The sequence below is a fragment of the Macaca fascicularis genome, chromosome 3 (assembly GCF_037993035.2).
Source record: "Macaca fascicularis isolate 582-1 chromosome 3, T2T-MFA8v1.1".
NCBI lineage: Eukaryota > Metazoa > Chordata > Mammalia > Primates > Cercopithecidae > Macaca > Macaca fascicularis.
The window spans coordinates 4,701,070-4,843,877 of NC_088377.1; the positions used below are offsets into that span (position 1 = coordinate 4,701,070).

Genomic DNA, 142,808 nt, shown 5'->3' on the forward strand with positions numbered 1-142,808 from the left:
CACCAGCTATGGTTGCATTTTATGAGATGTACGATACTTTCAATTCTGACCATTCTATTTTTACATTCCCATGAAAAATCGAAGAGACCATTTCTTCTCCTCTAGTGGTGAGCAGCCAACAATGACCCTTCTTCTCTTTGAATAAAGTAATGGTCATTTTCCAGAAGTCAGAAAAATAATCTTTAGTTATGTTCTCTGACATACTTCGAGGGGAGGGATGAGCTGGGGCACAGCATGAGTGACACACCCATGGCACATTTGATCCAGAGATTACTTGTATTAAACATCGACTCTTTCTAGTGCTTCCCCACTGGGATGCTAATTCCCTTTCTAGTTCGAGCCCCTGCTTGCCCTGGACACAGTCAGGCACTCACCCTCAGGTGGATCTGTCAGCTCTGCTAATATAGAGAGAAAGTTGAGATTGCACTGCAGAGGTCCAAAGACCTGGGAATTAAAATTTTAAAATGTGAAAGGACTTAAGACTTTTATTTGCCATCAAGCTGGATGCTGCTGGGATTTAAAAGTGGTTGTAAGAGTTAAAGAAAGATGAAAGAAACACAAAGAGTGGCTCAACAGTCAAAGACAGGTTTATTCTCCAAAATTAAGAGGGGCTTCTGGATGCTTTCGGTCAGGAGTGCTCTCTCTTACAGACTAAGAGTATTGGTTTTAGGATGAGAGAGAGCTTATCACAAGCTTGGAATGTTTCTGTGTCAGGGACAAGTATATGGCGGGGTTGGAATGTCTCTGGCTGGAGGGGAGGTGCCTCTGGTCGGGGAGAGGTATATTTCTTATGGTTGGAAAGTTTCTGGTCGGAGATGTCATTTGTGGTTTATGGTCATGCTGACCTTAGCCTTAGCCATTAGGCAGTTTTTGATCAAGGTGAACTTTAAAATGGCAGTGCTTGTCCAAGACAGTGATGCTCCTGCCCTGTCAGTGGTCCCTTCCCCATCCCTGGCCAGATAAACCCCTGGGGTATTGGCCAGGCAACCAGGATGAAGCATGAGAACAGCCCCCAAACCAGGTCTCATGTGCCAGTCCCAGCCTCAGGGCTGGCTTCTCCCAGCCTCTCTCACACCCAGCAGCTGGGACTTGCTGCCCACACCACCTGCGTTATTTGGATTTCTTTAAATAAAAATTTAAACAGTCTTATGTCAAATGCCTTTCCTTGAGTGGCATCTAATGTAGTGTCATCTATATACGTGCTACCCAAATTCATCAACTTGTCAGTTATTCTTGCCTTGATGTCTCTCACTTTAAAAATGCCTCTCATTTTAAAAAGAAATAAAATCATAAAAGTGCTCCCTTAATCCATCCTTTTTCCTCCCTCCCCAGAATTAGCCACTCTTCCTAAGTCAGTGGGCTTTATTCCCGTGCATACCCATAAACCATACATGGTATTATTTTGTTGCTTTTTAAAATAACCAGAAATGGTATCCTAGTATGCAGCCTTTTCAACTTATATCTTATTTAACTTTTGAAATGTATTTGCATTAATACAGATAGATCTACTTCATTCATTTTAACATGTGTATAATATTCCATGGGATTCAGTCCCCTATTGATAGGCAACTAGGTATATTGTTGCCAATTTCTTTCTATCAAAACAATATGGACTTCTTCAATTTACTGGATGTTGTCAAAATGCTTGCCAAAGAGGGTGTGTCAATTACCCTTTTGCCAGATTTGCATAAGAGTTCCTATTTCTCCACAATTTGTCGACATTTGGTGATCAGCGCAATCTGATGTTAAGTACAGTGATATTTTAACATCGGTTTATTTGTAATTCCCTGACTTTTTGTGAGGTTGAGCTTCTTTCCATATCCTTATTGACTGCCTAGCTTTTCTTTTCAGTGGCAATCCTATTTGTGTATTTTAAAAATCATATTATTCATCTTTTTCTCACTGGTTTGAAGGAGTTCTTTACCTATCCTGTATAGCAATCCTTTGTCAGTTATATGGGTTTCAAATATCTTTTCCTAGTTCATGACTTGACTTTTTTTTACTCCTCTGTCATGTCTTGATGAATAGATATCCTTAATTGTCATTGAGTCAAATTTATTCACTGTACCTTCATGATTTGTGCTATGTTAGAACATCCTTTAAAAAATCTATTAAAAATTATTTAAAACAAGGTTACAGGAAACAAAGTTAATATACAACAATCAATGGTGTTCATATATTAGCAACAGGCAATTGAAAATAAAATGATCTTCCCTGAATAAAGACAGTTTTGCTTCTTCCTTTGTGATCTTTAGGCCTTTTATTCCTTGCTTTATTACAATTGCTAGAAGCACCATTACAAAGTTAAATAGAAGTGATGAGAGTGGGAATTCTTGCCTTGGCCTAGATTTTAAGAGGAGAATATTCAATATTTCACCATTTAGTATAATGTCATATTTTTTGTAGATTTCCTTTATTAGCTTAAGAATGGTCTCTTTATTCCTAGTTTTCTGAGAATTTTTATCATGTATCAGTGTTAATTTTGTTAAATGCTTTTTATGCATTCATTGAAATGATTACATGTTTTAAAATTTTTTCTGTTAAACTGCATTGATTATTTGATGTTAAAGTCTACCTTGTTTTTCTAAGAAAAAAATTTATATCTTGACATATTGTTGTTGTTGTATCTTGCTGGATTAAATTTGGTAATGTTTTATAAGTATTTTTCAATCTGTGTTGATGTTGCTCTTTAATTATTCATAGTATATTTGTCAAGTTTTGGTATTAGGCTTATGATGGTCTCATAAAATGAGTTGGAAAATATGCCCAGCTCATTTTTCCTAGGTTTGTATAGATTAGAGTTCTTCATTTGTGTTTTGTGTTTGTTTTTTCTTCATTTGCGTTTGGTAGAATGCAACAGTGAAACCACTCAAGCCTGCAATTTTCTTTGTAGGAAGGTTTTTGATCACAACTTCAAAATTTTTCATAGACATAAGACTATTTAGGTTTCCTATTTTTTGTCTGTGTCCATTTTGGTAAATTGTGTTTTACAGGGAATTTGTTCATTTCATATTTAAGTTACCAAATTTGTTGGTATTAAGTTACTCTAAATGTTATCTAATTATCCTTTTAATGACTGTACCATGATAGTAATAGCCTGTCTTTCATTCCTGATGTTGGTAACTTGTGTTTTCTTTATTTTTTCCCCTGACCAGTCTAGTTAGAGGTTTATCTTTAAAAAAAAAAAAAAAAAAAAAAAAGTCTTCTCAAAGATTCAGAATTGTTAATTTTTTCTCTTGCTTTTTTGTTTTTTCTTTTTTTTGAAAGAGTCTCACTGTCACCCAGGACGGAGTGCAGTGGCATAATCTCGGCTCGCTGTAGTCTCTGCCTCCTGGGTTCAAGCGATTCTCATGCCCCAGCTTCTTGACTAGCTGGGATTGCAGGTGCGTACCCCCATGTCTGGATAATTTTTTTGTATTTTTAGTAGAGGCAGGGTTTCGTTATGTTGGCCAGGCTGGTCTCGAACTCCTGGCCTCAAGTGATCCTCCCACCTCAGCCTCCCAAAGTTCTGGGATTATAGTCATGAGCCACCACGTCTAGCCCCTATTTTTTTTTTTTTCTGATTTCATTCTGTCAGACATTTTGATATTGTACCATAGGTGCTTGGGGCTTTGTTCATTTCTTCAACCTTTTTTTCTTTCTATTCTTCAAACTGGATAATTTAAAGTGCGCTATCTTTTATGTTAATTGACTCTTTCCTCTGTCATCTTCATTTTACTCTAAGACTGTTCAATACATTTTACTTTCATGTACATATTTATTCATTATTAATTTACTTATTTGTTTAGTTTATATTCACTGTGGATTTATTATTCACACATATACTTCTCAGTTCTTTTTTTTCTTGAGACGGAGTCTTGCTCTGTTGCCCAGGCTGGAGTGCAGTGGTATGATCTTGGCTCACTGCAACCTCCATCTCCTGGGTTCAAGTGATTCTCCTGCCTGAGCCTTCCAAGTAGCTCAGACTACAGGTGTGCACCACCACACCTGGCTTTTTTTTTTTTTTTTTTTTTTTGTATTTTTTAGTAGAGATGGGGTTTCACCATGTTGGCCAGGCTGGTCTCGAACTCCTGACCTCAGGTGATCCACCCACCTCAGCCTCCCAAAATGTTGGTATTACAGGCATGAGCCACCACACCTGAACCCCCCTCAGTTCTATACTTTCTACCTGGTTATTTTTATGCAGTTTTAAAATTTTCTTTTTCTGGGATTTTCTATTTTTACATACACTATAAGCATATATTTCTTTATTTCCTCAAGCATACTTATACTAACTATTTTAAAATCTTTATCTGATCACTGCAATGTCTGGGTCATCTCAGGTTGATGCCTTTTTTTTCCTCTTGGGAACGCATGACACATTTGACACATTCCTGTTTGTTGTGCATTTAGTAATTTTGGATTGTAGCCAGGACACTGTATTGTTATGTTGTGGGGAGTGCAGATTCTGTTCTGTTCCTCTGAAGACAGTTATGTTTGCTTGTTTAGTTTGTTTTGTATGTTTGTTTGAACAGGAAAACGTCTCCGTTGGATTCAAACATCAAACTCTGCTTCTTGGGTGTCATTCAAACTTCAGTTTCTTCATCTTTAGCCAGAGTCTGTCCTGTATGTGGATCGTTCATGGGTCAGACAGAGACATGGGAACGGTTTTCACACAGAATTTGGAGCTTCTGCTCTCTGGCTTTCTCCTTTCTGGGATTCCTCCGCTTTCCTGCAGCTGGGTTTGGGCTTTTTCAGTACAGTGATTCTGCAGCCTAGAAGGACCTCAGGTTTCCATTGGTATTATTTTACCCGCAACTGTACAACAACCACTGTGACCTACCCTCAGGCAAAACCCCACACAGAAGTAAACTGGCAGCATTCCCTCTCCTTCTCCCAGGGTCAGCTCCCCTCCAGGAGCTCAGACAGCTGTGCTTGGTTTGTTTTTCTCACTCTCCAGCGCCATCAGGCCCTTGCTTTGTGCTTTTTCCAGAGTTTTCATTGTTATATCAAGAAGGGCATGGTCTAGTACGAGCTGTTGACCATCTCTACTTTTAGCGACTTAAAGTTTTACTTTTCCCTTTGGGCCTTTAATTCATTTGAACACTGTGGGACTTGGACAGAGGGAGGAACAGGCGCCCCGCCCCCCCCGATGGAGGAACAGGCACCCCACCAGACGGAGAAACAGGCGCTCCCCCAGAGGGAGGAACAGGAGCCCCCCAAGAGGGAGGAACAGGCGCCCCCCCCCCGAGACGGAGGAACAGGCGCCCCCCCCCCCGAGACGGAGGAACAGGCGCTCCCCCAGACGGAGGAACAGGAGCCCCCCCAGACGGAGGAACAGGAGCCCCCCAAGAGGGAGGAACAGGCGCTCCCCGAGAAGGAGGAACAGGCGCTCCCCCAGACGGAGGAACAGTCACCCCCCCAGATGGAGGAAATGGCGCTCCCCCAGAGGGGAGGAACAGGCACTCTCCCAGTTTTGGGCAGGGAGACACAGACAAGCAATCCCAACACAAATGTGGCATGTTGTCATGCTCTGACATACGTGGTCATGCACAGATGGTCATGCACATACATGAATGCATGTGTGTGCATCTGACCCTGCAATGGGTCAGGAAGCTGAGCAGCCACACAGCACAAACCGACCGCGGTACTAAGTGTCCTGGCTGGGGGGCGCTGAGCACCCAGGCAGAGCTCGTCCAGTTCCCCAGGAAGCCAGGCCAGGGCAGAGAGAAAAACTTGTTAAGGGGTTCTTAAATTGTGGTTCTAAATTTACCTTTTTCAATGTAGATAATTAAAAATAGCTTAGCATCATTAGGTGAGGATCTAAATTTGTCTTTTTGAAATACGGATAACTGTTGTGGTACCATTTATTCAATTGTCCTGTTTCCCCATTGATATCAAATATATTATCTGCATTTTCTTATGTATGTGGATCTATTTCTCACCTTTCTGTTCTGTTCCAGTTGTCTGATTTCATCCCCGCACCCGTACTTCCCTGCTTTAAACACAGTAGTTTTGTAATCAGTCTTAATGTCGGATAGGATAGATATCTTCTGATTCTTCTTTTCCTCTTCCTATGAACTGTTCTTTAAACTTTTACTAGGTATTTTTGGTGCTTTATCTTTTCATTTAAATCCTAAAGTCAGTTTGTGACATTTAATCACAATCTCCCTTTGAGATGTTGATAGAAAATAAGTTGAATATATAGTTTATTTTGAGAAAATCACCACCTTTAGAATCCAAGACCTTCTCATCCATGAATAGGCACGTCTCTGCTTCCTCCGTTCTTCTTTCAGGCCCTTCGGTAAAGTCCATAATTTGTCTGCACATCTAGTCTTCCCTTGTACTCCAAAGTCTCTCAGGGGAAGGAGCTACACATTTTTTTGTCTTTGTTCTCTCTCACCAGAGTCTGTCACAGTTATCTGCCCAGTAGGAGCCTTCAAGAAACAAATTTAGACCTCTGTCTTTGGGTTTTATATCTAAATACGGAAACCAGTTGTCAGAGGCATGTGGCCCGGAGCAAATCCATCTTAAATAGGAGCTGGGTAAAATGAGTCTGAAGCCTACAGGGCTGCATTCCCAGACGGTTAAGACATTCTAAGTCACAGGATGAGATAGGAGGTCAGCACAAAACACAGGTCATAAAGGCCTTGCTGACAAAACAGGTTGTGGTGAAGGAGTGGGACAAAACCTGCCCAAACCAAGAAAGACGGCCACGAGAGTGACCTGTGGTCATCCTCACTGCTATACTCCCATCAGCACCATGACAGTTTACAAATGCCATGGCAACGTCAGGAAGTTACCCTAGACGATCTAAAAAGGGGAGGTATGAATAATCCACCCCTTGTTTAGCATATCATCAAGAATAACCATAAAATATGGGCAACCAGCAACCCTCAGGGCTGCTCTGTCTATGGAGCAGCCATTCTCTTATTCCTCTACTTCCTTAATAAACTTACCTTCACTTTGCATTGTGGACTTGCTGTGAATTCTTTCTTGCCCGAGGTGCAAGAACCCTCTCTTGGGGTCTGGATCGGGACCCCTTTCCTGTAACACGATGAACAAATACAGTGAGAGCTCTTGGTGTTCTGGTGTTGGAGTGGAGGTTTAGCTGAAACATCAAGAAACAGTAGATGTCATGTTTCAAAGTGAGACGATAGACCATGAAACATCAAAAACAATTTGGCTGAGAATTGTTAGAGGACTCTTCAATATTTTGCCTCTACTGATGCTACAAAAGGTTTAAGGGAAGGGAAGTTTGTAGAAAATGCTATGTGTGAGAATTTTTAAGGAGTTGCTGATATGCTGTGAGTCTCTCTCACTGTCATCTTGCCCCAAGGGGTGAGGGTGGGGTGTGCCTGTCTCTAGACTCAGGTCTTAGGAATGAGGTCTTAGTGGGACCACCAAGAGAGCTTGGTGTGTGTCCATCATGGTTGGAGGCTACAGGACACCAGTTTCTGACTCCTGGGGACTCTAATATCTAGTAAGGAACAGGACGAACCGTTAGGATCTGCCTGCATCCAGGAGTGTGTTGGGGTGAAGGATGCACAAATGTGTCCGGTGAACCACAGGGAAGCTATGGAGCTCAAGAGAACTGTGTCCATCATCCTAGATTTTGTACAAGAAAGACACTTGAGGTGAGAGCAGACGTCTTCTCAGAGAAACCAAAGACAACACCACGTTCCCGGGATGGGAATTGATGAGCTAGTGGAAAGTGCATCCCCAGCGTTAAAGGATCTGCAGGTGAGGAATCCCTGAAGAGCCCCCGGAAGTAGCACATGAGATAAGGCGTTTGTTTCAAGCACCTGATGGGTCCAGAGAATGTGGAGCCAGCCTGGAAAACACCAGTCCAGTATAGGAAGAGCTTCCGTTCCCTGTTCCCCTTATTCCCCCCTGCCCTGCCCCTGCCCCAACCACTGTTCCTTCCCCTGGAGCAGCAGGCAGGGAGAGGGAGAGGGAGAGGGTTCAACTTATTAATTATGGCAAATTGCAAACATATATTAAAGTAGAGATAATAGTATGATGAGCCCCCATCAACGAGTTTCAACAAGTATCCACTTACGGCCAATCTTGTTTTATCCATACTTACTATCTCTAATTATCCTTCCTGAATTATTTTGAAGGCAATCCCATACATTATATGTAATATTTCAGTCTGTACCTTGAAGAGATACTGATACATGTAAATATTTACATCCGTATGTGTGTCATATATGTAGAGATATACACCCAAAGATCCACCCCATGCTAATAATGATCACTAATTCCTTTATTGCATCAAACGAAAACATCTAATTTTAAGTCAAGTTCAGAATTTTGATTGTCATGTGGGACTGGACATGTCAACTCCTAAATGGCAACTATGTTTTGTGACTTTGGAGACCATAAGATTATCTGACTTTTCTTTCCAAAAGAGAAGGAACCAATCCCCACAGAATAGGAGACAAAAATAAAGACACTCAGTGCTGCTGTTGGCCCCGTGAGTGCTGTGTGGCTCCTCAGCTCCCCAGCCCGTTGCAGGGCCAGGTGCACACACATGCATCCATGTACCTTCCCTGTCTGTGCACGACCACATATGTCAGGGCATGACGCTATGCCACACGTGTGTTGGGATCACTGACGGTGTCTCTGTTTCCAAAGCTGGGGGAGTGCCTGTTCCTCTCTCTGCCCTAGTCCCACAGTGTTCACGTCTCTCAAAATGACTGCAGCCCAGTGGGGGGCTTGTGGAATGCCCTCTTGGCAGGTGGTACTGGTCCCAGCTTACCAGGGACACTCCCTGGCCACACCTATTGTCCTGGCACCATCGTTCACAGCACCCCCACTCACTCGTCTGAAAAGTGTCCTGGCTTTGACAACCTCTGCCAGGGCCACCTCTCTGTTCGGCTCTGCCCTGGGCATGAGCTGCCACGTGCCCTGCCCTCCACTGAGCAGAGCCCAGCCCAAGCCCCACCAGGAACTGAGAGTCCCTCAGCCCTCACCAGCCAGTGTTGTCTTAGCCTCCCCTGAGACAAGGAAATGGGAACAAAAGGCTCCACTGGGGATAATTCTGGTGACAGGGGAGTTTGGGAAGGGATCCAGTACATGGCTGGGGATTGATGACAGCCAGGGACTCGTAGAGACCAGCAATTGGATGGGTGCTGGCAAGGACAAAGGCCGAGGCCTGGCGATGTGTGGGGTCAAAGGCATCCAGGTGGCCGAGTGGACCCACGGTCCTGGCTGGGGGGGCACTGAGCACCCGGGCAGAGCTCATCCAGGGCCCCAGGGAGCCAGGCCAGGGCAGGAAGGGAGAGGTCATCGTGAGACAAGCCATTGGGATCTTTCAACGTGTCCTTACTCTCCCCTTCCCCTCACACCAGAAAGCACAAGCTCAACAGAACTGCTGCCAGGTGCCCCTTGTGTGTGAGGGTCCTGGGCCACCATAACCAACACTGCAAGCTGGGTGGTTTCAACAACAGACGTTTATTCTTGTTTATTCTCTCCCAGCTTTGGAGGCCAGAAGTCCTAGGTCAAAGTGTCACAGGGCCTCCTCCCTCTGAGGGCTCCAGGGAAGGGTCCTGCCTGCCTCTTCCAGCGTCTGGGGGTGCCGCAGTCCCTGGCTTCCTTACCTTGCAGGCACATCAGTTGCCATCGCCACGTGGCCTCCCCCTGCGTCTGTGCTCACTTCTTCACCCCTGTGTGTGTCTCAGTGTTTCTTCTCTTCTTATAACGACGCTAGTGAGATGGGATTTAGGGCCCACCCTACTCCATCTAGACCAGGCCAGATGGCAAGCAGATCCGTCTAGACCAAGGTGTCCAGTCTTCTGGCTTCCCTGGGTCACACCGGAAGAAGAATTGTCTTGGGCCACACATCAAATGCACTAACGATAGTTGATGAGCCAAAAAAAAAAAATTGCAAAAAATCTCATAACGTTTTAAGAAAGTTTACGGATTTGTGTTGGGCCGTCTTCAAAGCCGTCCTGGGCTGCATGTGGCCGACAGACCTCGCATTGAACAAGCTTGATCTAGACCTTATCTTAGTTTAACTACAACTGCAAAAACCTTATTTCCAAATAAGGTTACATTCCGAGGTTTCAGGAGGGACATGAATTTTGGGGAGGACACCCTTCAACTCAGTGTACTTGGGAATCACTTGGTGGCAAAGGCTTGGCTCACAGGTATGAGCCAAGCCTGAAGGCCGAGAGTGGCTGTGGCTTCCCAGCCTGGTGATGGGAGGACCTGGATCCCCACGGGGTCTCCTGTACTGTCTGGGGCTGTTGAACTTGGCTGCCTGCACCAATGCATTCAGGGACTGTCTGTAAGAACTGCATGCCATCAGCCCAGGTCTGTTACAAGAGGGGCTCCCAGCTGTCAGCCCAGGACTGGCTCAGTGCAGGACTGCAGACTGGAGTGCATCACACGGAAGGTGAGGTGACACCGTGCCTCTGGTGCCTGGGCGAGAGCCTTGCACCTTCCTCCCGGGCTCTGCTTCCTGGTAGAGCAGGTCTGGCTGCTGAGGAAGGGCCCGTCTGGGTCCAGCACGTGGGACTGTGGGTGAGGAGGCGCTCCTGTCCACGGTGGTCAGCTGAGTTATTTCTGGCCATCGGTCCACACCTTTCTGGGAACCCTTCCTGTCCCTTGCACGTGGGGCTGATGCAACGGTCCCAACCCCACAGACGCTCTGGGTTTAGAGTGACTCCTTCTCAAGACGAGTGGTTGAAACATCACCAAGTGCTCCTTGAGCTGCGCAAGGGAACCCTGGAGCCCATGCCCCCTCCCAAGCCCACTGGGCCGCTCTGTGTTCTCACCTTCCTGTTCCACAGTTGGTGGTGGGATTTGCGCTGCTCCTGGTCCCCCACCCCCATTTGTCCTCAATGGACTGTGGGTCAAGACACCCTGGAAGGCAGGGTGGGCCTCCCGTGCCATCCTCTGTTCCTGTACAGAGGTCACTGCGTTTGCCTCCCCAAAGCACCGACATTCAGGTCGTGATGACTCAGGAAGGGTCTGCGAGCCTCTCTCGGGGAGGCAGGAGGAAGTTCTGTGCAGAGGGAGGGGCGGCACCCGCGGCAGCTGCAGACCGAGAGACAGCTGGGCAGCAGGGTACTCCTGGGAGGCGTGCGGCCCGGGGCCACCCAGGGGTGCTGATTAGCACGACTCCTACCTGCTTCCTCCATCAGACTGTCTGCTGCGTGAGTAACTCAGTGACAATACCAGAAAACTGAGCAGTGATGCAGATCCTATGACCTGCACGTGCCACATCAACTCCTGTGGGGCGGTGAGTTAGTAGTACAAAGCAGTCTGTGTTATGGCCTTACCTGCCCCTCTGCACTTTGGGAGGCTGAGGCGGGCGAATCACTTGAGGTTAGGAGTTCGAGACCAGCCTGGCCAACATGGTGAAACCCCGGTCCTACTAAAAATACGAAACTTAGCCAGGCGTGCTGGCGTGCGCCTATAATCCCAGCACTTTGGAAGGCCAAGACCGACGGGTCACCTGAAGTCAGGAGTTCGAGACCAGCTTGGCCAACATGGTGAAACCCTGTATCTACTAAAAATACAAAATTTAGCCAAGTGTAGTGGCATGCACCTGTAATCCCAGCTACTCGGGAGGCTGAGGCAAGAGGATCTCTTGAGGCTGGGAGGTGTAGGTTGTAATGAGCTGAGGTCGCACCACTGTACTCCAGCCTGGGTGACAGGAGTGAAACCCTGCCTCAAAATAAAATAAAAAAATAAAAATAAAAAATAAAATAAAATAAAATAAAACAAAATGTGCTGACCTTCACGCCTCCCATCTGGTGAACTTGTACTCATCCCTCAAGACCTAGTCAGATTTCAGCCCACTCTGCCAGCTCTAATCATACTGCACCGCAATTCATGCTTGAAGGCTTGTTCCTCCTCGCCAGCCTGTGAGCTCTGAGGGCAGGGGCTCTGCCTGATGTTCTGGGGCTCCCGCATCTGGCAGGCCGAGTGCCTGACCTGGGACCCAGGCTCAGCTTGTGCTCCTTCCATGCATGTGACAATGACCATGTGTCCGGGAGGTAAAAGGTTGCAGCCCCGGCATGGGGGACCAGACTGTCTTCTTCTTGAGCCCATCCAGGAGCCCCTGCCCTTCCCTCAGACACCAGTGCACAAAGCCCAGGGCTGGAGGGATTTGCAGGGTTCTCAGGACGGCCCACACCACACACGGCTGAAGAGGCTGCTGCAGGGATGCGGGATGCAGCTCCCAAGAAGGAAGGGGAGAGTCCTGCTCACCCCCAGGTCTTGGGCTGTCCAGGGCAGCCACCTGTCTGGGTGGGGCCCGACGCCCAGTGCCCCATGGCCTACAGCTCTGACAATAGCTCTGCTTTATCTCTGGAACTTGAACTTCCCCAGGGAAACAGGGAGGCTGGGGAAGGTGACCGGAATGCAGGCTCTGGAAGGCAGGGTGGGCTCTCCCGTGCCATCCTCTGTTCTTGTACAGAGCCCAGGGCTCCTGGGGAGGGGCCTCCTAGAACAGAGAGAGGGGACACACACGGGCCTCTGTATCCCCCTCTCCAGAGGCCCAGCCAAAATTCCCCGTCTCTGAGAAACCTGTGCATCTCCACTTGCCAGGACCCAGCTCTGGCCCCCTCGCCATAGCCGTTGCTCCTACCAGGAATTCGCTCCTCTGACGTCGTGGCTGATCCAGCACACCCGGCAGGTGGTCAGTGTGTGTCCCAGGCACCTGGCTGGGCTGTGCAGCACCACTTCATGCTGTCCTGTGGGGTGAGCACCCTGCGACAGGTAGGGAAACTGAGGTATAGATGGGAAGTGGCTTGCCCGAGGTCAGGCAGTGCAGGACTTGGGACCCAGTCTCGGCTTCACCATCTTAACTCTGACGTGATCCCGTCTCCCTTTGCGGGGAAGACTTTTCGAGGGCAAGAATGTGTCACCTTTGTTATTCCTTCCCGAGCCCTAAACCCTGGGTGTGGGCAGTAGGGGCTCAGTCAACATTTACAGAGTTAATCCAAAGCAAATCCCAGAACGGTTCTCGGTGCTGGCCGCAGAGAAGAATCACAGGCGGCAGAACCACCCTTTGGGGCAGGGCCCAGGCATTGATATTCTCCCCACTCCTGGCAATTTTGAGTGCAGCAGGTGGAGACCACAGCACCTGCCAGATCATGGCCCGGAGGGACAGCAGTCTGCTCCTGGGGTGTTTGCACCCTCCTGGAACTCAGCCCTGCACCACGACCTGGCCTGGCCTCTGGGTATTATGAGCAGTGGGAAGGCAGAGAGCTCTCACCAGATCCCCCAGGATTTCCCCTACAATGACCTTTATAATAACATGAAAATCCTGCTGTCCATGGATGAACCTGGGTTCACTGTCTCCCAGAAAAAGTGAGTGCCCTGACAACAAGGCAGACAATGCTCTTTCCTTCTTCCTCCTTCACTGGCCTCAGCAGGGGCGGCACACAAGAGGTGAGGGGCCCTCAAATCCATCCACAAAGGGCTTGCGGAACACAAGGCGGGGCCCGGGAGTCACACGGTGGGACACATCCTGGTGCCCAGCACATGCGCCTTCGGGCTCCCATGGGTCACTCAGGGAAGGGTAGTTTGTGGACGCACCCTTGGCAGTGCAGAGCCGCCCTGCACACACCACCAGGGACCCCAGTTGGAGGCTAAACCTGAGCGGCCAGGCGCTCCCATTTCTCGGGGTAATAAACCAAGTCCACCCTTCAGACAGAGGCTCCTGGAAGGGTCAGTGGGGGTCATCAAAATGCCTCCCTGGAAAAGAAACACGGAGAACACAAAATCTAGGAACCCGTTTTCCTGGAATGAGATTAGTCTCTTGCCCACAACCAGCCAGTGCACTGCAGGAGGTTAGGAGGTTAGGGGGTGCTGTGGATGCCAAGGGCGGAGGCTTAGGGTCCTGGGTTAAATGGACCTGCGTTAAATACTGGCTATACCAGGGATACTGGAATAACCTCCGACAGGCACCAGAAATGTTGAGTCTTAGTTTCTTCCTCTGGAAAATGGATATAATCATCGCTGTCTCATCTGATATGTTGTTATAAAACAATTCTTCAGATGTAGTCTTTAGTTTCTAAAAGAGCACACCGGGCAAAGGTGGAGAGTCAGTTCCTGTTTGTGTTAAGAATGTGGCCGGGTGCAGTGGCTCACGCCTGTAACCCTGACACTTTGGGAGGCCAAGGAAGGCAGATCACTTCACTCCAGGAGTTTGAGACCAGCCTGGCCAACGTGGCGACAGCCGGTCTCTAAAAAAATACAAAAAATGAGCTGGACACATGCCTGTGGCCCAGCTACTTAGGAGGCTGAGGTGGGAGGATCACTTGAGCCCCGCGGGGGCGGGGGTCTCAGTGAGTTGAGATTGCACCACTGCACTCCAGCCTGGGTAACAGAGCAAGACCCTGTCTCCCCCCGCACCCCCCTCAAAAAAAGTGCTTAGATCCAGAGAGAAAATCTCTGGAAGGATACCTAAGAAAGTTCACAATAGATGCCTCTGAATAGGAGAGGCTGTTTTGTATTATTTGATTTTAAAAATCAATTACGTGTGCCATGTTTTTATTAACATATTTTCAATCAATTCATTTCATCCACTTATTAAAATGTAGTTAATAATTTTTAGGGGAGAAAGCAAAAAAGAAAGACAAGAAATCTCTGTGTTTCAGGAGTTGTGAGAGAGCTGTAGGGTCCTGACTCACTCAGAGTGCCGTCTCCAAGGCTGATCTGGGATGGAGCAGGCTGGGGCTCTCTTGTCGTGGGACCAGGGGTGTTCTGAGGGCTCCTGGCTGGGAGGCTGAGATGGACACCGTGCACTGGTCCTGCAGCCCCACGTGGCTCCCACACCCTGCACCAGGCCAGGCTAGGAGGGTGATTAACACACATCTGCTCCCCAGCAGAGGACCCGTAACCAGAACTGGAATCCGCCCTCACCGCTTGCTGCCAAAACAGTGGAGGCTGAACTGACCTCTCCCCTTTGAGAGAGAAGAACTGTCTGGGAGCTTGACAAAGGCATGCGGGAGAGTCCAGGAGCAGCCAGAGCCAGGAGGGAGAGCCCTCCCCAAGCAAACAATCCAGAGCGGCTGTGCAAACACCGGGGCATAAATGAGGCCTCCTGGACCATGAAGTGTGTCCTGAGCTGCATCCCGGAGCCCACGGTAGTCATGGCGGCCAGAGCTCTCTGTGTGCTGGGGCTGGTCCTGGCCTTGGTGTCCTCCAGCTCTGCTGAGTACGTGGGCCTGTGTGAGTACCGCTCTGACTGCCCCGGTAGCAGGGTGGGCGGGAAGGAGAGGGATCCAGGATAAGGGGGGATTCTGCATTCATGTAATAATGGCCACCTGTCACATATACACTTTTTCCTGCGCCATCCTATGAAGTGGGTGTTTATTGTCCCCATTTCACAGACAAGGAAACCGAGGCTCAGAGAAAGTTAACAACTTATCTAAGGCAGCTCTGCCCAGTCTGTTGAAATCAGGCTTTGAGCCTGAGCCCATCCCCTATGACCCCGTAGCCATCTTTGCCGGAGATTTCTAAATTACAGGATAGGTCTTTATGCATTGTTTTCACATTTACAAAGAAAAAGGAAAGATGCGGGAGAAAAACCCTGACTTCAGAATACTTTCAATACCTACCGGCACAAGGTTCATTTAGCCATTGCATAGCAACCCTGCGGCGGGGGCGTGGCTGCTCCATTAACCCAAGTTTGAAGGAATGAGGGTACGGCTTTTATCCGGGTGTCTTCTGAGCAGGGTCAAAGGCAGGGGTTCCTGAACTCACAGCCCATTAGAATCACCTGGAGAGCTTTAAAAATCCTAATGCCTGGGGCACACCAGTTACCTCAGGGCATCTGCGGGTGAGCGCCAGGCCTCAGTTGTTTTCTTTCGAGACAGCCTCGCTTTGTTACTCAGGCTGGAGTGCAGTGGCACAATCTCGGCTCACTGCAACCTCCACCTCCCAGGTTCAAGCAATTCTTATTCCTCGGCTTCAAGCAGCTGGGATTACAGGCGTGCACCACCAGGCCCAGCTAATTTTTTGTATCTTTAGTAGAGACGGAGTTTCGCTATGTTGGCCAAGCTGGTCTTAAACTCCTGGCCTCAAGTGATCCTCCTGCCTTGACCTCCCAAAGTGCTGGAATTAGAGGCATAAGCCACCATGCCCAGCCATCGTCAGTCATTTCTAAAGCTCTGCAGCTGATTCCAGTGTGAGTGAAATTTGGACGCGGTGAGGATAAGCAATTACAGACTGGGAGCAATAGAAGGGAATTTAAGAGACCACATGATTTCTATTTTCCTAAGGAAATACCCAGTTCATTAATGAAACGAGGTGAACTTCTGCTGCACACACAGACATAGAGGCTTGCCTGAAAAATGAAAATATTGGGGACTGAAGGATGTCCAGGGAGGGTGGGACATGCTCAACAATTCGGGGAAGGGAGATGCAGAAAAAAATGAAAAGCAGGCAGCATGCGTTGCAATGATCTCTATGGCATGTGTGTCTCCCATCGCGTTTTTCATTTAGAACAAAGGGGCAAGGTTTTGTTGGTCAAACAGTGAAGGGGAACTTTGTTTCCGAGTTCAGGGGACCCTGGATTCCCCAGGGGTTCCTGCCAGCTGGAAGGGACCCAGGTCCGTATGTGACTTCCTGAGAAGGTGATAAGAGCGTGCCAAGGAGAGAGACACTTAGGCAAATGGCCCGAGTCCCCAAGTTTAGCATTTAACAGACTGCTTCTCTTTAAATATTCACAGGGAAAGCCCATCTTCCTAAAGGCAAGGGTTTCAGCTGTGGTTGAACTCAGGAGGTGGGAGCGGGAGGATGCAAATTTGCACAAGGAAAGCCCGTCCTCCTAGGAGTGAGGGTTTCAGCAGTGGTTGAACTCAGGAGGGGGCAGCAGGAGGATGCAAATATTCACAGGGAAAGCCCGTCTTCATTGGAGTGAGGGTTTCAGCAGTGGTTGAACTTGAGGTGGGAGCGGGAGGATGCAAGCTTGCAAAGTGAAGCAAACATACTCACCGCAGCCCAGTAAGGGCTCTGGCAGCTGACAGGGCTTTGTTTGGGACAGCTGCAAACCAGTGTGCCGTGCCGGCCAAGGACAGGGTGGACTGCGGCTACCCCCAGGTCACCCCCGAGCAGTGCAACAACCGGGGCTGCTGCTTTGACTCCAGCATCGTTGGAGTGCCTTGGTGCTTCAAACCCCTGCAGGAACAAGGAGGTAAGGCCTGAGTGACAGCATCATGGTCTGGGCCTGGCCCCATAAGGCCGGGGGTCTCAGGGCCTCCCTGTCCTTTCTGGGCTGGAGATGGAGGCACGAGGTCCCCGGGAAGCCACACACCTGCACCAAGGCCTCAGAGCAGAGGCTTCAAGCCCAGGGCAGCCATGGCCAGGGGCTGTCCTCTTTTGTCTCCTTTGTGTAAAACATAAAAGCAATCATTTCAAAAAGGTGTTCAAAATGATGGCGTTATGTAGAGGAAACTAATTTAATAACTATTCTTGAGAGAAGTGGAAACACATAGGTGTGGAAAGCCAGGCTGACTTTCAGGCTGTTTTTGCAAACCGGTCCCCCACCAGAGTCTTGTCATTTGTGGCATCCCCTCCACAGATGGCAGGCAGTGCCAGCCCTGGGCGTTGGGCCTCGGTGCCACACCCCACTTCCCCCACTCTGCCCCCCACAAGGGCCATCTCCTCTCCCTCTCTCTGCCATGGTGGAGGGCAGGTGCAGGGCAACCACCCTGGGGGTTCCCTCCCCAAAGGCGGAGAGCCTGCGTGCTGTACAGGTAACAGATGGCCCTGCACACGGGTTTGCCGCCCTGGCTCCACCAGGCTCAGCTGCCCCACGTCATGGGTGGGGCGATCGGCTATTAGCCATCTGCCGTGTCCAAGTGCCAGCTCAGCCCCCACGAAGGCCGCACCTGCGTGAGGTACCTTCCTGGAACCAGCATCCAGAGGGGCCTCTCTTGCCCTTTGTCCCAGGGTGAAACACGGGAGGCTGAGTCCTGCTGGCACTGGCTGCCTCATCAATGATAGACCCCTGCCCTGCCCAGGGCCTCCCTCCACCCTCCCCAGCAAGTCCAGGGTGGGGGTGGGGGTCCAGAGAAGGCCAGGAGAGAGAGGGGTCTGTCGACTGTCCACTGCCGCTCCTGTTCCTTCGGCTCCTCATCCTGGAACTACACTCTCCTCTCTGAGTGCCAGCCACGGCCCTGCCAAGGCCCATCTCACTTGTTATCTGCCTGGCCCCTGGGTCCCACTATCTCGCTTAGCAACCCGAGGTGGGAATCTTGGCTATTCCCCCATGTGGTGGGGACTCAACACTCCCCGGTGACTCAGGGGAGGAGGCAGCACTAGGCACTGGCCTCGGAACCTGCCTTGACCTTGGGAAGCTGGGCAGCGTGGGTGGAGAGAGACTGCTCACACAGGCCTTTGCTCTGTTTGCAGAATGCTCGTTCTGAGGCACCTCCAGCTGCCCCCGGCCAGGGGATGCGAAGCTCCGAGCACCCTTGCCCGGCCGTGATTGCTGCCGGGCGCTGTTCATCCCAGCTTTTCTGTCCATTTGCTCCCGGCAAGCGCTTCTGCTGAAAGTTCATGTCTGGAGCCTGATGTCTTAACGAATAAAGGTCCCATGATCCGCCCGAGGACAGTTCTTGGTGCCTGAGACTTTCCGCGGTTGTGCTTTATTTCTGCTGCGTCGTGGGAGATGGTGGGAGGGTGTCAGGAGAGGGCCTGCCCAGGCCTCAAGGGCAGGAACAGACTCCCTAAGGAGACACAGTGCATGCAAGGATATTCTGAATCCCAGACTGGCACCCACGTCACAGGAAAGCCTAGGAACACGTAGTGCCGCTTCCTCAGGAAAGCAGAAAAAATACATTTCAAGTAGAAGTTTTCAAAAATCACAAATGTCTTTCTTGGTGAAGACAGCAAGCCAATAAAATGATCTTCCAAAGTGGTCCTTTATTTCACACCCACTCTTGCTGCTATTCGATACTCATACTGTTCCTGGGTTCTTGTTTCTTTGTCCAGTAAATTAAACTGGCACTATTTTGTATTTGTTTGCTAATTAAGTTGAAACATCTGTGACACATTGGGTGGCCTTTTCTCTTTTTTTAAAAAAATGGATGCAGCTATAGGAATGAATGAGCTGGTGGCAGTGGGGATTCCATCTCATGTCCTCATGAAACCTTATCCACCTCTGGACCTGAGTGTGGTTCTCTTCCCACCGCACTGACCTGGGACATGGCAGCTCTCCACTCCCACCTAGACGGTTTTGGATGCACAAAGGCCCGTGAGTGCCTCTGGCTGGGCCTCCCGTGCTGCTCCCACTGCTGGAGCTCTCTTAGGGGCCAGATCCACAATTCCACTGCAGTGCAGTCACAGTGATGGGGTTCTTGTTCTGAGCTATTTCTTCCCATTCGAAAAGAGACAACTGCTCCTTTAAAACAGCAGCCTTTGTTTTTCAGCTTGCACTTGGGGCCTGGTCCCTAGAGGTCACAATATCCCAATAAGTGAGGTAGTACTGCCCTTGTCTCACAGATATGGAAAGAGATTTTCTTGAAGTAGCTTGTCCAAAAGTCCCTACGGAGAGGGGACACTGTCAGGATATCCTGGTCTCTGATCTCTGAATCTGAAGCCCTGGGTGTCCCTTCCAATACCCCAAAGCATCAGCTGCCCTCCCTGGAGTGAAACTTCCAGGACTATCCCAGACCTCAGAACACACGCCAAGCGTGGCCTCCCCACTCCGGGGCTCTGCTACTGAGAGCTGCTCTGGCCTGGACGTCCTTCTGGGCGGGGCTCTGCATCCCTCTCCCTCACAGACCATGCCCAGTCTTTGAGGGCTAGAGGGGATGGAAAGGCTGGCCCCAGGCCCCCTGGCCTCAGCCTCAGGCCACCTTGCTGCTGGCTGGATGACCAGCTCCATTTTCCTCCTACCCTGCCTGGTGCCCTCTCCCCAGGGACAGGGCTCTGCTGCCTCCTTGCCCGGGACCTCACTCATGGGCACAACCCACCTGCATTTCCAAAGAATTTTTTTTTTTTTTTTTTTTTGAGACGGAGTCTCGCTCTGTCGCCCAGGCTGGAGTGCAGTGGCCGGATCTCAGCTCACTGCAAGCTCCGCCTCCCGGGTTCACGCCATTCTCCGGCCTCAGCCTCCCGAGTAGCTGGGACTACAGGCGCCCGCCACCTCGCCGGGCTAGTTTTTTTGTATTTCTTAATAGAGACGGGGTTTCACCGTGTTAGCCAGGATGGTTTCGATCTCCTGACCTCGTGATCCGCCCGTCTCGGCCTCCCAAAGTGCTGGGATTACAGGCTTGAGCCACCGCGCCCGGCCCCAAAGAATTTCTTGACTTGCCCCACCTCTCCGTTCCCGGCATTGCCTTCTGCAGTCAACACCTCCCACACGGCCGTACCCCCTCCCAGACTCCTTCCTGCTGTGCCCCTGAGAGGGAGGGTTCCCCAAAATCTGAGCCAGGTGGGACCCTTCCTTCACCCACCACAGAGCTGCTCCCTGTCTCCAGCCCGAGCCTGTGCCCTCCTCAGACAGGACAATGTTTCATGCACATTCTAGACGCTTCACCATTGACTCCTGCTGTCCTTGTGGGGGGGATCAAGGTCGCTTCCATCAAGTGAAACAGCATCAGATGGAGAGATCTGCTGGCAGGACAGAGAACCCCCATAATTCAGCTGTGCAGGGCAGGCTCCAGTGAGGAAAGGAAAGGGGCTGAGGAGGGCTGGGGTCCTGGAATGAGCTGGACTGGACCCCCGTCCTTCTCCGTCTCCGGGGTCCTGCCTCCGTCTGTCTCTGCCTCTCCCTCGCTTCGGCTTCGGTTGCTATGGGGACCTTGGAAGCTCCCTGCCTTCCTCGGGGGCCCCAGGCAGGGTCTGGGGGCTCTCAGAACCCTGGGTGGGGTTTGTGCCATGAGAAAGAGCGCACCGCCCCTGACAGCACCCACCTGGGGGCTGTGACATTCTCATAAGAGATCACAGACACCAATGAGGGAGCGAGACCCAAAGCAGCCCACCCGCCCCCCAGCCCGACGGCAGAACGGAAACCTGGTCCAAACACAAAGTGACTAAACAGCGCCCTCTGCTGACCGCTGGAGTCACTGCGGCTCGCCACCAGTCACAGCTGTGCCCTGCCACTTCCAGATACAAATTAAGATACCCAGCCCCAGAATTACCCTGGGCTTCCTGTTGGTGAGGAGGATCTGGGCCCCAGGACACATGATCGAAGCCGAGGGTTCCCAGTGGAGGCTGCTGCCACGGGGATGTTTCAGAATCTGTGGGCGTGTTCATGGATCATATGAACGGGGCGGGGGGAGGGGGGGGGTTGAGTGAACACAGGCCAGACGTGGCAGGACCCTGTGATGTCCCCAGGTGTCCTGAACAGACCACTGCCTCCACCCGATGGACGTCCTAGCGTCCTGTTGGACACTCATGGTGGCTGCAAACCTATTCATGACGATTGAAGCCCAGAGACTACTTCTGTGTTATATCTTAACACGGTTGTTTTGGTTGTTGGTTGTTGTTTCAAATGGCTTGAACATACCTGAATTTTCCAGGAGTGTATGTCATGTAAATCAAGAAAAGACTGCGTTTGTTTGGTTTGCAGCGTTAGCCGAGTCGTTCATTTCAAGCATGTCAGTGCTGGGGCTGCCTGTGTTGGTGGGTGGCCCATCCAGGGGAATTCAAGCCCTGGTCTCCTTCATCCTGTCCTCTGGTGTGGACATGGGGAGCACGATGCACTGAACAGGAGTGTACTGAACATTACTCTCCTTTTATTTCTTATATTTTCATAGGGCCTCATGCATATTTAATTTCCATCACTGGCCATCAGTTGACCACAGCTGTCCAGAGCCCTAGTGGCTCAGTGCCACCTGCTGGGCCTTCCCACCTCCTGGTCTGGGCACATCTGAAACCGACATCTGTCAGCGGCTCAGGGTGAATTCAAATAATGAATTGTGACCCATAGGACCCAGGAACCATTTTTATGTCAAATACCTTCATCACTGATTTGGAAATGGTCCATGTTTCCAGAACCTTCCAGAATGAACACTTTGATTGCCAGAAGAAGCCAGAACATGACTGGGCTCCTTTGCTGCTGGCGTGTGCTGCTGGTGGAAAGGGGAGAGAAAAACTGGACTTCTCCCCACACTGCAGCCATTACACCCCATGATGGTTTTCCGTGGCATATGCACACCTTCCCCCTCCTCTTGAGTTGGTGGTGAAGGGTGTGGCTGTGGCACTTTTCCACAGTTCCTCCGGAGTCTGCTGGAAAGTTCTACATTGTTCCATAATACATTGGATATTCACTTGTATTTATCACTGTATTCCAAGGATTCCTAAATTTCCAATGGTGAGGATTTTGGCTTCAAGCGGAGACACCCATGCAAGCTTCCATAAGCAGCAGACCTACTGGGGAACCCCTTAGGGAGGAAGAACAGGCTGAGAAGTTGCAGGCCTTGATGTGGGTCTGATGCCTCTGAACTGAGTGGGGGAAGGACTGGGGAGGAAGAGCCTCCAGCAGGCTGATGGGGAGTCCCCAAAGTAGAGTGCCCCTCAAGGGACCCTGTGTCTGGTGGGAATGCCCTGGTTGGGAGCAGCCCCAGGGAAGTTGGCCTGGCGTGGATGCCATGCCGGACGCGGGGCTCTCGGTGACCTGGGTCCCTGCAGCAGGTCCTCTCTGAGGGACAGCTGAGTGGTAGGCGCATCTCCAGGCGGCCAAGAAGCCTGCCTGCTCACTAAGTTTTTGCTCTGAGGCCCTGCAGTACCCTGGGCTGTGACACAGCTGTGGAGGTTGGAAATTCTCCCCTTAGTCCTCCTTCGTGGGGGCTCGAGAGGCACGTCATGTATTGGAAAGAGTTAGAGACCCCCGGGGCCTCAAAGTTCCTATCAGCAAAATGGGACAATTGCAATGGCTGTATCGGAGGGTTGCCGATGGCTGCGGAAGGAAGGTGTAGGCTGAGAAAGCTCATTCCTGTGTGAGCTCAGAGCCGCACTACTCAGTTGGCCATTGTTTTCTAGTGCATTTAGAGTTCATGCTCCCTTTCTTCCTTAGGTTCTATTATTTTGTTTTCAGCAACACTGAAGTGTGTTTTATGCTAAGCGAAAGAAGCCGATCACAAAAAGCCACATGTTGTGTGATTCCATTTATATGAAACGTGCAGAAGAGGGAAACCCACAGACACAGACAGTGTTTCATCGTTGCTGGGTAGGGGTAGGGATGGGGAGTGGCGGCTCACAGGGAAGGGGTTTCCTTTTGGGGTGATGGAAACGATCTGGAGTGGCATATGGTACTGGCTGCACAATTTTGTGCAATATTAGATACTAAAAACAACCAAATCATACACTTTACTAAAACCCACTGAGATGTGTCCTTTACAAAAGTCAATTCTGTGGCAAGCGAATAATATCTTGATTAAGCGCACATCTATACATGTGCTGATACCTCTGCTGATTTGCCCATTTAGACAAGGCCTGACTTTTTGCCCTGAGAATTGAGTTTATTTCCAAGGCCATACCCAGCACCTAGGTGTGGCTGGCACGTCTGATCTTCAATGGGTCCTGCCAGGTGGCTGCCAGGCGGCCTTGTTCCCCTCCAGGTGGCTCCCAGGCTCAAGGGTTCTCTCCACCATTCCAAGACCGCACTCAGGCACAGGAATCATTCGCTGCTTCTCGCTGTGCAGCTGTCTTTGCCCCTGTTGGCCTGAGCACTGCAGCCTTTCCCTCTTGGGTTTTGTGGGGTGCAGCCGACTCCCTCTGCTCCCCCATCCCACCGACCTGTCTCCCTGGCCTCTGTCCTCCACAGGGGCAGGTGGGCAGGCCTCCTGGAGGAAGCCCCTGACACCCACATTCATTCATTCACTGCTCTGAGCCTCCCACCCTAGCCCCAGCCCTCACCAACCAGAGGAATTGTCTCAGTCCTGGGGTGTGGTGAGATCCCATTTCCCTCTGACACCTACTCTCAACTATGGCAATCTGGCTATTTACAGATGGGGACATTAGGGAAAATGAGGTCCCAGAGCTCCCAAGGTCACAGAACTTATAGGTTGCCTGGCTGTGGTCCCTGCTGTGACCATCCGGCCCCCTGGTTGTGGCTTCATTAGTATCTGCAGAGCAGAGCAGCAGGAAGCACAGACCGACAGCTGCTTGCACTGGGGAAAGGGCAGAGAAGGGAAATACAATAGCGGGGCGGGCGCGAGGGGATCTGTTGGTTCTTCAGGAAGAGTGCCCTGCCACAGGTTTGCCCGCGTCTGACTTCACCATCTCTCTGTAAAATGAAGTTGTTAACAAGTGGCACCCAGTGCAATGCCAGCCACAGTGGTGGTGGGGGAAGATCGGCCCCCTCATGCGGGGGTGCAGTCAATTTGGCTGGCAACAGTACTGTGGCCTCCTTGTCCAAGAGGCTGCAGCCTTGGGAGGGTTCATGGCACCCCACGCACCTGACATCCCCAAGAGTCATCTCTTTTTGTAAAACCCGGAGGCCCCAGGACTGGAGGAAGAATGTCGGTGCTGAGTGGGACGACCTGGGCACGGTGAGAGCGGGGGGTGCTCTGTGGGATTGCAGGCCCCACCATTTTTACATTTTGGATATCCTTCTGCTTGGGTTTCCAAAAAGGCTTCTACAGCTTGAATGGTGGGTTGTAAGGATATAAATAGAAGGATGTTTTCCAAATTTTCAGATTTACGAAGGCATGGCCTTTTGCAGAAATAATCTCAGGGTCCTTTGGAGGACTCTGGCTGCATAGATTCTGCAGCGCTCCGATAACCATGGGCCAGGCACTGTGTGGATGCTGGAGCGCTCCCGGTGCGGGGTGCTGCTCGCTGCATGGATTCTAGAGCGCTCTGAGGAGGCAATGCCTTGTGCTGCATGGATGCTGGAGCGCTCCGGGTGTGGGGTGCTGCTCCCTGCACAGGTTCTAGAGCACTCTGACTAAGGGGTACTGCACGCTTCATGGATTCTGGAGCCCTCCGATGAGGGAGTGCCGCGTGCTTCACGGATCTGGTGCGCTCTGGATGTGGGGTGATGCTCTCTGCATGGATTCTGGAGTGCTCCGATGACGGGGTGCCGCGAGGCTGCATGGATGCTGGAGCGCTCCGACAAGGGGATGCGGCACAGTCGATAAGGAGTGGGGAACAGTGCGCCCCTGGTCTGCAGCGTCTGCAGTGATTCCGAGCCAGGGAAGGAGAGCTGTATGGAGTGTGGGCAGTGCCCAGTCCTTTCCCAGCAGTGGAGGGGATGGGTCAACAAATTGTTATCCGGCAGGGTGGCTCACGCCTGTAATCCCTGCACTTTGAGAGGCTGAGGCAGGCGGATCACGAGGTCAGGAGTTCGAGACCAGCCTGGCCAATATAATGAAACCCTGTCTCTACTGAAAATACAAAAGTTAGCTGAGAATGGTGGCATGTGCCTGTGGTCCCAGCTACTCAGGACGCCGAGGCAGAAGAGTCTCTTGAACCCGGGAGGTGGAGGTTGTGGTAAGCCAAGATAACGCCACTGCACTCCAGCCTGGGCAACAGAGCGAGACTCTGTCTCAAAAACAAAACAAAACAAAACAAAAACTGTTATCTGGTTGTCAACTTGAGTGACCTCATGGGGTGGGTGGGGGCGAGGTTATTGTGCTTGGTGGATGGGTTTGGGGCATGGGATGGCATCTAGGGATGGAGAAACCAGGGCGGGAAGGAGGGGAATGTGGGGGACCGTGAGTACAGAGGCAGCTGTTGTGTTCAGTGGATCACCATGCAGGTGGGAGGGCAGAGTCTCCAGGCCAGGTCACCAGGCAGCGACTTTTCGCACTGTCCTGTTCCTACCCACACATGTACACTTTCCTCCTTGCCTTCAAGTGGGGCCCAGTAGGGCCATGTCCCAGGTGATGGTCCCCGATGACACCTGGACTCAGGCCCCAACCCTGACTCACAGGGGCCTTGACAGCATATGGACCTCAAGGCTGAGCCCTGGAGATGCTGGCACATCATCTGGATCGATGTATCTGGGAGGAGAAGTTTCCACTGGTCATGAGGGTCAGACCTGCCACATCACTTCCTGTACCATGTAGATCCTCCTGTGCAGTCTTAATTCCTAAATGCCTCTCCCTGAGGAAGGGAGAGCCATGGAGTGGCCAGGACCCCTGGCTCCCTAGCAGGATGGCCAGGGTCTCACTTCTGCGTGCCACTGTTCTTCATCTGTAACAGCGCAAACCTCTCACAGCCACCGACCAGCTCTGTGGCTTTGGGAAGTTGTGTAATCTCCCTGAGCCTTGGTGTTTTTAACCTGAAAAATGGGGCCAGTTGTGGCTCTCCAGCACTGATGATGACGGTTTGATGAGATTGCACATGGAAAGGTAGGGTACAGTGCCACTACGTGGTGCTCCATGGAATCTGGAGCTGCAGGCATCCTTACGGTCACTCTTATTTGTCTTCCTCACTGGAATCCATCATGACACTGAAGAGAGAACTGCTCCATTGAGAGCAAGGGCGCGTAGGGGGAAAATGCTAGATGCTCTACCAGAACCGACTCCCCCAGCAGGTCTGAGAGCTGGGGCTGTTGAAAGCAAAAGGAAAGAGAACCAGAAATCTGAAAATAATGATGCTTTATTTGACTGACATCACATCATCATAAATGGCATCTAATTTCAGAAAACAAAGTTTAAGTCTGCAAAAAACACATGTACAAATCTCAGGAGATAGGTCTACAGAAATAGACACGTGGCTCTTTGGTCTGTAAGGTGGAGTCAGGAAACTGACATTCTAGGGTCTGTCCAGGTTCAATGTTCCAGTGGTGTGAAACAACCAAGGAAACAGACACCCCAAAGAGCCGATGTTATTTTTGAATATATATATATATGTATACACATGTACATATGTAAATATGTTGCCTTCATCTGTAACAGTGCAAACCTTTCACAGCGTGCAAAGCAACAGTGTTTCCTACAGTCAAGTAACTAAATCAGTGTAAAGTTATCCACACAGCATTATAAAAACATTATATAATTACATAGCAGATATACAGATATATGCAGGCGTTTGCACGCTGATTAGAGTTACTTGCATTGACTTTTGCTTTAGAAGAAAAAACAAAGGAAAATCTTTAAATAGTTCTTCATCAAATAAAAGGTAACAATTCGTAACAGATTCAACTATGAACAGGTATTGCATCAATATGTCTACAAAGGGAAAATATACATATATAAAAACAAAGGCAAAGGGGTCAGCTACACGTATTAACTTACCAAACATACATGTTCTATTGAAAAACTGATCCCCATTCACACCCTGCAGGTGGGAGGACAAGACTATAAAAATGGGAAGCCCCCAATGTGTGGGTGTGGTGGTCTATTTTATTATCAGTTTGGATGATAGGAGGTTTTGCTACTGTTTTTAGTTGGCCAATGACATAATAGTGAGATATTGATTATTAAGCTTGGGAAGCTGGTAGGTCATGGAAAAGAGACTCCAAGATGCACAGTGACAGACATGTAAAAATGCAAAGGTATAAAAATGAAATCGCTGCCATGGTTACTATTACATTTTCAGACAAACCAAATTGTGTTACCACTCAGATTAGGTGGCACTCAGGGATCGCCAGGAGTCCATGAATATGGGGCTGTCAACCCTAAACCCACGTACTTCTTAACTTCCTAGCCTTCCCTTTCAAGGCCAGATGCATTTCAACCCACAGGAGGGGGCACATTAGGGCCCCGTAAGAGGGGAGATTTTTTGGGTAACTTCCCCAGAAACGGACACGTCTGCTTCTGCCTCAGCTGCAGCACTCTCATTGGGCAAACTGTTTTCTAGAGGCTCGTAGGCAAGTGCAGTGAGCAGTGAGGAGTCAGCTTAATTCTGAGTGCCGGCACTCAGAGCTTCAGAAGCCTCCTTAAAGGGAGATTTGTCTGGGGGACTAGAGGACTGGCTCCCCACACAGGCCACCAGGGAGGGTCCTGCCTCACTGCACGGGGGCTCGCCAGCTAGGCCTCAGCATCTCTGCCCCACTCACCGGCCCTCAAGGTAATGGACCACATGAGTCAGAGGTAACAGTAGGTGGCTTACACGTTTCCAGAGATCAGATCTCGGAACCTTAAGGACCGTAAAATAAAAAGCATTTCTTACCGTGTGCAGTGTCAGGGCCATGTTTAAAGTCATGTGCAAAGTTTAGGCCAAAGGCACCCAAAGTGATCATCCAGATTCTCTCGTATGTTCGTTCAGTGCAGACACACAGAGGATGGTGGTGCTTTATTGGCAGAAAACAGCTGAATGTAATAATTTTGAGTTTTGCTACTTTTTAGGCTTGTGACTTGAGCTCATGCCTTTCCCGAGATCTCGGGGGCTAGAAGACTGTCCCCAAAACCATGAACCCCAGTGAAACAAACACATATGTGCCCGTGGCTGTGTCCTCATCCTGGACCTGAAAGGCCGGTGGCCATGGGAATGGCTTTCTGGAAAAGGGGAGGGGCTTGGGCAAGCTTAGCCCACAGCTGTAGAGGAGCCCTCAGCGCGTCCAGCACGCCCTCAAAATGCAGATTCTCCTCCAGCCGGCAGCCCCTGCCTGTTTGCGATGAATCAAGGTGCTTTTGTGCTTCTGTTCCTTTCTCTTCAGCTTTACAATGGTCATTCTACATGGAAAAGGCCTCAAATGGTGCCTCTATAAACAGTAACCCTTGCCAGGCTGGAATGTGGTAGCCAGTGGCATGGACCGTTTACCCCTTTTGATGCCAGGAGACTATTTCTGAGAACAGGGAAGCCTCAGGGTCCTAACCCCAGCCTCCGCTCACATGTGTGACATTCACATCAACCCCAGGCAAAGCAGGGTGGGCCTCGGGCACACTGGGGCAGGCCACACGTGTCTGTGTGAGGGGTGATTCCAGGTTGGTCTGTTCAGAGATAACACAAAAAACTGGGCTAAGGCTAAACCCTTCTGTTTCCTCAAGTATGGAAAAAGGAAACAGGCAGGATGTAGGATAGTTATTAGGAACTTTAGGCCAGCACAGCAGAAGGATGTGTGTGTGTGCCCGTCCCCACATTTCCTTCCTTGCCCAGGACACGTGGATTTTAAGGACAGCCTGAATTGAGCTTGTAAGTGAAAATTAGACTGTGCCATGGGGATGCAGGGTCTCCTATTTCTTCCCTGCTTCTGGTCCCAGGGAGGTTCCCCAAAAAGATCAGCCCCACACGTGGACATCAGAAGCCCCTGTCTTTGCAGGGGGCGGCGATTATCTTGGAGGAATCTTCCCGATGGGACAGGCCAAGCACAGTGGCTCGGAAAGGACCGTGACTTTAACGTTACTGGGATCCAGGGCAGCTGGGCAGTCCAGAGAGGCAGGGGTTACCGAAGGGGAAGCAAAGTGTGCATTGTGAGCTTATGTGCACGCCTGGGGCAGCCTCCGATTGTGCTCGGCCGCCATGAGAGGAGTGCAGGGGCCACTGTGGGTCGATTCTGCGACCTCACCCAGCCCAGCTCTCCACTCTGCATCCCAGAGGTGGGAGGGAAGCTGGATCTGAAAGCCCAGTTCTAAGCCACCGCTGTCCCAGGAAGTCCTCACTCTGAGGGTCACTGCCTGGCCGGAGCTCGGGGAGCCATGGGCTAATGCAGCACATGACACCGAGCAACTTGTAGGCCCTGCTCACCTCAGCTTCGGGACCAAAACCTCCAGAGGGGCTGCTTTCCCCACTAGCAGCCGGCTCTACAGAGCTAAGCCTGGGAAATGGGTTTCCAGCAAAGCGGAGTAAGGAAGACGTGATGTCGCCCTGCCCGAGCTACCACCCCAGAGCCCGGGTTGAGGGAGCCCCTGCAAGGGTGGAGAGGACCAAAGGGAAGGTGTGGCCCAGAGCCCTCCTGCTAGCCCTGCCACGAGCCTCCTCCAGCCATATTTCGAGGTCATGGCCAGTATCATGAGGCAGGAGGATATGGGTGAGGATTCTGGGAGAACAGGAAACACAAAACTTCAAGACAATTCAACATAAAATATGAACATCATTGAGAACAGGCTTATCTACAGCCAGGTCTTGGACCAGAACATAAGTGACAAATCGGTGCTCTTCCCAGAGGAACAACAAGTGCATTCCAGACACAGCCTAAGAATCCATCGACTTAGAAAAATGCAAGCCAATCACTTAAAGCATCTGACGCCGAACACAGGTAAAAAGTTTTATATAAAATATTTTATTAGAGTCTTTATTCCTGAAAAGTATCTAACTTTGTATTTATACACTCTGCGCCTGCCCCCGCCCGCCCGGTCGGGTTGTCTTGTCTAACATTCGTCACGTTCTAATTCAGCTGGCATTTGACTAAAGCCTTAATGGGTGTTGACTACACTTCTCCCATCTGCACCACAGACCTGGAAGGAGAGAGATTTTCTTTTCTTCTTGAAGTAAAGGCTGATTGAGGATTCAGAAGCTGGTATTCTATGGAGATGAGGGAAATATCGTAGAATAATACTATCAGACACACGCCTGGAGCCAAGTCTGCACACCTGCATGTGTGTGTGCATGTGCGTGTGTGTGCATGTATGTGTGTGTGCGTGTGTGCACATGTGCTTGTATGTAGACACACACACGCCATACACACACACGCACACATACACACCAGCCCCTCTGGAGCCTGAGCTAGTCCACAGGACTGTTGCAATAGGAGGAGCAGGCAAAGGCGAAGGACAGCCCCTCTCCATGGAGAGGTACCTGTCACGGGCGCTCCGATGCAAGGCCACTGAAGGGCGTTAGGCTTGGGTTTCCCTCTCATCTCAGCCGTCTGTTTGGTGACAGAAGGAATCACTGAACAATCAGCCACTAAGCTAGTATTGCACTTTATGCCTTACAAAGCATCTCGGTATACATTCATACGCCGTCAACAGGAGGCAGCAAACAAAACAGGGACTTCGGGGTCCAAACGGGATGAGAGGAATCCCAACTCTGCTCCTTCCGCGTTCTGGGGCCTCGGGGATGTCACGGAGCCTCTCCCCGCCTCCGTGTTCCATGTCTGCACCATGAGCAGGGCTAAGCCAAGGGCCACGCGGGTCCCTCCCACCACACTGGAGGGCAAACCCACGTTGGAATCCCCTCCGTCTCACTCCCAGGGCCTGGGACAGGACCAGGCGAGAGGGGTGGGTCAGTAAGGGTTTGAGGAGTGGGCAGGGGACGGGGGATTCTGAGGGCATTCAGCCCAATGCCTGGAAACAGCCACGAGGAAAGGTGCTCGGTGCACCAGGGTCGTGCCTTCTCTTCTCACTGCAACAACCAAGCCCAGTTTCTGCCCCATGGGTGTGGTCTGTCCCTGATGTCGGGCTGGGGAAATGACTTTTTGTGGGTTTCTAAGATAAGTTTTCACCTCAAAGCTCCATGTCCTCTTTTCTGGTCCTGAAGGAGCCTCCCCCAGGTGATGTAATCCAATTCTAGCATCGACTGTGTAAAACTTTGCACAGTCACTCCCCTTCCTGGAGACAGCTTCCCACTTCACCCAAGCAGGGAGTTTCAGAGAATTCAATCTCCAGTGGATATTCAGCCAGAGGAGAAGAAAGAGAGGCACAAAATGACAAAACTTTTTGGATGGGGACAAAGGCAAAAGGCCCCAGCAGTTTCACTGAAACTTCCATTTTCACCTCTATTAACCACTGGGGCAGCTGCAAATCTTTTATCCAAGGTTTAATCCTTCCTTCTAATGGAAGAAACTCAATCAGAGATGAAAGGAATATCTGGGTCATTGCATTCAGGAATTACTGAAACAAATTAGACTTGGGGAGTTGGTCTGGGTTTAACGTTCACCATGTGAAAGACAGCACGTTGCCGTGCGCCTCTGAACCACAGCTAGTTAGAAAAGTAAATCAGTGAGTTGCTTGATGTTATCTTAGGTCATTGGAATAAGGCATTTTACCAAACTACCTTAACACAAAAAGCAGCGGGGAAATATCTGGAAAGCTAAACCATGCCATTTGAGTCAATGCTGCCAAAGGTTACGAGGAAAATGCCCAACCAGGGGCCCTTGCTGAACCTGGAAGAGGGAGGCTGGCTGCGCCCAGGACAGACGCATCCTCTCCTTCTTGGCGGTAGGCTTTCCTCCAGTCTACAGGGGAGGGCTGAGCAAAGCCATCCTGGAGCATCAACGGCAGAATCCTCACCTACTCCAGTTCACCCTTCAAAAAATAAACCCACGTGATCTCACATATCCATTCCCTTCTTGTAGCCTAACAGCCCTCACGGTTCCCAAGCCCTTCCCCCTAGAAGTATCTCCATCAAACTCCTACAGGAGTCATTCCCTCAGAGGGCTTAGGTGCTCTCCGAAACCAGATTTTAAATCTAGAGGCATCTCACTGTTTCCTCCTGAAACTGATGAGGTACAGCAAGCAGTCTCAGCAAAAGAGACCAAGCTGCTTCTGGGGCAGGGCTGTGGGTCCACGCAGCGCAGACACACCTGTATTAGGGCCATGAACCCCCGACACTAATCCACAATGGGAAAGGCTCACCTGGAGGGAACGGGCGTTTTCAACACCGACCTCACTCAATGTAGTTCTGAGTCATGAGCAAGGACTTTTGCCTTTTTCCAATTCTGCATTTCACCCAGCTATTCCTAGGTGGGTCTTCCCTATGTGCGATGTCTTACAAGAAGATCTATTTTGAAATTAAATGAGGACTTTTTATAAAGGCTAAGTTTGACTCTGGTTAAAAACTTAATCTGGAAGGCAATGCCGTATTTGTATAGAACAAGCACACTTAAAATTACACTTTAATATCTATCTCAATTGTGTTTTACTAAAAAAGATCTAGCAGTAAAAAAGGAATCTCTAAGAATTTGCAAACTAAATCCATGTGTAAATAAAATTCAGACCCTTTTCGTTCTTTCAAAGTGGGAAATAAGAGCTTCGGGGACATCACCAAGGAATCCCACGCCCTTTGACCCCTTTGAGCTGGCATGGCCTTGGGCATGATGTACTGTAACTATTTACAGATGAGGAAAAATGTAGCTCAGAAAGGTTCACTGATTTGCCCACAAAAACACAGCCTTTCCATCGGAAGCCCGGATTCTTGGAGAATGATATTCTAGAAGGAGGAAACAACAGCATTTTCCTAAAGATGGACTTCTTTGGCCAGAATCACCTTCTCCGCGTGTAGTCAAACTGCCTCTGAGAGCTGACAAGCACACGGGCAGCCTTGTTATGAATTCAAAGGCCACTTGACCTCCAGATAGGCACCAGTTCCTGCCCTAGTGGGATTTGACCTATGTGATTCAGTCGTAAGAAAGAAGCGGTTTCCAATATGCAAAGTTTACACAAGCCTAACACTGAGGCAGTGATGTGGCTGTGAGATCACAAAAACCAGAGATGAAATCCCCCACCACTCGAAATGCGTTGTTTGATCAAGTTTCAAATGCCTCCACACACTGAAGTCTACTGACTTTGCCCTAAGCCCTTGGATTCTGATGCCATCTTGTTGGCCTCCTCCCCTCTTGCACAGTTAGCCCATCTTTCTCTGCTGGCTGCTCCTGCAGAGATAACCCTCAAAGGTCATGCCTGAATTTCCCTAAGCCCTGCTCTTTCAGGTTCAGTGGAGGTAGCTGAGATGATATAGAAGGAAAGGGATGCTGTTTGTTTGTTTAAATCAACCTGGGCAAAATTAAGGTAGTCAGAAAGTTAGGAAGAAACAAACAATATATTTTGCTTAAAATAAGAAGCACGTGGAAAATAAAAGACTTTGAAAGAGTTGGCCAATGTCTTCTTACAATGTTTTGTATAGCTTTTAAAAATTTCTGCATGGTTCAGTGGAGAGGGTGTCCACGTCTTCCCTCCACCTGGAACCTGCATTCAATACTTCACCAGTGCTGTCTGCGTATGAGACCAGCTACGTGATTCGGTTAAACCCCTTGCCTCTCTAAACAAAGTACGTGATTTACCCCGAATCATTCTTCAGCAAGTACTAAAAAGGTACAGTTTCTTCAAATGAATGCAATTGATCAACTTTTGGCTTGCAAAAATGAGTTCTCATTGGAAAAGAGACACACCTTAGAAAGATGAAACTATGAAAAACAACAGTCAAAAAATGGAATCGCTCCGTGCTCGGCCCCTCTGCCCCGAGACATCTGACTGTGCAGCCATCAGCCGAGAGTTTGCTTGCGGTTCCCCATCCAGGACCCACGGTGCCTGGTACTAAGGAGCAACTGGACTGAGGAAGCCTCTCGTCACCAGCTGTGTTGCAGTTTTAAATTCTGCCCCAGTTGTGGTATTTAAAATTCTGTATGTAAAAAAAAAAAAAAACCACCGACCTTCCTACATCTTCCTAGTTAAAGCTAGAAAGGGGAATGGAGAGAACCCAACCCAGCTGGGCGGAGCGGCTGCACACGAGACACCCACAAACCCAACGCGGTTCTAGGGGTTGGATCAGAAGAGTCTCTGCATCATCGGTCGGGCACAGGCTTGCCTCCTCGATTCTAGACGTGCCCTCGGCCACAGTGTCTAATCTTCCTCTTTCCTGGCATTTGGGTGTTTTACCTCTCTGCCCGGATTTTGTACCTGAGGACAAAATAGGCAATGAGGCGCAGGGAGATGAAGAAAATCCCGAGTACGATGAAGTCCAGGTACAGCTTGGCGTTTTCCACGTCCAGCTCCCGCAGGATGGCCTCCGACTTCTGGAAGTGGCACGTCTCGTCGATGTCACAGTGCAGATCTTCTCGGTCTAAGCCATAGATGGAGAGGATGACCCCTTCGAACCCATACCTAAGAGGAAAGGCCGGGCATGAGGGAGGACGCTCTCCCAGCCAACCACGCCGTTGGCTGAAGGTCGATGTTGTTCACCCTCCCTGCGATTCCCAGCCTGGCTGTCCTCCCTTCCCAAAGGGCTGCCTTCCCCAGAATACTTCCTCACCGCCCACCATCTTCTTAAGATAAACACGGGCAACAGCTCCACTCTGTTTTTCTTCCAGTTTTGTTTCTTCCAGGGCCCCGAGCAAAAAACCAAGTTGAATGAACAGTACATATTCATTCACTGGTGAAATGTGCTGAGAAATCTTTTGTTCACTTCCGAGGTTACGTGCTTTCTATCGGTTGGAGGGAATCATGGGCTGGCCAACTTGCAAGGACTTGAGAACATTTATATGAAACATTCCTGCCCCCTCTCTCCCTCTGCTCCAGCCCCGCCCTGTCAGGACAAAAGCACTCATTTTCAGAAGAAAGACGTCGGTTTCTGATTTCGTGGTGTTGGAGCACACACAGATTGTTGAAACTCTGTACAAGGGCTTTGTTTTCATTCTGTTTTCTTGAACAATATACCTGAGTCTGAACTGACATTCTAGAAAAGAAGAGCTTGTTCCAAACTTTGGATCTTTGTGTCACGTGGAACTTCTGCAGCTCGGAAGATGGGTGCTGCCCCTGGTGGGGCCAGTGTGCCAACACCCCGCTCTGCAGAGGGCACGAAACCCTGTAGCTAAGGACCCGAGGCACTGGGCATTCTTGTTCCAAGATATTAGGATGTTTAAAAAGTTGTTTAAAAATGACTTGTTTCCCACCAGATTTCCTTCCTTCCTTCCTTCCTTGCTTGCTTCCTTCCTTCCTTCCTTCCTTTCTTCCCTCCCTCCCTCCCTCCTTCCTTCCTCTCTCCTTTTCTTTCTTTCTTTTCTTTTCTCTCTTTCTTTTCTCTTTCTTTCTTTCTTTCTCTTTGTCTTGCTCTGTCACCTAGGTGCAATGGCACAATGCCAGCGCACTGCAATCTCTGCCTCCCAGGTTCAAGAGATTCTCCCGCCTCAGCCTCCGGAGTAGCTGGAATTACAGTTGCGTGCCACCATGCCTAGTTAATTGTTTTGGGTTTTTAGTGGAGACAGGGTTTTGCCATGTTGGCCAGGCTGGTCTCGAACTCCTGACCTCAAGCTATCTGACTGCCTCGGCCTCCCAAAGTGCTGGGATTACAGACATGAGCCACCACACCCAGCCCCCACCAGATTTCTTATAAAGGTTTTACAATCAGCACTTGTTAGGAGCACTGTTCACTTCGGGGAGGAAGAACGTTTCTAAAAAATGGAAGCGCTTCCACCAAAGGCAGCTCTTGGAAACATCCAGAACACTTGGGCCTGCCATGGCCCTTGGGGTTCGAAGCGCTGGTTTGTGTGGCCTCCTTGTTTAGTGTGTGTGTGTGTGTTGGCGAGGAGCAGGTGGAACTAGCAGGAAGATGGAAGGCATGGATCCTCAGATGTGTGATCTGCACTCGGCCGGCAGCCCAGAGTGGCTTTTGTGAGCCCCTCACGCCATTGGAGGAAGTTCTTCCCTCGTCACCCTCGGTCCCCACGCTATGTGTGCCCTGCGCCCGCTACCTGACATAGGAGATGTAGGACATCCACTGCAGGTACGTGGGGATGGTGTCGAAGCTGACGAAGAACCCCGAGAACAGGAGCACTGGGATGGCTGTCACCGGGCCCACGAAGGTGGCCACCTGGAGTTGGGGGCACATGGGATAGATGTAGCAGAACCTGTAGCATGGCCCCCTGCAGAGGAGGCTCGCCCACCCCAGCTTCCCCCGGGGCAGGGCCAGGGCACCTTCTGGGCATGGTAATGAGGGTCCTTAATGGGGCAGAAGGTGCAGCATCCCCGAGGTGTGGGGTCACCATCTCTGAGGATCCCCCAGCTGCCCTGCTGTGACGTGGCAGCTCCAGAGCCTCCTACAGCCCAGGATGAGCTGGGACCCAGTGGATGTGCCCAGGCCAGACAGATGGGGACACACTCTCCTCAACTGGCTGCTGCCTGCTCCTCCACAGCTGTTCCTGGGGGGCTAAGGCCAGTGCCTGGCCCGTGGCAGATGTGTGGCGGGCACCCCCGCGGTCGGGGCCCAGTGGAAGGACTGCAGCCTCCATAGGCAGGGTGGATGCCTGCCTGTCGGCCCCTCCGGGAGAGCAGCCCAGAGACGGAACAAACTGCCGTGACTCAGGGTTCACAGTGAGCACAGGTCCAGCCAGGGCGCTGTGAGTGTATGGGGGATAGGAGGTTGTGTGGAGTGTGTGTGGTGTGTGCAGTGTCTGCTGTGTGGTGTGTGGTGTGGTGTGTAGTGTGTAGTGTGTGTGTGTGGTGTGGTACGTGGTATGGACTCTGTGATGTGTGTATGTAGTATTTGTGTGTAGTGTGTAGTGTGGTGTGTCTGCAGTGTGCAGTGTGATGTGTGTGTAGTGTGTGGTGTGTAGTATGTAGTATGTAGTGTGTAGTGTGGTGTGTAGTGTGTGGTGTGTGTGTGGGGTGTGGTATGTGGTATGTACTCTGTGGTGTATGTAGTATTTGTGTGTAGTGTGTAGTGTGGTGTGTCTGCAGTGTGTAGTGTGATGTGTGTGTAGTGCGTGGTGTGTAGTGTGTGTGGTGTGTAGTGTGGTGTGTGTAGTGTGGTGTGTCTGCAGTGTGTAGTGTGGTGTGTCTGCAGTGTGTAGTGTGATGTGTGTGTAGTGCGTGGTGTGTAGTGTGTGTGGTGTGTAGTGTGGTGTGTGTAGTGTGGTGTGTCTGCAGTGTGTAGTGTGGTGTGTCTGCAGTGTGCAGTGTGATGTGTGTGTAGTGCGTGGTGTGTAGTAGGTAGTATGTAGTGTGTAGTGTGGTGTGTCTGCAGTGTGTAATGTGGTGTGTGTGTAGTGTGTGGTGTGCAGTATGTAATGTGGTGTGTTTGTATTGTGTGGTGTGTACTGTGTGTAGTGTGTAGTGTGTGGTATGGTGTGTGTAGTGTGATATGTCTGCAGTGTGCAGTGTGATGTGTGTGTAGTGCGTGGTGTGTAGTATGTAGTATGTAGTGTGTAGTGTGGTGTGTCTGCAGTGTGCAGTGTGATGTGTGTGTAGTGCGTGGTGTGTAGTATGTAGTATGTAGTGTGTAGTGTGGTGTGTCTGCAGTATGTAATGTGGTGTGTTTGTATTGTGTGGTGTGTACTGTGTGTGTAGTGTGTGGTGTGGTGTGTGTAGTGTGTCATGTCTGTGTGCATGTGTGCCATGTGTAACCGTGCAGACGGGCATCCCAGTCCTGCCCTGATTAGTGACCCCTGCAGAACCTGAGCGCCCTAGGCAGGAGGCCTGGGGGTGGCTGAGCAGGTGCGCTGGGGCTGGCCTTGGGGGACATGGGTTGCTGCAGCTGGTGTGGGCCCAGCACCTTCCTGCCGTGTCATCTTTGGTCCATGGCAACCTTGTGAGCCGGGCTCCGTGGCTATCCTCATCTAGGGTGAGGGCACCCGGGCCCTGGGGGCCAGGCAGCCAGCTCGTGGTGGACTGGAGGTGACCCGGGAATACACTGCACCCAGCATGGGACCCTGGGGGCCTCGAGAGCAGTGCTTTTGTCCAGAAGGACAGGCTCAGGCCGAGTGTCCCGAAGCCACAGAGGTAGAGAACCTGCAGGTGCACATGGGTGGCAGGTCGGGGGACAGGGTGGGCGATGGGAGAAGGAAGGGGCCCATGGAGAGGCCGAGGGTCCCTGCAGAGGCAGCTATGTGTAGGTGTTGAGAGCTTGCCTCCTGAGACAGCTGACAAATCACTTTGCCTTCTGGGCCTCAGGGCCCCCCTGTGTAAAATGGGGCCAGCACAGCACCTAAGCGTGGCTGTGCTTGGGGCTACAGCTCAGATTTGGGAAAGGCTGGGAAGGGCGCCCAGCACGCAGTCAGCACACGTGAGGCTGCCCGCTCTGCGCACTGTGGAAGCCAGCCGATCCTGACCCCCGACAATGCGGGCCCTTCCTGTGGAAACGACCCCATCTAGGAGGGTCAGGGCAGAAGTAGGGGGAGGGGTGGCAAAGCCCCCTAGCTCAGGCCAAGATGGTGCAGGGAAGCCCAGCCCTCATGCCCTCACTCAGCGCCTCCTGGGCTGGCACCTGCAGGGACGTGGAGGCGGCTCCGATCAGCAGGCCCAGGGACTGTGCCACCAGCGAGGTCATGGTGCCCAGCGCGGCAAACAGCACGAAGCGCACGGCGTCGGACGGCTGCGATGTCATCCAGTACACGATGCTGCAGTAGGCCACTGGGAACATGATCTGGAAACAAGTGCCCATCAGCCTCGGGCTCAGCCGCTTCTCACTACCGCAGGCCAACAGCAAAGCTCCTGGGCAGCCCGCCCTTCCCTGTAGCTCCCACCAGAGCTCCCGACGTCAGGTCCTTCCCCACTCCCCACAGCTCCTGCCAGAGCCCCCACCAGAGCTCCCGACGTCGGGCCACGCCACCCTGCATCCCTGGCAGGCCCTCTTACTCAATATAAAGGGTGTACAGGAGAACTCTTGCCCCCGTTTCCTATTCCAGCCCCTGCCCTGGCTAACACACCTGAAAGGGCACGTCCGCCATGGTCTTGGCTAGGTAGTAGGCCTTCAGGCTGTACCAGTAGTTCAGGTGTTCCCGAAGAAAGACTCCCATCTCCAGGGGAACTAGGAGATAGAAAAGCAAAAAAGAAGGGTCAGCGACCATGCACAGTGAGTCTGTTTAACATCCCAACCGGCGATCTTGAGCTGAGCGGCTCGTAACCCAGCTCTGGCCTAGGGCACTGAGAGACTGAACAAGCAGAGGACGTGTTTTGCTAGCCTGGAAAACTCGCCACCCATGTGGATAACCTGAAGAGTCATCGGGTGGAGAATCCGGGTGGGGAGCGTGTCTGTGAACACAAAGCATCATCTTAGTGATGAATGCAAGGATTCGTGCCTGGCCTTACTCTTCCTGAGTCGGCCTCTTCTGAAACTCCGCATCAGCGTGGTCCCTTCCCGTGAGCAAGGCTGCGAGCTGCTCTTGGAAATCAGGGGCGGCTTGGGGAGGAGGTACCTAGGGAGGGGCTGTTTATGCTGAAGTTCAGGAGAAGCAGCAGCTGTGTTCACTGTCGCCCAAAGTGACCAAGGGCAGCCTCCTTGTGAACAAACTGGAATTGTGTGGAGATCCATCTAAGAGAGCTTCTCTGCTCCTGAAGTGGGCTGTGCAGAGCTATCTTAACAATTGAACTAGGTAACGCTTAAGTAGTAGACTTGGGGGGCTCCTAATCAGTGAATCTTTGAGAAATCCCCCTCCCATCAGCCTTCCCCCATGCTTAAAAGTCTTCCATTCGGGATTCACTCCTTTGGCTTAAGTATTGTATTTTCTTATCTAACAGCAAATACAATACAACTTGCATCTGTCAACAAAGAAGATGATATTTTAAAAAACAAAAACATTGTGTTTAGAAAACTCATCCGTTGGTCAAGGTATGACCTCAGGCCCCCCATGCTTGGGTAGGAATTGAAAATAAGGAAGAAAGGGTCTGTGGTCTGTCACTCACATGTCAGAACAGTGGGCATGAGGGCCGCGAACATGAGGAACAGCATGGAGAAGAAGAGGAAGCCGGAGTTGCTCAAGACCTTCTTGGCTTCGTTCCCGATCCCCAAGTACAGCAGGCCGATGAGGAGGCCGATCCCAATGTGCGAGGTGATGCGCAGGTGCGTCAGGACCTGGGGGCAGACCCGCGTCTTACCCGGTGCATGTGCAAAGCTGTCCTCAGCCCAGAGAACAACCCAGCTGCGGCCTTTGGAAGCATGGGACCCCGAACTCTGTGACAGCAGTTCTTAGACTTTATCCTCTCTTCTCCTCCAGAAAAACAAGCCAAACCCTAAAGCAACTCTCACACACACACACACACACACACGCGCGCGAGCGCGCGTGCTTGCACACACATATGCACACATGTCAGGCTTTTGTTGTGTTAAAACAGACATAATTACTATCCTTTGTTAAAGATTTAAAAATGGAGAACAAACGAAGTCTACCCTCAGAAGAGAGGAAAGGTAAAAACAATGGTGAGGGAAAAGTGGCCATATCAGAGGCTCCAAGAACTCTGGCGTGGGCTGCGGTGAGCCCCTCTGTCTTTCAAATTAGGTCCCAGAAGCCATGCCAGGCATTCAGCCGCTCCTAAGCAGGTGGCCAGATTGTCCACTTCTCTGGTGGAACTATGGTTCCCGCGTATTCATCACTTCCTTCCCTATAAGGAATTGTCCAGCCCCCCACCCCAATCCTCATAATTCACAGTGCTTTCCTGAAGGAGAAATGGACTTGCCTACAGCCCTGGTTTCAGGCTTGGCCATGTGACTTGTTTAGGCCAATGGCATGTGAGTGCAAGTGACAATTTGCCACTTCCAACTGGAAGTTTTAAGGGCTGTCATTTGGTTTCTCTCTTGCACTTTTCCTTTGACATGTTGCAGAAAGGCATGTCCAGACAGGAGCTGTCGCAGGATGAGAAGACTTATGGGATAGAGCCATGACACAACCCACTGTTGCCACCCCTAACACAAGCAGGACACAAATATCAGTGGAGGGAGACACATACATTATGGGAGTGTTTGTTACTGCAGCATTACAGTGAACGCTGACTATTGCAAATGGAAGAAAAGTAATTTGAAAGTTTAGTGGTATGGTTTGGGTCTGTGTCCCCACCCAAATCTCATGTCAAATTGTAATCCCCAATGTTGGAGATGGGGCCTGATTGGATCACGGGGGTGGAATTCTTTGGTTCTGTGCTTGTCACAGTGGGTGAATTATTGTGAGATCTGGATGTTTAAAAGTGTGTAGTGCTCCATTCCCCTTCCCAGGGGAATGCCTGCCCTTCCCCTGCCTTCCACCATGATTGAAAGTTTCCTGAGGCCTCCCGGGCTATGCTTCCTATACAGCCTGCAGAACAATGAGCCAATTAAACCTCTTTTCTTTATAAATTCCCCAGGCTCAGACCTGCCTGCGTTCCTTCCTTCCTGCCTGCCTGCCTTCCTTTCTCCCTCCCTTCCTCCCTTCCTCCCTTCCTCCCTTCCTCCCTCCTTCCCTCCCTCCCTCCCTTCCTTTCAGATGGGAGTCTGGCTCTGTCACCCAGGCTGGAGTGCAGTGGCGCGTTCTTGGTTCACTGCAACCTTTGCTCCCTGGGTTCAAGCAGTTCTTCTGCCTCAGCCTCCTGAGTAGCAGGGATTACAGGCATGGGCTACCAGGCCCAGCTAGTTTTTGTATTTTTAGTAGAGATGGGGTTTCCCCACGTTGGCCAGGCTGGTCTGAACTCCTGGCCCCAAGTGATCCGCCTGCCTTGACCTTCCAAAGTGCTGGGGCTACAGGCATAAGCCAGTACACCTGGCCTCAGACATTTCTTTACAGCAATGTGAGAATGAACAAACACGTTCCGTCAGGATGAGTCTATGAGAAAATGACACACGACTTCCCTAGCCCTGGGAGAAGATTGGGGCAGCCTTACCGAGTCCCTCATGATGCTGAGGAAGGTCCTCTTGAAGAGGATGCAGAACTGCGTGAGGCAGCTGGCAGAGAAGCTATGGCAGCCTTCCATGGACGAGGAGTCCTGAGGACACACGCAAGAGGGCAACGGGTGAAAGCCAGTCAGAGCCGCTGCTCCTTCTTGCTCGGAAAGAGCTCTCATGCAGCGGTGCACAGTGCCACATGCAGCCTTCCCCAGGGGGCTTCAGGATTTGCATTACCTTTCTCAACCCCTTTAATCGTTTTGTCTGCTTTACCTCTTCAGAGGGCCGGTGCCAAAGAAAAGGGTTCACCTCGGCATCACCCCCGAGGTCTCTCTTGTGGTCGGAGTCACACATGCCCTCCCGAACCGCTCTCACCAGGCGACTGTTCTGATCGCCGTACTCGCCGGATGCAACCTCCATGACTGCAGGAGACACAGACGCAGGGTCAGCCCAGGTTCCAGGAAGGACGGCCCAATCACCCAGATGCGAAAGTCGTTATTCAAGTGGGAATGTTTTAAAGTGATTCCATAGATGCTGCCTGGTGGTGCTAATGGCATGATGTCAAAGTCATTTATCAACAAGCGTGCGGCTCTCAAACCCCCCAGCAAGGCCCTTTATCACGTCAGGAGACTGGAAACGCAAACACACACTGTGCTGTCGGTGGTCTGAGAAGTAATGAGCTCCTGCATCTACCGACTGCTCATCCAGCCGGTACTTACTGAATGCCTGCTCTGGGCCAGCCTCCAAGGTGGAGCTGGGGAGGGGAGCAGAACGAAGGGCTCCTCCTTGAGGGACACTTCCTTGAGGAGCCTGTGGTTTGGCAGGGTGTGATGAGAGCCACAGCAGTTCTACAAGATGGCAGAGAAGGACATGCCCATCGCCGTACGAGCGGCTGGCACCCTGGGGACTTGGAGGTCCTAGGACTCTCCACCTGCACCTCTCAGATCCCGGTGAGTGTCTCCTGCACAGGCTCTCCCCACCTGCTCCTTCCTCCCACATCCCAATCGTCACCTCCCCGCTCTGCCTGCGGACTTGCTCCCCTAAGGTCTGCCTCCACCTCGACTTCCTCTGCAGCCTGCAACTCCTTCCACACTCCCGCGGAGACTGGCCTCCTGCCCTCTGCCTACCTCTGCTTTCTCCCAACCCCTCTGCCCTCTCCTGCCTCCGTGTCCTCCTGTGCGACTCCTCGCCTCCCACTCCAGTAACGTTCTTGCTAAGGCCCAAAGCTCCTCAACGCCCTTCCCTTTTCCGCACTTCCCTCTGGCAGAGCCAGCTACTTGCTTCCTCCCAGCTGGTACGGGGGCCACCACACCCCCTAGATCAAGCCACAGACCAGGACACATTGGCCCTACCAGAAAGTCATCCTCAAGGGTTCTAAATGAGCCCACAGCACTGCCAGGCAACGTTTCCAGACCCCTCTGGTCACCCACACCCGCTACAGTGGGCCACACTCCCCCCCATCTCCCACTCTCTGGTCAGACGACACTGAGGAAATGGAATCCCCAGAACACCCTCATCTCTCCAGGATCTCTCCACATCCCCATGTGCTGTGTTTCCTCTCCTTCCTGCCCGCCCTTCCCTCCAGGTTCTCACCTCCATGCAGGCTTCACACGTCTCCTCCCTGCCCCACTCAGCAGCATCCGTTACTGACCCGTTCCTGATCTGTTCCTCTCCCTTGTGAGCAAGCGTGAAGCCAGAACCACAGCCCTCCCAGGTCCTGTCCCCCCTTAAACCACACCCCCTGCACCTCTCTCCCTCTCTCCTCTCCATCACAGCCTACTCCTTGTGAGTGAGAGGCGCTTCCCGTGAACAGTGTCTCATGCAACACAATTTGGGAAATAGTGTGGTAGAAAATACGAGTCCTGGGAATTGCACGAATCAAGTATTTTAAAGAAAAATGACAGATTAAGGCTGATGCCTGGAAGGCGAAGGAGGAGGGAAGTCCGCCTGGACCGTCACCATGCAACCTTATTTGATAAAGGGTCTTTGCAGAGGTAATTAGGATCTTGAGATGAATCATCCTGGACTTAGGGCAGGCCCTGAATCCAATGACTGCTGTCCTCAGGAGAGGAGGCGATTAGGACACAGAGAGAGGAGAGAGGCAGAGATGGGCTGGCCAGATGGTTTTACCTAGAGTCTAGAGGAAAGGGCACCTTTTTTTTTTATTTGTTCTTTAACAGTTTTATCACTGGATGACACTTGAGCCATTTGTGGAATAGTCAAGTGGTTTCTGAGTTGGGGGCATCTGCACTTTTTACTAAAAGTGAAACCTACAGAGGAGGAAAATCTCCTTTCTGTCCCCCAAGTTGCTCAGGGCTCCGCTTACCAAAATCTGCTGGGTTGTGGTAGGTTGGGCAGTTCAGACCCAAATCCCTCAAATATGGCACAAGATTGCAGACTTTTCCCCGGTACACACATTGTCCTTGACTCAGGACGTAAAGCTGGAAAAAAGGAAGGAGAGAAAGGGATCAAGCCCTGCCTTCCACGGAAAGCAACCAGAGCTCTCAATCAGTCAATCAGCCACTCAATCGGTCAGCCCAACGCTCAGCCACTTCCTCTCCTGAGAGCTTTGCATCACCCCCAAGGGTCCTATTAACATGTGAAGGGAAAGCCGTGAAAAGCCAGGGAAGAATATCTACGGCCAGGGATGATCTGATTATATTGCTTGCTTTTTATTTTTCATGCTAACCCCCTGCTCAGAAAAAATTTTGGAGCTATACACATTTTATCCCTTTGTGACTATTTTTGCTCAGACTAATATCAAAACTTAAGTTGTTTTTTTGTTGATGTTGTTTTATTTTGTTTTGTTTTTGATACAGGGTCTTGCTCTGTTGCCCAGGCTGGGGTGCAGTGGCACGATCTTGGCTCAGTGCAACCTCTACCTCTTGGGCTCGGGTGATCCTCCCACATCAGCCTCCCGAGTAGCTGGGACTGTAGGAATATGCCACCACACCTGGATAATTTTTATACTTTTTTTTCTTTTGTAGAGACAGGGTTTTACCATGTTGCTCAGGCTGTTCTTCAACTCCTGAGCTCAAGTGATCCACCTACCTCAGCCTCCCAAAGTGCGGGGACTACAGGGAAGAGCCACCATGCCTGGCCAAAACCTGAGATTTATAAACCCAATGATACCGTGCAAATGCTGTAACCCGTTATTAATTCTGGAAAACAAGTGTCCCCCCCACCCTTTTTTTTTTTTTTTTTTTTTTTTTTTGAGTGCGGTGGCTGGATCTCAGCTCACTGCAAGCTCCGCCTCCCAGGTTTACACCATCTCCTGCCTCAGCCTCCTGAGTAGCTGGGACTACAGGCGCCTGCCACCTTGCCCGGCTAGTTTTTTTGTATTTTTTAGTAGAGACGGGGTTTCACCGTGTTAGCCAGGATGATCTCAATCTCCCCCCCCGCTTTTTAACAGGGGAGGTGATGAAGTTCTACAATGCTGGTGACACGGTGACACCCAGGATCCCATGACCGACCACCAGGACCGAGAGAGGACCCTGCTCAGCAACTTCCACTCCCCACGCCCTTCGCTGCATGTGGTTCCACAAGTCTCACAAAACCTGGCACTTAAACACTCTCAAAAATGAAGACGCCCCACGAGCTAACAGAAGGCCGAGGGTACCCAGGGTTTGCTGTCATTCGGGCTGACCTGAGTGCAGCGGTGATCTGGTGGGGAGGGCCCGGGGCCTGCGTACCTGGTCGAACAGCTCGAAGAGTTTGGCGCTGGGCTGGTGGATGGTGCAGATGATGGAGCGCCCCCCTTGAGCGAGCCCTTTCATCAGCGAGACCACCTGGAAGCAGGAGGCGCTGTCCAGGCCGCTGCAAGGCAAGGGGCATGGTGAGATGTCCATGGGCGGCAGGAACAAGCACTGCTCCAGGTCCCAGGGGCCCAGGGAGCTCCTGTCCCAGAGGACTTGGCATCAGGGGCCTGTAGCTGCAGCTGCCCCGTCCCAGGCCGGGGCAGCTCTTGCTGTTTGTTTTTTGCTGCTTAGTGTCAGGGCACCCAGTGGGGCTTTGCATGTCATATTTTATTCCTGGCAAGAATGGAGGGACCCCAGCGAGCCTTCCTGCCAGAGTTTAGGACTGGGGGGGTCCCCACTCATCTGGGTGGGGGTGGGGACTTCACAACTGTCCCGGCAGAAGAGAGGTGGGGGTCCCCACTCATCTAGACGGTGGGGGGACTTCACAACTGTCCAAGCAGGACAGAGGTTTGGGGGGTCCCCACTCGTCTGGGCAGAGGGGGACTTCACAACTGTCCAGGCAGGACAGAGGTGGGGGGGCCCACTCATCTGGGGATCAGGAGAATTTCACAACTGTCCAGGCACGACAGAGGTGTGGGGGGGTCCCCAATCATCTGGGCAGAGGGGACTTCACAACTGTCCAGGCACGACAGAGGTGGGGGGATCCCCAATCATCTGGGCAGAGGGGACTTCACAACTGTCCAGGCAGGACAGAGGTTGGGGGATCCCCACTCATCTGGGCAGAGGGGACTTCACAACTGTCCAGGAAGGCAGCTGTGCCTCAGGTGGTCTAGTGCTCCACAGTCACCACCCCCCACTCCCCACCTCCCATCTATGGGGCTGGCGATGGGGGTGTCACCCCATAGAAGGCAGCCTTGGTGCAGCCCAGGTGGGCTTTACTCCGGCAGGTAATTCACTGTACAGAAGGGTCCTTGGGGGGACCTCTCTTCTCTCTTCTCCTTTCCTGGCTGCTCACATCTACTCCTGCTCCCATCCCCTCAACTCTGAAGTGACAGGCCCAGGGGACAGTGTGTGCTGGGCAGTCCCCGAGCCCGCCCGTCTCAGAGCATTCAGGGCATTCAGCTTGCAAGATGCTATTCAAGGGTTCACTGTGGTCTGTTTTCCTGAAGTATCTGACAGACACCGTGGGCTGCTGCTGTGCAGGCCCAAGAGAAGAAACAGGTGAGCCTCCCCTCCCGACCCCCAGAAGGTCACTGTCATGTTGCTGTCAAATCTAGCCGGACTTTGGAGAGGTGAGTGAGTGGCAGAAATGAGACAATGGAAAGTCTGGCTTAAGTCATTTCAGGAGCAGCCTCATTCCTGGCCGCCCATCCTCCCCGGGACAACTGAACAGGACACATGCAGGAGTCAGGCGAGCTCAGCCTATGGCCGGGGGCACCAGAGCCAGAACTCCAGAGCAGCAATTCCACAGCGGAGCCGCAAACGTAAAGGGCATCACCCAGGACAGGGGTCAGAGCGCCCGTGGGTATGGAGAGCTGGCGAGCAACCGAGGCAGGATTCTGTCCTGCAGGCATCTCTGAGCCTCTGATGTGCTAAACTGCAGGGCATTTCCAGAACACACCTGAGGACAGACCGTTTCCCAGGGCATCCCATGACCTTGGCCTTCAGAGTGGCTGAGCCATGAGGAACTTGGTGTCATGGAAAAGACATGCATCGTGAAAGGATGTTCCCCGCTGCCCCGATGATGGGGGACCCCCCCCCGACCTCTGTCCTGCCTGGACAGTTGTGAAGTTCCTCCCAAAGCCATACCCCCAGGGTCAACACATGCCGTGCAGGCCCGAGCACAGGGGTGTCTCTGAGGGAGGGAGGGAGGGAGGGGGTGTAAGTCAGCTCTTCTACCCAGTGTTCCCAGATGGAAGGAGGAACCGCTGGGTGAGCTCACCCCCTCTGAGGCTACATCAGGATGTCAGGGTCACCTGGAAGAACTGCTGAATAGAGGGGATTGTTCCTGCCCCTGGACATCAGCCCAGATGCTCCTGACTTACCTGGTGGGCTCATCGAAGAACATGACTGGAGGGTTGTTCACCAGCTCCAGCGCGATGGCCAAGCGCTTGCGCTGACCACCTGACAGGCTCCCGGTCCGCGTGTTGGCACAAGACAGCAAGCCCAGCGCTGTCAGTATCTCCTTGACCTGGGGCAACAGAACCAGAGACATTGGGAGCTGCCCGCCAAAGCTCACCACCTCCACGGCCCACGCGGGAAGACCTGACGGCCGCCCTCAGCCTGCTGGACACACGGTGCCCGGTCCACATGGAGGCCGCGGAAGTCGAGCCCACCCCAGGCTGCCCAGTGCCAAGTGGGGCAGGTGCCATTTCCACATCAGCAGTCCTGATGAGGGACAGAGACTGCCCAGAGGCTCTGCACTGCCCAGAGGCTGTGCAACAGTGCTGGGGTCAGACACAAGAGCCTGCGTCCTCATCAGTCATATGGCCTCTGGCACTCTGGCAGGTGCCCAGGGCACGTTCCTCACTGCTAAGCCTAGCCCAGTGCCCCATACGGAGGAGGTGTCCAGTCAGTGGCTGATGAATGGACACATGAGAGGACGCACAATTTCTGGTGGTTTCTGCCCAGAACGAAGGGGAGGGTTGCTGTGACGGTTACTTGAAAGAGTGAATGCAGAGTGCGGGGGGCAGCATGGAGTCCGCGGGGGGCAGCATGGAGTCCGTTGGGGGGCCAACGTGGAGTGCGCGGCGGGGGGGGCAGCGTGGAGTCCACAGTGGGGCAGGGTGGAGTCCACGGGGGGCAGTGTGAAGTCCGCAGGGGCTGTTCCCAGCACTCCCGTCATCGCTGAGGTAGGCGTTAAGGGCAGGAACACAGTCACACATGCCAGGGCTCTCGGGAAGGGGGACAGAGTCACTTTTGTTCTTGTAAATAGGTTTGACTTGAAAACAAGGTCTCTGAGGTGCTGGGAAGGCAACAACACAGATCTGCAATGCCCCTCAAAGCAGTTATGACCTACGGTAGCCACACCACGGCGTGGGCTCCGGGAAGCAGGCTGCACGCCAAGATATAAGCAGGGCACTGTGCACGGAGCCCTCCCTGTCTGCTCCAGATTATTGATCCTGTATCGACCCAGGGAACACAAAGGTCAGCAGATTTCTGTGCCGGTTTGGTGTTGCTTTCAGCCCCGGCATCGTCTCAGAAGCAGGCCCTGGGTCAGCCACTGCCATCCCTGCCTCTCTACCCTGGGGACAGCCTGCCTGCAGCTCCCTCCAGCATTCACCCAGCCATTGTCCGCACCCCGCCAGGGCAGCCCTATGGTGGCCAGCCCCTGGCGGCCATAGCAAGCGGACCCTACTCCGGCAGCTCCTCTAGGGAGATGAAGTCATCCGAAGGGAGGAAGAACTCACAAGGAAGAAAATTTCCACTCTGAGCTTTTGAATTATTTATGCACGGTCAGTACAAAGTGCAGCTTTGGTGACAGAAAGAACCAGGGCATGGCTGCTGGACAGGCCGGGGCAGGTGGCAGTACAGGGTCAGCTGACCTGGGCTCCAGTCCTGTCCTGAACTTCCTTGCTGATGCCCTCACCCCAGCCCTGGTGCCTCCCCTGGATGCCTGGCTCTGAGGGCCGCCAACCCAGAAACGGCTTCTGGGAGGCTGTCTGGAAAAGGCTGGTGTGTGGGGGGCGTGCAAGGTGGGCAGGGCCCTCTTCCCGGCCGGCATCGACGGCTGGTCTTCCCGGACGAGGTCTCCAGGTCTTCTGGAACCACTGGGCGACGCTGCCGGCCGACTGAATGGCTCTGGTGCTTCCAGGCTCACTGTGGGGGCCCCACACATGCGGCACGTCTTCTCTCTCTCCACCCTCACGGAGGGGATGCTGGAAGCGGCGGCTGCCATGGGTGCCTTTCCCTCCGCACCCCTGCCCATGAGCTGGGCCCGCCCCACTTTCTCCAGTGTCCTCTCAGGAGTGATGCCACCCAGATGGGCTCTGTTTTAAAGACTAGTCAGAAAGAACTAACAATGATCTCAGTCATTTATACGTTTTTCCGTAACAAATCGACAAAAAAATTGCAAGGCTGCTTGTAGCTCCAGCCCTGCTGGGGTTTCCCAGTGGGCGCTCCAGGGAGGGTCTTGGCAGCCCAGGCTGCTCCTGGAGACCTCATTCCTGAGGAAGTGGCCTTGCTGGAGGGCTCTGGGGGATTGAGGCGGCTTTGCTGAGGATCAAGGAAGGCCGTGAACAACACAGCAAAATTCCACGACCTTCTAGAACATTCCATTCCATTTTGTTTCCATGAGACACAGAGAACGTCGACCTAGGTGCACACTGGGGGTTGGAGGGAAGTGAGTGAAGCATGAAGTTGCTGCCGTGTTCTGAAGCAATCCTGATGGTGGGCCCGTCAGGGAGGTGTGTACCTGCACCATGGTGGGCCCGTCAGGGAGGTGTGTACCTGCACCATGGTGGGCCCGTCAGGGAGGCACCTGCACCATGGCTGAGGAACAGCTGGGTCTGCTGGTGAGAAGCATGTGCAGGATGCAGTGTGGCCTCCGGGTCCTGCGGGGAGGGCTCTCTGTGTTGTTCTATCCAGCTGAAGAGGAATCTGAGAACGGCACCAGGGGCTCACTCCTCAGGGATGATTCAGCCATGTGAGTTGATATTTTTGCCCTTGTAAACCCAGTTGAAAATAGCTGGAGGCTCTTGTCCGGGCCGTGTCTTAGGCAGGGCCCAGGCACCACAAGGACACACGCCTATGGGTGCCATCTGCCTTTGGGCCTCGTGTAGCTACTCCAGGGAGGCGCCTCCATTCTCCACCGAGATGACGGCTTGTTCTGGGTCTTCCGGCTCTGGCAGTCCAAGGGCCTGGCTTGCTGTGTCCTTGGCATGGAGCCTGCTGAGCAGCACTCACTGTGCACCCAGCCCTCGGGGAGGGTGACTTTTGCCAGCTATGCCAGAAGAGGCTGGTGGCTGTCACCTTATGCTGCAGGGAAGCAATCCCACAGCTCCTCCTATATGGATCACATGGGCTCCATCGAGCTCATTGACCTTAAAGAATCCATTCAATTCAGGTTGCACTGCCCCAAAAGGCAGGTGGGGCCTGGTTTCCTGTCCCTCCGTTATAGGCGAAGATCGGCTCGGGGCACGGCAGGCAGCGGCCCAAGGCCATCCGGTGGGTTCCAGGAGGCCAGGGTGGAGGGCTCCCCTGTGTGCTCAGCTCCGCTTCACCCCAGGGCCTCTCCGTGTTAGCAAGTCTCCCCACCCTCTGCCTCCTGCGTCAGCTCCCCCTGCCTCCGGTGTTCCCGGAGACCCTCTCCACCGTCTGCTCTGTCCTTGGGCCTTTGGTTTGGGTCAGCGAGACAGAATTCCCTCTCTCCAGCACCTCCCCCTCCAGAGCTCTTGGCTCCTCCTCCACACTGAGCATCAGTGACCACTTTCACCGTCTCTCCTCGGAGCCCCCACAGCCGCCCCTCAGCTTGCAGGCCAGCGTCTGGAAGGGTCTTCGGGACCTTGATGGAGGGCTATCCGAGGCAAAGAGATTGGATTGTGCTTCCGACACCCTGTGAAAGCAGGGAGGCTGGGGGGTGGGAAGGAGGGCCCCAACAGGCGGTCCCAGGGGCACTGCTGTCCTCCAGGCTTCGGGAGGAGCAGCTTCCTGAGTCTCCGGATGGAAAAGCCTCTGCTTCGTGGGGCGCTGCACACTCTTGCCGGCCTCTCCTCTTGTCCTGCAGCTGATGGCAAGGAGGGCCCAGGACTGGGGGGTGGCAAAGCTGACCTCAGACAGGGAGAGTGGAAGTGGCCCTGGCTCAAGCCCAGGGCCCTGTTCTGTTGATTTGGGTTCATCTCCCATGGGAGACCGCCAAGACTCAACTGTGACACCTGCTTTTCTCCGTGTTCTTCTGTGTGCCTGGAACTAAGGCTTTCATTTGTTAACGTTCACTGCCGTCTCAGTCAGCATGAGCTGCTGTAACGAAATCTCCCACACCGGGCAGCTTCCACAACAGAAATTCCTATCTCAATTCTGGAGGCCAAAGTCTGAGATTGAGGGCAGCAGGGCTGGTTCCTGAGGCCCCTCTCCTGGGCTGGCAGATGCCACCTCCTCCCTGTGTCCTCACGGGGTCATCCCTTGGTGTGTGTCTGGGTTCTCTTCTCCTCTTCTTACAAGGACACAGTCAGACTGGACTGAGGCCCACCCATATGACCCCGTTTTAACTTCATTACCTCTGTAAAGACCCGATCTTCAAATACAGCCAATTCTGGGTTTCTGGGGTGTAGGCTTTAATGTATCATCTTTTTGGGGGGATTCAGGCCATAACACTCATCTTCCATAACTTGGTATAAGTAACACTCAGGCGTGGGAGGTGGTGTGTGTGGGGGGGTGTCTATGTTACACTGTTTAGAAAACACTGTCCAGAGAGGGCTCTTGCTTTTCAGCCTAGAAAATAAACTCACAAGGCTGGGTCTTCTGCCCCCATGAAGGGCCAGGAACACCTGTAATTTCCACATTTTCTCTCTTTTGGGCTCTGTTCATCCATTTTCTTCTCAATAGCAGAATAAAAGAATTCCACACAAAATGTTTTCTGTAGCAACAAAGAATTGTTTTCCTTCTCTCAGACACTGGGCTCTTTCTACCTGCACCAGGCATCTCACCCCCAAGCCCTGATGACATGGGCTGAATCCTGAGTTTCGAAGGGCACAGTTGCTGGGGGAGGAGGAGCATTAAGGTTATCCAGCTCTTTTTTCCATACCAAAGTGGTTTACATTTACTTAATATTAGCTATTACAGATGACAGGAGACAGGGAAAGGCTGGAAATAGAATTGCTGTGACTGTTTCTCAGCATGTTTGATTCTATCCCATCAATCACTGCATTTTATACCAGAACACAAAGGGCCATGTTGAGCCATTGGCACTAACCCAGCAAACCCCACTCTCAGCTGCCGGACTGTGGTCCTTTAAGGGTGTTAGGAGAGAAAGATAATCTTATAGAAGGGGGGTTTCCCCAAATTCCATCTCACGCTGAAAATCCCACCAGCACTCGCCACAGTGGAGAGCAGGACAGTGGCTTTCCTGTGGAGGGTGTGTGAGTCTAGGCTGCTCCTTCCTCCATGTAGCTTTCTACTGCTCCCCCTGGCTCTGCCCACCTGCACCTGTCCCTGCTCCCTGGGTTTAAGAAGCCAAAAAAAAAAAAAAAAAAAAAAATGGCTAAAGGGATTAGAAAGCCTTCACCATCCCGGAAACATATTTATTTTCTTTTTTAAGAGGCTGGTTAATAACACGTCGTAAGAACTAAATTTCTTCTTGCAAGTGTAGGTGGGTGGAGAGTGGTTATTTTTAAACGAATGACTAACCATCTTCATTGTTACTGTCTTATAAAAAAATCTAATATCGATCATATTAAACACTAAAAGGGGCAGCACTCTTAGTCTAACCCTGAAGCTGGCATCTTCTGGCCCCATGAGTGCCAAGGTTGTTGTCCCTCACGTTACATTCTGACTCCTGCATCTGAGAATCAAAGCCATGAACGTGTGCACCAGATCTGCCTCTTTTGGCCTCTGGCTGCCACAGGCCATAGCATTCCCTGAAATGTCACCTGTCCCACATATGGAAGGCAAGGCAAAAACAAATCAACAAAGAAAAGCCAGTGCCAAAATGCCCCGGCAGGCACACTGTCCACATGCACTTCTTGCACTTTCTGGACCACTTGTGGGCCCCGAACAACCCACTTACCATCTCCCTTCTGCCTTCATCCTTCTCCTGAAGCTTCAGATGTGCCGACACCTGCAGGGGACACGGACAACAGTGTAAAAGCAGAACAGATGGCCACCGGCAGTGTGAGCCTCATGCCCACACTGCAGGCCACGGTACAGCTAGCCAAGATGCAGCTAGCCACAGTGCCACTAGCCACGGTGCAGCTACCCACAGTGCAGCTAGCCACAGTGCAGCTAGTCACAATGCCGCTAGCCACAGTGCAGCTAGACACGGTGCTGCTAGCCACAGTGCCACTAGCCACGGTGCAACTAGCCACAGTGCAGCTAGCTGATCATCATGGAAACCCAGGAGTTCTTGGCTTCCAATGCCCCCTGCTTTAATAATGGTAGGATCGCAGGAGAGCAGTCCATGTGCTATGCTTCCTGCTGTCTCAGTTGAATTCTCTGCTGTACCCAGGAGAGAAGTCAGATGTGGGCCATTCAGAGGTAAGACAGCCCCGGGCATCAGGGGCTTGGCGACCAGCCTGGGCAGAACCAGTGCTGCAAATTAGGAATTCCACAAACCGCCTGTTAAACTGCTGAGGCTTGAACTTATCCACAGGGAGAGTCTTTACAACACAGGAATTTACGAGGGCGACACACCAGGATGCCGCGTTTTGTTGTGTTTTTTGAGATCCCGTTTGCTAACACAGCACTGGGCTCCTGGCCCCGCTTGGGAAAACCTAGAGTAGATCGTCATTGTGCAGGACTGGCCTTGCTTCCACCCTCCTGCCTCCTGTGGTCATGGGCAAACATGCAGCCTCCGTTTCCTCACAGGCACAATAGTGAGGTGAAGCTCTGTCCACCCCATTAGCTAGCAAAGTTGCTGTGAGGATCAGAGGAGAGGGTGAGATGCAGGGTGGTGGAGGGGGCGGCGGGTGGCAAAGAGGTCTCAGGCCCCAGAGTTGGACCAGGTCAGGCCCGCGCTCCTGGGCAGGGCCAGCTGCCTGCCATGTGCCACTGTCTGCCATTTCTCAGTCTGCCTGGTGGTGAGGTTGAAAAGCATAAAAATGTACAACTGTGTCTGATGTGGGATTGGGACTCCGCAACAGGTGGCCAACGTCTCCTCCGTGTGAGACAGGACCTTGAGTGGTAACACGTACCAGGGCCTCATGAAATTCTCAGAATCAAAATCAAACTGAATTTGATTCTGAAAATAGATCATTTCACAGCAGGTTCAGTGGCGAAGTTGGGAGAAGACAGCGGGAGTCCCTAGTCGCATGTGCGGAGAATACAGCCATTGAGCTGGGGTCCCAGCGAAGAGTCTTGAGCACATGGCCATGGGGTTCACTCAAGAACTCACTGAGAAGCCAAACTCGGGCTACCCAAGATGCAGGAGCTGCTCAGGAATCAATAGAGTGTGCATGGAGCTTGCACTTAAGGCCTACATGGAACAGTGAACATTAGGGTCAAGAAAAACTTCAAGGTTGCTTTGCAGCTATTTGCCAACTCCTCAGAGATCCTCTGTGCCCCACCTGAACGTCCATTTGGAGGCCAGATCAACAGTCAGGGCTCCACGGGGCATACACCACCCAGGGAGGCTGGGCCCAGGGGAATGGCGTCCGCTTACCCACAGAACACACAAGACCAGGGAACGTGATTGGGAACAGTCCCACAGGTTCTCCTCTTCCTGTTTCCCCACAAAGAAGCTTAGGGAGCAGATCATGTGTCTGCAAATGTAACCTGCTTCTCTTTGCTGAGTTAAGAACCCCTTGGTATTGCCCTTCACATGACACGCTGGGCAGCTGCCACCCTCAGACACCATGGGGAGAAAGCTTTGCCCAACCCAAGTCAGGAATGCCTAACCCACGTCAGGGTCTCTCCAGGTGGAAAACGAAGGCGAACCCCCATCTACTGACCAAAGTACAGAGCAGACCAAGCTGAGGATGTCCCCCTAGGGTAGCAGGAGAGACATGAAGGCTGAGGACTCTTTTTTTGCAGCGAACAAGGAGGAAGCAGAAATGTAAACAGTCCCCCACACAAAGCCAGCCACGATTGGCAACTGGAGCTGCACGCTGATTTTCAATCTCCTCTTAATGGGAGGATTCTTAGGGCTGCCTCTGCTCACAATTAGGTCCATGCAGTATCAGTACAATGAGTTAGGCCTTAAAAAAAAAAATGGTCCCCGCCGGGAGCGGTGGCTCATACCTGTAATCCCAGCACTATGGGAGGCCGAGGTGGGCAGATCACGAGGTCAGGAGTTCAAGACCAGCCTGGCCAACGTAGTGAAACCCCATCTCTACTAAAAATACAAAAATTAGCCGGGCATCGTGGTGGACGCCTGTAGTCCCAGCTACGTGGGAGGCTGAGGCAGGAGAATCACTTGAACCTGGGAGGTGGAGATTGCAGTGAGCCGAGATCGTGCTACTGCATTCCAGCCTGGGTGACAGAGTGAGACTCTGTCTCAAAAAAAAAGGGCCCTGGAAGCCCAGAGGCATGGCACTTGGCTGGGTCATGGTCTGTCCAAGGAGCACAACCAGCTATTCCAGAAACCCAGGCAGAGGATATCCCCTGGACACTTCTGTGGCCCCAAGAGGGAAAAGTATTTTTAAACTTCCCCAGATAATGGACTTATCCACAGAAGACATAAGTGAAGACACTATGGGGAGGCTTACTAGGAGTGAAAAGAAACAGTGACCAAGTTGAACTGATTAGGCACCAACTGTATGCCAGAATTCTACTCCACCTTCCCTGTATTTTTCCTTTCAATATTTACACCAACCCCTTACGGTCTTGCAGATGAGGACACTGAGGCTGTGAGGGTAAAGCAGGTGTACGGCAAGGAAGCCGAGTTGGCAATTAAAGGTGCACCTTTGGAGGCAGACAGCTCTGGCCACGTGTGGCCATCAGCAGCCGTGTGACCCTGGGCTCCTGGCTTGACTGGGGGAAGCTCCATTTCCCATCCACTTTCTTGGGATGACCTATCTGGTGTGTGTAGAGCTATGCGCTCGGGGCCTGGGACCCAGGAGATGCTTGGCCATTGCTGGTTTCATTTTCCCACCTGGGAGGCAGGTGAGTCAGAGGAATAGACCCTTGGGGTCCTGAGCAAGGCATCAGGTGAGTGGGTGCTTGGGCCAAAGACACAGAACTCAAGGATGGCTGACAGGAAGGAGAATCCCAAGCTCTGGACTGCAGGGGAAATAGGATGGTGGCTGCCCTGGATAGGATCACCCAAGCCAGCCGGGTTAATAACCTTCTGAGAAACTTGACCCCAACCCTGCCAAACAAGGTCCATTGAACTCACAGTCTTGAGGGGTTTTGGGACGACGCTACCTGTCCCAGTAGCAAGTCTGGTGTTAGAACTCCACTAGAGGGAGGGTGCTGATCCCATGCAGGCTGTGTGGCAGAGCCCTTGGGTCCCTCGCAGCTGGGCACTTGGCCAGTGCTGTGTCTAATGTGGGGACTGGGGGCAGGTGGCAGGGGCGGAGCGGGGCGGGGCGGGGCGGGGCGGAGCGGAGCTCACCATCATGGCTTCCTGCACAGTGAGGTGTGGCAGCAGCATGTCATCCTGCATGATGTAGCAGGACACCTTCCGGAAGCAGCGCAGGTCCCGGGGCAGGCCATTGATGAGGACGGCCCCCTTCATGCCCGTCTCCCTGCAGAGCCAAGGACAGGAGAAGCCGTCAGCCGGGCTCCTGCTCCTCCTCCACCTCCCAGAGCAGGAGAGGGCAGCCAGAGAGGGGGGCTTGCCTCCCAGCATCTTCCCAGCTGAACCACTGGCCACAGGGACCCCGAGCGGCAGAAAGGCACCGGACCTCACTAGCACTGCAGCAATCAGGAGGAAGAAATTCCACAGAGAAAGCGCCCGGTGGGAAGAGAAAGCTGCACACAGGCCTCTGTGGGATGGCATGTTTATACTAGGGTTAACGGCAGCACTTTCTTGACCTACCAAACAAAGATACGCAGGGATGGTCCTATACACAGCCGTGAGGTCGGGATGTACAGGCCCCGGATTTGTGGGGGTTTGTACCATTGGCTTCTGAACAATTCTGTGTGTAGCTCAGGCTGCACCCAACTGACCAAAGGCCAGACCTCTGCAGACTTCAGGCCTGGGAAGGAGCACCAGCAGAGAGGGGCCTGGACTGGTTCAGCCGAGTGCATGGCCCTTCTTCACCAGGGAGAATTCTCTCTGCTGAGCAAGCTGAGCACCTCCCGGATGCTCCTGTGAGGCGGGCAGTGCCTCACCAGGCACACTCATTCACTAGCTGGTTCATCGGCTCACTGCAGACCTACTGTGCACCTCTGCCACCTGCCGTCGTGGGAGCATCAGTGCAGCCTGGGAGCTGGTGCATGCCACAGGCAGGCTATACACTATGCTTCTGAGGATCCAGTCGTTCCAGCCCTACCTCCTAGATGTTATGGAGAATAAAACAGACGCAAATCTATGGAGACTAATGAAAGCGTGTCTAGCTTCCAACTTTACTCAGTTTGTTACTATGACTGTGGGTCTGCAGCTGGGTCCCCTCTCTCCTCCAGGCACAGGCTGGGGTCAACTTGCTTCCCCTGGATCCCCAGGTCTGAAGGCCCTGTCCTGAGTGTTCTCCACAGGTCCGGGATGCCAAGCACCCACACAGGCTGCGAAGAGCTGTGAGTGTATTGAGGAACTGAGAAACCGCCACGCCTGCAGGAATACTCACTCCCCTCTGGCCCTGCGTCACTCTGAGAATTCAGCTTTAATCTTTAGATGTGACTGTCACAGGCAGGAATTTGCCATAAGTGAGATTTTTTCGAATCCCAATTTCCGGCATTAAGGTGTAATTCAGAAGCTCTAAGGAAAAGGGTGATATTTGCCATTTTTCCAGTAAATGAAATTGTTACTATTATTACTATTTGCCAAAGTTAGTAAATAAAACCAATCAGACATGAAAACAACTGACTTTAATAGAGCATTTTCTAAACACTTCTAAAGATTCTAATCTAAGTTTTCTAATCATTCCCAAATGGATGACATTGGACACAATGGTCGCCGACCTTCTTTGTTGTTGTTGTTGTTGTTTGTGTGTTTTTGAGATGGAGTCTCGCTCTTGTCACCCAGGCTGGAGGGCAGTGGCACGATCTCGGCTCACTGCAACCTCTGCCTCCTGGGTTCAAGTGATTCTCCTGCCTCAGCCTCCTAAATAGCTGGCACCTGTTACCACGCCCAGCTACTTTTTCTGTATTTTTAGTAGAGATGGGATTTCATCATGTTGGCCAGGCTGGTCTTGAACTCCTGACCTCAGGTGATCCACCCACTTCGGCCTCCCAGAGTGCTGCCATTACAGGTGCGAGCCACCACACCCAGCTCAAACTTCTAAACAACTAAGACCACCACAAGCCTCAGCCAAACAGTTCTCATCCTCTTCCGAAAATGCCTTGTCTCTCTTCAACTTGCGTTCACTCCTGTTCTCTCTAAGTTCTCTGACCACCCTGACCTTGACCTTCCTACCTCTTCCTGTCCCTTTGGCTGGGCTGAGCTCATCCAGGGTGCTGCTGTGGCCACTGTGCCCAGGGACCCCTCTCTGAGTGTGGGTCTCCACCCATCACGTGGCCCTTGGCGAGTGCAACCTCTCAAGGTCACTCTCTCCCCTGGACCCAGTTTCCTTCACAGATTCCAGAGCTTTCTGATCCTAAATCCACCTTGTGCTCCGCTGGAGCCTGTGTGTACAGAGCGTTCAGAGGTCACTGCCATAGACCACAGCCTGCTCCAGGTGACGGAGCTGACGGAAGGAGCTCCACTATCCCCATTGCTGGCCTGACACCCGGGCAGGGCTGCTCACCTGTATCCGGCCAGGATGTTCATTAGCGTGGACTTCCCGGCCCCGGAAGGGCCCATAATGGCCACCAGCTCACCACTATTGAACTTCCCGGAAATTCCTTTCAGAAGGGTCTTGTATCCTGCAAAAAGCAGATCATATTCATATTCGTTTCATTTTGTTTTATCTCTAATGCAGTAAATATGCAGATGTTCAAGTACACACGACTGAGGCCGAAGGCAACCTTTGACATGCACGGTAGAAAAGGCTGCATTCCAGGGAAGAACATGAACTTCATGTCTTTTGAATTCCCTGGTCTATGTCTTCAGTTGCATTTCACGGGTTATAATAATGATGATAACCAGCACGTGTGTAATGCTTTAGCGCTTACAAAGCACTTTCCCACTCATCGTCTAGTCTGTAAGGAATCCACCATTCCTGTCTCAGAGTGAGGAAGCAATGTCCAGTGGGCCCAGGTGACTTGCCCAGGCCCTCGGCCAGTGTGAGCGGAAGCCAGCTCTGGGCTGCAGCGCTACCGGCTGGCTCCTCCCCCGATATGCTATGCACGTGTCTGTATTAATTAATAATTCACTGACTGCATCTACAAATTATTTATGCTTTATATATTTATATAAGTATAAATTATGTATGTATGATTTATTTAGAAATAATCAACATAATTAAATAATCAATATATTATTAATCCCTTAATTAATAATTAAGAAAGTTTGTCATTTTGCAGCCACACCAAACTGCTTTGGAATTTCTGCCAAGTCTCCATCTCAGAGCTTTATAAAAGGAGAAAAGCTACACATCCCAAGCAGAGCCACGTTAATTTTTTTCAGCTAGACTGTTTAAAAGTGCTGTAAATAATAAAACAAAAGCAACTGGAGGCACAGATAATGACTCCCAATCCAGGGGCACGTCTCAGTGTAGTATCAGATCAGAATCCACCATTAAATGATCAAGAATCATGTGAATGCAACTTCAGCTCCCACGCATTTCAGGGCACCTAATGAGACGTGGGGTCCTTGACCCAATCCCATGTTTTCGACTTTCTCCCGGTCCCCAGCTGGGCACACAAGCCTGTATGTTTCCATGAGTCTGGCCCAGGGGAGTTTGCTTCCTGCTGTCTTCCTGTCTTTCGTAGATAGGACACCAGAAAATGCCAACCTGTCACCAGGTGCCGCCTTAATTTGGATGTGGAGTCCCTGAGGCCTTGTTTAGGGGAGTCGGAGAGCTGCGGAAGCCAGTCAGGAAGCTTGGGACTGCCACTCATTACAGAGAGGGCGGTTGTCGCCCCAGGGAGGGCCAGGAGAGCCATCCCAGCGGGGGTAGGGGCACAGGAAGAAAGGGCGGGGGCTGGAGAGCAGCTCAGAACTGCAGGTGAACCAGCTTGTACAACAGGACCGTGAATAACAATGCTTACAAACACACAGCACTTGAGGCCTAAACAGATGAGCAGGGCTGGAGGAGGACCAGGAACCCAAAGAACAGCCCTTATGCTGAGCTACGGGTACCCCTCAGTGGACAGGCAGACGGAAGAGCTGGGGACCACAGAGATCCTTCCTCCATAGGAGCAAGCTCCCTGCACCACGGAGTACCCAGGCCCCTGGGGACTCACATGGTATCACCGAGAAAGCACTATATGCTGGGTACCTGCTAATTACTGCCTCTTGTCTATTCAGGGTGGAAGTGAGGCTGCTCCCCAGCAAACCTCCCTTAGGCTGTGTCCTCTCAAAGTTACGAGCTGCCTGAAGACGCCCGGTCACTGAGCTCACCAGCAGCCATCGTCTGACCATGGCCATGCCTCAGTTTCTCAGAAGCCTTTCTCCCTCCGTCCAGGACAGGCAGGGCCCACGTCTCCTGCTGGGCACAGCCTCTGAGCTCTCACCTGTGACAGTGCCTGGGGCCGACCCGCAGGGCTGGAGTACTGGATGGTCACCCCGGCTGGAGGAAGCACACACAGGCTGCGATGACCCCCAGGACCCCAGGAACAGGACAGGGTGTGGAGGCGGGAGCATTCGGCCCTCGCATGGGAAAAGCAGGACAGGTGGTCTCAGGCTGGTCTTGCTATTGAGAACCACCAGACTGGAATTGCAAGAATATACACCAAACAGAGAGTGCACACAACTGGGGCTGCAGGCGTCCTCTCCACCTGGTCCTCATGGGGTCCAGCAGTGGACCCAAGGCCCAATTCGGGGCTGTACTTCTCTAATATTAGAAACCTGTTTTTCTTTCTTTCTTTTTTTTTAAAAGTCATGCATTTGGGATTGAAGAATCTTAAAAGTGGCTCTGGAAGCAAAGTCCAGTAAACATTAGTCTGCCCTGCTGTGGGACAGCCCGGGCGCAACAGCGACCCTGTGCAGGTCTAAAAGTGAGTCCCAAGCTGAGGGGCCCAAGAAACACCAGTTAGAGGCTTCCTGTCGTAGTTGGGTTTCCTGAGTATCCAGCACACACATACCCCTCTCTATTTATGTAAGGAAATCATCCTCCCTGCAGAGCCCTGCATTTGGTTCCTCTTATAGAAATATAAAGCGAAGATGGGACCATCCTGCCCCGCCTGCCCTACTTACCCACCCTGAGCTCTGCTCAGCCCACTTCTTGGCATAATGGACATGCGCCTGCCTCCCTGTCCCTGTGGGCTCTGGTTCACGGGGCGTGCGGTCTTCCACTGTTTTTCTGGCTGGGATAAACGCCCAGAATGACAAGTGTGGAGACTGCCAGAACCAGGCCCACTGAAGGCCCATCAGCCCCGTGCAGGATGCCCAGGTTCAGTATTTGAAACAGCCAGATGCTAGCCCAGACCAGAGTTTAGACACAACCCAGACCAGACCAGAGCCGCAGACCAGAACAGCCAGACCAAAACTTAGAACCCAGACCAGACTCAGACAGAACTCAAATCAGACCCAGAGAGAATCCAGAGAGAACCCAGACCAGACCCAGACAGAACCCAGACCAGACCAGATAGAACCCAGACCAGATAGAACCTAGACCAGACCCAGACAGAACCCAGACCAGACCCAGACAGAACCCAGACCAGACCCAGACAGAACCCAGACCAGACCCAGACAGAACCCAGACAGAACCTAGACCAGACCCAGACAGAACCCAGACCAGACCCAGACAGAACCCAGACCAGACCCAGATAGAACCCAGACCAGACCCAGACAGAACCCAGACCAGACCCAGACAGAACCCAGACCAGACCCAGATAGAACCCAGACCAGACCCAGATAGAACCCAGACCAGATAGAACCCAGACCAGGTCTAGAGAGAACCCAGATTAGACCTAGACAGAACCCAGACAGAACCCAGGCCAGACTAGAGCCTCAGACCAGAAACTAAATGGAACTCAGATAAAAACCGCAGATCAGAACCCATGAGAGCGCTAGGCAGGGCAGGGCTGGCCTCTGTGAGCCTGGGTGGGAGGAGGGCTCCGCTCCCCATTTATTCCACTTTAATCAGTACCTGTTTCCTCCGCTTCCCTAGACTAACCCTAAAGTCTTTATGAATTGCTGGATTGTCTCTGAGCATTGCACGCTAAGAAGAAGTGATGCAGCTTAATCTCTTTTTTAAGGGAGATAAATTCATAGTTAATTAAGGCAAAAACAAGCCATAAGTTCAACCAGACTTCTCTGGGAAATGGAAAGAAATGGGAGGCGAGGGCCATCGAGAACCAGAGGAGAGAATGGGGTCTGAGCAGGGCCCCAGGCACCAGACACCTGCTCAGGAATTAATTCCCTAAGTGACACTGGCAGTCTACGTTTCTTCTTGGGACCCTAACATCAACGTCTTTGAAAACAGGGAACTGGACAAGATGGTTTCTAGTGTCTTAATTACCCTAGAAAGGAAGCAAATGCTCTACGAGCCTGTGAAAATCCTTGCTCCATAACACAAAATGTGGGAGCTTAGCAAGGGGCACAATTAGCAGTGCCCGGGGCCGTGGTCATCGCCCGAGGACAGAGATGGGAGGATGACAGAAGAGTGCTCCAGATAACGTGGTGACGGACTGTCCTTGGAGCCGCAGACCTACATGATCAGAGAGGAGCAAATCCCTTGGGATATTCCAAAGACAACCCACAGAGTCTATCTCTGCCGCTTTTACGGTTTGTTCGCTAAGATGATGCATACTTGGGAGAGACAGGGACAGAGCATGCTGGTCCTTCGGAGCTACTCACTATAAAAGGAGCAGTGGAAGCCCCGTGATCCCAGACCCTCCTAATCAGACTCACCGTGGCTGAATTTCATATTGCAATTATTTTATTTTATTTTATTTTATTTTATTTTATTTACTATGTATTTATTTTAGTTTTTAGTTTTTTTGAGACAGAGTCTCACTCTGTCACCCAGGCTGGACTGTAGTGGCGCGATCTCAGCTCACTGCAAACTCCACCTCCTGGGTTCAAGCGATTCTCCTGCCTCAGCCTCCCAAGTAGCTGGGACTACAGAGTCTCACTCTGTCACCCAGGCTGGAGTGTAGTGGCGCGATCTCAGCTCACTGCAAACTCCACCTCCTGGGTTCAAGCGATTCTCCTGCCTCAGCCTCCCAAGTAGCTGGGACCACAGGTGTCCGCCACCACGCCAGGCTAATTTTTTTTTGTATTTTTAGTAGAGACAAGGTTTCACTGTGTTAGCCAGGATGGTCTCGATCTCCTGACCTTATGATCCGCCCACCTCGGCCTCCCAAAGTGCTAGGATTACAGACGTGAGCCACCGCACCCAAACTCATATTGCAATTCACAAGTCCACTGTCAAAGCAAAACCAAGAGCAAGCCCACTTACCCAGGCTGAAGAGAGAAGAACCCTGTCTAGGAAGGGGAGGCCTGCAGATGAATCTCTCAAGCCACGAGGGGCAAGCTATGGCAGCACGCTAAGGGGCTGCCTTGCTAAGGGGGTGGCCAGGGCTGGCAGGACACCACTGACTGAAGAGGTGGAGAAAAATGTCTCCAGACCATCCCAGCCTGTGGTCCTGAGCCAGCTCACAGTCCGGTGTAGTGGACCAGAGGTGCACATCTGGAAAGCCTGAGAAGGCAACAGTGGTCAGGCCGCCCTGCGGTGTGTTAGAGCTGACCTCTTTCCAGGGCTCATCCTCTCACAGCCCTGGAAGTTGGAAGTCCTCACTGGAAGTGTCCTCAGGGCCGTGCTCCCACTGAAGGTGCTAGGGGAGGACCTTCCCTGCCTCTGCCAGCTGCTGGTGCTCCAGGTGTTCCTTGACGTGTGGCTGCCTCCCTTTGATCTCTCCTCTGTCTGCACGTGGGCCTCTCCCCTGTGTGTCTGTTACTCTGTGTCCAAATTCCCATCTTCTTATCCGGACAGCTGTCATATGGGATCAGGGATCCACCCTACTTCAGCATGACCTCATCTTAACTAATGCCATCTGCAGTGACTCTGTTTCAAGTAACGCCACATTCTTAGGGAGCAGAGGTTAGAACTTCAACATATCTATTTGGGGGACACAGCTCAACCCACAGCAGAGCACAATGCTAGAGAGAAAGCGCCACCCGGGGCTGTGGCACTGGATGCAGCCTCCAGGAGGAAACAGACCTGTGGGTGCCGGAATGAGGGCCGCGAGGGCCTGAGCACTCTGGACTCTGTTATCAGGGGTGCAACCCTGCCCAAGCACAGCTGCAGCTCCTAAGAACCCCTATGCGCACTTGGAAAGATGGTATGAAGCTGTCCCATGTGGGGATGGGGGGCCAGCACGAGCGAGCGTCAACAAGCTGGCTCTGGTCCCAAGGAGCTCAGCCAAAGGGCCCAAGAGGTGGGCCCCCAAAGTCCCTCACACAGTGACTCCAGAAGACGGTGGCTCCATGGAGCTTGCTCAGACCTGACTGTACTCAAGGAGAGGGGCGTGAGCCCAGGCTGGCCGGGGAGCATGGCACCCTCCCACCTACTGTCTGCCACCTCAGGCAGAAACCATGAGAGCTAGTGGCCTCAAGGCCAGAGATGGAGTCCTGGTGTTGTCAAGGCTTCCCGAGACCCAACCCTCCCTGTTCACGTGCCCCCAGTCAAGACCCTGAGAGAGCTCCCCAGAGCACACCAACCAGCACCCCAAAGAGCGCTCCTCTATCCCACCTCTCCGGGTCTTCCCCCTTCCCCCATATGGCCTTCTGTCTCCCACCTCCTTCCCTCTCTCCTCTGTCTCCCTCTCTCTCCTCTCTGTCTCTCCCTCTCTCTCTCTTTCTCCCCACCTTCTCTCTCTCACCCTTCACCTTTCCTTTGCCAGCATCCTCTGAGAAGTAGAAACCTCACCTTCCCATCTCTAAACATTCAGCCCTAGCCCAGTGCAGATACTCAAGTGTCGCTGAATGGATGGATGAATGGATGAATGGATGAACAGTTGGATGGATGGATGGATGGATGGATGGATGAATGGATGAACAGTTGGATGGATGGATGGATGGATGGATGGATGGATGGATGGATGGATGGTTGGATGGTTGGATGGATGGATGGATGGATGGATGGATGGATGGATGGATGGGCAGATGAGTGGATGGATGGATGGATGGATGGATGGATGGATGGATGGATGGATGAATGGATGGATAGATGGACAGACAGACGGATGAATAGATGAACGAATGGATAGCTGGATTGATAGATGGAAGGATGGAAGGATGGATGGATGGATGGATGGATGGATGGATGGATGGATGGATGAATGAATGGATAGATGGACAGACAGATGGATGAATAGATGAATGAATGGATAGATTGACGGATGGATGGATGGACGGATTGATGGATGGATGGATAGATGAACAGATGTTTAAAAACCATGCAGATGAAGCATTTAGTAATGTTTAAAATTAAGTGGATACTAAAGAGTTTCCTGAGTTATCCCCTCCCTCAGAATGAGCCACTTTTAGCACATTAGAGATTCAGAGACAGCCTGTGCACACGTCCCGAATTCCAGTGATCATGAATATAAAGAGACAATGTTGGAATGAAGCTGCTCCTCCTAAAGGCCAGCTGGCCAACCCCAAACCAGGCACCCCAGATGAGCCGGGCATCCCACAGCCGCCATATGACGCACGTCGTCTTCTGCTTCTGGCTCTGTCACTGCCCTTGAGGCCCTGAGAATGTCAGTTCTGTGAGGATGTGAGCAAGACTAGCTTCTTGATTATCATGCCCCATGAGCCTAGAATGGAGCCTGCACAGTGGTTACTGGAAGGAAATGTTCATGGAGCTCACAAGACAGGAAGGGCTCTTGGCACAAGTGAACCTCGAGCAACATCCTGTCTCAGGCAACGCTGTGGCCTTGTTGTCTCTTCCTACACCTCCCTTCTGAGAGGACAGACCCCTTTGGGACCAGAGCCATCAGGCAATGTCCAGAGGCCACTGCAGGCCCAGCTGCCTGGCCCCTCCCCAGAGTGTAATGGCAGGATCAACCTACTTCAGGCATTTTTATGGGGTCACTGGCTCCCTCTGTCTTGTGTTACATAAGCACAAACCCCTCCCCAGTGGACAGGACAGAAATCATCAGGAAGCCCATAGACAATGGCCATGGAAACATGACTGCTGTGTTCACTTCTGAGTAATTATGTTTTGCTATAAACGTTGCTGAGGTGTAGAAAACACAGAGAAGTGTGCAGACCGTAAACACATAGCTTCATGTGCTTTTCCAGATCGAACACAACGGGGTCCCAGCCCCCAGATCAGAACCCGGACATGGCGGAGGGCTCCTAGGAGCTCCCTCACACCCCCTTCCTTTTGTTTCAGGGATAACTGCTTTTAAATCTAAAGTAAACCCCCAAAGGTGTTGATTTTTAAACAAAGAAATACAACTTTTCCAAAAGTAAACCCCCAAAGGTGTTGATTTTTAAACAAAGAAATACAACTTTTCCAAAACAAACAATAAAAAGGACTGTTTCCTCCCTTGGAAATGAAGGCAACATTCCTTTGCCCATGGAAAAATCAAGACACCTTTCTGAGATGGAGATTGCCCCCCAGTAATGCCATGAGCCCTGTTAGCTGCTGTGGCCGGCTTGACAGCCCGCCCCTGGGACAAGGTGATTCCGGCCTAGAAGGAATTTCAGGAAGGCACTGAATGTTTACATTTCCCACATTAGCTAACAGTGCTTCACAAAGATACCGATACCTGTCAACTGTGAAAACCTAGGAAGAGTCACGGGACACAGCAGCATCGCTGGGGGCTGGGAGACTTTTCCTCTGCAGAAATGTGCCCTTGAAGGAGGCACACGCAGGGCCAGCCCAGTCCCCGGGCAGAGGCCATGAGTCACAGAATGGGCCTTGCCAGGCCAGAGTTCACTGGGGTGGGCACGGTGCCAGCCTTGCTCCTGTCACTCTGCTTAGGCCTCACAGCAGCGAGTGCTGCATCCTTCTCCATCTTTTACAGGTGACATACAAGGGCTTGGAGAGGGTTAATGACCTGCCCAAGGCCATGCGGTAGGTCAGCAGAGGATCCAAGATTCCAACCCCTTCTGCCAAACCTGGAGGCGGCTCTTGCGCCCCGGGGCCACGAGTGCCTTTGCCAGGCCCCGCAGAGCGGTTCCCGGCCCTTCCCCTCCTCTCTCCCTCCTCCTCCGAGTGGGCACGTTCCCATTGAATCAATAGGGTCAGCTCAATCCAGAATTGTGCATTTAGTCTGATATCGCAAGAAATATTGAACAGAGGATGAGAAGGAATTTCAGGCCTTTCCCCTCATAAAGAAGAAACCCCGTGGGTCACCTGAGGCTAAGAACACCGCTCAGGAGTGGGCAGGGTAGCTCGCAGCGCTGATGCAGTGAGACGCTCTGAAAGCTACGGCCATAAGAACTCCTATGCCCATTCAAAGAGATCTTCACTTGTGCAACTGACCTTTATCTTTCAATTTATGTTTCATTCCACAAAACATCCTCCGAAAAAAGGAGAATTCTTGCCAGGGCGTGGGAAAGTCTCCTGTCCTTCAGGGAGGACTCGAGCCCTGTTTACACGAAGGACTCCTTGCAGCCCCTGCTAGGAAGCATGCTTCCCCAAGCCAAATGCATGCTCCCCAGACCTTCGTGTGAGAAACACCTCTCCTGCCACCTGCCCAGCAACCAAGGGATCTGAGCCCCTTGGGAACCATTAGGTCCCCAGTCCTGGTTACCTGCAGAAAATAATAAGCAAGTGACTGGCTCACTCAGGTTTCACTGAACGAGCTGCGGTTTGGAAAGGGGCCTGCTGCTTCTCGAGAGACCCTGGGGGAGATCGGTCATTGGGTTTTGTTTCCCAGCAGCACCGACAAAGGCGTGTTGTCCACCTGCCCTGGGCTGGGCTGGGACCAGGTGAAGTGGGCGCCCGCAGAGAATCAGGGCCTTGTTTTGTGGTTGTCCAAATGTCAAATGTCACTCTGATAGCTCAGCGTTCTGACCTCTCCGCGAGTTAAGTACGCCATAAACATAACTGTGGATAAACAGCAGGGACAAGAGGCCATCCTGTGTTTACGGAGCTCTGCGGCCGAGGTCGCAGCGTGTTTCGCCATCCTTGTCTTGTTCACTCACCCGCCAGCTTCCCGAGGGGACCGGGCCAGGGAGGACATTCTTCTTCCAAGCCAGGGTGAGGCAATGCGTCTCCTCACAAGCGGGCGGTCCCTGATATACAGAGGGACACTCGGGGTTTCAGTGGAGAGAGGGGGCGGGGAGCTGCCCAAGCTTCCCCCAGGCGCCCGTGGATTCTGTGCCCCTTCAGCCAGGCCAGGGAGTCTGCAATAGAGTTTCCTATCCTGCCCGTCTGTTTTCTCAGGAGTCATCCTCTCTCATGGGAGAAGACGCCATGCAGACAGTACTGTTCCCACCGGCCGCTCCCATCGCCCCACGTCCAGGAGGTCAGCTTTCCAACCGCAAACATCAAAACACTGTCACCCTGGCCTGAGCACAGCAGGGGATCTGAAATCCCCTCACAAATGGCTCTGTTTAGTAAACATGCAGCCAGTGGGACTCCAGAGCTGCCCGGGTGGCAGGGCAGGGGGCAAGAGCGCTCCTGTACTAGAAGAAGAAAGATGGCAGCAAACAGGAGAGAGGGAGGCGCACAGCTGTGGGGCTGTGGGGAAAAGTGGGTAGCTCATGGGGGAACAGAGGTGGGGCTTGCTTTCTGGGTCCTTCTTCAGTTTCTGGGATGCCTCTATTTTCTTTCCTTCCTGCTAAAGGATATTTTCCTCTCCTTGGCTCCTGGGCAGCGGCTGGGTGGGGCTGAGTGCAAAGACTGAGAGGGGAAGTGAGAAGTCCATCCTGCTCCACTGTGACCTCTAATGCCACCAGCTGGTGTGTGTTTGGTGGAGGGGGTCACTGGGGAGTTCGGGCCCTCTGACAGGGCTCCTCTCCTCCTTAAATAACATGGTTTCAGGTACTCTGGTGAGCTCTTTTGAAAATCTTTTCAACTGCAAAAGAACCCAAACAAAATCCTGCAGAGGGAATGCTGGGAAGGAAGACTCAGCCACATTCAGGCTCCCCGTTTCCACAGGTGATGAGCCCCCGGCAGGAACAGCAGCGTCACAGTCTCAGCATCTCAGGACCCCTCCAGAGGGGCCCTGGCCCCAGCCTGGCCACCATTCAGCCCCGTGGTGGAAGCTGGGTCCTAGAAACACCCAGCGCCCAATGCCACCTGCTGGGTTGAAGTGAGCATCTACTCTGAATGCCTTTAGGGCCCTGTGGCCAGTTTCACTCGAGAAGCAACACAACGCATCCTCACCTTCCTCCGTGGGACCGCCAGGAAAACCCCAACCATAGGCCCTTCCTACCCCATGAGCCGCTGACAAGACTTTGCCACTGATAGAGACCACCCCCAGGTGATGGGGCCCTCCCTGGACTTGGGCTGACCACATGTAGGATGCTGCACTGCCCTGAAGAAGCCAGCAGGAAAGGGTAAGACCAGGTCAACACCACGGTCCAACCCACCACTGCTGAGCTTCAGGGCCGCTCAAGCGTGGGAGGAACATATGGGGCGTCTTCTTTCTCCTGCTGGGCCCCTTTGCCATAGGCCTCTCTCTCCCCCGCTCTCTTCCTTTCTTCCATCCAAAGGGAGGAGGCAATGGGCTAACGAGAAAACACCGCAACTCTGCCTCTTCCTAAACTGTGAACTGCGACAAGTAGCAAATCCGTGAGCTGCTTGCCCTCAAGTAAATACCCATCACTGAGTAACTGCGTGGATTAAATGCACATGCAAATGCCCACTGGGTTACAAACACACGGCTCTAGCAATCCTGCCAGTTTTTATCAAATGAGTGGCACTTAGGAAATAAGGTAATGGCCAGCTCCTCAGAAGCAATGCCACTCGATTTGCCTCCGTAGTCTGAGGGCCCACGGGACGACCCCAGACAGGGAGCCTCAGTCAATGCACCTTGAGTGGACGGTTGGATGGGGGCATGATGACAAGGATTGAGCCCTCTAGGCCAGACATCGGACCCTTTTTCCCTAAAGAGCCGAATCGCAGATATTTTAGGTTTTGCAGGACACACCATCTGTCATAACCACTGAGCTCTCCAGTTTAGCAGACGCTAAAGCAGCCATGTGCATGTGCATGGCGGTGGCTACTGCAACGAAACTTCACTTACAAACTCAAGCAGAGCACAGATCTCGTCTCCAGGCTGTGTTTTGCTGACTCTGCCCCAGAACTCTGGAGCTGAGCCCAGCACCAGCGACATCTGGGAACGTGATGTCGTCTCTCTCACACCAAGTCATGTCTCCCAGGTAGGGGCATGTGCAAGGTGGAAGAAAACCCAGCTAAGGCTGGGGATGCACCCTGTGCCCTTGGGGGAAGACAGGGTATGAGAACAGGACAACTGAGGTGGGTCTGAGAGAAACGCAAACTTGGATCACCACCAGGAACAAGGGAAAGGACTGATTATGCCCTCAAGGAGCTCTGAATCCTGCGGTTCTCCAGAATTCTGGAGTGAACGATTCAAACTCCCCTCACATGAGAAGGTTGATTTGTCAGCTGATAAAGAAAGCTCTGGAGCAGCTCTCTCCCGGGTGCTCCTAGACACCCACTGTGCCCTCCTAATGAGGGAACAAAGCTGCTGCTGGGGTTACCACCCAGAGCTGCAGCCCTCAGAGCCACCTGCAGGGGGCAGCCCTCATCCCGAGTCTTAGAGCAGCTGCCAGCAGGCGCCCTGTTCCCCTGAGAGGCAGAAGAAGGCTGACCTTGGCTGTTCTCTAGTAGAATGCTCTAGAGGAGACTAATGGAGGGATGGATGGAGAGGGTGATGGAGTGGACGGATGGAGGGATGGATGGACGGATAGATGGAGGGATGGATGGAGAGGGTGATGGAGTGGACGGATGGAGGGATGGATGGACGGATAGATGGAGGGATGGATGGAGAGGCTGATGGAGTGGACGGATGGAGGGATGGATGGACGGATAGATGGAGGGATGGATGGAGAGGGTGATGGAGTGGACGGATGGAGGGATGGATGGACGGATAGATGGAGGGATGGATGGAGAGGCTGATGGAGTGGACGGATGGAGGGATGGATGGACGGATAGATGGAGGGATGGATGGAGAGAGTGATGGAATGGATGGATGGAGGGATGCAAGGAGGGATGGATGGAGTGGATGGAGATATGGGTGTTTCCAAACTTCAACCGGGTACACTAGGAACATGTTCAAGGCAACCCCCAACTGCAAATCCCAGAGTGAGTTTCAGGAGTGCAGCACTGGGGACTCGGGGTGTGGTGAACTCTGGATGGAGAGAGGGATGCATTGAGGGATGGAGGGAGGGATGGAGGAAGATATGGAGGGAGGGATGGGGGGATATGGAAGGAGGGATGGAGGGAGGGGTGGAGGAAGGATAGAGGAAGATATGAAGGGAGGGATGGAGAGAGAAATAGATGGAGAGATAAAGGGAGGGATGGGGGATGGGTGGAGGGAAGAATTAATGGAGGAACAGATAGAGTGATGGTTGGAGAGGCTGATGGAGTAGATGGGGAAATGGGAGGAAGGATGGATGGAGTAAGTGGAGGGATGAGTGGAGGGATGGATGGAGAGGCTGATGGAGTGGATGGGGAAATAGGTGGAAGGATGGAGGGAGTGGATGAAGGGGTGAGTGGAGGGATGAGTGGAGGGGAGGATTAATGGAGGGATGGATGGAGGGAAGGATCTTCACGAAGCCTCACTCTGTTCCTGAAGAACATCTTTTCTAGCACAGGCCTTATGGTGCAGGGAGATCTCCTGGGACTGTGCATGCAGTTCAGTGTCCAGTGTAAGCACATCTTCAAGTATGACATTCTTCTTTGCCACACATTTCAATACATTCTGATTTCTGGAATATTTCATCCACTGTGGAAGGCGGTAAGCATCATGCAAATGTGTCCAAAGTAAGGAGGCTGGCTGGAGTCTGGAGCTCTCAGCATGGTCCTTCCCCAGGGTCACTGCCGTGCCCTACACAGCTGTCTCAGCAATATGCTTTAGGACAAGAACGCTTCAGGTGGAGGGGTGATGGCCCCCAGCATGTCCACTCCCACTGCCAAATGAGCTCCAAGTACATCCTGCTAACGCTGTTTGTATTCACCAGTCCTGTATCTTTATTATAGGACCAGGCAATGGGAAGAAAAACTCAGGCCAGATGCTGCAGAGGCTGCGGGTGCCATGGATATTCTACATAGACTCCAGCCCAGCTGGGTTCCCAAAAAGTTGTCTGCACATTGATTGACTGGAATCTCCTGGGGAGCTCTGAGAAACACTTCTGATGGAACGAGCCTGGGGCATGACCCAGGTGATTCCAATGGGCCCTGAAGTTTCCAAATGGGCTCTAGAGTTCTGCCTCTAATTAGCTGTGTGACCTTGGGCAAGTTCCTTGAGTTTTTAAAATGTGTTTTCTTCATCTGGTAATGGGCACGAATGAGTACTTAACCTTAAGGGCGTCTGTGAAGACCAAACAAGAGAATGTGTGTGAAATGTCTCATATTGAGCTCGGCCTATAGCAAGTGTTTAATAAACACTGGCTGCTGGAGTTGCAATTAGAGACAAAATATCACAACAAAAGGCATGCTGGAAAATGCAAGCAATGTGAGAATGATGGCAAGAGAGGTCTCTCTTCATTTCAAGGAGTGACAGCTGCGCGGACACAGCCACGTGAATTAAGAATCCTGACTGGGTCCTGGAGCCTGGGGAGGGCGCGCACTCCCACCAAGGAGAGTGGACCTAAGGCTTAACATTGCAGACCCGGATCCTTAAGCTCGTGATCATTTCTGAAGAGCCAGAGCCTGTTCCTGTAATGCTCCCAGATCCCTCTGAATGCAAAGAAGCCGTCAGTCTCTGGGAGGAGCAGAAAGGGCTGCCTGGTGGGAACCCTGTCCCCAGCATGCTGAGAGCTGACCTGTGCCTGTAAAAACTGTGAAAACTGCTTTCTCTTCATGGGTCGGTGTCCCAGAGAATGCAGACGGGATATTTGTTGTGACATTATTTCTCATCACCCAGGCACACAGGTGACCTGGAGCCACAGCCATCTGTAGCCAGTACACCCAGTCAGGGTGTGGATACTCCGGGTACTCTGGATACTCTGGCAGGAAGGTGTGAGTAGGGACCAGGTGCAGACACCACAGTCTGGCCAAGAGAATGGTGGTACAGACCAGCCTCTCCTGACCATGCCCCGGAGCCCCATCAGAGAGGGCCCACCCTCTGTAGACTCGGCAGCCGCCAGAAGACCACTTCCTGGCGGGAGGGCAGGCAGGTAAGTGTTCTGCCTGTTACACTGCTAGCATCTTTCTTGTATGGGAAACCACTTTATGGGGCCTTTCAGGGTTAAGCCCTGTGCCTGTGTAATTAATCTGCCTAAATGATGGCAGCAGCCCTAAGAGGGAGGTTTATCACACGCAGGTTTCACAAGACGGGGAGGCTTGGGAAGGCTACAGGGCTCACCCAGAGACCCCTCGAAAGAAAGTGTGCACACCTGGATCCAAGTCAAGGCACCAGACTCCCAGTGGCTCCCCCCAATGGCTGCTACTGCTCTAGGGGCCCCCTGGCTCCAGCTGGATCACCTTGGGGACACAGAGATGGGCTAGAAAACAAAGTGGACATTTGTCTAATAACAAAAGTTCCCAAAGACTACACTATCAACCATAGCCCCATTCTCTGCAGAACTCACCAGTTAAGAAGGAGAAGGGCTCGGGGTGCTGTTCCCCGGGAGCCCGAGAGGCTGCAGCAGGAGAACTAGAGAGATTTTCATTGAAAGTAGGGCCACGTCCCCTCTAAACAGGTGGGGCGCTTGAGCATGGATTAAAGGGAAAGTCAACACACATAAAACCAGAAGAAACAATGAGTGTGGTCTCTGAGAGCTGCTCTGTGATTTCTGTAAAAACATCCCAGCCCCAAGTGGGGAAGAGAAGAGCTCACAGCTGAAATTCTCACTGGCATTTCCTCCTGCCTATTACAACTGAAGGGGCCCTCAGACAGTGCATCTGCCCTGTACACACAGTGTGCGCACACACACCATGATACACACCCATGCCATGCACACACCATGTGCACATAGGCACATGTGCATGCACACACACCCACACATGGACACGTGTGCACTCACACTATGCACTCACACATACACATCCACCCATACACACACATGTACATCACGTGCACACACACCATGCATGCACAATCATATGCTGACACGGACACACCATGTACACACATCCTGTGTGCACGCACACACCCCCTGCACACCACACCCCACAGGCTGACTAGTTCATCAGATCACTAGCAACAGGGCCCTGCCCCTGCGCAGGTACTGAAATATAACTGGAAATCATTTACATCTGCCTGTCAGGCATGAAGCATTTTCCATCCCTGCGGTATTTTTATACTTCTAAAAGCAGAATTGGTCTTTTTCCAGGCTTCTAAACCTGGCTGGAACTATTAAGAATAAAATTCTTCCCATTATTTAAATTATGTCAATAGCATCAATAAGGTTGCCAAATGATCTCCAAGTCTCACATTAACCTCAATCTGAAAACTACAAAGGAGGACCCAGCTTCCCCACCCAAAGCCGTGATTTTTCTCTGGATGCCAACATTGATGGGATGAGCCCAGCTGCGCTGCACTCCCTCCCCTCCCCCTCACTCCCCATTCATCTCAGCCCTGAGCTGAAAGGGGCTCCTTCTCAAACGGACTGTCTTGTTCTCCCAGACCCCTCTTCCTCCCTCCCCAAGAGCAAGCCGAAGGCAGAAAGGACAGAAATCCACATTCTATGACATCCAGTGACATCTTTTTATCCTACTTGTTTCTTCCCCCTAACGCCCAAGGGCCTGCTCATCAACTGCCTCCATTTTCGTGATCATGTGGCAAAGCCATGCACTGATCAATCCTCTTCTTGCTTTTTGCACCTTCTGAAACAGCAAGGGGGCTTTTGTGCCAACCACAAGAACAGGAAGAAGGTCTGGGAAGTTGGGCTCAATAACATCAAAATGGATCTGAAAACACACATGAGGGATTCTAAGTCACAGGGAGCAAGAACTGCTCATAAAATGAAGACAGTATCATTTGCCCACTAGTGTGCAAAGAACAGGCCACCCTTCCCTACCACCCCTCAGTGAGTGTGGGGCAGGAAGCCCACTCTGGCGCCAGGAGAACAGCTGATTTAATTTGTCAGACTATGAAAATCTGCCGCTGGATTTCGAACAGATGCTGTGCTCTGAAGTTGACTGGATGACAGGCAAAGCTGCAAGCATCTATGTGGTTTCTCCAAGCATGACTTTAATGGCCTTAACATGGTCACCTGACCACAGCCAAGGATTGTTTTCTTGTGTCATCCTGGTTCTGGGGTCTCCCTCACATTCAGCATTCCTCATCCATCCTTCTGTCCATTTCTCCATCCCTCCACTGCCCCCAGTCCCTTTCCTTCACCAGCCTCCTCATCTCATGGGTTTCATCCCTGCCCCTAATTCTAAGCAACAGCAGCTGTCTCCTTCCTGTCTGCTCGGATCGGGTATTTTGAACTGTGCTATGCACAGGTCAGCATCCCACAGTGATGGGAATAATCACATCAATAAATATCGCGCAAAGGGAGTAGTGACACCAATAAATATCACCAAAATGATGTTCAGTCTCCCTTAGGCACCCCAAGGAGGCACACACGGCCTCCTCACTTCCCTATAATCCCAACAGTAACAGCTGGCAGGTCCATTGATCTCATCCCCAATCCTACAGAGGGTCCCCTGACGCTCCTTCAAAGCCAAGTTACCCTGCAGACAAGGGGTGCAGTGGCACGGTGACATCAGGGGTCCCTCAGGAACCTGGCAGGCAGAAAGGACAGAAATCCATATTCACCTGCCGTTTCCCTTTAGGGTTCCCTAGGAACCAGAGTGTCACGGGGGTCACAACAGGCCTTCCAAGACCCTCTCTCTCTAGGAGGGGCTGCTTGCCTGGGGGTCCAATGGCATCGTGACTGCCTCTGCCAGATGGATCTGGCCAATAAAGTCGTTTCTCCATACCAAGATCCAAAGCGGCTCTTGACAGAGGCTTCAGGAGAGAGGCAGAACCCACACGATGGAATGCACATTCTTCTGTGCCTTGCTGAACTGTACCAAGCAGGGTCCTAGCTTCCCCTCAAACCACATGATGGCTGGGATGATCCCCCCACCGACACCGGTGCTGGCTCATCTCTGGTCTTGTTCCCTGAGCTGCTCTGGGCATCCGCCTTAGCTGCAGCTGTTACTGACCAGGTCTTTATGTTTCTGCCCTTTACCCCAGCTCTGCCAACTTCCTGCATTTCTGGCTGAAAGGATCCTCTCTAGATGCAGGCCCAGGCAGGTGCCATCCCTGGGAACAGCCTTTGTCCCACCAGCTGCTCCAAGGCTGGCAATCTGGATCTTAGACACCTCGCCCACTGCATCCCGAAGCTCTGACCACGTCCGTCCCTGCGCACTAACGTGGCATCCGGGCGTGCCGGGGCTGGGAAGGTGAGTCTCCTGCCAGGTGCTCTGCAGAACACACAGGCGGCAGCTGCCATCACGAAACTTCTTTCCACTGCTATCCTCAAGCAGCAGCTTCCCCAGCACCAGAACCTCACTCACCCCAACAGCACCTGGACTGATGACGTCAGGGAGAAGGGCTTCCCTCTGCTGGCTTTCCTAAACCTGCTGTCAACGGGGGTTAAAATCCAAGTGGGGAACCCTCAAAACGCCAAACCCCAGAGGTGGTTGCTCGGGAAGTAGGAGGGAAGGCCGGGCAACGGGAGGGTGACCCCTGACCTGCAGTCACCGGGCCAGGAAGGTGCCGCTTGTCCTTCCAAACACCTTTTCTGTGATTGAAGGTTTATTTGGGACACATCTCCAAACTGAATGACATCAGAGTCACACCCACTAAAGAAAAATCATAGTCCAAAGCCAACCAGAAGCCAGAGACCCTCCAAAGCTGCCACGGCTGAGTCTCCAACAGGACAACGAAGGAAGAGTCCCTGACCAGCCCCAGCTGCCCAGCGGCCCTGGCTTTGTGTTTCTCGGTGCTCTCAGGCATCCCAGCCCCACACGCCGGCTCGCACTCGGCCCAGCCCCACACGCCGGCTCGCACTCGGCCCAGCCCCACACTGGCTCGCACTCGGCCCAGCCCCACACACTGGCTCGCACTCGGCCCAGCCCCACACTGGCTCGCACTCGGCCCAGCCATACATAGACAGGAAGGAGCTGGGTTCTGCTTAACGACAGCCATTACTGCTGCTCTAATATATCAAATTACTCTCCTCCCAAACCCAAATTCAAACTCTGAAAGAAAAAGGAAAAACAAGCAGAGATCCAGCACAGGCACAATGGTAGGTGCAGGGAGATCTGGAAAGCTTCCAGAAGCAGGAGTTAGCTGACAACCGCGAGGTCTTATCGCTATCCCTGAACATTTACATTACTGAGATTTCTGGAGAGGATGGCGGCCAACAGCGCCTTCTCGTCCAGGCGATGGCACAGAGCTGGAGATGCTCTCATCAAACACTTGACCCCTTGCAACGTCACATCCAAGAAGCATTGTGGGGAGGACTTCAGAGGCAGCGGTTCCATTTCCACTACTGGGGTTTCCAGCAACCCAGTGGCATGGCCAAGGTGGCCACCAAGCAGAAGGATGACTCTGAACCCAGCTTCCTGAGCTTCCCTGGTCCTTTCCGATTCAACGGACACTGAGAGAATGCCACATGCAAGCCTTGGGCCTCGGCTCTGCACTTGTCTTGTAAAGCAAAGCAAGGACTCTGCACCCACGCATGACTTGGGAGGCCCTCCCATGCCCAAGGCCAGTGCTGGCGTGGCCTGCTTGGGAACAGTAGGGGCTCCAGTGGATTGTGACAGTCTGCCAGCTCTCTCTAGGTGGGCCCCCACTGTCTCCCTCCAGGACTGACTGTGCCTAGGCCTGGGCTTCAAGGCCGTCTTTCCACAACTGGGCCCTTTCAGACCCGTCTCCCATTCCCCCCGCCTCGCCTCCACTTCCCCACACCAGGCTGGTCTGGTCAGGGTCTCCCAAACATGCACTGGCCACTGCCATTTGTCCCATTGAGAAGGACTACCCTATTCTCATCCCAACCTTGTCCTGCCCGCTCATCAAGCCAGTTTTGTGGCCCCAAGAAGCAAGTAAACTTCACAGGGTGGCTGGCCACAGCTCAAATCCTACCTCAAGTCCTTAGTCATCTTTGGACTTAAGGCAACTTAGCATATCTCGCTGAGCCTCTGTTATCTCATTTGTAAACTCGGGTAACAATACATACCTCCTTCCACCCGGCATTGCTGGGGAGACAAAATGAGATTAGGACTGTGAAGCATTTGCCACCTGGTTGGGCCTCCATGAACACAGGCCCTCCCTTTCCTGTCCAAACCTAAAGCAAACCTCCTTCCTCCAAGCACCAGGGCCACTCACATCTATTTGTTCAATTTGCAGACTCATCATTTTACCATCAGGAGAGTCAAAGCAGTAGGGCCTGGAGGCAAACTAGTCAGGTCCGAATCCTGCTTCCCTCTGGGTAGGTCACCGACGTGGGCCTCTGTTACCCAGAGGAGACAGTGACAGCCCGAGCTCCTCACAGGGCTACGGTCAGGCAAGTTCACGTCTGCTGGGCGCTGAGCTGCCCCTGTGTTCGTTTCTGTCGTTGCCCTTGTGTTGTAATCCCTGTCGTTCCTGCCAGCAATGCCACTTAGTGCTGCTGTTGCTTCCCTTCATGTGTCTGGTGCATCTCTCCCAAGCTGATCCCTCCGGGGTCTGGGGACCACCTTACTATACCCTGCACACACCCCTTGTTAGGCTCCTGACCCAGCCTCCATCCCAGCAGCACAGCATGCCAGGGAGGAAAGGGGTAAGTGCAAGAGAGACAAAGCACGTTTGTGTTATGTTCCGATCAGTGAAAATGAGACTCAGGAATAGCCCACATGGAGGGTACCGCCTCCCAGGTTCACGCCATTCTCCTGCCTCAGCCTCCCGAGTAGCTGGGAATATAGGTGCCCGCCACCACGCCCGGCTAATTTTTTTTTGTACTTTTAGTAGAGACAGGGTTTCACCCTGTTAGCCAGGATGGTCTCAATCTCCTGACCTCGTGATCTGCCCGCTTCGGCCTCCCAAAGTGCTGGGATTACAGGTGTGAGCCACCGCGCCCGGCCTTTTTTTTTTCTTTTTTTTTTTTTGAGATGGAGTCTTGCTCTGTCGCCCAGGCTAGAGCGCAGTGGCACCATCTCGGCTCACTGCAACCTCCACCTCCCAGGTTCAAGTGATTCTCCTGCCTCAGCCTCCCAAGTAGCTGGAACTACAGGTGCGCACCACCATGCCTGGCTAATTTTTGTATTTTCACTAGAGACGGGGTTTCATCATGCTGGCCAGGCTGGTCTCAAACTCCTGACCTGGTGATCTGCCTGCCTCAGCCTCCCAAAGTGCCAGGATTACAGGCGTGAGCCACCGTGCCTGGCCCTCCCTCTCACTTCTTTACAGCTCCATACCGTCTTTTTACTGTTTAGATTTCAAACTGCCTTACATTTACAAAATGATGATGCTGATGATGACAATAGCTGATGCTTATATTGATCCACTATGCCTCAGGCACGATTCTAAGCTTTTGCATACATTAACTCACTTAATTCTCAATACATAACTCAGTTAATTCTCACCAGAACCCTGCAAGGTCCATATTTCAATACACCCAGATGAGAAAATTGAGGAACCAGAAACCTAAAATAACCTTCCCCAAGAACCATAGCTAGTAAGCAGAATTGAAACTGACCAGAAACAACCTAAACTGAGTGGTCTGGCTCCAGAGTCCACACACAACATGACACTTACTCTCTGTGCAGATCACTTGCTTGTGAGATGCAAGGAAAAAAAACAAATGAATAAATCAATGAAAAATAAATGTGCCCACAAGCCAGCCAAGCGGTAATCTCAGCAAATCTCAGCAACGCTCCCCAGGCCCGGTGCCCCTCCCTCATCCCAGTCCCCGGCCTTCACCAGATGTCCCCACTCTCTTGAATGGTATTATATCCTTGTTTTTCTCTATCTTGCACCACATTCATATTTATCCTTTAACAATTTTGGTGACTTCTGAATGCTTTGAAGTTTTTAGAAATGGCATCACATGGCATGTGTTCTAGGAATTGCTTTTTCTCCCTCCACATTATCTTGTCCATTAGATCTGTTCTTGTTGATGCCTGTAATTGTGCTTCATTCATTTTCTGGGCTCTGTAATATTCCACTGTGGGACCCATCACAGTTTGTTTCTTTACTTTTCTTTTTTCCATTTTTTTTATTTTTGAGACCGGCCTCGCTCTGTCACCCAGGCCAGAGTGCAGTGGTACAATCATGGCTCACTGCAACCTCAATCTCTGTGGCTCAAAAAATCCTCCCTCAGCCTCCCAAGTAGCTGGGACTACAGATTGCACCACCACGCCCAGGTGGTTCTTAAAAAATTTTTTAATGTTTTTTATTTTGTAGAGGCAGAGGGTTTCGCCATGTTGCCCAGGCTGCTCTCGAACTCCTGGGCTCAAACAATTCACCCGCTTCAGCCTCCTAAAGTTCTGGGATTACAGGCGTGAGCCACCGCACCTGCCCGGCTTACTCACTCTTCTTTCAATGAACATTTGGGCCGTATCCAGTCTTGTTATAAACAGTGCTGCTGAGAGCGCTGTATTCAGGTCGAAGTGAAAGTGCTGGGCCACAGAGGGTGCCCATCTTCAACTCAGCTTCATGAAGCCAAACGACATCTGTGGCAGCTGCCCCTGCACCCCCATAGGTGGTGTCTCACAGTCTTCCTTGCTCCAGGGTTATCTAGGTTAGGTAGAACTGCACTTCTCTTCACTTCTCTCCACCACCGCTGTCTGGACAGAGCCCCAGGAATCCTGCAACAGACACCTCTCCACTCTCATGCCCATCCTCTATTGCAGCCCCTCAGCAACTACTGTCTTTCCAGATTTTACAGAGGAACTGGCTGGGGGATAAATCAGATGATGATGGAGATCATGACAATCTTACTGCAGCTTAAACAGGTTTTACAAATAAGCAGAAAGAAACCTAATCTTCTTTATCCTCCTCTCTATGCTTCCTACCACTTTTCTTTTTCAAAATGTTGCTCTCTCATGCCCATCTTTGCTTCCTTTTCTTTTGTATAATATTAGTGGCCTCAGGTTGCCACAAGAAAATACCACAAAATGTGCTGTCTCACCATTCTGGGGGCAGAAGTTCGAAATCGAAGTGTCTGCAGGGCCACACACCCTCTGGAGGCTCCAGGGGAGGGTCCTTCCTTGCGTCTCCCAGCTCTTGCTGGCCCCAGGCATCCATGGACTGTGGCTGTGTCACTCCAACAGCTGCCTCCATCTTCATGGGGCTGTCTCCCCCACATGTCTCTGTCTCCTCTCTCCTGCATCCCTGTGACTTTTCCTCCTCTTCTTCTCTTGTAAGAACATGTCCTTGGATTTTGAATCCATCCTAATCCAGGGTGGCCCCATCTGGAGATCCTTAACTTGATCACCTCTATCTGATAAGATCCTTTTCCTGAATAAGGTCACACTTACAGGTTCTGAGAGTTGGGACATGTATGTACCATTTTGGAGGGTTACCATCAACCCACTACATCGTAGTCACCATTCTAGTCCAAGATCTGTACCCAAATGCTTCCCAGAAAGTCTATGTCCAACACGGCCCATCACCATACTCTCCCGTTACCTAAATTCTAAACACCACACCCACTCAGTTCTCCACCAACTGCATTTGTGCTCCCGGGTTCTGCCCCTCCTTGTGGCCTTTCCCAAAGCCGGTGATTTCTCCAGAGATTCTCAACTCTCCTCCAATTCCTATAACCCTTCTCTGGGCATTATTCACTGTCTTAGAGAACCCCTGCCGGATAGTGAGGGCTCCTTGTGTCCCTGTCAATTATAAACTCATTGAGGGACATGTTCTCTTTACCTTTTCCTCCCGAAGATGGAGCAAAAATACTTTGCTTATAACAGATAATAAAAGTTTGCTGAATGAAGAAAAGATGCTTTTTCCCCATAACGAAAATAGAAAAAAGAATTTCAAATATCTTTACCCTGAAAATTCCTCAGAGAAAGACACAAACTCACCAAGAAACAGAAAGAGGATCAGCTAGAAACTGTTTCTCGGAAGTCTATAATAGTTCATATATCTTACCTTAGACAGTCACGTCTAACTTGAAGTAAAACAAAGTTTCTTTAGAAGAGTTTTAAAATCGCGGTCAAATTCTAGTCTTGTGGCTTCATTTTAATTGTGGGATTTTTTTTTTTCCTTTTAAAAACTTATCCCAGTCTGGTTACCTGAGACTTTTTAATTGATGATGGAATCAAACTTTCTTGCTCAGAACAAAATAAAAACAGGCATATAATATTCAAATTTAGATGTGGCAGTACCAGAATTTAATCTCAAAAACTGGTTTATTTTAAACTAAAAAATCTCAGCCTGGGCCTTAGGTTTCTAATCTATAAAATGTGGAATGTGGACTATATGAATCTTTAAGGTCTTTTCCTGACTTAAAAAGTGCTCTTATTAAAATATAATCACACATGTATGCCTTTATGTATAGAAGCATAAATATATATATTCATATATATACACATACACCATTCTATCCTGAAATTATATTTGTTACTTTCTGAAAGGTAAAATGATGAAGAAACTTAAAAGCTCATGAAATGATATTCCATCCCTTTACGTCAGTGAGGAAAAACTGGAACTGAGAATCTCTTTCTCTTAGCCATAGAGCAAAGCAGCATTATTTATTATTTTTGCACATGAACTGAGATTATTTTATGAAAATATTTAATAACAGGTAAATTATTAGAACAGCATTATTGTTTTGCCAGTATCTTAAAGAGTGACAAATATCTCCATCATCTTTCCTTTTCAAAGCTATCCTATATCCAATAACAACTATCATTCCTCCTGAGAAATGGCTTTATGTCTACAGCCTCTGTAAAAACTGGTGCATTTATTCTTCTAAATGTTTTGATGGCAAATTCAGGCACTGCCCCGTTCTGCAAATCCAAAAGCTGGCATCTGTAGCTTAAATGAGTTCCCCAGATGTCAGTGTGGATGGGTGGAGAAGAGAACTCCCTCCCCGTACTCATCAGCTGGCTCTTGCCACCTGCCCGGAGTCACCACTCCCTCCCTCTCCGTGTCCCCTACCTGCCCCCACCTCTCTAGGATGCTCCCGGGGCTGCTGTTCTTGATCGAATTCCAGGCCATTCCGAGGGAGAAAGGAAGCCGGCCATGTGGTCTTGTGCTGCTGAGTCAGCACTTTCTGCTGCCTGGTGCCCCACCCCTCCTTGTCGGAGTTGCACCAAGATGCTTAGCTGTGCAGATGATTTTCAGAAAGGGTGGCTCTCAGGAACAGATAGGGAAATACTGCCCCAATTCTCCTGGTCTCATCTCGGCCGTGAGCTGGGCTCTCTTCTCTGTTTCTGATGCCACTAATGTTTGCAGAGCCAGCCTTCTGGGCCATTCCCTGCCTCCCTTACACCACATGGGAACCCAGCTCAGTCCTGTCTCTCCTGTGCCCTCTGTCCTTCTTCTTCCTGTCCCCGTGGTTGGCCAGAGAGGCCATCACGTCTGCGCTGGATTGCAGGATGTGTGGCCGCACCCATCTTCCAAGAACAACGACAGCACCCACCCTCCAAGAACGCTTCACTGGGGTTAAGATGTTGTTTGGGGTTAAGCTGGGCTTAAGATGCTGCTTTTTTAAACTTCATAATCCTTGTATCTGGACTGAACGCCTAAACCAGTTGGAGAAGAATGTAATTTTCTGGTTCCTGAATAATTTTTGTAACTACAAAACCCACAACCCAACAGGTTCCTTATAGATTAGACCTATATGCGAGCCAGTGGAGAGGCTCGTCCTTCCAAGTAAATCCTGTTTTCTTTGGCTCTTCCATCTGTGGCTTTTCAGAAGTCCTCGGATTCAGAAGTTCACGTCACCCTATTCACTCCCTGGTACAAAGCGTGGGGTGTCTAGAGTCACTGGAGAAGCCCCCTGAGGCAGCTCAGGGAACACAAGGTCTGGCAAACACCACTCTTCACTCCAGACACTCAGCTCCCACTGCAGGCCCGAGCCCGTGGAACGTGTGGGGGCAGAGCTGGGACATGACTAGGGAAGGAGGTCCTCTTCCTGGGGGTCACTCTCAGCAGGTGGTGGATTCCCACATCGAGTTATCACTTGTGGTTTCAACTCACCCCCTCCAGGGATGGCTCCAGCCACATCAACAGCCCTCTCTGAAGCTCAGGTTCCATCAGCAAGCTGGGGATTTCATCTGCCTACAGTCGTTCCCTTTGTGGGTATGCCTCTCCCACAGGGAAGGTCACTGTCAGCTCTAAGAGTTTCCCAAGCTTTTTGTGGCTAGGAAATGGATGTCATGAAACAGTCCTGTCCTTGAGTGTCAGTGACAAGGTTTCGCACCTCCCAGCTCATTCTCAGACCACCACCGTCATGTCCCTGTTCCAGGTATAATTTTTAAAATTCACGAATTGTGATCCTTGCAACTAAAATCTGCCATCATTTTAGATGAGGAAAAGCTCAATTTCTTCACCAAAAAAAGAGTGGGGATTGCAGAGTAAGACAAAACTCTAAATTAGACTGTAGGAAATGCAGTGCAGAAGAGAAGCAGCTTTTGAGGTCTTATAGCTTTATCAATTTATATTGGCAAGGCAATGGCTGTGTTAACTGCGTTTCTAATCTGGTCCTGAGAGCTGGCACAGAGGATGGTGGAAATGGACGACCTTCTTCTGTTAGGATCGAGTGTTACTAAATACTGAGAGACGGGCTCAGGCAGGCTCTTGTGAGAACCTTGCACTGGGAGTGGACAAGAGAAGTTTGGGGTCTGGATGCCCCTTCTGAATCCCTGTGAGCCCCCATGTCCACTCCTAGGATGCCCTCTCCACCCCCAACTAACCTCACGTTCCAGTCTCTGCAAATAATTCTGTCACTTACAGTGATGTTTTACCAAGAGGGAAGCAATTTAAAAGAATTTTTTTTTATAAGCCAAAGATAAAGAGGGTTTACAGAAGAGGAAAGAAAATTGCTAGGTTAGATAGAACTGCACTTCTCTTTGCTTCTCTCCATCACCGCTGTCTGGACAGGGCCCCAGGAATCCTGCAACAGACACCTCTCCACTCTCACGCCCATCCTCTATTGCGGCCCCTCAGCAACTACTGTCTTTGCAGAATTTACAGAGGAACTGGCTGGGGGATAAATCAGATGATGATGGAGATCATGACAATCGTACTGCAGCTTAAACAGGTTTTACAAATAAGCAGAAAGAAACCTAATCTTCTTTATCCCACCCAGGTGATATTGCAAACCAACACACACACACACACACACACACACACACACACACACGTGCGCGTGCGCGCACGCGCGGTATTAAAATTCGGTTCTGTGAAACAGATAAAGATAAAAATAAAATCTGCACCTCTTAAATAATAATATAAATTGCTGAATCCAGGCACTTCTGCCCTGTTCCCTGGTGTGCAACAGTCCACAAGAGGAGGTACCCTGGAGGACATGAGCTTTTACTCCCATCCCTGCAGAGGAAAGGGGCCGACGGGCTCCCCAAATTCATAGTGTGACTCGTGAGACTCCACCTGGCCCTGCTGTCTGCATCTCTGTCTGACCACCCAGGTTCACAGGGAAAGCTGACTTTGAAGGCCTGGGAGTGGTGAGATGCTGAGGCCGCCTGACTGTGGGAGAGCAGGCCCCTCACTCCTGCCTGCAGTGCAAATGTGGATGATGCCACCTCTTGCTCCAGCTTTCCCAGGGCTCAGGGTGGCTGCCACGTGGCCATCAACTCCTCTTTACTCTAATTCAGCAGTTCTCAAAGTGGGATCCCTGGACCAGCAACAGCAGCATCACCCCGTACTTATTAGACACGGAACCCTGCCTGCCCCAAACCTGCTCACTCAGACCCCCGGGGGTGTGGCCCAGCCACTGGCATTTTCACAAGCCCTCAGGGCCACGGTGGAGCTCGCTTGATTGCCTCATTGCACTTCAGCCTCTGAAGGCACAAAAACTAAAAATCACAACAAAGAACTCTGGGTCACTGCGCCGGTTCATGGTCTGCTCTAAAGGCCTGGGATGTGGAAAGCGTGAAATAACACAAGAGCCAGAGCAGAATGAATGTCCCCTAACAGCCAGCGTTCTCCAGCAGCCAAGTCACCCGGCCACCTCTCATCATGCTCCTTCCGCCCTCCTCAGCGTCACCGCTTGGTTCCAGATACCACACACCTATAATACAGCTCCCTCCTCCTCTCTCATTGTACAGTTTGAGTTTTTGTTTGTTTTGTTTTGTTTTTAGGGACAGGGTCTCTGCTGTCACCCAGACTGGAGTATGCAGCAGTGCTATCATAGATCACTGTAGCCTTGAACTCCTAGGCTCAAGCAATCCTCCTTGCTCAGCCTCCTCAGTGCCTGGAACTACAGGTGCACACTGCTATGCTCTGCTAATCTTATTTTCTGTAGATACAGCATCTTGCTATGTTGCTGAGGCTGGTCTTGGACTCCTGGGCTCAAGCAGTCCTCCTGCCTTGGCCTCCCAAAGCACTGGGATTATAGGCCCAAGCCACTGGGCCAGGCCCATTGCACAGTCTTTTTAAAAAGCCAATATTTCCTAAAGGAAACTCAGAAAATCAAAATACAGTAGTAAGAATTGCACGTGCTTTGTAACTTTGCTTAAAATAAAATGTACTGGAGTCTACTTTGTGGCTGGCCCCGCGTGCTTTAAAAGGGATTTCATTATTTTGTGCTTTCAGTGGCAAGCATGTCTGTAAAACAAGTAACCAAAAACATCACGGGGAGTTTTTTTTTTTTTTTTTTTGAGACGGGGTCTTGCCCTGTTGTCCAGGCTGGAGTGCAGTCACGTGATAATGACGCACTGCAGCCTCAACCTCCTGGCCTCAAGTGATCCTCCCACGTCAGCCTCCCAAGTAACTGGGGCCACAGGCATGCACCATGCCTGGCTATTTTTTTTTTTTTTAAATAGAGATAGGGTCTCTGATGCCCAGGCTGGTCTCAACCTCCTGCCCTCAAGAAATCCTCCTGCCTCAGCCCCACAAAGTGCTGGGATTACAGGTGTGAGCTACTGCACCCAGCAGGGCATTTTTAATACAAGAGAATCTCTTAGGAAACAGTATGAAATTATAAACACCCTATGGATTGTTTTTTTTTTTTTTTTTTTTTGAGACAGGGTCTCACTCTGTTGCCCAGGCTGTGAGTGCAGGGGTGCGATCTCAGCTCACTGCAACCTCTGCCTCTCGGGTTCAAGTGATTCTCGTGCCTCGGCCTCCTGAGTAGCTGGGATTACAGGCGTGCACCATCACGCCCAGCTAATTTTTGTATTTTTAGTAGAGATGGGGTTTCACCATGTTGGCCAGGCTAGTCTCGAACTCCCAACCTCAAGTAATTCACCCGCTTCAGCCTCCCAAACTGCTGGGATGACTGCCCTGTGGATTTTTAAACTCCCCACAGAAATACACTCTGATGCATTTCCCCCTTTCCGTTTACGGTGAGCTCACAGATGTCACCAGGAAAAAAGCATCTCCGCTGTGCACTTGGTTTTTATGATAAATGGATGCTGAAAGCTGGCGGCCCAGCCAGGGTCATCTCCATCAGAATCCCATGAGGCAGTCACGTCTGGACGTGGCCAGTGCTCTCACTACGTGTCTGTGACAGTCAGAAGGATAAGATTCCCGGAGACCAACATGCTATTCAACAGGACTGCTGACCATCAGGCTAGAGTGTCCATTCCAGATCCCAAGCCTCCTGAAGTCCTTCAGAGGGTCTGCCCACGCCCTGAATCCCCTCCTAAGTCCCCACCTGAGTGCCCTCGGTCCCCTGGGTGGTGCGGGAACGCACATCTGGTGAGTGTGACCAAGCGTGGCCTGTGCTGGTCATGCCATTTACTCTCCCAGAAGACAGACAATAGAGCTTAATCTGGTCCAGGCCATGAGAACTGGCTGGTAGTCTCCACCGTTAGACAACCTCCCAAGCTCATCAGACTTTTCAACAGCGTGGCTTCATTCTCATTAAAATTAACTTTTTGGCTGGGGGTGGTGGCTCATGCCTGTAATCCCAGCTTTTGAGGAGGCCAAAGTGGGTGGATAACCTGAGGTCAAGTTTGAGACCGGCCTGGCCAACATGATAAAACCCCGTCTCTACTAAAAACACAAAAATTAGCCGGGCGTGATGGGTGCCTGTAGTCCCAGCTATGTGGGAGGTTGAGGCAGGAGAATCACTTGAATCCATGAGGTGGAGGTTGCAGTGACTGAGACCGCGCCACTGCACTCCAGACTGGGTGACAAAGCGAGACTCCGTCTCGAAGAAAACACAAATGACTTTTTAAGCCATAAGTGTGAAGGCAGTAAACATTTTAATGTTTCAAGTTCATGGAAAAGGACTATGGCCTTAGGCAGTCACTGGCTGTTTCATATGATCTCAAAGAGCAAACAGGAGGAGCCAGGTGTTAGTTGGGCTAGGCTTGGTCCTGGGGTCCACCTGTTGGCAGCAGGAACTTGAACTCATCGTCCACCTGTCTCCAGGCCACGGTTTCCTCGCTGATAACACGGAAGCAGCACCTCGTGTGGCTGTTGGAGACCCAGCATGGCAGGCACCATGGCAGGCACCATGGCCTGGCATAACACTGTGTGACCTGGAGGCCACAGGCGCCCTCATCCTGCCACCTGCCCTCCTCTCCTGCCTGTCCCAAGATGAGCACACACAGCGTTCTCCAGGGCCCTGCAGAAGGCACCATGGGCTCCCACAACCACGGCCCAGGGGATGAAATGACATCATGATCCTTTTCTGGGGCTCCAATTTGAGTGGTGAGATACTGGAAGCCTGGCAATCACCAGACACCCAAAAATGACCAAAGGGGAACCTTCTGGAGCTTCGGCCCCTTGCCCAGCTCGCTGATTCTGAAGAGGCCACATAACAAAGGCTCATCACCCAAGTGGTGTGAGCTTCTGTGACACAGAGTAGATGAGCAGTAGCCATCGTATGAGTCAGAGGCCAGGCCCCGGAAGGTCTTCTGCCCCAACCGAAGCTGGCTCTAGGAGCATGGGTCACCCAAAGACACACAAAGGCAAGATGTAGCCCAGCCAGGGGACCAGTGTGGGGCTCTGGAAGCAGCTACCTGGGTCACCTCTTAGCTCTGCTACTTGTAGCCCTGTGACCCCGGACAAGGCCCCTCCACCTGCCCTCACCCCTCCCCTCTCAAAGGGCAGCAGTGAGGCTCATGGGAGCATGTAGGTGTGAGGCCCGAGCACACTGCCCGGCGCCTAGGAAATGCTAAGTCAACAGTGGCCACCAGTCAACAGTGGCCACCAACTAAATCCTTGCTCTTTCCCTTTCATTTCTAAAGCCTAAGGTATCAAGCCACACTTAACATTTAGAATGAGAACTAAAAGGCTTTGATCCATCTTAGTGATTCTAAGATATTATGATTTTATTACATCACATATAAGAAGGGTAGCCATGGTTTGTTAAGTGCCACATGCTGGTCACAGTGCTTCATAGGTATCAAGCTATTTGATCTAATAAGATGGATATTTTTATTATTAATATTTCCTTTTTACAGGAGGGATAAGTCACCAGTTGCCCTGCTAGTGGGTGGTGGAGCCAGTTCTGAACCCAGACTCTCTTACTGTGGAGCCCACATTCCCAAGCTCTGTCCTATACTGCCTCCTCCTTTACCGAGGGCATTCTGCTAAAAAGTGCTACACCTGGAATCATTTTATTGAAATAAATAGGGGGAGAAAGAAAATTTTAACTAAGCTCCACATATAGTTCAATTCATCTTAACCTCCTTGTTACATATTAATTTAGTATTACCGCAAAGGAGAGTAAGTGCATTTTCTATAAAGCTACAACATTAATGGATTTACATTAAATATTTGCAAATCCAAGAACAATGTTCACACCCTGCCAATGGGTGTGAGACAGTGGCTCCCACCAACCCCAGCGCTGCTGCCACCTCTCCCTGCCATGAGCTGAAAACCAGAGCAGTGGGCACGACATCCTCAATTTTCAGTCATGACCATCTAGCCACAAGACTAAAACACACAGGAGCTGATAACATCTCACATCCTCCTAAGATAACCTGCATCAACCTTGCCAATGAGCCAAATTCTGAAGTGTAACGTTGCTTGCCAAGCTTTGTTTCAATGGTGGAAATTTCCATCCAGTAACTCACAAATGTAGAAACTGAAATATAAATAGTTCAAAGATGCAAAGCTTGTCATCCAGCGATCTGAAAGTACTTGAGAGAGCTCTCAGAAATAATAAGACCTGTCTTGTACACGCAAGTACACAAGTCTCAAGATAGAGGGATTTAACATCTCTGAACTTAGTCATAATATGAGCCATGAGTAAGAAACCAGGAGAAGTCTCAGAAAAGGAACCATACAAAAATTCTCTAGGAGGACAACTCCAGGGAGCATGTAGCCCATCTTAGGAAAAAGCAGAGAGCTCAGGGTGTTGAGACTTGAAATCCCCATTTTGTGTAAGAGACGGCACTTTCCGTGCTGCCCGGGCAAAGGCCCTCACTGCTCCTGGCCACAGCATCTTCCTCCCTCAAAGGGAATGGGGAGAAAACCTGACTGCAGGGTTGCTGCAAAGACAGAGTAAGTTACTGCCACAGACTAATAAATACCAAGCTAATACTATTATTATTAGAAGGAGAAGTATTTGGCTTCATGAAACCAAGAACACAAAAAAACAGTTTTTAGCAAAATTTGACCTGTAACATTAAAATACCTTGAGCACTATTGTGTGCCAGCCCTGGCTGTAGTGATGACCTCTGCTATTCCTCGCTTCGATCCTCTGAGTTTGGCACTCGGAACAGCCCTGTTCTGTAGATGAAAAAACTGAGGCCCAGGGTCACATGGTTAAGAAGAGGCGGACCTGGTATTCAAGAGCAGGCTGCTTGACCCAGAATCCAGGCTCTTACCATTCCCCAACCGCCCCTCCGCCCATCCACGGTGCTGTAAGTGAGGCCAAAGAAACAGCCCTCAGAAACCAACTGCATGAAGCTTAGTCAGAGGTGGCTCATGGGTTTGACATAGTAAGGGAAGATCAAAACAGCCCAGCATCTCAAGGCTCTTGTTTTTCCTCTCTACTTCTCTCTACCAAGCTGTCTTTAAGGGTAAAAGTATATGCTCTTCTACTGTGATTTAGCTTTTTGTGATTCCATTTATTCATTTGCATGCCAGCTCTCAGCCAGGTGCTGGCTGGGCAGCTGAGATGCAGGGGTAACTTTGGAAGCTCAGAAGAGAAGCACAAAATCCCACGGTGAGCGCCATAAAGCCATGATCATAGGGGCAGAGGAGCACGATCATAACCAGGAAAGACTCTCCTGGCCACGGGGGTAAGGGTGAATGAAGGAAGGCTTCCCCTAGCCTGGGGAGATGAGGTGGGTTCTTGGTAGAGGGTGTGTCCCAAAGAAAGCACAAATGCTAGAATGACAGGCAGTTCAGCCTGGCTAGCCCATGGAGAGTGGCTGCAGAGACACAAAGCTGGGAGAGAAAAAGGGCTCCAAGGGAGCCCTGCTGGCCAGGCTGTTCTTTGAAATTCATATTCTAGAGACTTAGCCAACTCAGAGATTGAGGGATAGTTCTCAAGAAGCACAGAACGCCCCTGGGAAGAAAGAAGGTGACAAATTGGCGCTGCCCATTTTCCTCTCTAAACCAGAAAATTCAGAGAAAGGCTGCTGGGTTTGGGCCAGGGCACGTAGCACATTTATGACAACTGAAGGGGAGGAGGCCTAGAGGCACAAGGCTAGATGGTCTCCTGCTCACACCATTCAGGACACAGCCATTTTCTGGACAAACTCATTTGCAGATCTTCAGAAACAGGAAACCTGCAGCTTCTGCTGTAACTCCTAACGTGAGCGCTGATAAATATGAAACTTAGTGAAAGGGCTCTTCCCTTTTTCAACAGACTTTTGTGTAGAGTCCATTCTCATGTTAGTGACACACATCCTTACTGTAACACCATAGTTATTGTAGATGTACCCTTCCTTCTTGTTGCAAAGATTTTCATCCACCACCATCTCTGGTTTCCTGTGTCCACCCATTGGCTTAGTGGGTTTTGGCTTGGAAACTGTCATTTCTATATGGGCTTACAGAAATGCGAGCTCCACAGCCACAAAATCCAATAAGCAAGCAGGCAACGAAAACCCAAGACTGCAAGGAAAAGCAAGCCCTTGGGTCTCTTTGCATTTGGTCAGGAGCCCAAAAGGTTGAGCAAAGCATCTGAAAGACGATGTTTAACATTTCACAAAACACCTAAATTATGCCCAAGGGAACCAGTCCCGCTGGGTGTCTAGAGAACGCCCTGGTCTCCAGAGACAGCAAAGCGTGGCACCTCCGAATCCACCCAGGTGGCCCCAGGCCTTCCAGTTACCCAAACAGAGTACAGCTGGTGGAAATGATGTCTGTTATCACACTTACGGGTTCACACACAAAAAACTGTAATAGATGCCCTGGAAAACACGCCGTAAAGTTCAGCTGTGATCTGTCCTTGCCTCTAACCTGCCCAGGGTGGAAGTGACTCGTCAGGCAGCCGGGAAGCGTGACCTTGCAGCATGATCTCCGGATTCCAGCCGGCTTAGCGGAGCCAACGCTGCAGATTCCCAAGGGCAATTCCAAGGTTCCAAACCCCATCCTGGCCATTTTTCAGTGCTGACCCCAGAGAAGCCTCAGACATGCTTGGACCCACCCCAGGAGGCCCTGGCTCCCTTACAGCTCCACCCTACACTGTCAGCTGAAACCAAAACCAGCACGTTTTATAAGGAATCAAAAATCACCTGTCTCCTAGGAAAATTGTGCCACCTGAAGACCTGTAAATCAAAAATAAAATTCAAAGGCAACCATCCCCTGCAACCACGGGGACAGACTCCCTCCTTGGCCATGGCACTCTAAAATTTCACCTGAAAGACTGCTTCAGGACATGACAGGAAGTGGGGGTCTGTCCGACATGCCTTATCATACCCTATAACATAAACAACACACACCTTAAGTCTGATATGAAGCATTTACGGTCTGTTCTCTCTCAAGCCTGCTGCCTGAAGGCCTCATCCGCATGATACAACCTAGGTCCCCACAGCCCCGTATGGTAATCCAGACATCCCTTTCTATCGATAATAACCAATTAGAAAAAATTTTAAATTTACCTATAACCTGGAAGGCCCCCTTTGGGCTGTCCCACCTTTCTGGACGGAACCAATGTACATCTTAAAGTACTGATCACTGCCTCACCTCTCCCTAAAAGCATGAAACCAAGCTGTTCCCGACCCCTCTGGGCACGTGTTCTCAGGATCTCCTGAGGCTGTGTCACGGGTCATGATCATTCAGGATAAATCTCTTTAAATGTTTTAGTTTGACTCTTTTCGTGGACAGACCTCTCTGATTTAAACAAGAGTCTGGAAGATTCCCGCAGTTCCCCGATGCTGCTGAAGCCACAGAGGCGCAGACCCCACACACCGGCGGGCCGTTCCACTGCGGACGCCACACCAGCATTTGCGCGTCATTTCCATTCCCGGGGTCTCCCAGTCACTGCTCAAGCCTGAAGGGACCGCAGGCCGCCCCGGGTGGCAACACCTCACCCTCAGGTCCACACTGGCAACTCTTCGTACTACCAGGGCTCTCGGGCTTCCTGGCCCGGTGTTCCTGAACCCAGGGAGGGGAACACGAGGACGTGCGGGGCGCTGGGATTTGCACTGCCCGGGTGATTCCCTAGGCATGGGGCCGCCCCTGTCCCAGGGAGGCTGCGACCCCTGCTCAGGGCTGCAGCTGCCTCCTCCTGCTTGGCAACAGCCCCCGGCGCCGGCAGCCAATCGCGCGGAGCGCCGCCGCTCAGCCGCAGAGGTTACTAGCGAGCGTTGACCGGGAGTAACCCCGGCGCGGGCGGCGGCGGCGGCGGACGGGCGGACACTGCGCACGCGCGGCGGCGGGCACCCTCCCCGCCCGCACCTGCGCGAACGAGGGGGCTCCGGCAGCGCTGTTTTCTCCCGGGCGTTGAGCTCCGGCAAGGGCGCGAACGTCGCCCTGCGTCCACAGGCCTGCAGAGTCAGCATCTGCACCAGCCAGAGAAAGGACGGGCTTTTACTCAGTATGGAGAGCCTGCGTTAGAGCTGCCACTCAGTGGGCAGAACATCACCATGGGCCAGGATGAATCCCGCCCTGGGAGGGAACGTCTGGGTGGAGGCCAGGTGGCCTGATAACCCCAGGACCAGGGTGGGCAGAGGTGTCCAGTGCAGCCCCCAGCCAGGTGCGGGGAGCTCGGGACAAAGGACAGAGGCCAAATATGCCCCCATACCTCTATCTATGAAAGAATTCCCGAAACACGTCCCCTAGGAGGCCTTTTGTAGCCCCTCATTGTCAGCAGGCTTTGGGGTTTATGTCCTGGGTAAGGAAAACTCAACACAGCTCATTTTATTACCTGGGTCTGAGCGATTGCGAGAGATGAGTTCTCAGTGGCGCTTATAGAGGCAGGGAGTTGGGACCCCAGGTGTTAAGTCCAGTGCTGGACCTGCCGCCTACCTGCCAGCGGTCCTGGGCAGGCCCTTGTCCCCGTACCACCCTCCTTCCCTTCTGGAGAAGATGCCCATACTGATGTGTGTCCCATGCCGCTCCCCTAAGGCTTAATGAGGCAAATCGCCAAATAAAGCAAACACGATTTGCTCAGTAAACACCAGTTATCTAAAAAGAAATTAAAAATAAAAACAAACAAAAACTTTCTCCCAAAACTGTGGGAGGAGAGAAATAACAACTGAGAAATCCCATAAAACTCCTGCCAAAAGGTTCACTTTCAAGATAGGCAGTTGAGATATCAGAGAGGGGGACTTTTTTGGTTGGAAGGCACCAAGTTGCCTTATAACAGTAAAAGAAACAGAAAGAACGTGACTCAGGTTCTGCCCTTCCAGCAAGTTCCATCCCTATCAGTTTATAGACAGCAAGAACCTTCCAGCAGGGACACCTACCCGCTGCCCTGCCCCCTGCGGATGCTGCTGTGATGCCCACCTCCCGAAGCAGGACTCTGATCTCATTTCCTGCAAGGGCCATGTACTTCTTATTTCCTCCTCTTGAGGTAGCCCTGGATTGTAATGTATTTGGTTATTGTTCTGTACTTGGCTGGGCTTTTCCCCTTCATTTGTGAGCTCATTTCAAGACCAAGATTAACTTGGTCTGCAGAGTTTCAGAAAACAGAACCTGGATCCACAAATGAACATTGCCCAGATACAGATTTCAGCTCAACAGACAGAAGCATTTTCTAAGAATGAGAGTTGTGCAAACATAGCCCGGCTGCCTGGGAGGTGTCAGTTCCTGGTTGCTGGAAGTGCTCAGACAGAAGCTGCCTGTCCCTTGTCAGGAATGGTGCGAGAAGACTCCCTCCACAGGGCAGGAGGGCGGGCTACGGCAGCACAACTCCTTTTGGCTCCAAGATTCGGACTCTAAATATAGGTCTCAGCTGGATGTAATCACAGCCCTGAAGTCACCCTGGTGTGTCTTACTTTTGACACCAAGTGCCATTTACCCCACAGAGCACGGAGGTGACAAAACAGCACACAGCTGACAAAGTGGGAAGTAAAACTCTTGGCTGCAGGTCAGACTGGATCCCTGCAGGCCCACTCGCCACCACTCATGACGGAAAACCCATCTTGTTGCCTTTTCTCACAACGTGAGCAAAAACAGTCGGCACTGGGGACATTTTATTTGAGAGTAAGCCTTCCCATGCAGGTGTCAGAACTTCATCCACATGAGTTTGATGGAGAATGCACCTCCATGACAAATCCCTAGTTTTATCGTTTAGTCCTTCAAGATATATTTAATCTGACCTACATGGTTTTCTTTGTTCATCGCTAATCTGTTGATTCTAGAACTGAACTCAGAAAGAGCAGGTGTATGGTTCTAAACATTTCTTTCCTGCCAATTTATAAACAAAAGAAACGGTGTCGTGTTCAGCAAAATGTCACCTTTGGTTATTTCTTGAACTGGTGGATTAGGTTCTGGTTTATAGGGAGGGCCTCCATTTGAGAATGTGAACTTTTCAAGATACAAGCCTATTCAAGGCAGTAAAGGAAGGCAGGGGGGCACCCACCATGCAGGTGAAAATGATTGTGGTAAGAACATCCTTCAACAGTTAAACAGTGACACCAACCCCCACGGAGCAGAGCACAGTCCTACAGAGTCGCACTGAAGGGGCCAGATGGTTCAAGAATACGAGCACTCTCTGGGAAAATGACAAAGTATTAACAAGTCCAAATAAAGAACCTGCCAATCCAAAGGTGGCAAAGAGAAAAGGAGACCCCAAGGCCAATGTTGGCAGAGCCATCCGAGCCTTGTCCAGGGAGGCTGCCACAGCTAACAATGCCACACTAAGGAGTCACACACCCAGATCCCGGCTCCCAGCTGGTGAGGGTTTGGTTTCCCGTGCAACATGCTCATAGGGAGAGAATGTGTGGGCTGGAGGAGAGCATCTAGGCCCCTTGGATGTGAAACCTGTTCAAGAAAGTAGCAAACCCCTTTGGTCTTGCACATAGTGGCTAAACGTTCATCTCATATGAATCTGCTGTGAGAGCTGATCCATTCTCAACATTTTTTCAAAGCCTCTTTGGGACCCTGTAAGGCAGAGGGGTCAGAACTCTGCCGGAAGACCTCATCACCAAAGGAATGCTACCCCTCAGGGCCTGAGTGGCAGCCTGCCTACCCACCCCGGGCACCACTAAGAACCTAGGAACTGGCCGCAGCAGGGAAAAGAAGGGTTTTTCCAGTCCTCTGAATTCCCCAAGGCAGACTCAGGCATTCGGCTCCTCTTTGTCAATGCCCCAGCCTCAAGCAAGCCATCCCTGCAAGTGGCCTGGGGCCACCACACTGCACCAGGAATCAGCTGTAGCCTCCAATAAAGGTGAAGGACTGAAAGAAATGTCCTGTGGACCCACAAGAAAGCCCACCTTAGCATAACAGCCTTGAAGAAGCACCAAAGTAACTCACTCATGCTAGGGAACTATCAATCCCCCTTCAGCCTGAGCACCTGCCCCTCTGAAACCCCCTAGCGACAGGATCTCCACACTCTGCCTTTCACTGGGCTGCCTCCCCTCCCTGTTCTAGCAGGTTGGATCAAGTCACCAGCACTTGGTCAGAATCCAGTCTTCCCTTAATGGAATTCCTGAAAGGATGTATTAATGGTGCCTTCCATGCACTTTAGATGGTCCATCATTACAGGCCTTGTGAAATGGCTATGGAAATTATGAGAAAGCAACCCTGAATTTGAGAAAGGTGTCCAAATGCTCAGGAGCAAACCAATACAGATAATCTGACTTGGCGCTGCCCGGAATATTTAACCCCTTCTGGTTTTTGGCAAGGATGAGGCTGGAGGGTTGGGTTTCAAAGCATGAGGTGACATGGCGTTCCATCAGAGCATCACCATGTGGAGGCTACGGCCTGACTGCAGATAGGAAAGAAAATGCTCTAAAGCCCCAGGTATGGCTACGTTTGTTCTCAACCTGAACTTCGCCTCCAGGTAATCTTAGGAGGTGAATTTGATTTCTGAGAATCGCTTCACCTGTTGGAGAGAAAGCACGCCATGCACATCAACCTCCCCTTCCTGGTGAGGAGAGGGAAGTTGGAGCCTCTCCAGAGGGACAGGAAATCCCTGTAAAGGGCCAATGGCCACTGACATCCAAACAGGCCAATTAAAAGGAAAATACATCAGTTTACAGCCAAGACAACCCCAAACCATTTCATAACATGGGGCTGGGCACAGCTGTGCCTTGGTTGTCCAGTCTTGTGCCCACGTCAGGGCTAAGCACTCGCTATGCTCCTTTTTGGCCTGAAATCACACAGACCTGGTTCTGAGTTCCTTCCTCCCCAGTCCTATGATGTTGGTTACATCTCTGAGCCTCATGTCACAGCTTTCCACAGGGAGAATACGCAGATCCTTCCTGAATCGGCCCCGTGAGCCAAGTGGATTGAAGAACGGCTCTCATTCAGTCAACTATGCCTGGAAACCGCCGGGATCTCCTGGGAGATGGGCAGTGTATGAGTACCCAAGCATTCCATTTGTTCGTTGTGGCCAGTCACACCCTAATAAAATGAGACCCTTGTGTGAATGGGCTCTGAAAGCAGCTTACAATAAGATTTGTTCATCCCCATCATCTTTACCTAAGAAGAATTTTATTCTGTGAATTTGCTCTTAACCACATTCCTAAATATTCTCAGCATAGTGTCTACTCTGTAGGAAGCAAAGGCCGCTAAGGGTGAGGAGGAACAGCTAAACCAGATCACTCTGATCTGTCCCCAACACAGTTTGTGTGACAACACCAAAGATGGTATTGTTCCGAGCCATTTGTCCCATTGGCATAAGCTACGTGAGCGAATTCCTTGAGGGAGAGTAATTACTGTATCCGAAGCCGGGGAAATTATCCTTGGGGTGTACTCCTCTCTCCTGAGAATAGTTCCTCTCACAATTACGTTCTTTGCTAGGAATCTATTATATGATCTAGTTTTCCCTCCAAAGACATCATTAATCATATGGTGAAAATGTAACTACAATTGAAAATACAAGATGTTTTGTTAAAATGCCATATTCAATGCTTAGTAATCGTCAAGCTCAAAAATTTTAAAGAATCAGTGCCTGGCATCTCCTTCTTAAAAATATCGCTACTGTTTCCCGCATGGCCTTTCTTGTAAGAATTGTAAAGTTCACCTTCTTTAAAATAATTACCTAGGACTTCATGAAGTTATTCTGGTCACAATGCCCAACTTTGCTATGGCATTCTATGTTGAGTTTATATCGCAGCACCATGTTTTGGGTGAAATCACGTGAGAAAAAGTCTTTCCTGGAAACAACTGGAGTGGTCCAGTGTCTTTGTAATGGGAAGGAACTTGGACTGTGAGTCAGAACAGCTGGGTCCCAGCCCTGGCTCTGCCTTTAAGCGAATCAGCTCTGTGCCTGAGATCCTGTTTCCTTTGCCCTACTGTGAAGCATGGGACCAGGCACTTTCTTTCTTTTTTTTTTTTGAGATGGAGTCTTACTCTGTCCCCCAGGCTGGAGTGCAATGGCACGATCCCAGCTCACTGCAATCTCCACCTCCCGTGTTCAAACAATTCTCTTGCCTCAGCCTCCCGAGTAGCTGGGATTACAGGTGCCTGCCACCACGCCTGGCTAATTTTTTTGTATTTTTACTAGAGACAGGGTTTCACCATGTTGGCCAGGCTGGTCTCGAACTCCTGACCTTGTGGTCCACCCACCTAGGCCTCCCAAAGTGCTGGGATTACAGGCGTGAGCCACCGCACCCGGCCAGAACCAGGTGCTTTCAAAACTCCTTCACTTCTTATCTTCGGAGACACCTCTCCAGCAATGCCAGCACATCCAGACTCAGCGTGATCATTACAATTCGCTCAATGCATCAAACTGAATTTTTAAAAGGTGAAAACAATGGACTTGATACAGACAGCAAAATGAATACACTGAGAGCAGTCAGAGAAGTAGCCCCTGACCCAGCGTCACACTTGGGGTCGCACAGAGATGATGCCAAATACAAACTCCGCCACCATGAGAAGAGAGAAACTCAGAGCAAGGCTGGGCTCTGACTTCTCGGCCTAACCTAAGTGTGGCTGGGACTGAGACCACCGCCAGCAATCAGAGGGACAAAAACAGGAGAGGGAGGAACCCATCTATGGGAGGAGCAAAAGAGGCCGACTTGGAGGACCAACAGGCGCAGAGGCCGACCAGGAGAGTGGCGACCCGTGTGGGTGAGGTCCAGTGGGATGCAGCTCCTCCTGCAGCCCCAACACAAGATCCACATTGAATGCGCATTGTTATTGATTGTCCTGGCTTTTAGTTGGGGAAATACGGTACCCAAGTTGGAGCCAACTGGATGCAGCACCCAAGAGCAGGCTGGTGTTGGGAGAACAGTGGGCACAGAGAGGGCTTCTGCAGCTAGCACCCTTTGGCAGGAAAAACTCTTCAGCAATGGCAATCGAACCACCAACAGCAGGAAACCCTATGGGCACCAGAGTCTCCAGGAAGAGCTCTGCTTCCTTTCTGGCTGCATGGACCCTGGCACCCCATAAGGCCCTGTGCTAGGCAAGGCGTGGCCACCATGTCGGAGTGCACAGAGCTGGAAATTGCTGCCTTCATCCCAGGCCTGCCCCTCTCGAGCCCAGGAGCATGGGCAAGTCCCTTAACCACCGTTGCCTCAGTTTCCTTTCTATTCTGTGTGCTGGAGTGATAAGCCATCTGACTCTGAATTGCAGGCACCAGGAACAAAGGATGGGGCATGCAGGGGAGGAGGAGCAGGGAGAGGGAAGACAGACACAGGTGCTGCTGTGGCTGGGGAGGGCAGTGGGGAGGAAGCCAGACAGCAAAACTACCCTTGGCCCCCCCCTCCGCCGCCGAAGAAATCAGCAGCTGGAACACACCAGATACATCCTGTCTGTCAACCCCTCTGGCTCCACCCATTTCTGACTCATGGGCAGGTCCCTTGGGAGCCCATTTTGGGCTCTTCCCCTGCCTGAGCCCACAAGGTTACTGTAGGGCAAGTCTTTATCTGGTGGCCACCCCACCCAGGCTGCGCTTCTAAGAATGGACAGTTGGGGCTCCTCCCTCACTAAGAGCCATTACCAGCTGGCTAACTGTGATGATTCATGTGATCAGTTTAAACACTTAGAGAATATAGGGGTGACGAGTCACATACTGGGTGATGTGGTTTGGCTCTGTGTCCCCACCCAAATCTCATCTTGAATTGTAATCCCCACGTGTCAAGGGAGGAACTGGGTGAGAGGTGATTGGATCATGGGGGCGGTTTCCCCCATGCTGTTCTCATGATAGTGAGGGAGTTCTCATGGGATCTAATGATCTAAATGTGTGTGAGTTCTTTTGCTCTCTCTCTCTCTCTCTCTCTCTCTCTCTCTCTCTCTCATGCCACCATGTAAGACATGCCTTGCTTCCCCTTCACCTTCTACCATGATTGTAAGTTTCCTGAGCCCTCCCCAGCCATGCAGAACTGTGAGTCAATTAAACCTCCTTTCTTTAAAAATGACCCAGTCTCAGGTAGTTCTTTATAGCAGTGTGAAAACGGACAAACACATTGGGTAGGGGAGCGATACTCTTCACTTGCAAACACTGGCTACAGCTGTGTGCCAGGCTTATGCCAAGACATTTCAAGCCCAGATGCCACCAGGTTTCAGACATCTACATTTCTGCATTACAGCCCATCTTCACTTTACAAGACACCATTCCCAGCATTTTCAACCATCATGACAACACTTCCAAGGCCACACATAACAGACGAACAGGAATCACTCTATGTTGCTCACTGCTTTGCCACAATTTGTCTATATGGACAAATGAGGCCAAAACATGACATGGTGTCCTGGTTTCTTGATACATTTTCCTATAAAAAGGAAGAAGGAGAAGGCTAGAATCCTATGTTGAAATTTCGACAGGATCAAAGGAGTGGGCCTACATCTGAGCCTGCCACAGAGCTGCTTTCTTAACAGAACAGGCTGGCATGCTCTGAAAATGCAAGGATCGCATCACAATGCTATACCGTTGTCTGTTGAGAAGGTACTGAATCTGTTTCTGGTTGTGCAAACATAGACATACAGTTACCCAGCCACCAACTGGGCTTACAGGTCCCAGGGACCAGTCTGTCAAAGCTCTAAAATTGTGATTGCAATGAAGACAGGACTGCCAGTGCCAAGGGTCTCAAAGACTTAGCTTCAAGAGGGTAGAAAAACAAAAAGAAGATAATAAGGAAAAGAAGAAAGACAACTAAAAATTTAAACTGTGAGTCTTGGTTGGTCTTCTTCAAAATGAAAGAAGGGCTGAATCCAGTTTTAAGTTCAAAGTCCTAAAATATTAGAATTTTCCAGGGGTACCTGAGTCATTTGTATTGTTCCAAAGTCCTCCCAGATTTTCAAGTTGCTTTCCATGATTCGGTAGAAACTAGGGACCACGGTTTCTTGATGAAGTCTGACACGTCCTCTGCCTGTCAGCTCCCCCAACCCACCTGTCTGATCCACTTAGGAGCAGACAAGGGGTGCATGGAGCAGAAGGAGATAAAGGATAAATTCCACAAGAAGAAACAGATCAGGCTGGAAAAAAACACACCAACCCAGGGTGGCATTAACTCCACAGACCCTGAAACTCTAGAGCCAGGAAAGATTGCTGAGAAAACGCAAACTACCACTCATCAATTCCCTGTAACATGCAACAAGCTGGTGGCGAACTCCTGCATTGTGTGGCGTTCCAGACACCTCCTGAGCTGAGCTCCATCCTCTCTGTTTTTTCTATTTTTATGTATACAGCTCATTTCAACAGTTTAGTTTTCTTTCTAGCCCACCATGACCACCCACAAAAGAATCCTTTCAAGATGGGTCTCTGGAGAGGTCAGTCTAGGTCGCTGGCCACTTTTTAACACTTCACGCTTGGGAGGGGGCACCTGTCTCCCATTTTCCTCTGGGTGGTTCAAAAACAGTTCCACCATCAATCTTTGTGAAATTCTCCATAATGACATCGCAGAATTTCAGAGCAACCACGAACTTTGAGATCACCAAATCCAACCTGTTCATTTTATAGGTGAGGAAAATTCAGGCAGAAAGCAATAGAATAAATTGACCACTGCAGTGACAGCGTCGGGAAGAGAAACTCAGCCTTCCAACTTCCAGACCCCAGTTTTGCCCAAACAACGTGTTGCCTCCTTCAGAGGCTCCTCCCAGCTTGATACACAAAACAGCCGCCCTCCCTACCTTTCTTCCTCCACCAGGGTCCTTCAGGAACCGAGTAGGAAAGGTCCCTGAATTCAATGTTCACAGCTGCCCTCCGAGGCAAGGAGGAGAAGCGCTGGGCTTCCGTGAGGCTGTTATCTACTTTTTTCAGATGCCCATTCAGCAGGTCCGTCTCAGCGGTCTCCATGCTGCTGGACACCACCTCATCCACCGAGACACACACCGACTTGGGCTCCGTCATCTCTGCAGAGTAACTGCTGGCATTCTAGAAAAACCAGAGGAAGCAACAAGACCTGTTATAAGCTGCATCAAGAGAAAGAACATGAAGAGATTCACCATGAGGCTCAGGGTCATTGATTATTAATAGCAACACTTTTTCCACTGCAGGAGCGCCTTTGGCCCCAGGAGAAACGTGCCTACCTACAGGAATTTGTCATCTCTGTCACATTTTCTTCTATTAAAAAATGCTTAAGGTAAAGTGTTACGCTGATCTACAAGTCTTACTTTGGAATCATAAAATCGAATCATAAAACTATACTCGATGAATCATCCATTACCTCAAAGAAGAAAACACTGGCCACCATAAGCAATGATCTGTTTACAGTCCCCTCATTTTAAAAACCTCCATAAAGACACACCAGGCGCCTGAGACATAAATAACCGAGAAAGTTTTATTTACACTGAGCTGTTTTGTGTCTCTCTCGCGTAATCTCATAAAAATGTCTCAGGAGCAATGACATCACCTGAGCTGCTGAGTTTTGTGGGGACTGGCCTTTGTATTTTGCATTTAAAATTTCCAAGTCACTTACAACTCTGCTGTCTTGCTACCTCTTCATAAAAGCGCTGAAAAGTCGGAATGGTTAATATTTTTTAATCTGTTAGACAAACAAGGAAACTGAGACGTAGACAATGTAAGGACCGTGTTCCAGGTCCCACAATCAAGTGAGTAGCAGAAGTTATCCCAGAATCTGAGTCATAAAAAAATATATAGGTATTCATTTCATTGCATCATAAGAGTACCTAATCGTTTGTAGCTACCATTGGCTTTTAAAGCTTCCTCTGGGAGTCAAATGGAGTATCACCGATTGCCAAGAACCCGGAAGTATCCAAGCAAAGAAAGGAATATCCTTTTTTAATGGCCTGGCAACCGTGAGCAGATCAATAAGCTTCAGGTACCTTCAAAACACGGGAGAACCTTGGGGGAGCAAATTGCTGTGCTTTTTCTTGCTGTCTTCCAAGTCGAGAGAGAACATCTCACAGTGCCAAAAGCACACACACACCCCTTCCGGGCATCTTCTACCTCTGAAGGCCTTCACGAAATCAAAACTTAGCTCCTGGGCTATAATACTGTGTGGCTAAAACTAAAGGTGCTGAGCGAAACTCTGACAAAGCTGAGCTTGGTCTGCTGGTCCCGGGCATGCGGGATGTCTTGGATGCCCGCGTAAGTGGGTTCCCGCATCCCCAAGCAGAGCTGGGAGGGTGTATGTGTGTCTGACAAGCGATCTGCACTCCTCAGGGGTCTGGTGTGATGATAAGATGCAGACCCCAAGGGAGCGACCGTGAAGCCTCCTCCCAGCTGGTCCTGATGCCCCTGTGGCAGGGCCTCTTGGAGGAGCTGCTGCCCCATGCCCCTCAGCCTGCCTTCTGGGCTCCTATGCTGCTGCCCCAAGTGTTTAGAGCTCACTTTGATTCCAAAAGGGCCCCCAAAGCCCCAGATCTGGGCCTTGGAGGGGGCATGTCGACAAAGCTGTGGAGAAAGACAAAGGGCTCTAGGCCTGGTTCCCCATGTCCGTTTCCATCCCCACCTTGCTGCCCAAGTCAAGACAGAACGTGCTGGGTTCTGCCCGATCCTGCTGGCAGACATGGGCTCTGCCCCGCGACCCCCGATGGCTGTGTGTGCAGTTGAGGGTAAGGCCTAGGGGGCTCGAGCAACTCCTCTCCTATTGTGGGCCCCTCCACCTTCACCCCAGGAGGCCAGCTGCCACACACCATCTGCTCCCTCTCCCCAGGCACCCATTGCATGTATGAGCCCCTGCTGAAGCCCAGGGACAGGTGCTTCTTTCCTGTGGCTGAAGCCCACACTGATACAGGGTGAATGGCCACCACACCAGCCATCTACATTATCATAAGGGCCTGACTTTCTCTGCTAGACTCACTCTCGGCTCACTCACTCACTCTCTCACTCCCTCATTCACTGGACAAACTGAGCACCAGATAAAGCCCTAGGGTCAGCAATCAGACAGACAGACATGGCCCCTGACCTGGCAAGCTCAAGTTCAAGATCCGGCCCAGGCAAGAAAACAGGCAACTAATTACCATAGGTCAAGGTAAGAGCCAGGCGGAAAGCAAAAGTGCCTCCGGATTGTTGAGAAGCTCAGCTGTGCTTCTTGATGCCTTGGTTATTTTCCTCTGGGCAGTCGTCTTGAGGACTCTTGGTCAGTGCATTTTCCCCATGTGTGCCTATGATCTGCTTCTTTCATTTTGAAGAAGACCAACTAATTACAATAGGTCAAGGCAAGAGCCAGACAAAGAGCATACCATGGGTAACTCAGAAGGGATATCTAACGCAACGCAGACCCTGAGATGGGGAGATGCAGGACAAAGTCTTTCTGCAGAAATAGAATCTTAGCTGAATTTAGCAAGGTGAGATGGAGGGGTGCTGGCTCCTGGTGGCCTCTGCTAGGGAACAGCGTAGACAAAGTCCCACCAGCACAAGACAGTGAAGCGTCCAGAGACCTGTAAGAAACGCAGGGGCTGGAGCGTAGATTTGGGCTGGTAGGGTGGGGGCAGGAGAGCAGGGGGCTTTAGAACAAGATGAGACTAGAGGGGTAAACAAGGTGCCCGTGGGGTAGGGCTTGCCAACTTGGTTAAGGGCTTTGCATTTTATCTAGAGATCTTTGGGGAGCCCTGAGGGAATAACAGGACCAGAACTGCGGAAGAGTCCCCTGCTGTGAGCCAGGTGGGGTGACGGTGGCCTGGATCCGCTGGTGGTAGTGGGGCTGAAGGCAAGGGGACAGGCTAGGAGGATAAAACTGGGTGACTAAACTGATTTGGGAGTAAGAAAGAGAGAAGCCAGAATCAAGTACTTGCAATGTAAAGTATTAAATAATAATGACTCGTGCATGCTGGGTAAGTGATTATAAACAATAGTGTTTATTGATCCAGCAATTACCATGTGCCTGTTAAACTCTAGCCTACATAGTTTATGCCTCTTATTACCTCCACAACTCTAACAGGGACAGGGGCCCTGGGAGCTGGGATGACCATCTCTAGTTCGGAGGAAGTATTGGAAGCGCAGAGACATTGTCTGACTTGCTTAAGACCCTGTGATTAGGGCGTGGCTGAGCGGCTTCCAAGTCTGAGACCACAAGCCTCTGTAACGGCCCTTGACTGTTGCTTGGCCTTCCACGGGTAAGTTGTGGGTGTTTTGGCATCTTTCAGGCCTTGTCCATTATAGGAAAACCCACACCGGGGAAATCATGCAGCCCCACCCCCAAATAAACCAACAGCAAAGCAATGCATACAGTTGCCCACCTTCCCTCCATGGCATCTAACAGCCTCACCCAATTAATAAAATCTTGAAAACTGTGTGATGCGAGGCAGTGGCCTGTCAGTCTGAAATAGACCAGCTCTCTGGAAACACATCCTCCGATGAGAGCTGCCGGCAATGTAGGTTACAGCGAGTTTCTCCTCAGCCTCCTGAGCTCATTAAAATTAAAACAAATGCATCTTCTCTCTTCATTTTTTTCCTTTCACTCTTCTGTTTCCCTATCCTACTGAAGCATTGTCTTTGACCTTCCCCCACCCCCGCACCGGGCCACATATGATTTGTGCCGCACAATACATTGTAAGTCATAGTAAGTTCATTCATAGATGTGGAATGCCAAAGAGACCCTGTTAGGATTGTTCCTGGCTGCTGTTCATGGGAAATTTTCCGGGGCGCTGAGCAGAGTGGCCCGTGATTACAGTTTGAACCTTGGGCAGATAGAGATGCCTATTTAGCTGGGGAGTGTCTTTAGCAGTCAGTAAGCCACCCACAGTGAATGGTGAGCCACATTCACCCCATTTCCACCAAGAACACAGAGATAGAAACTTTTTCTCCCAGCATTAGGAGGAAGTCGGGAAACAGGAAGAGGAGCCAGTCAGCAGCACAGTTAGCATGCAGCTGTCTGTCTTCTCTCTTTGGTTCACTGCTGCCAGCCTTGGTACCCACCTAAGCATCCTAAGCATGTAAGAGGAAAATGCGCTGACCAAGAGTCCTCAAGGCGACTGCCCAGAAGAAAACACCCAAGGCTTCATACCCTTAACTGAGCCAGAGACCAGATCACACTTGAGGGGGTCACTCACAAGCCCAGAACAGCTCCAAATATCACCCTCCCACTAGAAACATTTGCCACCCCTTGCCTGCCCACTGAACTCAGGGACTCCAGCATGTTCTCCCGAGTGCCTGGCTCACCCCTAGGCACCTCCTTTGACTCACAGCTCAGAGGATCCACACCAGGATGGACCCCAGAGCAGGGAGGTGAAGGAAAAACAAAATTTAAGATCCCAGGTATCTCTGAAGGGCTCTTTGTTCGTGACTTGGCCAGAATTTATTTTCTTTTTAATTTATTTTTTTTTTTTAACCCTACAGCCCCCAGAATTCCCAGGTGATCTTTCATTCAAGGACTAGCTGGGGCCTAACTCTGCTTAGCTTCTACCATCAGACTAGTGCTTTCAGGGTGGGACAGCTGTGCGTGAATAGAAATGTTTAAACTTTTTTTTAAAGTACCAAGTTTTCAGGGAGGAAAATAATTTTCAAAACAAAATAATGTTCTCCAAAACAATGAGCCCAGCTGTGACTGTCTCCACGTGATAACAAAACAGTTGAGCTCTGGAGGCTGTATCAAATCATAATATAACACTTAAAAAAAATCTTGGTATTAAAAATCTGTACCTTAAAACATCGGATTCATTATTTTTCTACATGTCCATTATAGCAAAACCCACACCAAGCCACCTTTGCAGCTCTAAAAGGAATTCAGGAGTTACCTAGCATCTAATGTAAGATCAATAACTTTCTTTACCTGCAACTAACGTCAATAATCTCCTTCATTTTCCATGGTCAACCCCATTTAGGTTTCCTAATAGATGAATAAGTGCAAAAGGCAGAATTTCCAAGTGTTGCCCAAAGATTCAACCAGAGAAAAAGCAAGTGTCACCGGGAGGGAAACGGCTTTTCCGCTTTGTTCAATGCCTCTTCTACGTAGAAGCCACGTAGGGAAGACAGGGCAGCCCAGAGAGGGGAGTCAGACTGCAGGTCTCCGGCCCGGGCTCTCCCCTCCTCCACCCACCGCCTGGCCGTGTCTGCGGCCCCATTCTATCGTTTACACAAAATCATTATATAATGAGCTGGCGAGGCTCCGTATGTTCTACAGTAACCTGTTTGGAATCATAGGATGCAGTTGTCACAGCAGAGCATGCGCAGAAACCTGGCTACTTTTTTTTTTTTCTCTTGAGCTGAAGGCAAGAGGTAACTGTCGGTCAAATCCTGCTCAGCCCTGCTGACTTCAAATACAGGATGCTAAAAATGAAATACAGGGGAGGGGCGGGGTGAGCCCCGGAGCGTGCCATGCACTGTGGGCTTACAGCCTCGGGGAAGTAATATTAGGGTAGTAACTACACAGATACACGGCGTGGAATACGGAAGACTTTCCATTTGTACTTTAGCTACCTATACGATGCTAGCGTGCGGGGCGTAGACATGAAGGGCCCTAGGATAAGGTGAGGTGGGTGGCTGGGGGCCTGATGATTGGTTCGTTGTTTGTTCCTAATGCCAGAAAACCGGAAAGGGATATTCCTGACCACCCCTGGGAACAGCACTTACAGTAACTGTCCAGCAGTGAACTCGCCGACACCCCGCCATCCCTCTCCGGAGCTGGGGGGAAGTGAGATGTGCGTCCCTGTCACCACCGCGTCTCTCTCTCCGGCGCGCGCAGAAAGGCGGCCCGCAAGAATCCGGGCTTGCCCCTCGCGGGTCTCCCCGGGCCTTAGCCGCCCCCTCCCCGAGTGGGTCCGGGAGAGGCTGTCCCCTGGAGTGCAGTCGCAGGCTCCAGCTCTCTGGGGGCAGCTTCCTCTTTGGTTCCCCAGACCTTGCCTAGCGTTCCTGGGGATGGCGCGAGAAGTCCCCAGTCCCCAAGCCCACAGCCGCGCGCGCAGGGCTCCCCCTCTTCAAGCTCCTCTTCCCTCCAGCCCAAGCTGCGGCCCTTCCCCAGTCCCTAGTGCACTCCAGGTCCCAAGAGCCCCACGCCCCCTGCCCGGAGGCCATCAGGTCAAGGCCATCGGTCCACTTGTAGGGCTGCTCGCTGCCCCCGCCCCACTCCCGGCCCCTTCGCCTTGTCAGTGCTCTCGGCCAGTGCAAGGGGCATCCCGAGGCTCCAGGTGGCCCAGGCGGAGGGGCGGGGATAGCGATCGGAGCCGGGCGCCTCTGTAGGGTGCCCTGGGTCAGCGCCCAGAGGACGCGCTCCAGGGAGGGGTGTCAGGTCGAGTGTGCGAGTCTTTGTGTGTTTCCTGCTCTCCTTGAAAATAAAACCGATCCCGGCGGGCGAAGGATGCGCTCACTCACCATGGCGGTGCCGACCGAGAAAGCGGCCATCAGACAGGCCATGCCCCGGGGGCGGCGGCGGCGGCGGGGACGAGGCTTGAGCTGCGGGGCCGAGCCTGCGCTGGCTCCGGGATTGGCCGCTGCGCGGGGTGCGGGCTGCGCTCGGGCTCCGGCTGGGATCCGGCTCGGGCTCTGGCTCCAGCGCGCCCGGCCCCGCCCCGCGCGCGCGATTGGCTGGCTCCGAGGGGGCGGGCAGGCCGGCAGGTGCGCGTGCTCTTGTTTTGCTCCTGCGGGGGTCGGTGGACCAGGCCCCCTGAAGCACAGGTTCCGGGAGCCGCCCGAGCAGAGGCCTCGCAGGCGCCATGGGACCCCCCTGCCACCCCAGAAACCCCGGGTACCGAACTCGCGGGGGCTGGGCCTGCACGGCCCGAGTGAGGCTGCCGGGACACCCGACAGACCCTGGGATTCCCAGGCTAGGAAACCCACAGCCTCCAAGCCTCAAGCGGCTGTGTGATGGGGCCAGAGAGGGAGCGTCCAGAGAGGGAGCGTCCAGAGAGGGAGGGGGAGGGCAAGGGGGCTTCCTTCTTGCTGCTGCTTCTTCCCCTACCCCCACCCCCGCGGTGTTGGGCAGCTCTCTGCCAGGCAGGAGCTTGAGGAGTAAAGAAAAGATGACCACTCCAACACCCCCAACAGCACTGGTATGGGGTGACCCCTGGCACTGAGGCAGCGTGTGCACTAACACATGTGACATTGCTGTGCGTCAGCCATGGTGCTAAGTGCTGGGTTACAAAGGGTGAAGACAGCCAGGCCTCTGCCCTCTGCTCACCCCCAAAGAAAAAGAAGGCTCATTTTCTGCAGACGGAGGTGTTTCCAGAGCCGGGTTCAGAACCTGGCCATAGCCGTGTTCATGGAACTGTATAAGGAATGACACCAGGGCACCCTCCCATGTGGCCCCAGGCTGGAATATCAGATGGTCCAGCATCTCTAAAGCCTTTATTATATGTAAGTGGGGCCATTTCCTGGTAGCCATGGTGACAAGGCATTCTTTACTCCCAGTCTCAGGCCCTAATGCTTTTGTTAAGTTGTTTGCCTGTCGGGACGAAAAACAGGAATGCATTTCTTTTCATTTCCAGCACACCTGGGTCCCCCCCTCCCAACCACACCTCAGATGAGCCAGGTCTGTCTTTCTCCTCACCTAGAAAGGAGGCACAGCTTTTTATGCCAGGCAGGTAGGTGGACTTCACACCCACAGGTCAGATGACCATAACCAAATTCTGCCCCTCAAATCGGAGGAGAGAAAGGAGACGCGGTTATGAGTTTAACCGTGTCTGAATGGTGTTTTCTCAAGAATCGATCCGCCAAGCACAGTGGCTCACGTCTGTAATCTCAGCACTTTGGGAGGCCGAGGCGGGAGGATTACCAGGTCAGGAGATCAAGACCATCCTGGCTAATACGGTGAAACCCCGTCTCTAATTAAAAATACAAAAAACTAGCCGGGCGTGGTGGCGGGCGCCTGTAGTCCCAGCTGCTGGGATGTTGAGGCAGGAGGATGGCATGCACCCGGGAGGTGGAGCTTGCAGTGAGTGGAGATGGTGCCACGGCACTCCAGCCTGGGCGACAGAGCGAGACTCCATCTCAAAAAAAAAAAAAGAAAAGTTGATCTGTTACCTTGATTTTACACTTGGCTGAGATGAAGAAATCTGTTTACCAGGTGCTACTGCCCGGGTGCCAGGCCTAGGAGGCTGTGTGGTGCCTTAAACATACACCACAGGGAGGCCAGTAAAGCCTGAGTGTGCTGGGAAGGGGATTCAGATCCACAAACCTAGGGAGCGTTTACGCCAAAATGCAGAGAGGAAGGTGCCTCATGGCTGGAGATGGGAACCGGTGCCCAGCCCTGGGACCCACCTTGCCCCAGAAACAGACAGGCCCTGGAGCAGGAGAGGAGGCACGGAACACAGCCAGGGAGGAACTGCCCATGTGACCAGGGCAAGCGAGGGATGCCTGGGTGCCTGCAGCGACATAATTTCTGTCCAATATCCATCCTCCTCACTTCCAGGAATGTGCCCAGAATTTCCTTCTAGACATTCCCCCTCCTCTACCTCCTCCCAGTTCTCTGCCCTAAGATTTATGTGGGATTGATCGACCTTCAGCTCGAGAATAGGCAATTTGGCTTCAGCTGGTCGATGGCTCCCATCCAGCCTGGCCATCGTGGCTGGTCCGGAACAGGAAGTGTGAGGCAGTGCTTACTGGGCTGCTGGGAATGGCCAGGGGGACGGTGTGTGGAGCATGAGGATGAAGTCAGAGAGGGAAGACACTATGCCGGGCCCTTGTTGGCTTTGGCTGCTGGATTTTCTATTGCAGGATAAGTGAAAGGGTCCTCACTTATCCATCTGTACAGTGGGGTCAAAATCCCCACCACATGGGAAATAAGGCATGGCAAGTGCTTTCTACCGTGCCTAGCACCCAGCAAGCATTCCACTCTAGTCCTTGCTATGTTCCCCTCCAACACCTGATCAGGGAAGAAGCCAACAGTAGTGCAGCACAGATCTGTGCCGCTCCTATCAAGGCTCTTGGTTGTAAAGGACAGAAACTCCAACTGGCTTAAGCTAAGTACAGAAAGGTTCAGAGTGCACTGGTTTCAGGCCTGCCGGGACCAAAGACCTGTACTACTCCGTCCTCAGCCCCTGGTCTCTTGCTTTCTCCATAGCTCTGGCCTTCCCAGGTGGTCTTCCCTCTGGCAGGCTGTCTCCGCATGGCCCCCCAGCAGCTACAGGCTTGCTCCTATAGCTGGCAGCAACCACTGCACCAGGGGGTTGCCAAACCCCGATGGGCCTGGCCTGGTTCACATGGGATGAAATGAGAAGGTTAGACTCAATGGGACCATGCAGAAAGACTGGGCGTGAGTGCCCAGCCAAGGCCATTCAAGGCATTCTAAGTAGAACCCTGAGGATCAAGGGGAGCTCTCAACAGGACCAGCTTAGTCCCAACCCCAACAGAAATTTATGCTAAGACATTGCTGACAGGCGAGTCCTACTGGGCCTGATAATTTCCAGTGGGGAGCCGCTTCCTGTCTGTATTAGTCTGTTTTCACACTGTTGATAAAGACATACCTGAGACTGGGCAATTTACAAAGGAAAGAGATTTAACAGACTCACAATTCCACATAGCTGGGGAAGCCTCATGATCATGGCAGAAAGTGAAAGGCATGTCTCACATGGCGGCAGACAAGAGACGGAGCATGTGCAGGGAAACTCCCCTTTATAAAGCCATCAGAGCTCATGAGACTTATTCACTATCATGAGAATAGCACGGAAAGACCTGCCCTTATGATTCAATGATCTCTGACCAGGTCCTTCCTACCACATGTGGGAATTATGGGAGCTACAATTCAAGATGAGATTTGGGTGGGGACACAGCCAAACCATGTCACTACCGCAGCAGGCAACCCACTCCATTATTAAGTGTTGTCACCACTAGCAAACTGAACCTGTGTCTGATCGGACTCCCTGTCACCCTGACTGCTCTGTGTGCCACAGCAACATGGTGTCACTCCCCAGAGTAGGCCCTGGCCAGCCAATGATGGCACCAACATTCTTTCCAGACCCTTGTTCTCTGGACCAGACGCCCCCAGTCTCTCCAGTGTGGCTTCCTAGAAGACGCCCTTTTGTCCCACTTTCCCCTTCTCGGAATGGGTGCCAGTTCCTCAGTGTCCCTTGTGAAATTCAGAGCCCCCCAAAGAACACCTATTCAGTGTGATCAGGATGGAACAGGCCAGGGTGATGTGCTCCTTCCCTCTGGAGGGTCTGCATCTATTAGCACAGCCCATGTTGGCCTTGACTTGCAGCCAACAGCATCACCCAGTCGACTTTGAGTGGAGTCAACAGAAGTCTAGGTCTGTGGGAAGAGAACTCCTATTCCATCTGGCCTTCCCTGTGGTGTTCCATTTTAGGAGTGTCTGATTTATTTCTGTGGACTTCCAGTTGCTGAGGTCAAACATGATGGGGAGAAAGAGGACTTGGCCTCTGGCATGAGGATCCTGCACTTGGTGCTTGTGAGAGTGGGTACAGGGGAGTCACATGTCCAGGTGGGCCTGTGGTGGGGCGACCCCTTGTCCCTGGTGAGTTTCTGCAACCAGCCGGGCCACTGGGGTGAGACTGGCTTGGTGACTCAAATTGCCCCATCTTCTGCAGGACACCAACCACAGGTCTCTGAATCCCTGGTTCCCCTGCAGATCTCTCTGCGTCTCCACGAGGGCTGAGGCCAGGCTGCACGCAGCCTGCCATTGTGCACCCAGACCTGATCTGCCTGCTGTGTCTTTGGCTACTTTGTGCTTCACTGTGTGGCCGGGCACATCTCGCTCACTTGATACCTCCCCATTACATGGAGGGAAACAAACAAAAAAAAAAAAAAAAAAGGAGGCTGTCCCTCTGCCCCTTTGCCCTGCTCTTCTCTGCACCATGCCCACTGCTGCCTGTTGGCAATATGAAGCATGACAGTTTATGGGATTTTTTTTCCCCCAAAGTCTGGAAACTGGGTAGGAAAAAGGGGGAGGAGGATGCAGAGAGGTGTTTGTCTCCTTGCTTGCTTTTCACAACCCAAATCTGACTCTGAAGATAAAAGTTCCCAGCCAGTTAAGAATAGAAGATGCTGCCCCAAGTGTAAGCAGGAAAGAGGGGCTTGTGGCTATCCTGTCCGACACTGGTGAGCGACGTGAGGGAGGGAAAGACAGGGATGAACACCGTGCCCTTGGCATCCCAGGCTGAGATGACACAACAGGAGATCATGCTCGAGAGGCCTCCCTGTGGCGAACTTGCCCTGGGCTGGGCCTGGAGACCTCCCTTCTGGTCAGCCTGGTCCCGGCCCTGTTGGCTTCTCTGACCAAGGGAGGGAGAGAGTGTACGTGTGTCTTAGTCCATTCTGGCTGCTGTAACAAACATCTTAGACTGGGAAATCTGTAAACTACAGAAATGTATTGTTCACAGTACCGGAAGCTGGGAGGTCCAAGGTCAGAGCTCCAGCATCTCTGGTGTCGGGTGAGGGCCTGTTCCTCATAGATGGTGCCTCTGTATCCTCACATGATGGAAGAGGAAGAGATGGTCCCTGCAACCTGTCTTATGAGAGTTCCACCCTATTCATGAGGCAAAGCCTTCATGACCTAATCACCTTCCAAAGGCTACACCTCGGTGCTATCAGAGTATTAATCACACTGGGCATTAGGTCCCAACAAATAAATTTAGGAGGAACCCGAACATTCAGACCATAGCATTCCACCCCTGGCTCTCCAAAATTCACAGTCTTCTCACATGCCAAATATGTTCATTCCATCTCAACAGTGCCCAAAGTCTTAAATTGTTCCTGGCACCAAATCAAAAGTCTAAAGCCCAGAGTCCCAGCTACACATCATTTAAATCAGATGTGAGTGGGACTCAAGGTAAACGTCCTCTTGGGGAAAATTCTTTCAGTGGTGAACTTGTGAAGGCAAACAAGTTATGTGCTTTCAAAATGCAAGGATGAGGCAGGGACAGGACAGATATTTCCATCCAAAAAGAGAAAAATAGGAAAGAAGGAAGGGATAACAGGTCTCAAGTAAGTACAAAGCCCAACGGGGCAAAAAGCATCATATCTTCTTTGACTCCATGGTCCCATCTTCTGAACACTCTAAGGAGGGACTTGGGCCCCCAGGGCTCTGGGTGACACCTCCTACATGGCTTTGCTGAGCACAGCCCACACTGCAGCTCTCATGGGATGGAGTCCCCTGCCTGTGGCTCTCTCAGGCTGGCTCTGCTAGTCTGAGGTCTTCAGGTGGCCCTGCCCCCACAGCTCCACTGGGCATTGACCTGGTGGGGGCTCTCTGCAGTGGCTCTGCCTCTGTGGCAGTTCTCTGCCTGGACCCCAAAGCTCTCCAAAGCGTCCTCTGAAATCCAGATGGAGTTAGCCATGCCTCCATAGCTCGTACCCTCTACACACCCAGGGAGATGGCCCTGCATAGATGCCCAAGGTTTATTGATTGTGCCCTCTGAGGGGAACACACTGCAGCAGGTGCCGAGGTCCTGCAGGCACTCCAGGTGCCTCTGTGGGCACAGTTCTTTCCCCCAGACCTCGGCACTCTGGGCCTGTGATGGGAGGGCAGCACTGGTAACCTCTGAAACACCTTCAGCGTTATGCCATCACTGTCTTCATGCATAGCACCTGGCTTCTGCCTCTCTATGCTAATCTCTGCCTGAAACACTAGTTTGGCTACAGCCTCGATTTCAGACATGCTTTTTTTTTCTTTACAGTATGACCAGGCTGAGAATATTCTGTAAGTTCTACCTCCCCTTTTGGCTATAAATTCTGTCTTTAATTGATTTCTTGCCTTCTCACATTTTACCATAAGCAGTGGAGAGAAGCTATGCAGTGTCCTCAAGACATGGTTTAGAGTGTTTCTTCTACCAAATATTCAAGTTCATCCCCTACCACTCTGACTTTCACAGAACATGAGGACACAAACAGTTCAGCCAAGTCCTTTGCCATCTGTCACAAGGATGGCCTTTCCTCCCATTTCCAGTAACACGTTCCTCATTTCTGTCTGACACCTCAACAGAGTGGCCTTTACCATCCATACTTCTATCAGCATTCTGATCACAGCCACTTACGTAATCTCGGAGACTCTGTGTCCTCTTCTTCTGAGACCTCACCAGGATCACCCTTTATGTTCACTCTTGGCAGCCCAGGCCTTTTGAGCCTGCTCCTCCAAACTCTTCCAGCCTCTGCCCATTACCCAGTTCCAGAGCCTCTTCTACATCTGCAGGTCTTTGTTTCTGCAACACTCTGCTTCTTGGTACCAATTTCTGTCTCAATCCATCTGGACTCCTATAACAAAATACCTTAGACTAGGTAACTTAAAAACAACAAAAATTTATTGTTTGCAATTCTAGAAGCTGGGAAGTCCAAATTCGAGGTGCTAGAAAATTCAGTGTCTGGAGGCCTGTTCCTCACAGATGCGCCTTCTGTGTCCTCCCATGGTAGAAAGGAAAGGAGCTCTTTTCAACCTGTTTCAAACCATTTAATAAATTCATCAATCCCATTCCTCATGGCCTAATCACTTCCCAAGGACCACATCTCTCTTTTTTTGTTGGTTTTTATTTACTTATTTTTTTTAAGTCTTGCTCTGTCACCCAGGCTGGAGTGCAGTGGCACAATCTTGGCTCACTGCAGCTTCTGTTGCTCAGGTTCCAGTGATTCTCCTGCCTCAGCCTCCTGGGTAGCTGGGATTACAGGCGCATGCCACCACACCCAGTTAATTTTTTTTTGTATGTTTCATAGAGATGGGGCTTCGCCATCTTGGCCAGTCTGGTCTTGGACTCCTGACCTCAGGTGATCCACCCGCCTTGGCCTCCCAAAGTGCTGGGATTACAGACGTGAGCTACCGCGCCGGGCCCAGGACTGCATCTCTTAATGCTGTCATGATGGGTATTAGGTTCTAACATATGAATTTGGGGAGGATACCAATATTTGGGTCATAGCAGGGAGAAAGAAAGGAAGGAAAGAAGAGAGGTAGAGACAGAGAGAGGAAGGAAGGAGGAAGGGAAAAGTGAGTGGAGAAAGGAGGAAGAACAGGTGCAGAGGAAAACCGTATCTTAGACCTTCAAGGGGAAGCCTGGGAAAGTGGGTCAGACACAGAGACCATGTCATCAGGGAGGGCAGCGACGTAAGGCTGGTTGGATACACCAAATAGGAACTTTGTGTGTTGGTTCATTTGGAAGAAATGGGAATGCTAAGGCCGGTCGCGGTGCCTCACGCCTGTAATGCCAGCACTTTGGGAGGCCAAAGCGGGTGGATCACAAGGTCAAGAGATTGAGACTATCCTGGCCAACACAGTGAAACCCCGTCTCTACTAAAAATACAAAAATTAGCTAGGTCTGGTGGCATGCACCTGTAGTCCCAGCTACTCCAGAGGCTGAGACAGGAGAATCGCTTGAACCTGGGAGGCAGAGTTTGCAGTGAGCCAAGATCGCGACACTGCACTCCAACCTGGGCAACAGAGGGAGACTTCGTCTCAAAAAAATCATAATAATAAAATAAATTTGAAAAAAACAAATGAGAATGCTTAATCTCCACTGTTTGTTTCCTATTTTGCTGGCGCTCTTGACTTCAATGGTGTTCTGTCTCCAGTGTCCAGGTATGTCCCTTCGCTTCCTCTGGTGAGCCAGCCCAGCTCCAGAGAGGACCCCTTCTCTACCAAGCACACACAGCCTGTGGGAGGTCAGTGCAAAGGAGGGGCCATGAGATGAGAGAAGCCAAAGAGGTGAGGGAGGTGCAGGGTGGAGGGAGTGGGGGCAGCAGATGTCTGGAAGCTACGGTGGCAAGATAGATGATGAGAGATGGTTTCAGGGGAAAAACTGCAAGTAGATATTTCATAGATTAAGTTAAGACAAGACAAGTATTACAGATAGATTCCTTTTGTTTTCTTCCATTAGCATGGAACCAAGAGCAGCTGGGAAAGACCTAGGAAACCATTTCTTCAAACGAAGAAAGAGTAAATAACATCTGGCCATAGGATGACCTTCAAAGTTGAAGATTAGGACAGAAGTCTCAGAGACAGACACCGGAAAATTACTGGAGGCCTCCTTCCCACAAATAATTTAAAGCTTTCCATCACTCCCATAACGGATCCCTTCTAGGAAGTAACTGGAACCACTGTGTACCCCACGTTTCCTCCAGGGAACCTCCCGTCCCTGACTCCGCGTAGTCAGCCGTAGAACACAACCCCCCTCCCCCGCCCCCTGGACCATCCAGAATGTTCCATCCCTCTGGCCACTACTGATGTTCTGGAAAAGACACACAAACCCAGCGGGGTCATCAGAGTTCTTCAGGGACTTCCTGGACCCTAAGAGGGAGAGGGTTTCTTTCCCTGTTCCCTGTCGGCATTGACAAGTCTTAAGGAGAGTGTTTGTCTGGCTAGGAATTAAGTAAACACCCCCAGGGAAGTAGAGCCGAGATGGAGGAAGTGACAAAGCCCTTTCAGCAGCCTTTTCATAGCTGGAGCCTCTACATCCTGCCCTCCTGAGTTCACACCCATCGTCCATCGTTGGCCCTTCCCAAGCGGCTGGGCAACCACTTTTAACTTTTGATAAGTGCTGGGCCCCAGAGCCAGATGGAGGCTCTTTAAACAAGCTCCTTCTTCTCAGTGCCCCTGTGACCTCAGCTATTAAGTGGGCTGATGATCGATCCTGTTCGCCTCAGAAGACTGTTTCAAGGATTAGAGGAGTCAGCATTTGAAAGCCATGGCCGGCACATAGTGTGCATCTTATAAAGGCTGGTGCTCATTATTCTTGTTTTTTGTCACGGGATCCTCTCCTCTCCCTTCTGACCCCGAACTAGTATGAATTAGATGTTAGTCACTTGCAGCTAAAATGTCTTGATTATGATCATCAGTTTAACAAGGAAGTTAAAAGTCAGAGGCCCAAAGCCACTCTATGAGAAAATCCTTACAAGTAGTTTCTAGATCGACCCTCTAACCCTTAGCTTCTTCTTCGCCCAATATATGCATTATCTCCCCAAAGAGATGATAAAGTCCAGCATCTCACTAATATTACTTTGCTCCAACATCATTCCCTGCATGGAGCCTAGCTGGAATAGGTGCTTAATAAAAGTCATGAGTTATGTTTGGACAACCTCGAATGCTTTAGAAAATGTTGTAAGGTGCATGATTGCATTTTGCTTCAGAACACCCTGTGGGGTAGGAGGGCAGATGCCGTTGCTGGACCCTCATGGGTTTTACACTTTCACACCAGGCACCAGGCAGCCCACATTTTGTTATTTCTATCAGTCAGATGATCTGTGCCTGGTCCCTCAGAAGCAGCTCCTCCATGCCATGCCCAGGTCAGGCCCAGATCAACTCTCCATGGCTCCAAAGGCCACAGCTCAAGTGTTCAGTGGACTCAGTCCTCTGATCACCTGAGCAGAAGTCCTCTTGCCTCCCTGAGACCTCTGAGCTCTCCTGGTGGCTGCAGACTCCATAGCTCCCCTTTCCAGGCTCTGAGACATTTCTCCTGACCCTTCTGCCTCCCTCCCCCAGAATCCCAGCTCTGCATTCCTCCCTTCCAGGAGGGCCTGGGGCAGTCACCTTGTGGAGCCTAAGCTTTCAAAAGCAAAAGCTTGATTAGAGAGATTATCTTCTGCATGCCTGGAAACTTATGTCTCAGGTTCTGCAACTCTCTGAAGGCTTTAGGAGAAAAACAACTCATTTTTTAAAAGTAAAAAGAAAAAAAGACATGACTACTTTTTAAAGGGAGGGGAAAATTGCTAGAGCAGGGAAAATTAATAAATTGTCTCAGTAAATTATTCTGCCACATGAAAACAAGAAAATAGGGGCTCCATGAGGTTTGTAACCTGCTTAGGGCCATAAAGCCCGGACAAGGACCCAGGTCTCCTGGCACCTGGCTAAGTATCTTTCCACGTGTTCACTACTGTCAAGTATTTACTGGGTGAAAAGGGAAAACCTATTTCAAACGGGCAGATTTCTACAAGAAGCCCAAGTTCAATCTGTTGAAAGTCATAAGACAGGCTTGTGGGAAGATGGAATAGACATGTTTTTCCCTAGTCCTCCCTCTAATTACAATTAAAAACCTTGGATATTACACAAAACAAACATAAGGAGACTCTAGAAGATGGGGAAAGGAAGGCAAACCATCCAGGGATCTTGGGACCCAAGGAGCCACACTGTGGTGAGGTCCCTGGATTTTTGTTTTGCATCATATATCCCAGATTTTGAGTTGAAGAAGCTGAGAACCTGGAAATGCAAATAAGCACCAAAAAAAAAAAAAAAAGGTCCCAACAAAAGCCTGCTCTCTCTAGCCAAAAGAACAGGAAAGGGGCAACCTAGAGGACAGAAAGTTTTTAGACAATAACTTCTCTGCTTCAACCAAACATTCCAGAATACACTGTGGTCAAATGTCTACCCATGCCAGCAAAGAAAGAGTGGGGAGCTTAGATTTCCACCCTCCTCAGGCTGTAATTAGGCATGTCAACCAACTCCTACTCCTCTAGCCATAATATATGTGTCAGAGAAGGCCAATTAGGGAGTCTGGACTTCTGCTCCCGCTGGGCAATAATGAGAAGCTCCTCGTCCACCTTGCTGGGGTGACGATAGGAGACCCAGGAGAGTCAGGACTTTCACCACCACCCAGGGTAACAAGGATACTCATCACCCTGTGATGTCATGAAGACCATATGGGGAATAGAAGTAAGGTCTCCTACCTCCCCCAGCTAGGGAGGTATCAGTAGAGGCCAAATGGGAAGCCAGAACTTCAACACCCATCCAGTAGTAATGAGGAACCCCTCTTTAGGGTGTCAACAAAGGCTGAGCAGGGAACCTGGACTTGTACCCTTGCCTGGTAGTAAGGTGGCAGTGCTGTGCCCTCTTCCCCTGCCAGAGTGATGTCAGATAAGCCAATTAATGAATGGATGCCAATCAATGAATGCCAACGCAAAGATGACAGCAGTGTTAGAATTATCCAACAAGTGTTGACAAACAGCCATCATAAAAATGCTTCAGTGAGCAATTACGAGCAGATTTGAAAAAATAAAATAGAAAGTAGAAAGTCTTAGCAAACAAATAGAAGGTAAAAAGAACAAAATAGAAAGTTTAGAATTGAAAAATTAAATAACCAAAATTAAAAACTCAGCAGACGGGCTTAATAGCAGAATGGAGGGGACAGAGGAAAGAATCAATAAACTGGAAAATGGAACAATAGAAATCATCGAATCTGAACAACAGAGAAAAACAAGCTGAACAAAAAATGAACACAGTTTGAGGGGCCTGTAGAACTGTCTATAAAGATCTAACAGAAACCCAGAAGTGGGACTGAGGGGTTAAAAAATAATCAAAGAAATAACAGCTGAAAACTTCTCAAACCTAGCAAAAGACATAAACCTACAGATTCAAGAACCTTAGCAAACTCCAAACAGAATAAACGCAAATAAAACTATACCAAGACATATTACAGTCAAATTTCTGAAAACTGAAGACAAAGAAGAGATCTTAAAGGGAATGAAAGAGAAACAATACCTTACCTATAGGGGAAAAAGCAATTCAAATGACAGCATATTTCTCATTGAACCAGAGAAGAAGACAGAAAGAATTAGCAAAACATTTTTTAATTTCCTGAAAGAAAAAAAAAAAAACAAAACCAACACTGGCCACCCAGAAATCAAGACATTCTCAGATAAAGAAAAACTAAGAAAATGTGTCTTTAGTAGACATAACCTAAAAGAATGATGAAATGAAATTATTTAAACATAAATAAAATGGTAAAAGAATGAAGCTTTGAACATCAAGAAGGACAGCACTTTGAGAGGCTGAGGCAGGAGGATTGCTTCAGCCCAGGAGTTTGAGATCAGCCTGGGCAACATAGTGAGGTCCCATGTCTACAAAAAATTTAAAAATTATCCAGATGTAGTGGCACATGCCTGTAGCACCAGGAGATAGAAGAACTCAATGATACTATTAATCAATAGGATCTAATCTATATATATATATATATATATATATATATATATATATATATATAACACTCCACCTGACAACAGAAGAATGCACATTCAAGTATCCATAAAACAGATACCATATTCTGGGCCACAAAGCAAACCTCAACAAACTCAAAAGAATTGAAATTGTACAGATTGCATTTATTTATTTATTTATTTACTTACTTACTTATTTATTTTTGAGACAGAGTCTCCCTCTGTCACCCAGGCTGGAGTGCAGGGGCATGATCTCAGCTCACTGCAACCTCTACCTCCTGGGCTCAAGTGATTCTCATGTCTCAGCCTCCTGAGTAGCTGGGATTACAGGTGTGCCATCATGTCTGGCTAATTCTTGTACTTTTAGTAGAGATGGGGTTTTGTCATGCTGGTCTCTAACTCCTGGCCTCAAGTGATCCTCCCACCTCAGCCTCCCAAAGTGCTAGGATTACATGTATGAGCCACCATGCCTGGCACCAGACTGTGTTTTCTGATAAAAGTGGAATCAAATTAGAAATCAGTAACAGGAAGATATAAGAAAAACTTCTGAACAGTTAGAATCCAAACAACATACTGTAAAATAATTTATGAGGCAAAGAGGGCATCTGAAGGGCAATACAAATACATTTACCTGAATGAAATTGAAAATAAAAATACATGAAAGTAAAAATATCAAAATTTGTGGGACACAACTAAAACAGTAAGAAGAGGGAAATTTATATCACTGAATTCATATACGTTGGAAATGAGGAAAATTCTCAAAGTGATAACTGAAACTCTTACCTCAAGAATGTAGAAAAAAGAGAGAAAAGTCAGAAAGGAAAGTGAATAGTAAATATAATCACAGAAATCAGTGAAACTGAAAAGAGAAAGCCAGTAGAGAAAATCAATGAAACACAAAGCTGGTTCTTGAAGCAATCAATAAATTTTTTTCTTTCTTTCTTTTTCTTTCCTGAGACGGAGTCTTGCTCTGTCTCCCAGGGTGGAGTGCAGTGTCACGGTCTCGGTTCACTGCAACCTCCGCCTCCCAAGTTCAAGCGATTCTCCTGCTTCAGCCTCCCAAGTAGCTGGGATTATAGGTGCCCACCACCACACCCAGCTCATTTTTGTATTTTTAGTAGAGATGGGGTTTTACCATGTTGGCTAGGCTGGTCTCAAACTCCTGACCTCAGGTAATCTGCCCACCTTGGCCTCCCAAAGTGTTGGGATTACAGGCGTGAGCCACCTTGCCTGGTCACAATAAATAAAATTGACATACCTCTAGCAAGATGAGCAAAGGAAAAACAGAGAAGATACAAATTACTGATATTAGGGATGGAGCAAGGGACATCACTACAGATCCCACAGGCATCCAAAGGACAATGAGGGAACACTACAAACAACTCTGCAATCATGCATTTGACAACTTAGATGAAATCAGCCAGTTCCTCACATGACACAAACTGCAACTCACTGAATATAAACAGACTATTTTAATAGTCTCATAGCTATTAAGAACATTGAATTTAGTTTTGAAAACTCAAAAGCAAAAAAAAACCCACCTAATTCTCCAGGCCCAGATGATATCACTGGAGAATTCTAGCAAACATTTAAAAAAATTAACACCAATTCTAGGCAATCTCCTTCAGAAAACAGAGGAGGAAGAAACACTTCTCAATTCATTTTATTTAGTTAGTATACCCTGATATCAAAATCAGACAAATATAATATTTTTTAAAAATACTATAGTTGATCACGGGCTGAGGCAAGAGGGTTGCTTGAACCCAGGAGTTGGAGGCCTTAGTGCACCATTTTCGTGCCTGTAAATAGCCACTGCACTCCAGCCTGGGCAACACAGCAAGACTACTGCACCGCAGACCAATGGCCCTCATGAGTATAAATACAGAAAACCCAAACAAAATGCTAGTAGATAGAGTTCAGAAATATATTTTTAAAATTATATACCACATTCAAGTGGGGTTTATTCCAGAGACGTTAAGGCTGGTTCGATATGTGAAAGTCAATCAATGTAATATACCATATTAACAGACTAAAGAGGAAAAAGTCACATGATCATGCCAACTGATACAGAAAAAGCACTTGACAAAATTCTATACCCATTCATGGTTAAAACACTCAGAAAAATAGGAATAGAGAAGTTCCACCTGATAAACGGCATCAACAAGAAATCTACAGTTAATAATATAATTAATGGTGAAAAACCAAATGCTTGCTCCTTAATATCAAAAATAATGCAAGGATGTTTGCTTTCACCACTCTTATTCAACATGGTGCTGGAATTTCTAGCCAGTGTGGTAAAGCAAGAAAAGGAAATAAATGGCAGACAGGTTGGAAAGGGAAAAAAAAGCAAAACTGTTTCTATTTTCAAATGACGTGATTGTCTACCTAAGAAATCCCAATCTGTCTACAAAAGCACTCCTGAAACAATAAGTGAGTTCAAGCAAGGTTGCAGGATACAAGATAAACATACATAAATAAATTTTATTTCTATGCTCTGTCAATGCACATATGGACACTAGAATTAAAAACATGATACCATTCGCAACTGCTCAAACAAAATTCAGTACTTAGGTGTAAACCTAACAAAACAGGTACAGGACTTGTATGCTAAAACCTACAAAATCCTGATAAAAGAAGTAAAAAAAAAGAACTAAAGAAAAAAGGAGGGAAATACTGTTTATAGACTGGAAGATTTAACATCATAAAGATATCGATGATTACCAAAATATGCATGTTTAAGGTAATTGTTATTAAAATCTCAGCAAAATTTTCTGTAGATATAAACAAGAGTAGTCTAAAATTTAAGGAAAAGGCCAAGGAATTAGAAGAGTTAAAACGATTTTGAAAAAGAAGAATAAAGGAGGAGAAATCAGTCTACCTGATATCAAGACTTATTTTATAGCTACAACAATCCAGACTGTTTGTTATTGGGAAGAGGACAGACACAAAGATCAATGGAACAGAATGGAAAACCCAGAATTACATCCACTCAAAAGTACAAAGCAAATCAGTGGAGGATGGAGGGCTTTTCCAGCAACAGCTGCTGACGCATTTGGGTATCCATGGGCAGAAAAAAAGAACCTGGACTTAAATTTTCTTATATAAAAGTTAACTCAAAATGCATCATAGATGTGAAATAACCTTTCAGCGAAAAAAAATATTAGGAGGAAATCTTTAGGATCCGGAGCCAAAGAGTTCCAAAAGCATGATCCATAAAATGAAAAAATTGATAAATGGGACTTCATCAAAATGCAAAGTGCTGACTCAGAAAGATCCTGTTAAGATGAAAAGATAAGTATTAATAATAGACCAGGAGAAAATATTTGCAAATCTCATGTCCAACAAAGGATTAGGATTCATAATGCCTGAAGAACTCTCAAAATTCTCAAATATTCTACATCTATGATGCATTTTTGAGTTAACTTTTGTACAAGAAAATTTAAGTCCAAGTTCTTTTTTTCTGCGCATGGATACCCAAATGCGTCAGCAGCGCTTGCTGGAAAAGCTGTCCATCCTCCACTGATTTGCTTTGTACCTTTGAGTGGGTGTGATTCTGGGTTTTCTATCCTGTGCCATTGGTCTTTGTGTCTGTCCTTTTGCCAATAGCAAACAGCCTATGCCAAGAGATAGCTGTGACTGTTGAAGTCTGGGCATTGTGGCTCACACCTGTAATCCCAGCATTTTGGGAGGCTGAGGCTGGAAGATTGCTTGAGCCCAGGAGTTCAAGACCAGCCTGAGCAACAGGGTGCAACCTCATCTCTATAAAAAATTTTAAAAATTAGCCAGGCATGGTGGTGCGCACCTGTAGTCTCAACCACTCAGGTGGCTGAGGTGGAAGGATCGCTTGAGCCTGGGAGGCAGAGGTTGCAGTGAGCTGTGATCGCACCACTGCACTTCAGCCTGGGTGACAGAGCGAGACCTTGTCTCAAACGAAAAAAATAAGGGAGAGAGACTGTTGTGGCTGTTGAGTGAAATTAAGATGTGGGTGGCTAAGTTACCTGGGAGCTGCCAAGAGAGGGATCGGAGGAGGAAGGTGTGCATGCATTCAGCAGCATTGCACCCTGAGATCACACCCCTCCTCTAACCTGCCGGCCCCCGGTTTTCACTGCTCATCTTTCCCCAGATGGCTTTACTCCTCCATGCTTCCTGTGCTGAACTGTTGTGTAGAAAGTTCTGCAAGGAAAAGCAGGTGGATGCATGCACAAAGGCACTCCTACCAGCCTGAGATCTTCAACCCTAGGTTTGTAATATTTCAATATTCAGGTTTTCACTAACATGAAACCCATCTGAATTTACATATTGATTGTCAACTTCCCTCACAAGTCTCTGGGAACAGCCTGGTGAGGGAGTCAGAGGGGCCTGGAGTGGAACCCTGGCCCCTATGCTCAGTAATGGACCAACCTGAACAAAACCTGTCCCCAGGCACGGTCCGGGGGTGGGGATCCATCCGTGGGTAAACACTGCTGCCGCGTGGAGCTGACATCGCAGAGGGAAGGGACAGGCACCGGCACACTCAGCAGGACTCTGCGCCATGCATGGACCAGGAGAACCACAGCATCAGGATGAAGTGGTTTGGGGGACAAGGGCAGAGTTCAAGTCCCCAGGGTGGGGCGCCTGGAGGGATGACCCTGAAGGGCAGATGTGCTGAAGGCTAGAGACGCAGGTCCCCTATTTGCCTGGGGCTGGCCCTTCCCCAGACTACACAGCAGGAGCTCCCGCAGCCCACGCCAAGGATCATCTCTAGACTACATCAGGCCCACGAAACGAGTTGAAACAAGCCCGGCCTAGATCTGAGCTTTAGCTTCCAAATCCTTCCATGTCTCTTCTGACCACACTCGAGGGCAGGGCTCTCTCTGTTTTGTCCACCCCTGCGTTGCCAGCATCAAGAACAGCTCCTGGCACACGGTAGGTGATCCCTGATGTCTGCTGAGCGCGGGGCTGAATCTTAGGTCTCAGGAAGCGAAGTTCAGGTTGGTGTAGCGCTGTGGTGGAGGGGAAGAAAGTCGACAGAATGGAGTTCACTCAGATTAACTCAGGGTAGCTCACCCCGTCATGTAAGACAAGTCCCCAACCAGTCGGTGGCCTGTTAGCAGTGAGGCCGCACAGCAGGAGGCGAGCGGCAGGCGAGGAAGCTTTATGGCTTGAGCTCTGCCTCCTGTCGGATCTGTGGTGGCATTAGAGTCTCATAGGAGTGAAAACCCTCCTGTGAACTGAGCACTCAAGGGATCTAGGTTGCACGCTTCTTATGAGATTCTAACTAATGCCTAATGAGCCGAGGTGGTGGTGCTCATGCCGGGGAGCAGCTGCAAACACAGATTAACTTGGCAGAGAGGTTTGACTGCACAGAGACCATAATAAATCAACTGCTTGCAGACACATATCAAAACCCTATCAGTGAGTGGCAAGTGACAGTTAAGCTGCATCTGGTGGCAGGCTTTATAGTGGCAAGTGAGTTAAAATTAAAAAAAAAAAAAGGCCGGGCGCGGTGGCTCAAGCCTGTAATCCCAGCACTTTGGGAGGCTGAGGCGGGTGGATCACGAGGTCAGGAGATCGAGACTATCCTGGCTAACACGGTGAAACCCCGTCTCTACTAAAAATACAAAAAACTAGCCGGGCGTGGTGGCGGGCGCCTGTAGTCTCAGCTACTTGGGAGGCTGAGGCGGGAGAATGGCGTGAACCCGGGAGGCGGAGCTTGCAGTGAGCCGAGATCACGCCACTGCACTCCAGCCTGGGAGACACAGCGAGACTCCGTCTCAAAAAAAAAAGAAAAAAAAAAAAAAAAAGCACAATATGCTGGGCTTAATGCCTAGGTGGTGGATTGATAGGTGCAGCAAACCACCATGGCACACGTTTACCTATGTCACAAACCTGCATATCCTGCACATGTACCTCGGGACTTAAGAAAAATGAAGAACGATAAAATAAAAATAAAATAAAATGCAATAAGCACAATAGGCAGGGCGTGGTGGCTCATGCCTGTAATCCTAGCACTTTGGGAGGTTGAGACAGGTGGATCACTTGAGGTCAGGAGTTCGACACCAGCCTGGCCAACATGGTGAAGCCCCATCTCTACTAAAACTACCGAAGATAGCCGGGCACCGTGGTGCATGCCTGTAGTCCCAGCTACTCAGGAGGCTGAGGAAGGAAAATCACTTGAACCCAGAAGGCGGAGGTTGCAGTGAGCGAGATCACGCCACTGCACTCCAGCGTGACAGAGGGAGACTCCGTCTTTAAAAAAAAAAGGGCAACATAAAAGTGTTGCACTTGAATCACCCCCAAAGCATCCCTTCACCCCACCCGCAAATCACGGAAAAATTGTCTTCCATGAAACCAGTCCTTGGTGCCAAAAAGTTTGGGGGTCGTTGATCTACGAAGACTGCAGGTAAAATGGTTGAAAATTGAAGCTACTGTATTCATGCCCAACACTTGATCAGAATTCTTCTCCACTGGCTGAGAGGGGGAGGCTGGGAAGCCATGGGATGTACCCAGAGGCTTCTCTGGAGGGATATAGAAACCTGCTGGGACCCTGCAGAGGAGGAGGCAATCCAAGCCACCAAGCCGGCCTCACCCCCATGGCCCGGCTGGCTGCAAACGCTCACCAGGGACCATGGGCGGCCCTGCCGCAGGCTCACCTGAACTTGTGACTCCTCTGCACCCACCCTCACAGACACCGAGTGCAGGATCCTCACACCAGAGCCCAAGTCCTCAGGGTCCCCCTTTCTCCCTCTCATGTCCTGGGCCCTGACTCATTCTCACTGCATCTCCCAAATCCAGGCAGTTCACCAATATTTGCTGTCTGGTTAGGTCACAGATACTTTACATCACAGTTTAAGTCACAAATGATTGCTGCCTGAACTAGGAGATGTGGCTTACATTTTTCTTAATCGACATCTAGTTAATTACACTTTTCCCACACATTTATATTTAAAAATATTTTCTTACTAGACAGCATTTTGTCAGTGACTTACCCACAAACATAGGTCGTCCTGCTGCTGCCCTCTGAAGGGATATACATTTATTTTGCAATTAATAAAGGGAAGAAGAAACTCCCTTAAGTGGGACAAAATTTCAGTTTTCACCACTGCAGGCATGTAAAAACCCCCAAAATACAAATGATGATTCAGTGTCTGTGTAATGCTACAGGGAGGATTGTTTTAAAATCACCATGATGCAATTCCATGTGTAATAATATTGCCTAATGTAATTGTTACTGTAGAAAACAGGAAGTGAGCGGGGTTACTAAAGGGCAGTTCTGTTTCCTCCCAAGTCACTGGGCATAAAACAGCACCTAGTACCTGTCTACAGAGGGACCCAAGTAGGAAAGTCTACCCATCTCTCACTTTTGGTCAGATCATGAGTTTTACATTTGTGAACATAGTGGAATTTATTTTTTATAACACACATTGAAAACAATTATGGCAAAAACTGAAATTCCTCTGGGTCTACAGTGTCATAGTTATAGGTAAATCAAATTTTTGTCTAGATTAACTTTAATGACATATCACAATACCTCTAGCCAATGATTATTGCAGCAACGTCGGGGAAAGTGGGCTGTTGAAGCCTCTGAGATCTCAGCCCTGGAAGGGAGCGTAGCAGAAACCTGGTAACAAGGACAAATAGGATGGAGGCTGTATTAGGTCTCTGTGCTGAGAACTCTATCCATTAACTCACTTAATCCCCATCACAGCTCCACGAGCCAGACACTGTTATTATTCACAATGGGGAAGTAAGGCACAGATGATTTTACTTGGCCAAGATCACAGCAAGAAAGTACCCAATTCCAGAGTCAAAACAGGTGGGTGTGGCTCCAGAAACTGCCCTTTTTTTCCTTCCTATAGGGCCTTACTTTCTTTTTAAGGGCATAAATCTTTCTGTAAAGTCTGATGAATATTACATGTCTATACACCTGTATATTCACCATCCCCATCCTGATATAGACCATTTGCATTCTGTAAAAATGTTCCTGTTCCATTTCCTAACCAATTACTATCTCTAGAGGTAAACATTATTCTGGCTTCAATTACCATAGATTAGCTTTGTTTATTCTTGATCTTTATATAATTGGAATATAGTATTACTACTTTGTGTCTGGCTTCTTTCATTCATATGTTTCTATGATTCGTGCATGTTGGTGCTTGTGTCCATAGTTTACTCTTTTACGTCACAGAGTAGCTTTTCATTCTCCTTTTGGTGGACATTTGGTTTGTTCTCAGTTTGGGACTGTTATAAATAAAGTTACCACTAGCATTCTTGTATCTGTCTCTTGGTGGATACAAACATTCATTTTTGTTGAGTGAAATCTACCAGAGAAATTGCCAGCTTATGGAACAAGAATGTGCATGATGCTAGTGGATACTATCAACCCGTTTTCCAAATTTTTACTGACTTATACTCTTACCTGCAATGGGAGAGTTCCAGTGGCTCCATGTGCTTGCCCTCACTTTGCACTGTCAGTTTCTTTAAAATGTAGCCACTCTGATTGGAGTGTGGTGATCTTATCATCAAGGTTTTAATTTTCTGTTCTGTATTGATTAATGATATGCTGCTTCATTTTATTAAGTTGTATTGTTTTGATTTTAGCACTAGTTTGTAGAATTGCTTAATATTTCTAAATAGGTACCCTCTGTCACATAGATGGATTTTGAATACGTTTTCTCAGTTCATAGTTTGCCATTTAGGTTTTGTTTTTGTTTTTTGTTTTTTGTTTTTTGTTTTTGTTTTTGTTTTTGTTTTCTTGAGATGGAGTCTCACTCTGTCACCCAGGCTGGAGTGCAGTGGTATGATCTCGGCTCACTGCAACATCTGCCTCCCAGGTTCAAGCAATTCTACTGCCTCAGCCTCCGAGTAGCTGGAATTACAGGTGCCCTCCACCATGCCCAGCTAATTTTTGTATTTTTAGTAGAGATGGGGTTTTGCCGTATTGGCCAGGCTGGTCTTGAACTCTTGACCTCAGGTGATCCACCTGCCTCGGCCTGCCAAAGTTTTGGGATTACAGGCGTGAGCCACTGTGCCCGACTGACCATTTAATAATGTCAGTGTTTGTTTTTTGATGACAGAAGTTCTCAGTTTTAATGAAATCTAATCACTTTTATTTTATAGTTAATGTGTGTATGTTTTCTTTAAGAAATCTCTGAAGAAATGAAGAATATGAAAATACATTTATTTGCTTTCTTCTAGAAGCAGCATTGTTTTCATTTTCAGATTTAAGTTTATGATGCATCTTGAATTAATTTCTATGTAGGCTGAAAGGTGCATTTTTTCCAAATGCCTTCTTAGCATCTCCAGCACTAGGGATTGAAAACGCCCTCCTGTCTTCATTGCACTGGCTCTTTGATATAACCAATGGCCGTATATTGGAGGAAGGTAAATCTCTGAACCATCTGTTCTTCTCCACTGCTCTGTTTATCTGTCCTTGTATCAACACCACACCGTCTTAATTACGATAGTTTTTAACTAAGTCTTGAAATACGATACTGTAAGTCCTCCAATTTTCTTCAAGGTTGTGTTGGCTGTTCTGGATGTTATTTCTGTATACATTTTAGAATCGCCTTGTCAATTGTCTTCAAAAAAGGGAGCAGGAGAGAAAGAAGAAAACAAGCCTATGGGGTTTTGACTGTGCCATATCCATAGATTAATTTGAGGAGAAATGATATCTTAACACATTAAACATCCTGATCCATAAATATAGAATAGCTCGCCATTTATTTGTCTTTTAAAATTTATCTCTGCAGTGTTTTGTTTTGTTTTGTTTTGTTGAGATAGGATCTCACTCCTGTCGCCCAGGCTGGAGTACAGTGATCACGGCTCACTGAAGCCTCAACCTCCTGGGCCCAGGTGATCCTCCCACCTCAGCCTCCCAAGTAGCTGGGACTACAGACTTGCACCACCACACCCAGCTAATTTTTTGTACTTTTAGTAGAGATGGGGTTTTGCCATGTTGCCCAGGTGGGTCTCAAACTCCTGAGCTCAAGTGATCTGCCCGCCTCCCAAAGTGCTGGGATTACAGGCATGAGCCACCGGGCCCAGCTCTCTGCAGTTTTTTAAAGTTTTCAGGGTTGAGTTCTTGTTCATCTTGAGTTATATTTATTCCTAAGCATTTAATATTTTTTATTTTATTACAAATGATATATTTTAGTCTTGCTGTCTAAATGTTTGGTGTGTATTGCCCTTTGTATATTGATTTATAGCCTGCAACCTTGCTAGGATCACTTGTTTCTGCTCTAATCTTTATTTCCTTCTTTCTGCTTGCTTCGGGTTTAGCTTGCTCTCCTTCTTCTAGGTTCTCAGGTGGAAGTTTAGATTATTTATCTGAGATCTTTTTTTAAATACAGGCATTGGCAGCCATAGATTTCCCTCTAAGTGCTGCTTTTGCCTTATCCCGGACCTTTTGGTATGTGGTGTTTCTATTTATTTTTGTTCATTTTAAAGTATTTTCCAATTTCCCTTGTGATTTCTTCTTTGAACTATTGTTTATTTAAGAGAGTACTGTTTAATTTTCACATTTTAATGAATTTTCTAAGATCATTTATTAAAGACAACAGTTGATAGATTTGTTTAGAAATAGTTTTACTATGTTGTGCCTAAGTATAATCCTTTAAAAACTCATTCATCTGGCTTGGATCTAATTTCTTGAATCTGTGGGTTGCTGTCTTTCATAAGGTTTAGAAAATATTTATCTATTATTTCTTCAAATCCTGCATCTCCCTGTCTCTCTCCCTCCCTCTCCCTCCCTACTCTCTCCCTTTCTCTAGGACTCCAGTCACACCTGTGTTGGCGTTGACTATATCAACATATTGTTCTGTTTTTACCATTTTTTTCTCTCCATGATTTGTTTTGGATATTTTCTATTGATCCGTCTTGAAGCATATTAATCTTGTGTTCCGCTAAATGCAGCCTGCTGTTACAGCCATCTGCAATACTCTCATGTCAATATTTATTTGTGCTTCTGGAATGTTCATTGGTGACTTTTGCAGATTCCAGTTCTCCACTGGGATGCTCTCTCTTTGCACCCCTCATGTCCATCTTTTCCTCTGTTTTTAGCACATTTACAAGCATTACTTTTCAGTCTTTGGCTGCTCACTTCCTTCTCTAGAGCATGACCCTTGAACACACAGCCGTTTCCAGAGGGGAGGAGGTGAGGCTGGCCTCCCACAGCTGCGCTGCCTCTCACCCACAGCCTGCTGCTGCTGGAGTCAGCTTTGTCTTCCCACGTGTGCATCATTTCTTAGAGTCCCCAGCATGCCATTTCCAGGAACCAGGCCAGGAGCTGAATGTTGCAACTCGTCTATAACAACAGCAATTCAATCACCCAGACTGCGGTGAGGTCACCGGCCTGTGATTGACAGCCAGGGGTTGTCTTTCCTTTTCCACAAACGACTTGGGAACCTGTCTTGGGCAACACCAGGTCTATACATAAAAACTGTTTTCACCATTTTCTTAAATCAGCCCATCCACATGCAGCAGCACACGCCCTTCAGCCTCTGCTCTCTGGCCACCTAGCTTTGGGTGCATTTGGATTCCTCAGTTCCCCCCGTAAGAAGTTGTGACTCCCCCGCCCCCAGCTCTCCTGAGGGGCCTGAGCCCCCCAGAGGAGAGCAGGACCCACTTTTGAGACAGCACCTTTCCTGTAGCCTGAGATCAGCACGGCTCCCTTAGCTGCTGGCATTGTCTGCAGGCGTCTCCATGAAGCCCATCTTCTGTGTCGTCCGCCCACGCTCCTGCGGCACCTGCCCTTGGCCGGCTCCTGTGGCTTCTCCAGCCGGGGCAGCTGTGGGTGCCAGGACCTCTAAGGAGCACCTCGAGTGGGAAAGGCCCGAGTGTGGGGCTGCCCGGGGCTGACCTGCGCCTCTAGCCACATTAACTCGTTTTATGTGTGCTTGATTCACTCTCGAGAGGTGGAGGGTCAAACACTGAAGGTCCCTCTCTGTTCTCTGTTCAAGCCACTGTCCTTTCCTGTGTGGCAGCCAAGTGTGATGAAGGGGCATTCCCAGCATCTGTGAGCCCAGCCACAGCATCACAGGTGTGGAGAGCAGAGGGATGTCCCTTCCTTCCCTTTGCTCCATTGCCTCAGGCATCGGGATGATGGCATGTGCCTCTCCAGCCCCGGGTATGCAGTGTCCTTCTTCTCAAACCCAACTCCTGTCCCCCTGCAGGGACCTGGCCCAGGGGGTCTCCAGCTCCCTGAATCCCTCCCCCCAGCCCTTTCCCGATGACCTAACTCCATGCCCCACCTCCTGCATATGGCAAGGCTCACAGCCTGGGATCCCTCAGAGATTCTGATGGTGAGACTGGGCATCTCCCCAGGTGATTCGCGTCCTCCTCCCAGGCAGAGAACACCTGAGCTGAATGTGTGCAAGAATCGCCCGGAGCTTGCCCAATGCACTGGCCACATTCTGACTTGGTGGGTCTGAGACTGCACCTTCCCTTCTTTCTTTCTTTCTTTCTTTTCTTTCTTTTCTTTCTTTCTTTCTTTCTTTTCTTTCTTTTCTTTCTCTCTTTTCTTCCTTTCCTTTCCTTTTTTCTTTCTTTCTTTCTTCCTTTCTTTCTTTCTTTCTTTCTTTCTTTCTTTCTTTCTTTCTTTCTTTCTTTCTTTTCTGTCTCACTCTCCCTCTCTCTCTTTCTTATTATTTTTTTTGAGATGGAGCCTTGCTCTGCTGCCCAGACTAGAGTGCAGTGGTGCGATCTCGACTCACTGCAACCTCCGCCTCCCGGGTTCACACCATTCTCCTGCCTCAGCCTCCCCAGCAGCTGAGTCTACAGGTGCCCGCCACTACATCCGGCTAATTTTTTGTATTTTTAGTACAGATGGGGTTTCACCATGTTAACCAGGATGGTCTCAATCTCCTGACCTCATGATCAGCCTGCCTCATCCTCTCAAAGTGCTGGGATTACAGGCATGAGCCACTGCACCCAGCTGAGGCTGCACGTTTTGAACCAGCTCCTTGGGTATAAGTGCCCACAGCACTTCTGTATTCCTTCTTGAAAATGGTATCAGCGTAATGTCGTCCCTGGCAGAGCATGCCAACTCCTTCCCTGTCTGTCATGAACACCTAACGCTCCAGCCCCACTCAGACTAGCCAGGCCTCCCTGCCCCTTGCACAGTGACTGAGTGTGATGCCATCACAGTTCTGAAGCCAGGCTGCCCTGTGGAATCACCTGGGGAGTGACTGTCACCCCTGACCCATAAGGCAAGAGCTCAGGGTGTGGGATCCAGGAACAGGGGACTCCAGTGAGCGACCAGGGTTGAGGGCCATGCCTCAGGCCAGTCCTGAGCCACTGGAGGTGGCAATGCTGATGGTCATTGTCCCCTGTCTCTTTCACAATACTTTGCCAGTCCCCCTGCACGCATACCTCAGTGGCTTTACATCCCTGCTGCAAGTGGCCATCTGCTTTCCTAACCTGGTCTGTTGGTCTAAGCCCGTCGGGCTGCCCTCGCTGCCGGCCTCACCTGCTGGTGCAGTCTGAGGTCACTGCAGGCAGGATTTGTGTATGAGGTCAGGCCACGAGGACATGAGGATGAGGGTTTTGCTTTGTTTTTTCCTGATGAACCACAGGATAAGAAATGATTCACTCTTTGAAAAATACGTCGCAGACTATTTTCTTGCTTTGCTAAAGGCTCAACAGGTCTGAGAAGAAACACAAAACAAGCAAGGAGACTGGCGTGGAGACTGTGGCGTGGTGGCTGGCTGGGATGATGACAGGCAGGGGAGCGGCTCGCCTGCGGGGGCTTCACACTGCTGGAGCACCCTGGGCCACGCTGGGAAGGGCAGGGGCTGTCTCTGAGGGCCCCCCCAGAGCCTCCTGTGAGGACCTCCGCTGGTCACCACCCCTCTGCATCTCTGGTGTCCTTGAGGTCAGTCATTCTCTCCTTAACTTTCAGAACCTGCTCTTGGCATCTGAGACCAGCTGTTTGGCCCTTGCTCCTCTCAGGGGTACTTGCATTCAAGCTGTGCAGCGTGTTGTGGAACTGTGTTCTGCCATTTAAAGCCATTCTGGCAGCAGTGAAGGAAGCTGTCTAATGGGGGTTGGGGTGGTGTCAGGTACAAGTCCTGGAGCAAACATGGTCCTTTCCATGTAAAGAGCTTGATGAATAAAGAATAATGAAGATTATGAAGTTAATGACAATCAGTGTTTTCAGCATTAAAAAGATGTCTTTCTCCAAAGCAGTCATTTTCAAACCACTAAGTTGTTTTTTGTAGTCCTCCTGGAGTCTATATTCTAGAATATTCTGGGCAGGTCCAGGGAGGAAACCCGGAAGAGAGCAGAGTAACTGCAAATGCCTTTGGTGGGCAGGGGAGGCTGAAGCTGGGAAAGAGAGAGCTTGAGATGTGGGAGATTTTTCTTCTTAATAAAAATAAGGAGAGGATTGAAGAAGGGCCCTGTGGGGAGTCTAGCAAATCTACACCAGCTTGACACACCTGTCCTTTTTGATTCACAGAAAGAGCTGCCCTGATCGCTGACTCTGGCCCACTTCCAGAAAGAGAAACTGGAAAGGTGTCAAAAAAAAAAAAAAAAAAAAAAAAAGGAGAAGGGTTTGGGAATAGAAACACGAAGAAGGAGGCCAGGAGAATTGGATTTGACTGCAAGGAGGCAGAGGGGGTGGTGTGGGAACGGGGAAGGCTGGTCACAAATTGTCACACATAGTGGTTTCTGTACAATAGGTTTAGGGAGGCGGTGGGTAAGCGAGGGAAGAAGGGGACAGCCAGGTCCAAAGACGGCGAACACAGGGCCCAGTGGCTTCACTGCTTTGCCCTGAGGCCGGCTGCCCTGCCCTTCCATATTCTGATCTTTGGAGAACCTGCCCAGGCAGTGTGATTTAGTGAGCGAGCGTGGCTACGAACCAGATTGACACGTGGCTACGAACCACAGTGAGTGTGAAGGCATGCCTGGAATGGATGCCCCTCCGTTTTACTGGACACTGCGGACAAATTTGTCTGCAACAACAGTGACCATTTTAGATATAGCCTCTAGTGGGAACCCCGCTCCCGGGAGCTTCGACTTGGAGAGAACTGGGCTCCTTCATGATTTCGTTTGTAAGCCTAGGAGGGCTTGAGGCAAGTGCAGACCGGCCACACCTGCTTTCTCGAAGATTTTCACTTTCTGCACTGCTGTTGGCCCTGTCCTGGGATGTTAACAAATGTCTCAGGCTCCGGTGGCCGATGAGTTCTGGGATGTACGCTGCTGTTGGCAGCGGGATGTTTATTGTGTGTTTTCTACAGAGAAGCAGCTGCTAGGATGAGGCTTGTCCAGAGCATGTCAGGTAAGCATGAGCTGGGACAGAAAATGAAATCGTGCCATCAAAGCCAAATGTAGAAAGTCATGTTGGGGCGGAGCATTTCGCTCCCCAACACGGGAAGAGGGCTCCTAAGAGGTTCCCAACTGACAACAGCCACAACACCTATTAAATAATTGCAGGATGTGGAAAATGGAAAACCACATAAAAATATCTCATGTAGCTGGGGTTGAAAGCTGCCATTTGATATAAATCACAGACTGTTTTTGACCAAATCTCAAATCTACTCACCAAGACAGTCCAGGTGCTGCCCACGTGGTTGGAACAGTCCCAGCGGCTGCAGGAAAACCAAAAGGTCATTTGTGCATCATGGGAGCCGAGAGGACAGAAAAACAAACCCAGTCAGTGCCTCCCCAGGGCCCAGAGGGTTTTGAAGGCAGTAAGTCAGGCAGCTCGGGTTCTAGATGAATGCTCCTCCTTAATGTGCTGTGAACCTCCCACGGTCACCGCTGGATGTGAACGGCTGTTTCCTACCTTCAGGTCTCCAGCTGATGGCACGGGGTCGGGGGATAGAAAGGGGAGCTGAGTGGAGTGGGTTGCACAAGGTGGCATGGAACACCTGATGTTTGGGGCCACAGAAAGCTCACCTGCTGCCTGGAACCCATGAGATCCTGAGCTGCTCAGAGCAATGGGCAGGGCCCTTCCAGCAGAGCAGAGCCAGAGGCAGCCAGGGACTAACAGTGCGATTCCGTTTCAGCCTTCCCAGCTCCTGGCTGCACTCTTTAAAAGTCAGACTGGGGGCCCTGTGTACAAATGTGCCCTGATAACAAAGGTTTTGTCTTTAGAAACCATTGAAATCTTAACTTAAAAACTTTGAATATTCGGATCTCTTAGCAAAACCTGATGGAGCACTGGACACAGGATCTTTAAAGTTGCTGGGGCTAAAAGCCCACCTCCTCAGCCCCAGCTCTGCAGCAGAGGCCCCAGCGGCTTGCGGCAGGCGCCACTGTCCACTCCTCTGGTCTGTGGGCAGTGCAGGCCATCCCGTGTTGGCAGTCCCAGGCCAGCCAGTGCTTTCGTGGGCTTATTGTTCAGAAGTTAGAGTGCATTTTCCCATCTGTGCAAGGGTGAGGTTCCCAGGCCAGTCCATAAAAGCCTGTTTTTGTTTCATTTGTAAATAGATTGCCTCACTGTAATTCCTCATGGTACCAAACTGTAGGACTCAGTATAGAGAGCTCTGCAACACTGTGGGTGTTGGAAAAATATTCCAAATTCAGCCCCTGGCCTCCAGGGCTATAGGCTTGGTCTTCCCTTCACACAAGATCTCCAGCAGCCCACACGCCACAGCCACACAGGTGCTGAGGAGTCCACTGGGGTCCAGGCGGGGTTTTGTGCAGGGGCAAGTGTGGCCCAGCATCACCTACAGGGTGGTTCTTGGCCAGGGGGGCAACCTCAGGGCCGAGGAGGTGAGATGGAGATGACAGGATATTGGTTAACACAGTCATTTCTGAAGGTTGAGACTTGAGAGTTCTGATGGCTTCTAAACTGTGCAGCAAGGGCTGATGAAGCGAACACCGACAGAGCTCCTGTCAGCACAAAGGATCTCACCTGGGAGCAGGCCATTCAGGTTCATCTCACATGCCCAATCAGATCTGTCGGTAAGGCTGTCATTGCCTTAATTCCTGTGGAGCCAAGTCCATACTCAGCAGGGCCCGAGGCTCTGATCGATTAGTGATGTCTGCCACGGAACGGGGCAGGGACACTCTGCTGGGAATTTGCCAACCCTGGCCGCATCTTCACTGGGAAAGTCAGTACCTGCCATACTTTTAGAATTCCCCATGGAAAAATGTGCTCTTAAATGCAAGCTGACACTGGGTCATTTTCAGAAGTCCATACTAGAAGCATTATTTGTCAAGGATTCTACAATTGGGCACATAAATCTAAAAATGTTCTATGCCAAATGGCATCTATGCAATGTCAGGGAAAAAGCAGGCAGTCATGTTCTGGGGAAAAGGTTTTGTTTTCTGTACCCAAAATTAAGTGTAGTCTAGAGAGCTGAAATCACTAGTTTTGAAAAGTTGAACACCTCCCACTTCCATGTCCAGAAAAACTTAGCTGTAAAGTATATTTATAGCCACTGTGTACTGCACCTGAGTTGTTACTGTAATTTTATGTTGCTATACTTCATATCTCTTCAAAGTTGTATAGACACTAATATATTTTAGGACATTAAATAATATATTGTCAACTGATTTACAACATAATTTAAAAGATGTGTTATAACTGAAATGTTACAATTCAACCTTTTTGTTTGTTTGTTTGTTTGTTTGTTTGTTTGTTTGTTTTTGAGACAGAGTTTCACTCCTGTTGCCCAGACTGGAGTGCAGTGGCACAATCTCAGCTCACTGCAACCTCTGCTTCCTGAGTTCAAGCGATTCTCCTGCCTCAGCCTCCCAAGTAGCTGGGACTACAGGCGTGCACTGCCATGCCCGGCTGATTTTTTGTATTTTTAGTAGAGATGGGGTTCTGCTATGTTGGCCAGGCTGGTCTCGAACTTCTAACCTCAGGTGATCCGCCCGCCTCGGCCTCCCAAAGTACTGGGATTATAGGCATGAGCCACTGCGCCCGGTCCAATCATTATCAATTTAAAGTGTTTTTCATCTATAACTATCCCCTAAGATGTTAGGTGTCAGTGAGTCTGGGAACTTCTCCATAAGCAACTATTGAAGGGCAAACAAATGATTAAAGTTCTCAAGGGGAGTTTCCTGGGAATTCTAGGATAGCAGAGGATCCTTGGCTGACTGCAATATTCATGCCGTCCCATTGCAAGAGTGTGCACCATGGCACAGCTCAGCTCAGAGCTGAGACAGGGAACTGTTGACCTGGAAGCATTCACAGGGCTTGCGACCTGCTTCCCAGTGGATGCAGGTATTGATCCTGGGGCTCATGTGGGAAGGACTGGCTTCTGACCCCACAAACATCAGCTTTCCACTGAAATCCACTGCAAAATGTTCATGCCTCTTAAATTAAAAAAAAAAAAAATTTTAGCAACATAATGGAGCTCAACCAATATGAAGCAACCATATGTAGGACCTCTTTTTGAATGAAGGAAGGAATGAATCAATGATGAACAGATCGATAAAGAGATAGATAGATGATAGATACATAGATAGGTAGGCAGAGAGAGAAAGAGAGATGATAGATTTCTAAATGAGTAAATGCCTCGCCCAGCCCCCTTCTCCCTGGGCTATGTCTGACTTCCGCTCTTGTTTTCCATCTTAGCCCGCAGCCAAAGCTCTTCCTGGTTGCTCAGCCTTAGAGCCAACTTCTTAACTACTGGCTGTCTCGCTGTTGCAGCCAAGGCAGTGTGACTTGATCACAGGAAATACACTGGTTTCTCTTTCTGGCTGAGTTGTTGCTAACACTCCTACAGCCCTTCTCTAACTACAGAAGAGAAGGAGACAGTCGGCGAGGTCTCCACAAACTCTAAAAGCCTAGCGGTTCCAGACTGTGGGTGGTGGACTGTTTGCCCTCCTGGAGCACTGTCGCCACCTCACATGGCCTTCCTGAAGAACAGCTGCTATGTGTGAATTAGACTTAGAGGGGGCTTGGTCATGGGGAAGGAGTGTGCCTTTTGGCCAACACTGGCCTTACATAGTTAAGTAAAATAAAAACATGAACTTCCGACCAGCCACTTAGATTGGCTTCTTTATCATCACTGATCTCTTCTGTAAACCAGATTTTAATGTTTCATACTTTTTCCCAAGCAGATGTCTGTAAACTGCTTCCATTATGAAAGCAGTAACTACCTGTTACCAAGTGCCTTTCCCGTGCTCAGCACTTTACTCTCAGGACAGCCTAGGACTGTGGGGATTATTTAGGGTGGCTTTGCCAGGACTGGGAAGGAGGGGAGAGGAGTTCCTGGAAAGCGGGAATTTCAGTGCTAAAACCAGGACAAGTTGGTCACTCCAAAGTGATTCCCATTTTCCAGGTGAGGTAACTGAAGCACAGAGGAGCCCGTGGCTTGTCCAGGGCACACAGTCAGGGGGGCAGCTGAGTTCTGACCTCATTTACTCTGATTCTAGGGCCTGTGCTGAGAAGCATGGGTTTCCTCCTTCATGTTTGTATCCACACAGAACTGTCCAGTTGTCTTTCTCAGCGGTCTGGACACAAGCTTTCAGGCCCTGGGTGAACCCTGAAAGATATAAGGAACAGACACGAACTGCAGCTTTCAGCCCTCCTGTGGGGCACCCGCCTGTCCCTGCTAGGTACCCACACCCTGAGTCAGCTGCCTCCACCAAAGAATGCCTCCCAACCTCCCCTGGCTCTCATCTCTACACCAGGCCTCCCCTCCGTGAGCATGACCCTCACCCTGCTCAAACCCCTGCGCCTCCTCTGACCCAGGGCACTGCCCCACTCATGCCAGAAGAGACCCCTACCCTGCTCAGCCCACCTCATGACTTAGGACCAAAAAGTCCTAAAGTCTTTTTAGGAAACAAAAAGGTGCGGAAGATCTCTTTCAAAAAAATAGGATAAATCATAACAAAATAAAGATATATGAAACATTGCTTCTAGGCTTTTCACTCCCAATGCACGTATCAGATACCAATGTTAAAAATTGGGTGTATTTCTGCTATGGACTCCCAAAATCCACGTGCTGAACCCCTGATCTCCAATGTGGTGGTATTTGGAGGTGCTGCTTTGGGAAGGAGATAAGGTCACAAGGGTGGGGCTCTCATGTTTGGATTGGTGCCCTTATACAAAGAGAGATACACCTGCACGTTTGTGCTCTCTCAACCCTAACCATGGAAGGACATAGCAAGAATCTTCTGTTGGCCAATCACGAAGAGGGCCCCCACCAGAACCTGACCCTGCCACCACCCTGATCTCACACTTCCCAGGCTCTGGAACTGGGAGCCTGTTGCTTACGAGCCACCCAGTCCCCATGGCGGTCTAAGCTGACTGAGATGGAAAGTGGGCCTGAGGAGTGGGATGCTGCTGTAACCAAGACCCACAAATACGGATGCAGCTTTGGAGCTTGGTGATGAGTGGAGGAAGAGTTTGGGGGTCCATGCTAGAGAAA

General features: G+C 50.4%; 2 protein-coding genes across 6 annotated transcripts; one reads left to right on the top strand and one right to left on the bottom strand.

Moving 5' to 3' along the window:
- The first annotated feature begins 14,903 nt into the window (after positions 1-14,903).
- On the top strand, positions 14,904-18,564 carry TFF3 (trefoil factor 3). Its single transcript, XM_005548623.5, has 3 exons — positions 14,904-15,174; positions 16,991-17,140; positions 18,361-18,564. The coding sequence occupies exons 1-3, from the start codon at positions 14,946-14,948 to the stop codon at positions 18,372-18,374; spliced, it is 393 nt and encodes a 130-aa protein (XP_005548680.2). The 5' UTR covers positions 14,904-14,945; the 3' UTR covers positions 18,375-18,564.
- A 14,963-nt stretch (positions 18,565-33,527) lies between these two features.
- ABCG1 (ATP binding cassette subfamily G member 1) lies at positions 33,528-110,365 on the bottom strand. 5 transcript variants are annotated; one of them, XM_005548625.5, is made up of 15 exons: positions 110,008-110,157; positions 103,425-103,668; positions 59,264-59,381; positions 56,971-57,103; positions 53,488-53,538; positions 47,810-47,955; positions 45,759-45,882; positions 44,393-44,507; positions 42,340-42,488; positions 42,066-42,167; positions 40,122-40,290; positions 39,146-39,246; positions 38,704-38,862; positions 36,194-36,312; positions 33,528-34,607 (listed from the first exon to the last, which is right to left on the bottom strand). In XM_005548625.5, the coding sequence occupies exons 1-15, from the start codon at positions 110,047-110,049 to the stop codon at positions 34,379-34,381; spliced, it is 2,001 nt and encodes a 666-aa protein (XP_005548682.3). In that variant the 5' UTR covers positions 110,050-110,157; the 3' UTR covers positions 33,528-34,378. The 5 variants fall into 5 exon arrangements, with proteins under 5 accessions (XP_005548682.3, XP_005548681.3, XP_073890073.1 ...); XM_005548624.5 differs by having other exon boundaries at positions 42,304-42,488; XM_074033972.1 differs by lacking the exon at positions 103,425-103,668 and having other exon boundaries at positions 110,008-110,365.
- Positions 110,366-142,808: the final 32,443 nt, after the last annotated feature.

Bases quoted from the DNA above. Each gene is read 5' to 3' on its own strand.
- TFF3 (XM_005548623.5), top strand. From the start codon at position 14,946: ATGCGGGAGAGTCCAGGAGCAGCCAGAGCCAGGAGGGAGAGCCCTCCC. The intron at 15,175-16,990 runs GTGAGTACCGCT...TGTTTGGGACAG, and splicing joins TGCTGAGTACGTGGGCCTGT to CTGCAAACCAGTGTGCCGTG.
- ABCG1 (XM_045389331.3), bottom strand. From the start codon at position 110,350: ATGGCGCCTGCGAGGCCTCTGCTCGGGCGGCTCCCGGAACCTGTGCTT. The intron at 57,104-59,263 runs GTGAGCAGCCCT...TTGGCTCTGCAG, and splicing joins AACATCCTGGCCGGATACAG to GGAGACGGGCATGAAGGGGG. The intron at 45,883-47,809 runs GTAAGTCAGGAG...CTTGCCTTGCAG, and splicing joins TTCTTCGATGAGCCCACCAG to CGGCCTGGACAGCGCCTCCT.